The sequence below is a fragment of the Ciconia boyciana genome, chromosome 1, assembly GCF_034638445.1.
Source record: "Ciconia boyciana chromosome 1, ASM3463844v1, whole genome shotgun sequence".
NCBI lineage: Eukaryota > Metazoa > Chordata > Aves > Ciconiiformes > Ciconiidae > Ciconia > Ciconia boyciana.
In genome coordinates, this window is record NC_132934.1 from 196,195,482 (window position 1) to 196,321,576 (window position 126,095).

The following is a 126,095-nucleotide window of genomic DNA, read 5'->3' on the forward strand; positions in this document are numbered from 1 at the left end:
GGGATTATTGTTTTGCCCACGATCAGACAGCAAGTGAGCACAGAGCCTGGAAGAGAACAACGTCCCTCCTCCAGCTCCTGGGCTTTGAGGCCGGGGTGTCCTAATCTGGCAATTTTGTGAGATGTTGCAGAACGAGGATCTCCATGGCCCCGGTACTTTGCAACCATTTTGCCCTTGTTGTGTGTTAGAGGGAGCAGGTATAGGAGATCCTTGGCAGGGGAGACCTGGCGGCCCAGGTCTGGTCAGAAGAGACATGTATCAACATCCTTCACTGCTGAAAACAGGTCTTCAGGACAAAATCCTTTTGAGAAGAAAGAATTACTGCCATCTCCTGCCTGGAGAACCTCCACCAACTCCTGATAGCCTCTGGGGCTGGCGGCCAGTGGCAGCCTGCACGGGGTCTTGCTGTGATCGTGAACCACAGGTCCCATGTTTTTGCTGTTGCTGGAACATGAGCCTGTGAGTGAAGCTGAACATCTGTGTAAAAGCTTGAACGCAGGACTGTTTGCATGAGAGCTGGAGATTTGCTCCCCTCTTCAGACCTCACAGAGACTCAGCCTTCTCTGGCCTGGAGTTATCCAGAAATTACTGCTGCATGGGACTGTATATCCACCTAAACCTAGCAGCAGCTGCTGCTCTGTTAGCATGGATTTCAGAGAAGAGTCCTCCTCCTAGCTGCACTTCCCGTCCCAGAGATAACCGTAACTCTCTGACACCATTTCTGCCTGGATGGCAACACTGCAATAGCAGAAGTGATGGAAGACTGAACAAAGACACTATTATTTATGCATTTTTTATCCAACTCTTGTTTAGCAAAGTGGATATTTGTAGGCATTTCCCACCAGCCCTCCATAGGGAGGCACATCGCGTGAAGTTTTCTACGTGTGCCAAATTTCTCACTCAGCTGCGCTTCTGCAAAGCCTCGCTCTTTTGGCTCTTTGCTCATGCTAGCGGCTATGTGTAATGCTGTGGATCCCACTATGTGCATAATTACCAACACAGATGCCTGTGCCAATGTAGCAAATTACAGGACAGATAGCACATGACAGCCTCTAATTGCACCACCAGCCTGGGTACCAGCACTGAGGGTTTCTTGCACTTGGTGCAGGTATCGCTGCCAGAGAGGATGGCAGTGGGGACAGGAGAACGAGGAAGGCTTTGCTGTCCATGAGCTGGAATTGGTCCCCAGTGTTTTTTCATTTTCTAATTTGTTTGTTTGTTTTTGAAGAGGGCCAGAAGAAGAGTTGGGTGAGAGATGCTAAACTGCTGGCCGGGCAAGCACATGCTCAAGTTTCACTGCTACAACACAGCTGCTCCTGCATGAGCCTCAATGCTTTTGGGGGCTGTGGGAGCAGCTGAAGGGCTACAGCAGTAAATAAAAGTGCTCCAGGCTCACCCCTTTGCTCAAGGACTCGCGAGCCATTGCGCATCCTCTGCCAGGCAGTGGGATGCAGGGAAGAGAGGTGTTCCCTGCTTCCCATGGAAACCCCACCCCGAGCCCTGAGATGTGCATCTAGCAAGGGTGAGCGGCAAGTGGGGAACTGGTCCAGCCTGGGGGGTAACCCAGCTGGCAGGAGCATCCCTGCCCAGAAGATGCTCTGGGGGGACCATGCATCCCTGCTCCCCACATCCACTGGGTACCAGGAGCCCGGAGGTGCCCGGCAGGGAGGGAAGCATCTCCCAGCGTGTTTCAGTTGGGGCTGGAGGAGCCGCTGCTGCAGGACTCCCGCCCTGTCTCAGCTGGCTGATGGTGCTGGCAAAGATCTCTGCAGACACGCTCACCTCATCCTGCTGCGTTAGGTAGATTTTTTTCAGACATTCAGCCTACATTTCTACTTTCTTAATTTCATTCTTAATGTTCTTTGCTCAAGCCCTTGGGGCAGTAAATGGGAGGCAGGTTAGCAGGAATAGCTAAGTAGCTGTAATGAGATTTCTGCTCAGGACGGTCTTGCCTCCCCATTCATCTGCATCATGCTGCTTCTGCCTGAGTCAGCGTCCCCTGGAGATGTGCTGCTTGCTGAGGTCTTCCCCCAGGATTTATTTTTAGTTCTTTCAAATCAGGACCAATTAGCTCTCTATGCCTCTCCCTCTGTTCCCGTGTTTCACCTGCAGCTGGCCATAGGATCTTCAGCTCCTATGAAAAACTGGAGACCGTAGGTCCTTCCCAGCTTAAGTCTGTCCATCCTCAGTTACAGCTGTTCCTCACGGTGAGGCAGTTTTCTGCAGCGTTTCCGAGGGTAGGAGTAGGGGCGGTGATGTTCTTGCTTTGGCAGATATGGAAGAGCTTTTGTAGGTCTCGGGCTTCCTTTGTGCTGTAAGAGCAACTCTGTCCTCTTTCCTTCCATGATTTACAAGATTCCTTTAAGATTCCTGCAATAACTGCTTTCCAGTGACTTTATTTACTTTTCACTTTCGTCCTGCTTCATTCTTTCCTTACTTTGCAATTAACTCCTCTGAACTCCTGCCCAGCTCCTCCTCCTCCCCTTTTACACCTCCTTTTTCCTCCCAGGAATGAGACGCTCACTGGGGTGGGACAGCTGCTGCAAAGGTCCACAGAGACTGGAAGTTGCTCTGAGCCCTAAAATGCAGCCCTAAATGAGGGATAACATCCAGGTGGCCCCGGTTTCACCCAGCTGACAGGAAATTTGCCTCCTGAGCCTGCTCCAAACAGCCTGCACTTAGCTATGCCATGTCGGGCCTCATGGTCCTCCAGTGCTGTGTTCCCCCAGCCCTTCTGCCCTCGGATGCCCCCCAAAGCCCTTTTGCTGCACCCCAAGGCATGCAAAACAGAACCTTGGCACCCATTGCTATGAGAAAGCACCACTCTGTCAGGCTACGACGCAGCCCTCTTATTATTTCAGACCCTTTGCACTGGAAAACGACAGAAAAACAGCAATTACACCTAATGGCTGTGGGGGCACGGTGCGGGACCCCAAGCCCAGGCCAGCTCTGAGAAGCCAGGCCACCTCCCCACAGGCTGGGCACAAGCCACCCCATGCCCGCGGGGATGGGTATGCTTTCCCTGGCGCAGGGAGGAGGTTGAAGTGGCTGCCATCAGATGGAGAGGTTCTTGCAGTGCACGCTTGCACGGCCACAAGAGCTCAGTTCTGCTAAGCAACACCAGAAATATGGGCTTGAGCAGCAAGAGCACAAAGTCTTCTGAGAGCACCCAGGTGCCAAGACGTGCTGCTCTAGTTGGCTGAGCTCACCTACAGCCAACTAGAGGTGCAGGAGAGCCAACTAGAGCTTCTGCAGCTTGCGCTGCTCCCCCCAGGTAGCCACCACTCCTGGGGGGGCACGTGGAGGTGCCACGGGGTGCAGAGGGGCCGGTCTGGCGGCACAGCAGCAGGGAGGTTTGCTCTGTAAGCAGCAATGAATAGTAATGGGTGTAGTGTCATCTGCTTCTCCTCGGGCACTGCGTGGCCTCCTGCTGACCTGCTGACTGAAGGGAGCCTGCCGTCACCCGGGCACCGAGCACCCGGCTGGAGAGCGGGATGGATTTGTTGAAGAGGGCTCCACGGATTCTTCAGCTTTTTTTATTGAACTTATTCCCGGCTATTGCGGGAGGTTTTGATACAGCAATGTGCTTTAGCACAGTCTAGCTTTGAATTTGTTTTTTCACTAGAGGTCTGAAGTTTGTTAGAAGATGCTGGAAGCTTGTGGTGTGCAGAGAGATGTGAACGGGCCAGCCTGGGGTCTCTCTTGCCCATGAGCATACGGTCTCTGATGGATGTTGTCCCTTACAGGTCCATGCCTTTGCCAGTGTTTTCAGCCTTAGCCCTGGCCTCCTCCCATAATGTTTATCACCTCTGAAAACACCCACAGTATTTGAATCAGTCTGTTTGCGAGGTAATTGATGTTATCAGATGTATGTGTCAGAAGGAATTTGTCCCTAGAGCAATTAGGTTGGTTGGTTGTCTTTCATGGGATCTCTCTTGATTTATATAAATTGCAGTAAATATAGGCTTGGCCTCCTGTTAGTCAGGCTGCGACTGGTCTGACCGGGGTGATGAAAAGCTCCTGGGTTTAATGTCTCTGCATATTTTCTCGTAGGCGAGTTTCATGGTTTTGCTGTCTGCGCATGTGTGCGGGTGGTCACGAGTGGTCCTCCTTGAGTCCTGCAAGCGGCGGCCACATGCTGCACCAGGGAGCAGCGCGCTTCACATCGCCCCTGAGCCATCACATCCGTCCCAAACAGGCATGCTTGGTTCAAATTCCTCCTCGGTGCTGCCAACGTGAGATGCCCCTCTTTGTCTCTTCCTGCTGTGCTACAAATTGGTGCTCAGATAATAAGTGATGCAAAATGATGCCCTTCCTGTGACAGCCATGGAAGAAGGCTGCACTTGCCGTATGCAAATAGGCCCTGATCCAGGCACTTCAGGGTTTGAGTAAGCCTATTGATGTGCTTCAGATTTAGCATGTGTGTTAAGTGCTTGGCTGGGTCAAACCCTGAGGAAATGCCTGAAGGTCCTGGGAGACAAAATAGCCATAGGATGAGCTGTGGCAGCAACCGGGGGAGAAACCCACCCCAGGATGAGCACATACCACGGCCCCCGTTTAACTGACTGAAGTAACTCCTGAGGATCCTGGGTCTGGAGATCCTCCCCTTGCGAAGCCTCTGGTCTAGGGGAGCAGGGAAGTCACGTCTCCAGTCACCGGGCAGAGCAAGACATCTCTTCTCCAGGGAGTGGTTCTGGAAGAGCTGAAACTGTGCCAAGCCAGAGCCGTCACCTGGCAAAGCAAGTTTGCCCTCATCGGCCAGACCTCAGACCTACCCCATCCTTTCACAAGCACCCAGGTCCCCCCAAACCCTCCTTCTCTTGTGTGGTGCCTCCTGATGGTGACAGCCACCCTCTGCCCAGCTCTGGGTGCCCTGTGTGGGAGACCACACTCGTGGGTGCTTAAAGAGGTGAGCTGAGGTCTTGAGGTTTGGTTTGGCCATCTCAACGGTTTGGAGAAATGGGAACTGACCAAAAAATGAAGCAGTTCTAAGGGCCCCGGCTGCCAAGGCTGGGACAGCTCGTGGGCGTTCACCGTCTCCCAGAATGACTTCTGCCCCGGCAGCAATCACGATGAGACGCCTCCTCCGTCTTTAATTACTTCCTTCCATCGTGGCCTTCCTCGTTACCCCTGCCCACCCCAGCCCACGTGGTTCCGCTCACGATGCCCGCTGGCATGGAGGCGACTGCAGCAGCAACCCAGATGTGGGCACTCATGACTGAAAGCTTCAGCATCACCACCAGCTTAAACTTGGTGGCACTAATCTACACGTGTGCCCCTGGCTTGCCCACTTGCATGGGAAAATATTTCCATTTAAACTGATCTGACGACCGTGACCACAGTGAGTTGTTGCAGCACAGCCAACAAGTGTAAACAACCTCCTGAACTGAGGTGCTGCCGTCTGAAATGTGCTGGATCCGTTACCCAGGATGAAGAATTATAACTTACCCAAAAAAAGAAATCTTGGCCATGCTCAAGAGACGCTGTAGGTGCCTCAGTGAACATTGCTGATGGCGGTGCTCACATATCTTACTGCATCTGAAGATAATTTTAAGCATCCTAAAATGCCTAAGAGGTTGCATAAATAAATATTCTAGAGAATATTCATGCCTCACATGTTAACACAACTGTTAAGCAACAAACAGCAGGTGAGTAAAGAGAGGAAGATGCCTGATCGCTGTAGGGACCTAAAGGACAACGGAGCCAAGGAGCAAGCTGTTTTTTCTGGCTTCGCCTAGAGGCAGTGCTCTGATTTTCATTTCCAGATTTCATGCGTTCCTCTGTGGTGAAGGTCCTGAGTCGGGTGCTGTTTGCTCCGGGGCCAGCTAGAGACAGGAGAGCAAATCCCTGGATTTCTTCTTGCTGTGACTACTGCATGTGGGTATTTACTATTTGATGTTTAATCAAACAGAAACATGCATAAATGTAATTATAGTAATAATGATAAAAACCAAACCCAAACGACAGAACACAAGAAGACACCAAATTAGACTGAAATTAGTCAGACTGTCAAAAATGAGAAAAATGCTAGGTGTCAGTGGAGCCTTAATTCCCACCCACCTCGGGCTGACACGGGTTGACAGTCTGTAATTGCACCGTGACACACCAGTTTGTTCGCGGGGCTGGGGTGAGGGTTTTCGGGAGGAGGGAGGTGGCAGGAGAGGAGAAATGCGCTTCCAGCGCGGTGCTGCCAAGCATGGCCGGCAGTGATGGTCACCCCAGGTCCCAGCTCCAGCCATACCAGGCGTGTGTCAGGGACCTTCACCTCCTTTGCTTACCCCCTTTCTGCTTTTACCATCCACGTTCAGTGCGTGGCTTGGTGTATGCACCCAGGTAATCCCCGCACAGGCTTTATAATGATTAATTTCCTCCCAGGTGCTTCTGCGATGCTGTCATCATGGCAGCAATCTGCAGTCACTAACGATGCTGTCTCCTCTGTCCCCTTGCAGGTGCGAGCAAGCCTCCCCTCTCGGTTTTGCGGCAGGGGAGCTGGGGTCAGTCTGCCCATCTCATCTGGGACACTCAGGACAGCACTGAAAACAGTGTGCAGAGCGGGTTTCGGTGCAGCTGTGGGTGCCTAGCCCTCCTCAAAATCACGTGTCCCTCTCGCTGCTCCCTGGGTGCCTGGGAGATGGGGAGGTCAGGTCACCTTTGGGTTGATGGGCTGGTGGCATCGCTTAGAAACATCACAAGTTCAGCAAGGGCAGACCCTCGTTCTTTGGCAGAGCCATCAGCTCCTTTAACTGGTCACTTTAGCAAGTCACTGTCCCTCTTCCCCTTTCAGTCCCCTTCTTTCCTTCCCAACTGCATCACTCAGGCAGGGATCCTGCAGGCAGGAGCCTTTTCTGTGCACAGCCCAGACACGTTCCCGGAGCATCATCTCTCCTGTCATGGATGGGACCAAGGGTCCCAGCTGATCTCCAGTGTGTGACCATGTAGTTAATTTTCCTAATGCACAGGTTAAGTGAAAGCTGCACAAGCAACTTTACTTGGATGCCGCTGAAGTACAGCTAAGCAAGAGCAATAATATATTGCATTTGTGTACCTTAGACCAGCTATTTGTTATATCATATACCATGCTGGTAAGAAACATGTTCTGAAGGGTGAAACTAGTGGTTTAAAATGCTGACTTATCAGTTTTTCTGAGTACTTGGATTACTTTTCATTTTCTGTTTGCACAGCACCATCTAAATCCAGCTTCCCCTCAGGTCTTAAACTGCAAAAACTGCAAACAAGCCCCACTTATAGGGAGACCCAACCCTTCAAAATGTTCTTCGAAAGCATGACTGCTATGCGGGAAAGACTACAGGTGACCCTCACTGTCTGAGCAACAATGCTGACCTTCATCAGTCCTCCCAAAGCAAGGAGAAACACTGCGGCATCTTCCCCATCTCCAGCTCTTCCGTGGTGGTGATTTCATGTCACACCTCAGCAAACCATCAATTTAGCAGGAGAATTATCTGCTGTGTAATGACACCTTCCAGCCTGGTGACAGGAGTCCTTCTGCACTTTCTTGTAGTGGTATAAAAGCCACAGACAGGTCATTGGGATGTAGCTTTTTGAAAGCTAATGGGTAAACTCCTGCTGAAGGACAGCAGACCTTGTCTACCAGAGCCTTAGGCCACCCTGTTAGTGGATGCCTGGATGAGGACCCTGGTATGAGCCTGAGTGGAGACGGGCACTGTATGGGTATAAATATATATAGGATAAATATGAAATTACTTTGTAGTGGGGATAGGTGCATAGCATTTAAAGAAAACCATGTTGCTGTCTGCCTACCCTTGGATCAGACCCAAGGAGCCCCTGTCGCTCAGGGTGCTCCAGCTGAGCATCTTCTGGTGGTTCGGCCAACCTCTCCTGCGGACCCGGCTCTGCAGTCACAGATGAAAGGCTGCTTGGAGCCTCACGCTGCCCCTAGAAACAAACCCGCCCCTTTTTCTTAGGAGAAAATCCCCTCTCCTTCCCTTCTCCAAGTGTTACTGATTCTCAGGTTATGCAGGGAGCAGTGTTTGATATTCCTGCAACACCTTTTTGGCAACATTGATGTCCCTCGGGGCGGGAGGCTGGGCACAGTCATCCCCTGACCTGACAGTAAGCAGCACCCTTAGCAATTTCTTCAGTGCTTAAGTAAGGGCTAAACACCTCCTGCGAGATGCTCTCTCCTCATAACATATCAATGTTCAAAGCTTCAGTGCAACAATACCTTAATCCAGTGTGAGGGATCCTCATGATGAGTCAAATGCTGTGGCACCCTCGTGCAAAATATTCAGTGTAAACTCACTGATGGGGCTCTGCACGGTGCAGGCAGTGACAGACGGGCGTCCTCGCCTGCTCCGGTGCCAGTGTGTCCCTCCAAGTGACCCTGCACTGTGCTGACCTGGCGTTAACAGCAGGGGACTGTGGAGCCTCTCCGTAAATTCAACTTTTGGATGAATGAGTAAACTGGCAGCCGTTCTTTATTTGCAAACATTGAGACATTGCTGGGGGTGGACTGAGCCCAGCCATGATGGTAGTTGCCCATGTTAGGATGACAGAGGTATTGGGGTGACTGACCTCCACCCCCGGGGTTCAAGGGATGCCAACACACCTAACTGGGGAGCGGGAGCTGTGGGAATCCACCTCACTAAGCCCGAGATGTACAAAAGATGCATTCAGGTGTTATGAGCAGCTTGTGGGTGCTCTGAATGTCCTGTGCCAGACATGTCGGCAGCTGCAATGTTTTATAAATTTATCTCCCATGATCTTTGCCTTGGCTAGTCCATGAGCCCGCATGGCAGAGAGACACTGGAATGGTAACAATGGGAGGCGATCCCAGGCCGCTGCCAGCCCTGCCTTGGGCGTGCAAGTGTGCAATGAGTGTGCAAAGTGGCCCGGCTGGCTGCACACCCACAGCCATGGGGGGGTACCCTGTACGCGCGCATCCCCCAGCCGCAGTCCCGGCCTGGGTTAGGTTTGCCTGGCGTGTTGATTTTTTTTGTTGTTGCTCTGAGCGGGCATGTCTTAATATTTCAATATAAAGACAATGAGGATCAAAATGAGAAATGAAATTTGGGGGGGTTTCCTACCCCGGATCTGAGCAGTGGCTGAAAGGGGAAGCAGCCGAGGCTCGCTGCTGCTGCCGCCACTGCTCTCCGGGGAGCAGCCATGAGCGATCCTCACACCAAGCACCCCTGAAACCCCGTCCCAAAAGCAGGAGCAGCCCGACCCTCCTCCTGGCTGCAGGAAACCCTTCCTCAGAGAGGCAGGTGAAGGCAGAGGTGCGAGGAAGAGGGAGGCAATGGTTCCCTGCCGCAGCAGCCCTTTGCTGTGCAGCAAAAGCCATGGTCAGGGTGTAACAGGGAGACTTGGTATCCCCCCCACGCACACTTTCTTTCTTCAAAAGAAAAGCTTAAAAATAGCTTTTGCTGCTGCAGTGGAAAGCCTTTGTGGCCCCACAGGTGCGCTGCTGTGCCTGGAGCGTGGTGACTCAGTGGTCCACCACTCGTGGTGGACACAGCTCCTCTTCCTCAGTGGTGAAGCATGCCAATGGGACCACACTTTGTCCTGCCAGGGCTTTGGTTTAAAGAGATGGACGTAATCTGTTAAAAATAGCGCGGTGGCGAGCCCAGAGGCAGGGTGACACAGAGCCCCCGAAGCAAAGAGAGCGGCTGTCACTGCCGCTGCCCGCCCTGCTGCTGCCGTCCCACCATGTGAGGTCGGCCAGGACCGGTGCCAGGGCCCAGCTCTAGAGACACCAGAGCATCGCCTCCACTAAGCACCTTTCCTTACAGCTGCCTACAGCAGGATCAGCACTGCAGATGAGCGGAGGCCGCCCGTGAGGTGCAGGGACCGGGGCCACTGCGGCTGGTCGTGGGTTCAGCAGAGCCCTCCTTAGCAGGGAGCTGTGGGGCAGCTCTGGGCTTGCGGAGAGCAAGGAGACCAGAGCCTGGTGCCCCATACGGCGTGGCCACCAGTCTCTGCTGGCTCTCTTCCCATGGCCACAGCTGTTTAGTCCCTTCTCAAGGGAGTCAGAAAGGCTCTTGCACTGGGTGCTCGGTGTATTGCATCCTCCCTGGGCTCCATCTGGCCTGGAAACAGGGGGTGTGCGCTCAGACTGCGGCTCCCCGTGCAGCGCCGAGCTGCCCAGGGACCCCACTGTTACCCCGAACCCCCCGTTTCTGATAGCACAATAAAGGGTGAATGGTAAAACATGGACATCTTTTTTTTTCTCCTTTTATTTTTATTTTTTTGCAAGGCATGACTGCCTTGCACTGTGTGCTGTACAGTGCAAACGAAATGGGTGTTATTCAGGGCTGAAGGGCTGCTTGCAGGGGAGAACCTCGGGGCTGGCTCTGCAGCGCAGCAGCCATCCGTCTGTCCGTCCGTGGGGCTGCCTGCAGCCACCTCCAGCATGGGAGGTGCCGCCACGGCTTATAGCTGGACCGGCAGGGCTCCAGCCCAGCTCGCAGGTAATGGGGACGAGTGGAGGCCCTGCCCAAGCTGGAAGCTGACAGTGAATGAGGAATCGTCCTCCTGCCTCGGCTTTTGCGGCGCGCCCTGCCCAGGCACGTGCTGCGTGCCAGGGTGTGCAACCCGGCACAGGGCTCGGGGCTCAGACCCCATCCCTGCGTGTACAAGGCAGCGGAGGGAGCACAAGCCCCGCAGGCTGTAGGAAATCCGGGATGTAGTGGTGCCTTGCGCAGGGCTGAGGGTGGAGGTGCCCCACCTGCCTTGCCCCGACCACCCCACGCTCATTAGGGTGTCCCCTGCACGTCCTGCCCGCCCACGACAGCGGCTGCAGCCCCAGAGCTTGGGCCGGGGGTGGCATTTGCTGGCGTAGCCTGAGGGGGGGACCCGGGGGCCAAGAGCAGTCCCCAAGGGAGGGGCAACCCCAACCTGTCAGGGTTAGGCACCCTCGACCCCAGGCAGGCCAGAGGCAGTGCTCAGCCCTGGGACGTGCCGGAGGTGCTGGCATCGGCGTGGGCTGCTGCTGGGCCCAGTAAAACTTCCCACCTCCCCGCACCAGTTGCCTGTCCCAGCCACGTCCTGGCTCCATGCCGGGCAGGGGGATCATCCCAGCACCCGCAGAGGCGCACACCCACTGGCACCACGGCCGTGAGCATTTTAAGGAGAGAGGGGCCGGATGCCCCCTTTTCCCAAGCTGCCTTTGCAGCTTCAGGGGTGTACATGACTGTGAGCCCCAAAATTTTAATTTCTGCAGATACTGAGCCCCGCCATCCCTTCAACACAGTCCACAGCTCTGTCACCTGGTGAAATGATGCCACCGCCAATGGGTAATGGCTGTGGCAGCGGTGGGGCGACGTCCCCTGCCTTCTGCCCCTCTCCTGGAGGCGTTAGTTGAGCCATTTAGCAGGGACACAGCCTTACTTCAGATCAGATAAGCGGCAAATTTGGCTTCCAGGGGGGTGTGGCAGGTCATGTGCAGAGGCAGAGCTGCTGCCATCATCCCTCCCCTCGGCCACACATGCAAATACCTAAAACCAGGCAATCGTGAGTGCTCGGTGTAGCCCCAAGGCATTTCTTATTTGCTTTGTGGTAGCAAGCACTCATGTCTGACAAGAAAATCTCTCTTTTGATAGTTTTCCCTTTTTAGCAGCAGACCTTCAGCTTTTCCAAAGGGCCTTGGAAAAGCTAATTCTAACATCCCAGGTTTCAGCTACCACCCACCGTGCATGTCAGTAGTGGGAACGCTGGATAGTTGAGGGTGGCACATGCCCTCGTCCTTCCACTTTTTGTATTCCAGGAGAAAAGCCCAGGCCCAGGCAACACCTCTTGCCAGGGAAAGGAAGGGTGTTAGATAGATGCTGAGGACTCAGAAATCACCAGTCTTCCTCTAAAGGAGGGGGACTTAACGCCGTGCCTGGGCGATGCACTGCCCCACGCATCCTGAGAGGGGGACACGGGAGTGTGGGTCACTTTGTGCAGAGACATCTCACTAGTCCAATGCAAAGGCCAGGCTAATTACCAGCCTGCCACAAAGCCAAGAAACCAAAATATTCACCTTGTTGTCTGTTTTGGCTTCCCTCACGCTGCCTTGGAGCACCTGCGGCACTTGCATCCCCCACCAAAATGCTGATTTGTTTCTGTCAGGCACCAGGAGCTGGTTCCTTGGTGCCAAGCCGACTCATAAGTCACTATTTCATTTGGTGTGGGAGATGGGGGAGCGGTGTGCGGTGGGACCAGGGTGACCCAGCCCCGCTGAGGCTGCGCATATGGGGCAGAGCCTGCAGCACCTTCCTCCTGGGGAGAGGAGCACGCTGGAAGGGTAAAACGCATGAAAGGAAAAAAAGCAGCCGAGGAAAGCAACCTGGGACCCTTCAGTATCTGTCCGTGCCCCTGGCATCTCTCTGTTAAGACAGCAAGCATCAAAATTATTCTTAGCAAGCAGAGCAAGCTGATAGAGCTGATAGAGCTCAGACGTGGTCTCCCCCATCCTGCCTGGCTGACGCTTGGCTCCTGGGCACCCTGTGCCAAAACACACCCTGCATTAATGCATGGTGGGCTCTCGCCTCCACCCGGGACATTTCTGGAAAGCAAATGGTGGGTTTATCGGCGGGAGAGAGGAGGCACGTTGGGGGCTGTCCCCGTATGGCATGGTGCAGCTGCTCCCACGCGGTTCCTCCTCTTTCCCCACCCACCCTGGAGCCGTCGCCCCCAGCGCTCTCCCGACTCACCTGCCCAAACCACCCCCTCCCGCCCCGCTCCCGCAGAGCCGCAGTGCGAGGATGCACGTTTAGCGGAGGTGTGATGCTAATAATGAGGCATAGGGCAATGTAAACAGGAAATCCTGCCACGAGACACCTCCGGCACTTAATTAGGCTTTCGGAGCCAACCATCACCCCACAGAGATGGAGCAGCCCTATATCCGCTTGTAATGCCAGGTGGGAATGCTGCCGTCGGGGTGACGGAGGACTGTGCCCGGTCCGGCTGCTCTGCCTTTGGCAGCCATACCCTCCCGAAAGTGAACGCGAGCAGGAGTCAGATGACTGGCAAATCCAAAGGAGAAAGGTTGACTTGCCAAAACTATTTAGGCTATTCAAGGCAGAGTAATAGATGCTTGTCTGAGTTGTGTCTACTATTAGTGGACCTGTTCCAGAATGGTAGGAGATGTGATGAAAAAAGTGCTTCCATTTTAATAACTAATTAAACAGGCTAACTCAGCCAGGGACGGCTGCTGTGGAACTGAATCCAAAACCTAGAAGAAATAGCGGTAGCTATTGCCCAAAGCCTTAGCAGTGAATGAGCCTTAGAGAAAAAACATCTGTCCCTTGGAAGAAGGTCAGAAACGGCTGATAGTCCTCTTCCAAATGGAGAAAAACCTCTCCAGACCGGGAAATAAAACTGCTCCTGTTGGACCGTGCCCCCCAGCCCTCGGCAAGCCAGCCAGCACGGTGGCAGATGCTCCATCTGCTGCTGCGGTTGCGGCATATGGCTGCGTGTGGGCTACGGTGGTCGGGGGTTAGCATGAAGGTGGGGGGATGCCGTGCTGCTGCAAGAGCGGCCAGACTGCCCCGGCCCTGGCCCTTCTTATGGCGTTACTGGTTTATTAAATCATCGGCTGGGCTGACAGCTCCCCGGCGTCCTCGTGGCTTTGCCTGCAAAGCTGGCTTAATTCCTGGCCTTGAAACAGGCTGGGAGCATGGCATGTGAGGATGTGCAGTTCTCAGCGCATTTATTGGGGAAAACCAGGCCTTTTCCATGAATGTTTGGGCCATCACACAGCCTCCCCCATCATATTACACCTGTGCTAGGGATCATGCTCACCTGGGTTTCCTGATGTTCCATTGACACCAGCTTTTCGTGCAGCTTTCCCCAGCACAGAGGGCATCCCGCCTTACTTGGGGGCCTGTTTTACTGAATTTGTACAAACCTGGTTAGCTGGGTTGCTTTTGCCTCGCTGCCACATTTGGCTAAAATTGGTCAGTAATGTCAAAAATTACCCCGGAGAGGAGCAGAGAGGCAGGAACGGGTGCTCACGTGAGTGCACACCTACCAGAAAGCAGGCTGGAAGCGCAGAGCGCGGTGCCGGGGTGCCGGGGTGCATCTGCCGGCGCAGGGGGGCACCGGGCCAGGGGGACCCAGCAGCAGCGGCCACTGAGGACTCGGGCAGAGAGCTCATCCCACCTGGTTTTGCATCCAGGTTTTGCAGCCAAATCAGGTGGGAAAAAATTGCCTCAGCAGGTGCATTTGACAGCAAAATCTTTCTTATTTTTTCTCTGACAGGTTCCTCAGGCAAATCTGGAACAACCCAGAAAGGATGAGCTGGGCACAGTTCATGCTTAAAGTGGGCGGTCATCTCTCTGATGACAGTCTCATTTCTCTCTGTGGGCACAGCTGCCAGGCAGAGTGATAAATCTTTCAGATGGAAATACTCGGCGTGGACCTAAATTTACCTTCCTTTCTGCAACCCTCTCAGCTGTGCAGCAGCAACTCCTAACGCTGCTCCCAGCCCAGTTATCCGAATGCAGAGCCTTTGCAGGAAGCTAAAACCCGGCTGCCTTGAGTCGTATTTACTCCTGCTAGTTTGGGATGAGGCAGAGATAAAGCGACTCTCCCTGTGGGAGGCTGCTCGGGTTTATTTATTAGAGGAGGCCATTCTGCATGCCACGGCGGCTGGGCCGTGCTGGTCTCCAGGAGGGATTTGTAGCGTGCGTTTGACCTGCAGATGCACATGGAGCAGCCCCGGCACAGCCCCGCTGCCGTGGAGGACCGGAGCCACTCCCAGCGCTGCTCCGGAAAGGATGTTGGGAAGCAATTCGGCATTGGGAGTGGCACGTGAGTGTTTATTCCAAAATAATCCACGGCGTGCCAGTTGCGGTGCTTTGGGCCCTTAGAGCTGGGGTTTGCTCAGCCGCCTCTTCTCCTGACCTCCAGGCTGCCAGGATAACGGCTTCTCTCCTCTTATCTCAGCTGATGCTATCACTTGTTCCTCCCGTGCCCACAGACACATGTCATGTGGTAAAAACTCCCGCCGGGGGAAGCCGCCTTCCCAGCCTAGTGTGATCCTTCATCTTGGAGCAGGGAGGGAAGGGGTCAGAAATAGATGCTTCTCTCCCTTTTAAAGCATCTTTGATTCAAAAAAGCCTGCACGGTATCCTGCCTTTTAATCTGTATATGAGAGCTGGCAAAGGAAGATTTCAGCTTAAACCCCTCCTAGCGCAAAGCACGATGCTGGACTCTGTAAATCTGAATTGTTCCTGCTGCCGGCTCCCGTGTGAGTCCAGGCAAGCCCCTCACCCCGGCATCCCTTCGGGGTACAGGGACAAGGGCAGGTGTGGCCCTGCAAATGGGGGTTTGCCTTCTTCCCAGTCTCTGCCTTTTGCTGAGGGGGGAGAGACTGATTCTGTGAAAGCCGTGTGCTCGGGAAGCTGGTCTCTGGACCAGAGCTGGGTACCCAGGTCATTGCCTGTGTTGCCGCAGAAACAAGTCCCTGATCGTTGTACACATGTGCCTGCATGCACACAAACACACCCTCTCGTGTCCACTCCTTCTCCAGTGGCACTGGGGATTTTTCCTTACACGCTGGTGTTTCCCTGAGGTCGAACGGCCCTGGCAGAGGGAGCCTTAGCAGCATCGTGCCAGAAGGGACCCAGAGCCGGCAGCTGGAGCCGAGGAGGGAGGAGCGGCAGCACGGCTTTCTGCCAGCCGGCGAGATGAGTCACTTGGGCTCTTCCACTCTCTTTACCTTTTAAAATAAGGTGGTGAGTAAGCCTTGTAATACCCAGCTTAAAAGACAATTCTGCAGTTAAAAAAAGTAGATGGCAGGTTTGCTATATATACTTCTTATTGCTGTTTTCCTGTGTGCCATAATTGCTCGGTGTATGTGTCTGAGACAAGCAGGTAAAAAATGGAAATATAACATTGGTTCCCTGAGCATATTGTGTGCAAGGCAGGCAGGGGGGGAGAGGGGAAAAGGTGGGCAGATTCACTCCTCATTACTCGCCTAATGATCAATAAAGTCTCCTAAGAAGCTGAGGCAATGCTCAAACATCCCAAGCAGATGGGCTGAGTGGCTTTTCTGTGCAATAGGATTTTGGAGAGCAGCCAGCCATCTGGGCTCAATAGCCCTCCTGTAACACACAGGTGAGACCCAGCGCCGAGGGCTTGCTCTGGCCTCTTGATTATAAAGGACACAGCATCCCAGAGGATTTGGGTGAAGGCCTGATGATGGCAGGGCTGAGCCTGGAGCGAAGGCACATCCCGTGCCTTGTGAAACCAGCTCTCCTGTCCCTGCCCCAGCAGCCCGGCCGGGGGCTGTACCATGCAGCTGGCAGGAGCAGGGCCACCAGAGATGGTCACCTTGGGCCAGGGGCTGCCTGCCGCCCGTAGAGAAACCTCGCGGGTCTGGGTCTCTCTCTATATATATATCCCATGCAATGCGTGGATCCCTCTCGGGTTTCTCCCTGGCGCATCACTTTGGAGAGGTGTGGGTTGCGTTCCCTTGGTGCTGGCTTTGTTCTCATTTGACAGGGGTAAAAATAGTAAAAGAGAAAGAAAGGGAGCATGTGGGAATGGTCTCCTTTTCACGGCACATCCCCCTCAGGACAGAGGCTGGAGGCAAACCCCCACTGGTTCAAAGAGCCCAGGACCAGGGCTCACCTCTGAGGTGACCCCTTTGCAATGAGACACTGGCGCAGAGGAGCTGCCGGGGCCTTGGAGCTGGAGGTGGCAGTGCCCTGAGTGCCTCCCGCCCGCCCGTGCCCAGCCAGGGCTGTCGGGTGAGGAGTGGAAACCCTTCGGTCCCCGCCCCGCCGTGACTCACAGGGTGCCCGCTCTGCCCGAGCTGCTGCAAGCATTTCGACACGCGTAGTCACCCGACCCATTCCTCGGGCAGGTGTCCCCTCGGCAGGTCCTTGGTGCTCCAGTGTCCCTTGCAGAGCGCCCTGCTCGGCGTGGGACAGCGGCTCACGGACCCGGCGATGCTCCTCCTAACGCCCTGTGCCAGCCCCTGTCCCTGAGCCCTGTGGGGACGGTCTGTGACCGGCCGTGGGGGCAGGCACCACCTGTACGGCACAGGAACAGGGCACGGGCATTGCAGAGATACCTCTCTAATTGCCCTTAAAACTACCCCTCCAAATTCATCATCATTGTCTGACCTGTCCGGACAATCACGATGCTATTTTTGCCTTATCTAGATTTGTGCTGCAGTATGTCATATGAACACAGCTTGTCACCATGATAGCTCTCTTACTTCCTAATCTCTCGTCACTGTTGATGGTTGTGTGCAAGAGGGTGACTCCTCTCCTGTGACGGAGAAGTGCCATACTTAAAGGATTAGTTTCAGGCAACCCACGGGAGATTCATCCTGGCAGCTGTGAGTTACCCTCTTCTACACTCTGGTCCTTAAACCCACTGTTTTGGATCTCTGGTGTCACACAGAAGAGACTTCCAGGCTCCCTCTTAGCTTTCTCTCCTACCCTTCAGGAGGTTCGGTGCCCAAAATCACATGGGAGTTTGCAGGAGCTGAGCACTGCTTTGGAGAAGCAGGGGAAAGCTCCTGGCAGCGGAGACCAGCCAAGGGGAACCACCACAAGAGCTGTTCAGGCTTTTGCAGGAGCTGTAGGAGCCAAGAGGAGTGTATCTGAGTGCCCGTGGCTTCAGCTGCCACCTCAGGCGGTCTCTGGGCTGTTTGGCCATGATCACCATCCCAGAGGCTTTGTGCAAAGCACCCGTAGCACGGGGCAGCCGAGCTCGCCATGCCATCTACAATATTTGTAGAGATCCACGTTGCGGGACCTGTTGGGAGATGGTGCTGTGGTTCAGTCACCCCAGGCTCCTCACCACCTTAAGCAGCTGATTACTCACAAGGCAGTAATGGGCTGCAGGCATTCGTGCCATGTCTATGCCTACATCTTTGGTGTGGCTGCCGGGGTGCGTGGTGTTAGGGGAACCACCGATCGGTGGGACAGAAAGGACTCCTGGGTTTGCGCTTGGCAGGAGGCTGAGCGGAGCTCTGGGAATTCTTCCAACACCAGAAATGCCATAGCCCCCTGATATCAAAAGCTTATCTAGAATAAACATGCTCTGCTGGTGGGAACCTGTTTTTTGAAAGCTCACAGGTTAACTCTGTCACATCAGGGACCGTCTGTCCCCCTGCAGCTGCTGCAACCCTGTGCCACCTCCTTGGCTAGTTTGACAGAAACGCACCCGCGTATGTGCCCGCGTCTAACCTGGGTCAGACATGCCCAAATGGCTGGTTTTGCTGAATTTGATGACGACAGAGCCACAGGTTGGTATTGCCCAGCTGGAGGGAGAACATCTTATCCCTGGGAGATGGCATATGCTCTGCTCGAGAAACCCTTGGGTTTCCAAAGAGACGAGAGCAGCCAGAAACACTACCTCCTGGAGAAATTAGGGGCCAATAACGTTTTGGGAGAGAGGGAGACTTGAATCTGAATCGCATCCCTGAGAGATTTCAAGAAAGAAAAGGAGTATAAAGGCTGCTGTGAGTGGAGTTTCCACCCTGCAAAGGCAGCTCAAGGACCTGGGGCATGCAAAAGCACCAGGGGAGTTTGCAGCAAAGCAGCAGGAATAAAACAGCTTCTTTGCAGGGGGCAGTGCCCTTGGCTCGCTCGGCAAAAAGACCTCACAGAGGGTGAGTGCCGGACCTTTTATCTGCGTGCACGTTGGTAGTGATAAGGCTATGGTTTTTGAGAATAACCAAGATCAAGCATGAAAATCAAAAGAAGGCTTTATTTCAGTTCCAGGGCAGAAGCAAATAAAATGGCCACCCTGCCATAATAAGCAAGAATTATCAGCCTTAAACCACTTAGGTCCAGCTCTCTGCTGTCACACAGCAAAGCAAAACCCATGTTTGATATGTGTGTGGCTAGGGAGGCAGCAGCACCCTGTGTGAATCTGAAAATTCATAAGGAAAAAAAAAGGGAAAATCTTGTGTTAGGTTTAGAATAAACAATGTTTAGCTATATTTTGCAGTTTGTGTTATTCTCAGGCACAACCAGCAGCAGACTCATCAGACTGAATTATTTCGGAGCTGTGCTCAAGACTGCTGCTTTATTTTTTATTGACATCGGAATTTAAACAGAAACAACACATTTACTCTTCTTTTTACTCTCCTCATAATTTTTAATGTGAATAATGGAATTGCAGTCACAGAATAATTTCAGTGGGAAGGAACCCAAGGCAGGGCCAGCTCCAAAGCTAGACCAGGTCCTCAGGCCTTGGGTTCTGAGTTTCTCCAGGGATGGAGATCCCAACTCCTCTCTGGGCAACCTGTGCCAGTGTTTGACCACCCTTGTGGTGAAACACTTTCTTTATATCGAACCAGAATTTCCCTTGTTGGAACTTGTGACCATTGCCCTGGTCATTTCAGTGTGCATCTCTGGGGAGAGCCTGCCTCTGTCTTCCCTTTAGTCCCCTCTAGGCAATGGATGACAGCACTAGGTCCCCCCTTGTAGACAACATTAGGACCCCCCCCTCAGACCTCCCCCTCCCAGTATGTCCCTGTCTCTCTCATACTGGGGAGCCCAAGACTGGGCGCAGCACCCGAGATGCAGCCTTATAAGTACCAAGTAGAGGGGAATTATCATTTCCCTCGACGTGCTGGATACACTCGCTGATGTGGCCCCACGGGTGGCCAGCCCTCACCCCCACTTAGCAGAGCTCTAAACAAGCAATGATGTGTTAGTCAGAGAGTTTGGAGGGAAAATGCCATCACTGATAGAGTTCCTTAAATATTTGACTTCTCAAGAAGCCTAAAATCTGTATTTGCTTAGAATAAGACTGAGGATGACTTGTGAAATGAGAAAGAAGGAAGGGGACATAATCTAGTAAAGGTATTCAGCCTCAGTGAAAGGTATGGACAAATATTCATTGGAGGTATTAAACAAGTTTAGTTCCCATTCAAGTCAAGGATCTCCTAAGGCTTAAGTGGAAAAAACTAGCCCAGCCATCAGGACGGGCAGTGTTAGACCTGTATGCTTTTGCCCCACAGTCTGGGCTGCTGCCCCCCCGAGCACCAGAGGAGCCAGCCTGGGAGATGGTGAAGCTCACGTGCCTTCCCTTCCCCTCCTGCACCTCAAAGCATTGCCAACCCACAGAAAGCAGGGTCAGCCTCCCTTTGCAGGCTCTCCAAACCCCTAAACACCTCAGCACGTGCAGGAAACCTCCACCCGACTCCTGGGCTCTTGCATTCCCATCACTGCCTACCAGTACTTGTGGCACAAAGTCCCGGGCTGCATCGGCCTTCCCAACAACTCCTCCCTGCAAAAATATCTCTCTTTCTTGTGCTGTCTCTTAGTTTTAATCTGTGCCCCTAATATATTTTACCAGCTAGGCTTTCAGCCCATGTATGAATGACATGGTGGCCAGCCGGTCGTGGTAGGGCTGCCACATAGACAAGTTCATGTCACACAGCGGAGTCTGTCCTGGGACCCCAGCATCCTGAGAGGGACAGCCGTGGGAGGAGATGGGGGGTACTCCCTGTCCAGGGAGACATGGGGCTGCTGGGAACAGTAGTCTCCTGGAGAGCTTCCCCCATGCTGAACCCCTTATTTTGGGAGCTAAAAGCCCCATCGTGCAGAGCACCTTTGAAGCACTCCCTCCTCTTGCTTCAAACTACTCCATTGCCATCACCTTCACTGCTCTGACACTTCTAGAAACCTGTCTGGGCTAGAGTAGCCATGGCTTGTGCTGGCTGGGGGGGGCACAGCCTTTACAAGCAGTTGGTGGACATCCCGACCAGCCAATTCACAAACACACACTCTTTTTGTCCTTTGCTTCTTCCTCAAGCTACCACAAATCCATGGCTGCTGACATGGCTTCTTGCTGATGGCTGATCTCCCATGCACCCTCCTCTCCCATCAGAGCTTGGATCAAAACTGCGGAGAAGGAGGCAGGGAAGGCCGGGCACATTTTGATACCTGTTTGGTTACCTGAAAGCATGAGTACGGCAAAGCCTGCGCCTCATATCACCACCTTCCCTTCCTCGCTGGATCCCTCGCATCACCCCAAAGCTGGTGCGTGCTCCCCGGCACTGCTCGCTAAGTCACTTGAAAGCCTTCTGACAACACATGCCCATTCGGGGGGATGTGGCTGCCTTGCTGTCATGTGCTGTGCGGTGCATATCGTGACTCATGACTGACTGCCTTCTAGTAAAGGCATCAAAATGCCCCAGGGGACTTCTGTGCTGGCCCTCTAATTCCCGTGCCTCACTCTCGGGGTGGCCGGACAGATTCCCAGCACTGTTTGCAGGCTGCTGGTTTGAGGCGGTTGCTGTTAAGAGGGTGCCTGGATGTACCGGTGTCATTGCTGAACTGCATACGGTTGCCATAGAAATCTAGGACACGTAAATCTGACTGATAATCGTCTTTTCCCCCCCCCTTTCTTTCTTTTTGCATTAAGTAAAGGAAACCGCACAGCTAGACCTGCTTTTCTGAGGAGCTGGACTGGGAAATCTTGGCTGTCAAGTGGTGGTTTCAGATGTTGATGCTGCAAGTAGCCATGTGTGTGCTGACAGACGAGGGTAACGCTCAGGGAACAAGACCTGCTCCAGAATGGGTGACGGACAGAAGCTGGAGAAGGCTTCTGCTCAGCTGGGACCTTATACTGCTGCTGGCGACACAAGGTGGAAGTGAGATCAGACCCCAGTTTTGCTATGCACAATCTCTCCAACCCCAAAATACGTGATCTTTTAACAGCAGAAATATTCTTTCCTAATTAATGATCCATCTTTGTGTCCACAAAGCTCTGACAGATATTTCACAACAAATACTGTTTGCACTTTACAGCATGCTATGATATGATCTTTAAGTATATAAATTTGATTTCCTGCTGTAGATCCTGGATAAAAGCAATATAAGGCCTCATTCACCTTCAGAAATACCAACTGCTTGGCTCATGGTACATGCCCCAATGCTACTGATTTTTAAGCAATCATGCTAGTATTACTCTCGCTGCAGCTGTGTTTATAACATGCCTGCCCCTTTCGCTTTGAAAGAGCAAGATCAGGGCACAAATAATTATACAGCAAAGAAACAACTGTTCAAATATTTTCGCAAAGACCGTAACAGAAGCGTTTAAGAAAGTGTTGAAGTGTTAAGAGTTTAAAGAAATGGGGCTTCCGGCCACAGCTAGAATTATCTCCCCCTTTGGTTGCATGATGTCCTCCCAAAACGGAGCCCTGACCAAACCCAGTGGTTGTTGCAATGTGAGTCCCAGCCGAAACATCCAAGACAAGGAAGCCCTCTGGCTTTCTGAAAACTTTGTTTTTTCTCACCCAAGCCCAGAAGCCACCCTCCGCTCACCTTAGTGAGTCCTCCCTCACATGAGTGCTGCCGTTAATGTCAGAGGAAATGAGTACATGCCCAGCAGCATGGGAAAGCTTTGCACAACCAGGCCTAAATATAAACCGGACATGAAAGATAAAGTCTCCAGTAAATATAATTGCGATAGCTTGGGGGGCCCAGCCAGCTCGTGTTAATGTCAGGGGGCGTTGGTTCCCTGGCAATCTCCTGGCTTCCCCCCAGATCAAACAGCACTATCCTTGAAATTCAGCCCAAGGCTGAAAACTAGTTTTTTTCTGAACTAAAAGCATTCTTAAGATAGCCCCTCTTAATTGGTGTTTCAGAAGTGCCGTGGTGTAAGACGAGGAGCAGCGTGGCTCCTCCTCGTACTCTGCAGCCAGGGCTGTCTCCTGCGTGGTGGCCAGGACGTTTATTGCGGCAGCCCGCTGTGCCGGCCAGCCTGATGGCTGCCAGCTGGTGGGATGCTCGTGGGCACCAGGGCTCGTACCTGCATCACGTACGCCCGGCGTGCTGGGCCCCATCAGAGGGTGGAAATTCAGGTAATTACCTCCCTGAGAGCCAGACTTCCAGAGCGTATAATTGAGCTCAAATTAAATTGCTCATCAACAGGTAATCAGCCGGTCCACTTGATTTGCTAAGAGTCATAGCTGACGCTTTCCTGAGCCTGTGTTTTGTTCTTTGACACGTTCCAGAATTTAAGGTCAAGGTGGAGAGCGATGATCAGTCCATCCTGCATGCCAAAGCCTGGCTTCAATCTCCAGCCTCATAATATTTTTAAATGGCTCTGGGTTGGAGGGTTCAAGTACACACCACGGGTAAGATTGCTCTGGTACATCCTTTTTCTGACACTCCTCCAGTAGGAGAGATTGCTTCCCAGACAGCTTTCTGGGCAACCCAGCTGCTGATCTGGCACAGTATGGTCATTTTTACAATACCCCGAAATGTCTGCAGTGATGATGCTTGAGATTTCTTGCATGGCACTTGAAGGGTATAAACGACAGCAGCAAGAGATGGATCTACTCCTGCGAGATGCTGTGGGCCTCTGAGGACGTGCTGATGCTCTCACCTGCTGCTGGCAACTTCAGGAGATGCTCCACACCTTGTGAGACATAGGCAGCTGGCCAGGCTCTTAAAAAAAAACCCCAAACATTAAAACAATGCATCAGTTTGTGGCCTGAGTTTCAGAGGGTTTATAGGACCTTTTGCACCAGTTTCAGCAAGGGAAATATCATCCCGCAGGGTGGTGGTTTGCAGGAAAAGCAGCGTGGCTTGCCTGTGCATCCAGGCAGAGTTTCAAAGGCAATGGAGATCAAAGAAAAAGGCTTCAGACAAAGCCACAGCACCGGGTGCTAGGCACGTTAGTAATTTAGAAACAGTCAAATGTAAGAATAGTAAGATGCAGGCGCTGAAGGAGTCACAGGGCTTTCGAGGTGAGTACAGCCCAAGGCAGGAGACGGGCACCGGTGCAGGGCGAAGGGCTCTCGCTGCCTGGCTTTCCCTGCCTGCTCGCCAAGGGAGCTGTCAGACGGTCGTCCCTCTCCGGAGGGCCTGGAAGCATGGCGTGTACAGGTAAGCAAGTCTTTGGCAATAAAAACCTCTGATTTTTGCTGGGTATGTATGCAGAGCCTTTGGAAAGTTGTGAGTGCATAGACTATGGCCCACCAGCATTCATTTTGTTCACGTGTGTGACCTGACCCCGAGTATGCTGAGAGTGCCCAGCTGTTAAAAAGCATTTTTTAGGTGATGGTTAAAGATTGTTATAAATATTATCAGGGGGGTGAAATGTTTCTTGGGAAATAAAGGATTTTTAATCAAGCTTTAACTACCATGTGCCACAGATCTTCCTTAAACTGAAAATAATGAATTTCAGTGTCAGTTGTATTCTTAGGTGACATTGGAATATGGGATATTGGAAAACTCACTTGGTGATTTTTAGGGATGAGTGAGAGAGGATGTAAACAAAAAGCCTGTCAGAAAAGCGCTTGTAATCATTCAGCGCTGGCTGCATGAAGAGGTGAAAATGGGAATCTGAAATGGAGCTCCTTTATAAACCCATCTCACGATATTAAGGTATAAATTTTAGAGGCAGCCCACATAATGGCTTTAAGTTTCGAGTCACATGTATGATCCATTTTTAATGGTACTATTTTTGCTGTGGCGCTTCTGACAAATGGTCAGAGAAACGTCAGCCTTGACAGTCCATAAAATTAGCAAAATCCCCCTAATACAGCTAAAAGCAGGAGCCACTTTCCGAACTGGGAGGGGCCAGAGCAGCCCTGGCTGTGTGGCACGGCTCAGGCTCCCCGGTGCTGCGGGGACGGCTCTCTATGGCACAGGAGAGCCTCTCCAGGTCCTTGTGCCACAGCCCGTGCTCTTACCCGGTGTGCACATCCACAGCTTCTCTGGACAACCTGTCCCAGTGTCTCACCGCCCTCATCGTAAAAAATTTCTTTACGTCCAATCTAAACCTACCCTCTTTCAGTTTAAAACCATTACCCCTTGTCCTGTCCCTGGTAAAAAGTCTCCCTCCATCTTTCTTATAAGCCCCCTTTAAGTACTGAAAGGCCACAACAAGGTCTCTCTGGAGCCTTCTCTTCCCCAGGCTGAACAACCCCAACTCTCTCAGCCTTTCTTCATAGGAGAGGTGTTCCAGCCCTCTGACCATTTTTGTGGCCTCCGCTGGACCCGCTCTAGCAGGTCCATGTCTTTCTTGCACTGAGGGCCCCAGAGCTGGATGCAGTACTCCAGGCGAGGTCTCACCAGAGCAGAGTGGAGGGGCAGAATCACCTCCCTCGACTTGCTGGACACGCTTCTTTTGATGCAGCCCAGGATACGGTTGGCTTTCTGGGCTGTGAGCGCACATTGTCAGCTCACATCCAATTTTTCATCCATCAGTACCCCCAAGTCCTTCTCTGCAGGGCTGCTCTCAGTCGCTTCGTCCCCCAGCCTGTATTGATACCAGGGATTGCCCTGACCCATGTGCAGGACCTTGCACTTGGCCTTGTTGAACTTCATGAGGCTCACGTGGGCCCACTTCTCAAGCCTGTCCAGGTCCCTCTGGATGGCATCCCTTCCCTCAGGCGTGTCAACTGCATCACTCAGCTGGGTGTCATCTGTAAAACTGCTGAGGGTGCATTTGATCCCACTGTCTATGTCGTTGATAAAGATATTAAATAATATTGGTCCCAGTACAGACCCTTGAGGGACACCACTCGTTACTGGTTTCCATTTGGACATTCAACCATTGACTATAACTCTTTGGACACGGCCATCCAGCCAGTTCCTCATCCATCTAACAGTCCATCCATCAAACCCATATCACTCCAGTTTAGCGGCAAGAATGTTGTGTGGGACTGTATCGAAGGCCTTACAGAAGTCTAGGTAGATGACATCTGTAGTTCTTCCCTTGTCCACTGATGTAGTGACTCCATCGTAGAAGGCCACTAGATTAGTCAGGCACAATTTGCCCTTGGTGAAGCCACAGAGGGTGTCTGTGTCCGCAGTGTATGGCCAGCACTTTTGGGGTGAGGGTTTCGCTTAGACTAGCTGCTGCAGGGCAGGACGCATGATGCCTGGGGGTGAGGTGTCGAAGAGTGCCAGAGCTGGTGGACCGGTGAGGCGGTGGACATTGCAGCTTTGTGCTGCAACTGGCTGCTCCAGGCCACACGGAGGTCCCTTGTGGCCTCCTTGGCCCTGAGCTGGGACTCGCTTTGCCCGTGCAGTCTTGTAACCCTGTGGTTGCTATTTTTTCCCTCAAGCACCAAGAGGACGCTCATGTCTCTGAGACAATCTGGTGGACACCCTGCCCTAGCTGCAAGGCATGCACAGTAGAAATGTGCCATCAGCCCTGGGCTGAGCCCAGGGGGCCAGCAGCCTGCACAAGGTGCTGTGCATCACCATGCCAGGTGCAGGATTAGCCCCCAGGGAGGAGGACCAGGCTGGGGGCGACGGAGGGAAATGCTTACTCAGTACTCAGCACGTAATCTTGACAGGCCTTTTAGTTTAGGAGTTCCTAAAGGTACGTGCCTACACCCACACATACTAATATATATACATACTTACATAGAACTCAAATCCAAAGTTGAAGTGAAAAGGCTTTTAAAAGCTTTAAAGGATTTAAAGACTCCTACTAGGAGCGATCCTGACATGGGAGAAGAGAGAAAATAGAGGTTTGCCCTGGCTGGGAGAACAAAAATGCAAAAGGGTTGTCGTGGGGAAGCCCGGTGTCAGCTTCTTGTCCTTTCCCAGACTTTTTGTCTGTACACGAATTGCAGTCAGTGTCTGTGAAATGGGAGCACTCAGCCTCTTCACCACCATGGTCCCTAGTGTCCTCTGCTCACGGGCTGTCCCTCAGTGCATAGCACAGTGGCAATCCTGCCGCCTCATGCTATTGCAATAAAAATAACTTGAAATAACAGAAAATGAAGCTTGGGTCAATAGCTGCTGATTGGAAGTGAATGGAAGGGGAGCAAGTTCAGAGATGGCTGGTATCGGGTAATACAGCCAAGAGCTGATGCTTCAGGAAGTATTCACCAGGGAACGCGGGCTTTTTCCTTTCTTCTTTTCTTCTTCTCTGCATCTTTGTTATTGATCTGCGAGAGGAAAGAGTTCTGTGGCTGCAATATCTGAGAGCTGGTGGTATCTCGCGCCTTTATCTGCAGCTCCTGTCTCTGTAATTGTTTCTGGCTTCCTCTGTACTGCATCTTGGGCTTTCTCCGGGAGGCCTTTCAGCCATCTGAAATTAAAGCTTCTTCTTCATCAGCCCCTCACCTGAGCTCCTTGCTTCCCCTACTAACGAGTATTTTTCTCAGCATCCTGAATCAATTCAGTATTTCCTTCGGAGGTCAGGTGTTTCAGCTGGAAAAAGCCATTAGTGGTGAAGCCGTCCACCTCTCCCTTCAGCCCCAGCCCTCCTCCTCCTCACCCAGCACACGGGAGACTGGTTCAATTTTCCCACATCCTCCTCCAGCACGAGGAGCTGGAGCAATGCTGCAGCCCTGCATTTCCCTCATTTCAATAACAGTTTAGTGCCAGGAGAACAGCTCAGCCCCCCTTATATCTTCATTTTTCTGGGGAAGTGGTTGGGTGTTTCCATATCAGTATCTGTGTGCTCAGAGCCAAAGGAGGGGAAAGTGTGACCCTGCTCCTCGCACCTTCTCCCCTCCTCTCTGACCCTCCGTGTCCAGCCAGTGTGGGCCCGCAACAGATGGCTGCTCAGTTTGCATCAGTGTTCAAGCCCAGAGACACCGGCATTTCCCAGGCAGAGTGGTAACCGGACACAAAGATCAGCTCTGGCACAACTCCATGTTTAAATGAACTTCCCCTAATTAGGGAAATTGCCTGCTATGACACTTCAGACAGATCCTCCCTGGAATTGTATTCATAAACTTCTCATGTACTGCATTACGAATCGAGCCACGAGCTCAGTGTGAGGCGATGCTCGTCCCCGAGCCTCTGCCTGCTCCCACCTCTGCTGCAGAGGCCACGTCGGGGCCCGGGGTTTACGCCCGTTCACCCCCTCTTTGCTCACCAGATGATGCTCACCTTTTCGGCTGGAGATGTGCAGGTTCCTCTTCCCCCACCTCTCAATGGTTACCCGAATGCCACCAAAACCATGAATGAGCCCACCCCTAAACTTTTGTTATCCACCACCCCGCGCTCAAATCCCACTGAAATCTCTACCAGGCCAACTCATGGTGAAACTTTCCCTACCTCCTTTTGCTAAATGTGCACAATTTTTAGGAAAAACTTACGGAAGAACAATTTAAGGGGGTTGTGTTTACATATTATATTGCCACATTTTTGCTCAAAACTCACTCTTTTGGGATATGGTGAAGACTGTGTGCTCTGAGACAAATTAAGTTGGGGAAAAAAAGAAAGAAAACCAACCAAATTAAGCTTGTGAAGTTTTACAGTAAACCACTGCAAGTCTGAGGCATGACATAAAAGCAGGGGTTTTCAAAGGGCCCCGAGGGAAGCTGACCTGGGGTTGACACTGAATTTAATTTGCTCTGTGCCGAAGGAGGAAGCTTTGGACAAATGCCCATATGCATACTGATCCTTCAAATAGATGTTTTACCAGGTTTAGGAAAAATGATGTGCTCTAGAGCAGCCGTGAGTCTGCATGCTGGATGGAGAGCAGCATCCAGAGAAGGGGTCCCTCCACTCTGGTGCATGGTGGGGACTCCATAAGCACCATGGCTTATCTTTTAATAGAGCTATTTCTTTTTCTCAAGAGATATAATGGGAATTTTCTCAGTGTACACAGACAAGAGAAAACATTTTCAGAACAGAAGGAAAAAAACCCAACCCTCAACAAATTGCAGATGAAATCTATGTAAGAACAGGAAATGAATTTTCTGTTAATAGTCCTTAAGGTTAACAAAATTCTAAGAGCTAGAGGATGAGAAAGCTGCCCAGCTCTGACATCTGCCCTCCAAAGTGCTTTTTATTTTATGCTATTTTTTAATTGAATGGATTTCTTTTTTTCTGTTCTTTGAATTGCGGGTGATGCTTTGGACAGCATAAAGAGGCACTGAGCCAAAATGAGCTGGAATTGAAAGAGAACTGAGGGAAAAGCAGAGCTTTCCTGGTTTGAGAATATTTCTTTTTAATGTGGGAAGAGGCAAACCAAACAGGCGGAGCTCCCTCCAAAGGAAAAAACACCAAAACCTAATTCAAGTCCTGGCTTCAAAGCCTGGTTCCTTATCTAAGCGGCAGGATTTGTCATCACAAGTATGGTCACACAGAGAGTAATGGAATAATAAGAGTGAAAATATATTTAGTGCTTTTAATACAATGTTGTCAATCTGAATTATTTCATCTTGAATTCCAGCGTCTGGAGCTTTTGTTAAGGACTGAGACACTGCAGTCATGCAGCTTTAGCAACATTGCAACTTTTCATTCTAGCTTCTTCTTTCTCTCCCAGATGTGGGGGAAGAAAGCTTGAAACCCCAAGTCCTGAAGATCAGGCTCCAAAAAGCTTGTGAAAGATGCCTAACTGCTGTGGTTTAAAAGCCTCAGTGTTTACAAGCAGGATGAAGATTTTGGGGGCAACCAGATGACCGTCTGGGGCTGGCCAGCATGAGACATGAAGCAACATCTAGGGTAGGTGGAGCATCTTCATTGCCCCTTAGCACGGAGGAGGCACAGCGTGGCCACGCGGCCACGCTGCAGGAGCTCGGACACGGCAATGCCATCCTCGAGGTGTGTGCTCTCCCTTACGGCATTGCTGGCCTCTGTCTGCAGCTACTGCCTGTTTTCTCTGCCTTTGAGGAGCAAAACCACCACCCTCCCTTCTCCAGAGATCTCGCCCCAGGCTCCTGCCCGGGTGTCAGGGCAACGCGGGGAGGGCATGCACGCCACCATGGAGGGATGCAGGGCTGGGGAGGGCTCCCAGACCACCTGCATCTACAGAAATATCGAGTTTTGCATTGGCTCATTAGAAAAGCAGGTTGTCAAAATGTGTTGGAGCTCAGAAGGTCCCTGTGCCTCTCGGTGAGCCTGGGCCGGCTCTGAGTTTTGCTGTGCCTCCACACAGATCCCTTGCCCAGAGGCCAGCTGAGCATCTCAGTTTCACTCCAACTTTTGGCTTCATGGTTTCAGGAAAAGAGTGAGATAATGCACTGTAACCAAAAAGCAAAATAAAGAGAGTGCCACGTACATGATTTTTTTCAAATAGTAGGATTTTACGTCAGCTTCATGATGGGAAGGAAATGGCAGGATGTTGGCAGTTGGCAATCCTGCCCTTACCTAGATTTGTCCCAAAAGCAGGATGATATGAATGTGGTGGAGGGGACTCTAAAGCCTGGGGATAAGGTTTTGCCTCCACGCAGGAAGGGAGGGAGTAGGGTGTCTGTCCTGCCTCAGGCAGACCTTTGCGTCTCCACTGACATCCAGATGCTGTTTTGGGGACCGCATATCAACGATAGTGTCTCTCCCGGGTAGTGATGTCTCTCCACACACAGGCAGGGCTTGCGAGCTGTCACGCGAGGTCCTTGTCTCCCCCCTGAGTACTTTTGCCTGGGTTTGCTTTGTGATTGGATCTTTGATTGGTGGCAGAACTTAATTCATTCTAAATTTGCCTGGAAATTAATCCTGTTCCACCGAGTGCCAGCTATTTGCAAAGAAATAGCGACGTCCTGGGTTAGAGTAACTCTGGGGCCAGCGATTAGATCTCCAGCCCTCCCTCTTGCTTTGCACGACACACGATGAACACGGCATTATAATGTCAATATACTCGGTACACTTTTCAAACCCACTGAGCAAACACGCACCGAGAGCGCGCTGCAGATAGGCTTGCTTGCCAAGGGCTGTTGCCTCTTTCCATAGCTGTGTTTAGTGAGTACATGGTTTTGTTTAAACAGGAAAACACATTAAGAGGCACTTCATCTTCGAGTGTTCCTTTCTATGCTGCCTGCATTCCTGGCTGGGGTGTTTAATATACATTAAGTGCAATGTGCTCGTGGGACCCTCTGATTAAAATACCAGCAGGCCAACAGCACTGTGCTGGAGCAATCAGGGTGACTACTTAACTAAGAAAAGGCCAGTTATGTTCAGTTTTTCATCATGTTTCTTTTTCCTTAGGTTTCACATCTGTTGTCTGATAGTCCGTATGCTTCCCATAGAGCCTCTGGTGGTCACAGCGATGGCACCTGGGTTAAAATCCACAGTCATGATTTTCAAGCATGACTTCTGGGGTTGGGGTTGGGTTCCTTTAGCTTGCACCATGTGAAAGCTGACATCAGCCTCATCCGAACATTTGGGTTTCTCGTGCAGCTAGGATCAGTGCCTGGCCGGTGAGGCAATGCTCTCCCCATGCCCGTTTTTCTGTGCTCACCATGGACAGACACGGGATGGCTTACGGAGGAGGGATGATGCTGCATGAAGTGAATCCCAGCTGAGGTTGCTCTATTTTCAGATGCTCAAGTTGAGAGGTGTCAAGGTGCCCAGCCTTTGCGGGAGAGCTCAGCACCAAATCTGGTGCCCTTAAAGTATATTGAGTTGAGCAAAGACACTCATCATCAGGCCAGGCCCTCATCCTGATTAAATTTATAGTGGAAATCTAGTTTTATTCTCTTCTGCTCAATGGGGTAATACAGATTTACAGCAGTGCAAGGCTTGCCCAAATGTGAAAATTTACAGATGCAGCTATTCCAGAAGAATTACACCAAAACCAGTTCTTTATTACTCCAAAACCAAAAACACATTCCTCCACAATGTCCTGAAACAGATATTTTGGCTGAATGTAACTTACCTTACTGAATTTGAGTCCCCAAACATCAGATCCACAGCCCCACAAACAACTTGGTCCGCAAAGATGACAGCAGAGCTGCTTTGTCTGGCCTGCTGAGCATGTCCTGGGAAGTGTTTGTTGGAGAAGACCCCCAGAAGACCCTCTGCCCTGGGCCCAGTGATCACTGATGGTCCTGGACTCACTTGGCACTAAGTGAAACCCTTCCAAGAGCTCCCACTGTGAAAGGTATGGAGAGGGTCACGCACCATTCCCTCTGACTTTAGCTACTGGGGATGAGACACAGATCTTATCTGTAAAAAAAACCAAAAACAAAACAACAGAAAGATGAAAAGAAAACACAGCCACTGACTCTTTCTCTTTCTAACCTCCTTTTCCTCTCTTCTCATGAGCCTATTCTGGGATAATTCTCTCAAACAATCAGATCTTCCCATCTCCATCCAATGCTCTTCCACTCAGCCTGAGACACTTCTCACTTGCAATCATGTTTTTTTCTAGTAATCAAAAAAACATCCCTGTAGTATAAAAGGGAGGTTATTTTGCCTCCTTCTCAGTAGATGAGGTTGTTAAAGTGGGTTTCCGTTAGATGCGCCATACCCAGTGCTAAAGTTAACAACTGCTTTTGTTGGTCCCGTAGCTTCTTCCCAGCAGGCTGGGTTGCAGGTGCCAGAGACGTCCTCCCGCAGTCCAAGGGTGACGTGGATCCTCGTGGGACATCAGGGACACAGCGATTTAAGAGACTTGCCAGAAACCTAAGTTGTGCCTCAACGCTTTCTCCAAATGATCACAACATATAAGGCAGATTGAACTAAACTAGGGGGAGAAAAGGGCACCAGACCTGGAGATAAGCATGCCCGTATTCATACCAAAATAAATACTTGGAATAACTTAACAGAGCTTACCCTGGAGAAGATACAGAACAATTTGCTGGGTACATTTCCAAGAGGAGACAAATCAGGCCAGCAAAATCAATTTTCACATATTTTTAGGAGAAGCGTAGGGAAATACTTTGGAAATGAGGAAGGATCTATTTGCTTGTCCTGGAAAGATAAATATTTTAGGGTTAGTGGCTCTGGTTGTCAGCACCTCACCTGAAAGACTGCACAGGGGCCCATTTGCCAATAATCATGATTGAGTTATGGAATTATGAGTCCCTGCCCATGAGAAAACCAAGCAAGGAAGGCGATACTCTACGGCATCTCTCTGTACGTCTGCGCAGATCCAGGCAGTGCTCTAGTACTACACAAACACTGTTGTTAGTTACAAAAGCAAAGTGCCTCACACAGTACTGGGCAAACCAGTTGACCAAGGAAATTGAGACTGTTGTAAGGAGAAACTTGAATTTTGTGGTGTACCCAAAGAAAAGCCAAGAGGAGCTGTCACTGCCTTCTGCAAACACCTAAGAGAGGAGGAAAAGCTACTTCAGGTAAACACTGGCATTAGAAAAAAAATTATAACCTGTCTCCACAACAACTCAGGATGCAGAGGGAAGATCTCTCACCATCAGTGTGATGTCCTGTGATGTCCCTGAGCTCTCCAGGGCAGTCGTGGAGGCTGGGAACCCTTTGGTGAGCTTCAGCCTGGAGCTGCTGGTATGTGGCGGTCACTGCCGGGCAGGGGCTGGCGCGTTATCGCAGTGCTGCCTCCAATGAGGGAATTGTGGAGCAGAGCAACGTCTGCTTATAGCACCAAACAACCAGCCATTGTCCTTGGGTTGGCAGCCCGCAGGGATCCCCGAGATAAGCTGCTGGCTGGAACCAGATCCTGGACACTGATGATGCCTGCAATGTCCATCAGACAATAAAACCAATTGATCTCCTTATGGAAGGGAAAAAACCCAGAAGGATTAGGCCTGGGAACTGCACCCCAGTCTCATCTCTACTCCAAGACAGAAATGAGTCTCACGGGTGAAAATAATGTACTACAGCCAGGGCTGGCCAGTTTGTGACACTGGAAGCCATGCTGGTCTCATTAATGAGAAGGAGCAAGTGGGGACAAAGCCCAGAAGAAGCAGTGACGAGAGGCATTGCATCTGGCAAACCCCAGTGAGTCGTGCAGCCCCTGAAGGTGCCGAGGGAATGAGTAGAGAAACGGCAGCGGGCAATGCAGCAAGGGTTACCCCCAGAGACCACCCGCACCCTGGGGCAGCCCCTGGCTGGGGCTGGTGGCCACCTCCCGGCCAGCAGCCTCCTGGGGAGAGGAGCCTCCTGCCCACACACAGGGTCTTTCCTCTAACTTTCCTCAGTTTAAATCTGGTTTTATCCTGACAACTGATATAAACAGGTCTGGTAGCCTGCAGTCAAATCCTGGCCCTACGATTTCTGGTGCCCCGGATACAGCTGTCGGAGGAGATTGCAGAGACCCCATTTATTCCCTGGTTAGCAGTAGCAAGAACAGTATGTCCACATCAATTCAGCTATATCCATCTCAGCTGATAATTTTTCTCTCTGGAGGAATCTAAACATTCATTTCCCCTTCCTACTCATGAGGGGTTGCTCAGAGCTGGGATAGCCTCCCTGACATCCATGGAGTGATTGCTGGGTTAGAAAGAAAAGAGTCCCAGGGTTGGCCACGACAGGGTTTTCCACATCCTCCACGTGGTTTGCGTAACGGGATTTGGGTTTTTTTCTGACTGTACGGCAGTGCTGGGGTTTGCTTGGGCCTTCAAGAGCTGCTCTATCCTGCAGGGAGCATGGCAGCACCTGCGGGATATAGGCAGGGCTCTGCTGGGAAAGAGCCCTCCAGAGCCACAGGAGCTCATCTGCTGGAGCCCACCAGGCTCTGCCGAGGTGGAAGGAGCCTCCAGGTCCTGGGACAGCCAGTGCCTCTTCCACACACAGTGCGTTGTACGCCAGGACCAGGGCCTGGTTTGGGCTGGGTAACACCTTTTGCAGGGCACTGGTAGAGATGCTTCACCCGTGCACAAAGTGTCTGATGCATTTTTTGTCCATGTGCACTCAAATAAGTATTGTACAGCCCAAGAGTGATGGAGGTAGGATCATTTCTTCAGTCACAGTCAGGGTCCTGAACGGGTATTGAACACATTAAAAAAAGTGATGTAAAAGTCACTATTTGCATCCAGAGTGATTATATACAGAGAGATGAGGGCAGCTAATAAGCAGCGGGAACTAACATCAATCAAAACGGAGTAAGAGTCTTTTCAGACATTCATTTAGACAAACTAAGGGGAGGATGCCGAAGGAGAGAGTAACTGATAAAACACTGGGGAATTAAATTAGTGGGAACTAAATAAGAACTGAGATCCGACTTTTTTCAACAGCTAACTTTCCTCTAGCGAAGAAACATGGCCTGGCCTTCAAGACATGATAAAATAGGTCATCAGGACTGGAGGGATTATGTTTCTGGAGCTCCTGAGTCCAGAGTCAGATTTTCCAGGTCTCTGATGCCACGACGAGGAGTCACTTGACAGAGAGAGTTGTACAGAACAAAACATTTCAAGGAAAGTGAGGTTATAAGGGGCTTGCCTTGCTCAGTCGGGGCTGACAGACGTTGCAAAAGACCTCACCACAAGTTTGTTATTAGTGGGACTACAGCAGTCTGAGGCACTGTGTCAAATGCCTGGGGATAGCCTGGAGATTTTGAAACCTGAGCAGACCAACAGGGAGCACAGAGGTGAAGGGACTTGCCCAAGGTCAGAGTACAGGTTAGAGGAGAACTTGGGCAATGAGCTCATATTTCCTTGGCACCGCATGTTCCTGTTGCGTGTGCAGTTGGGCAGGGCTGCTTTAGGGCTTTTACATACTGTGTACCTTTTTGGCCTGGTTACTGCAGACTTAAGGTTCAACTTCTAGCAACACCATGCTTCCCTCCGGTACCCAAGCAGGAGGTTCTTCCTTTCACTTCTTCTTTCCCCAGCTGCACACAGCCCTGGGGCAAACGGCCAAGAATGGCAAGTTCTTCTTTGCAGCTTCCTCAGCTGAGTTATGCAAGCAATTAAACGGTTTATGGCCTCCCACCCACTCACATTTTCTATCTTGTGACTTTATGCGGGGTATCTTTCCATCAAAATTAACAGACAGCTATATTGATAGTGGTCTCCAGAGCTGGTGACCTGCCCTTCTAGCTCCAATGCTGCATATACTGTGCTGGGGCAGTCTGGCTGTCACCACCTTCCAGTCCCTAACCACAGCTCTTTGCAGAAGTCACAGCCGAGATACCGACGTTTCATGGGATGCTGAAGCGGTTGCCTTCACTGAGTGCTCAGGCCATGGCCTGGCTGCCCTGGAGGAAGCTCTCTCCGCCGGACACACTCCCTCTTGCTGTTTTGAGCAGCTATTCCAGCTGCTGGGCAGGAGCCTGTTGTCATTAATCAAAGCCATACCCACGAGAAGGGCAGTAAGAAATAGTTCAAGGATATTTTAAACCAGAAACTATTTTTTATGCTTCCTCTTGAGATCAGCCAGTCTCTGCCCAGGCACAAAGCACCTCTTTTCTCTTCCCTTTCCCCTCTGCCACCCTGGTCCCGGGAGGGTGCTGGCAAGGGCAGAGCCAGGCGCTCAGCTCCCGGGGCTCCAGCAGCACAGGGTGCTTGGCTCTCCCAGCACCCTTGTGAAAAGCAGAAGGGCGGTGGGCAGGGGCACCCACTACCCTGCTGTGAGGGTTCAGGCACCTGGCACGGCACGTGGGAGTCACTCAGTGGGCACCTGCCCTCTGTCCCGTGCTGCAGTCCCGTGGGGCTGCCTTGTGCTCCAGACCCCCGCCTTTACATGCAGGTCATTTACAACCCAGTGGGAGAGCACGGTGGCATGGCAGACACGGGCTGCACGGGACTGTCTCCTCCCCATGGCAGCCTGGCTCTGCCGCCCCTCTCCCTCCCTCCTTCCCTCTTTCTCTCCCTCCCACTCAGATCTGTGGGGTTCAGCTCAAAGCATTCCTTCAAGGTGAAGATCACTTCCAAAAAGGCTGGAAGAATGAGCCACGATTTTTCCAGCATCCCCCCTAGATGGAGCCCCCTCTATAACCCTCTGAAGAGGCCCAGCCTTGCCAGAGGGCCAGCAGCTTGGTTACAGGAGGTTTTCTGTCTACACTTTACCATCTAATACTTCTTTCAGAACTGTTTGCTCTGAATAATAAGCTGCAACATATTTACTGTGCCAGAGTGTGCCTCACCCACCATCTACAGCTCACAGTGCATCGCACAGTCTTTGGGAAGACTGTAGGTGCTAAGGTGCATTGCAAACTGAATAGAGTCAAACCTTCCCTAACTCTGGAATTACTGTATTTGCCTCCTCATGCCCACCTCTTCCACCTCTCCCCCCCCATTTTTAGCAACTTTGTCTGACCAAAGCATTTGGGAGAGAGGTGCAGCCGAGCCCTCTGAGGCAAGATGAGGCAACAGGCAGTTGTGTGTTCAGTCCCAGGTCTCACCCTGACTCCACGTGTGGGTTTGGGCAAGTCATGCACAGGTAGATGCAGATGAAGTCCTAGGTGGCACTGACTGCCCCTGGCCAAAATGATCTAATGGACAGGGGGTACGTTGTGCGGTTCCTGTGGTCTTTGGGGATCTGGGGGAGAAGATGTGCCCATGACGCCTGTGGGACAGGAGCGGCTCTGGCACGGCTGCGCTTCCCACCTTCCCTTCCCAGCATGACTGGCGCAGGTGCACAGGAATAAGAGGGTTTACAGCTCTTGGGGACATCTCAAACACGTTCCCCATCTGCCCGGACATGTCCTGTAAGGTGTAAGTGGGCCTGGAAGGGACTGTGTGGCTGTTGAAGTTGCTCCCCTCTGCTAAAACAGCCAGACGCAGCGGGGAGAAGAGGAGCCTGACTACACTGCTGAGAGGGCAGCAGACCTGGCGGGGCGGGAGGATCACGATTTCCAAGTCCCTGCTTTCTGAGTTTCTCGTCATATCATTCCTGGTGCGCTCCTGCATTACCAACGGGGAACACAGCTGCCGCCGATGCCACGCCGTGCGTTAAGGGCACGCAGAGAGCCCGTGGCAGGGGGAGAAATCGGGTCCCCGCAGCGCTCACGGAGCTGTCGGAGCAGAGAGCCTCCTCCTGCCCTGCATTCCCCCTCCCCTCCCCGAACCCAGGCACACAGCGTACCCTCTCCCGCCTTGCGACAGCGCGTGTAGGGACCTCTGCCTCCCAGGGGGTCGGTCAGTCCCACCGGGATGACCCCGACGGGCTGCGCTGCGGCTCCCACCCGCGCACCGCGTTCGCTCAGCCCGGCACCGGGACACGCAGCCGGTGCCACGCCGCGCACCCCGCTGTTAAAACCGTGATAGCGAAAGCAAAGGCTGCGTGTGCAGCACAAGGTGCGCTGGCGCGGAGGCCGGGAGGCAGGGAGGGGACCGGCCTTTCTGTCGCCAGCAGGTGGCATCGCCACTCTCACCGCCCTGCCCAGGGAAACCGAGCAAAACGTCTTCCTTCCGATTCGTTTATTCATTCAGGTGCAGGTGAGCCCGAGCTGCAAAGCGCTTGATGGGTAAATTTACAAAATAAATGTATAGAATGTGATTTTCTCTGAAAGGTCTGTGCATGCAAAACCTAATGAAGGAATGCTGCCCCATTTATTCCTGGAAAATAAAGGGCTGGGCGTGCAATATGCCAAGCATCCTCGCATCCTAACCCGAGGAGCTGAGGGTGCTCGGTGCCTTGGGCCAGGCCCCAAGAGGACCCAGCAACACATCTCTTGTGCGGCACCTCCGAGTGCCTGTGAGGTGATGGAGGACCATGCTGGATGCTGATCACAGCCTGCTCGCCTGCCAGCTCCTACATGTCACCCTGCGCTGCACAAGCCGCGCCGGAGCAAACCACTGCCCAGGGAAGACGGGATGTGCCTCCAAAAGCAAAGTCAATGAGTCAGCAAAATAAGGCTGACTAAGCACTTCCCCGTTAGACGCTGGACATCAAGAACAAAGCATCAATGACTTGGCATTTATTAGGCAGAATTACTGAAGTGGCTACAAGCTAGCAGCCTTAAAGTACCTAATACCATCTCTTTCAAATGCAACATCCTTACTAAGCTCAGGTGATAAAGATTTCAATTCCTGCCTTCCCACAATGAGGCAGATTTGTCCAGGAGAAGTGTAAGCCAATATATCCTGTCATCTCCACTTACATGCCTCTTGCACCACGTCAAGGGGTCAAGTATGCTGTGTTTTGCACATACCATTAATGATTAACTGTTGTCTGTAGAGGAACTAGTTTTTCTCTTGGCTTTTAAAAAAAAACTTTGAAAGATGAAATGGAAAACCAGCTTTGGGTTGGCTCCAGCGGGTGTTTATGACTATAGCATTGATGGTACAGAAGATCAGAAGGCATTTGGAATCTCAGGCTTTTTTTTTTTTCTTTTTTTCCTGATCTGTTCCTGGTAGATTTGAAAATGGTTAGAAAAGCATGAGAGAAAAAAACAGGCTTGTGATTGGGGCCCATAATTTCCTGGTCTGGCTGCCAACTCTGTGTGACCTTGAACAGGTCACTTGGAGAGGAAAGCGAGAAGTGGCATCACTTCTTTTTCAAGGCTTTTACAACATCAAGTCCAACTCCCAGTGACAGCAAACCCTGAGTCAGGGTCATCCCCTGAGCTCTGGGGCCAGGCCCCACAAATACCACAGGCTTCACTGATGGTGGTTGTGTAGGTTCTCCTTACAGCTGATGGAGGGTGAATTGTCCCACCTGCTTTGGGATGGGATGAAGTGCTCTCTGGAAGAACCTATTAAAAAGAACATTTTAAAAGAGAGGTTCTTGCCTTGGCTTAGCTGCCTCATTTTGAGATTGCTGAAGATGGCTAGGATGACTCCTAGCCTTAACCTCCTCAGGACCTTGCCTTTGAATTGGGAATAACTATCCCTTCTGCTGTCTCATCCCTTTGTATGTTAAGATAATCACAGAAAGGACCAATTCCCACAGTACAGTACCAGGGACCTTGTTTCCAGCTAGATGCCAGATCAGGGAGGGCCAGCCTGACCCAAGGAAGCTGGGGGAGCTCCTGACACCCGTGCTCAGGGATCCCCCAGCACACTTGTGTGCACACACACGCACGGAGAGCTCTCCAGACATCTCTGGTGGCACTTGGCTGTGTGAATGCTTTGGTATGTACCTTGTGGGATCGCAAAGGTTTGGCCAGCCCTGCTCCAGGCACCGCACAAATGTGGGAATAGGTGGTTATATCGCTGGTAGGAGAGCAGCTACACTGGCTTGCAGGCACGTACCTCAGCTGGATGAGATCAGATAGCTTATCATTGACTCCCATCTTGGTGGCAAGGGTTGGGCAGCACGTTCACCGGCAGCCCGTGATCTCGCTGTGCCGAGGCTGAGGGTGCCTGTGCAGGAGGCTGGTCCCTGTGCACAGCTCTGCCGTGGCTGTGGAAACCCCCTCCCAATGGGCTTCAAAAGGACCACAGAAATAACCACCTCCCACGAGGTTCCACCTCTCCATAACTCAGCTTTTACATAATAAGTATCCCCTGATGATAAAGGAAAATAAAACTAGTTATGACCAAATTATTCTTTCAAACACCCCCTCTGGTCATTGGGGGAGGGATGGAAGCATGAATACAGAGTCAGAGATCAGTCAGTTGCTGTGCACAGAGACTGTACTGATGGACATGTTAAAAATATCCGGATGGCTGTAAGCCAGAAACCATTTTGTGTCTAAAATGGGATTTCATTTCCTTTTCCTTTCTTTTGTTTTTGTTCCATTTTTTCTGAAGAACGCTTTCCATGATTCACTACATCGTCCCTTTACATTTCAGTTGTTGTGAGGCAGGGATGGTTTTTTATCTGCTAAGGTGCTTACAACAACGTTTTTAATGGTACGATACGGACAGACTCACAGGTACGGTTCCGGTTCCCTGCTACAGAGCGATCTGCACTGAGGAGGAGAAAACTCAGCGCATCGCCTCTTCCTCCAGCTCTGCAGGGAGCTGGTCTGTCCTGGGGAAGAACAAAGGGTTAAAAATCATATCATCCTAGAAAAGGTCAGGTTGGAAGGAGCTTCTGGAGATTAGCTGGTGTGACTTTCCCTTGAAAGCAGGGCCTTAGATTGGATTTTCCAACTCGCTAAGCACCGTGGTAGCTATCCACTGCACTCTCTCCCATTTTCCAAGATGTCTTTTGAACTGGGGGCACCAAAACTGGACCAGGCCCATGAACTGTGCAGAAGAGTGCAAAAATCCCATCCTCTGCTCTGCTGGCTATGCCCTTGCTGGTCCAGCCCAGAAGAAGGCTTGCTTTTGCTGCTGCAGGGGCACGCTGCAGGCTCAGATTTGGGAAGCTGCATTTCTCCTGCTCAGAAATGGTTTGGGAGGCTGATTTCAGGGACAGGTACATAGTAATACGCATGGATCTGTTTCGGAGTGAACATGTGCTGAATAATTGATATAGACTGGGTACTGCACTATAGTATAATCTATACTGGATGCAACAAGAGTGTTGCAATAGAAGCAGAGGAATATAAAGGCCTTTTGCCCAGGAGCTACAAGTATTTAAAGTCATCATCCCAGGAGTTAAACCTCTCCTTCAAAGCAGCCAGTTGTATTTCAGCATATAAATACAGTGCATTCCTCAAAATGAATATAATAATCAGAAAGCTTTTACCAAAGGTCAAAGGTCCCCAATTAGCTTTTTGGATATAATTTCACATTGCAAAATTTCAAGGCATTGTGTGCAGAGACCAGGTAGATCTTCTCTGGTGTAATGGTGGTCCTTTGTGAGACATGACAGCTAACTCCCTAATTAATCTTTGAAATGTCAGAGCCTGCTGGAAGTAATTGGGCCTGACAGTTCAAGGGCTAATTAACTTCAAACCTTGCATTTTCTCTTGCTTCCTCCACAGTTCTAGGTCAATTATTTACTTTCTTTTTACATGATTTTTAATGTTCTGGAGTGTGTCTGTTCATACCTGCTTTTCTGGACATCAAGGTCAAGACTAAAGGTATTAAGCTCGGTGTGTTGCACCTTATGAATCCTCCTGGAGTATCTTGACTTCATAGGAGAAGAAAGCTGCTGTAAGCAGAGGGCTGGTCCCCAGGGAGCAGCTTGCTGCGAGAGATGCTGGCTGCAGCCTCCTGGGGCCTCCTGTTTGCTGGGAGGCATCAGCAGTACCTGGGAGCAGGAGGCAGGTGGTGTTCCGGAGGCCAGGCATCCTGCAGAGTGGAGCTGGTGTCATTCATCATCATCGCTGTCCCAGCGAGGCAGCAGGGAGCCGTTTTACAGGCCCCATAGCGTTGCGGTTTCACTGCTCAACTTTATGTGAGCAGCGTTAGGTGTGTTACGACCCGCAGCCTCGGCAAGCCTCCACTGGCCTCCTGCATCAGGTCTCCTGGGGCTGGCGTCCCATTTGTTTTTCTCTTTCTGCAGTCTCGTTTGACCCTTGGCTGAAAAAAGATGAAAGACTTTTGCAGCAGAGGCTCCAAATCCCATCCCCTGCTGCCCGTACCCATATTGAATGACCTTGTGGCTATTACTAGAAATGCATGAAAAGCCTTTTCTCTGGTTGACAGGCTCAGTCTCTGGTCATGCACGGATACAGAGCACGTCTTTGTGAGAGCAGCATGTGCGTAGACTCCTGAGCTGACCCCTGCATCTCTTTGGTTTCTACATGGCCAATTTACAAGGACGAGCGAGGCAAAGAGCTATTTGGGAGGCATTCCCCATAGGCACACCTGCACAGGGAGCCGTGGGGCTGCCTTCAGGCTCTCCAGCGGCAGGAGCCCATGGTGGGAACAGGGTCCTGTATCAGCCCCTGACCTCTGCCGGCACTGAATGGATCCCAGCCAGGGCACAAGGACAGGGCAGCAGCATCCCTCCTCTACCTCCCGCTGCTGGCAAGATGCAGCGGGGATGGAAGTCACAAGTGCCAAATTATTTCAGTCTCTTTCTGCCTCGGGCATAGCTGTGCTGATTACATTTTCCTTCAGTGTAAGAGAGTATGAAGAATGGGAAGGAAAATGTATTACATTGCAAAATATTTGGGGGGAAGAGAGGGTTTCCATCTGCCCAGGTCTAAGCCCAACGCAGCTGCGATTCTGGGTGACTGAAGTTAAATCACGGCAGCAGCCATCTCCCATTCAGCCATTAGCTTCAGATACACACGGCTCATACCTGAGCAGAAGGATCATCTGCTCCAGAGAACAGGGGCTGGAAAAGCTGTATCTGATTTCCTCGCTCTTTTTTTTAATCCTCATTTCCTCTCAGCTAGGGCTTTCTTACAGCTGCTGTGTAACCCTCTCCAGACAATATCTAATCTGTCTGTCACAGACATATCAAGATGTCCCTTGAGTGTGGTACCTAGTGATGACTGACAACTGTCATTAAGCGCTACTCCTCAAACGACAAGGCTCATTTTGTTAACGGGATTGCATAGATTCAGCCTGCAATCTCGGAAGGGAAAAAAAAAGCGCCACATGTTCACACAGGATTTATAGAATGTCTCCTTTCACAATCCCTGTTATTTAGTAGCCCAACAAAATGAAGAACATATGATGATACTAACCATATATTTCATATATATTTTTGTTCATTTGCTTTTAAGTGTTCTGTCAAAGAAAAGAATGTTTGATCTTATTCAGGCTGTTTTCTTGGACTAAATGTTATCCAAGTCACTGCAAATTGTCTGAGCCAATGAAATAGAGGTGAAATGTCGATGGAAAAGAGGTTTCTGAAAAGTTACTATCTTACTGTAAAGGGGTGGTGGTGGTAGAAAGCAAATATAATGAACCAGAGAGCAAATGGCAGCATGAATCCTTTCCATACAGACATTGCAATATTTCCTCTGCAGTTATGGCTTTTTTTGTTCACACTCTTCTAGGAAGGCCATATGAAAGCACTATTAATTTCAGTTTTTCCTGGTCACCTCCCTATCCTGTGTTGAAGGATGTCGTGATGACAACAGTTCAACACCACTGACTGAAATCAGCTCTGCCATGAATTAAACTACTTGTTCAAGTTAGAAAAGTCAGGGGTTCATCAGACACAGGAATCCAATGTCAGTAGTAATAAGTCTTTTGTTCAGACTAGAAAGGTTCCAGAAGCATAAGGAAATCACCTCTGCCAGCTTCCCTTCCTCAGCTTTGCAAGGCACACGGTGACACAGCAGGAGCCGGCGATGCTGGAGGAGGGGGAATGACTTTGAGAAAAGAGACGAGAGTTTCTTGCTTGTGCTTGCATGGCTGAAGCTTACATTTATCCTTGCTTCAGTCTGAACATCCTCCACCCCTTGCCCTGGCTACCCTGCCCAGCTCTGGCAGCCAGGACAGCCTGGAGCCTCCCGTGCACGGGTAATGGAGCAACCCCACATTGGGTGCTCTCATGCAGCACCTCAGTACATCGACGTTTTTGTGCCTCGTCGCTGTATCCTTTGCCTCTGCGCACAAGCTGGACCACAGGCAAAGATAAAAGTCAAGTGAGGATTGTTTCTCTGTGAAGATGTTGGTATCGGGGCAGGATGCTCCTGGAGTAAAAAAGTCATGTTTTTTCCTTGGTAAGGTCCAGCTCTGACGAAGGCAGGGAGTCACTCCAAAACACATAGGTGCTTCCAGCAGCTGAGATTACTGCCCCAGGAATTTTGTAGGCCTTTAGGATCATTTTCTTCCTGACTCTGTGTGAAATACTGCCCACATTAAACCAGCATTCACCTTAGCCTAATTCTTCTTCTGAAAGTATTTGTTTCTCCCGTCCCTGTCACTGATGTATTGGGAGGAATTAGGGGAAAGATGAGGGTGTCTGAGCTCCTGGCTGCAGGTATGAAGCCTGGCACACCAATAAGTCCTTCCAGATACAGATAACCGTGCTTTGAGCTGGCTGTCAACAAATCAAACAAATCGGTGGCGTTTTCACATGAAAGAACTTCACGTGCTCTGGAAATAACCAGGGAGTAGAGCAGCTACTTGCGATCGCATCTCTAGAAAGCATTGGGCCTGCAGGGACCTGTATCTGGGTACTGCTACTTTCTCGTTCTTCAGTCTCCATCAAATCCGTGACTTTTGTGGCATCCGCCAGCAGGGCCAGATGATTTTCATTGTGCTTTAAAAGCTGGAGCAGAACAGTAGCATGCAGCAGTGAGTGGGACTGGTAATATTTACTCTGACCGCTGCTGCCTTCTCTGTTTTATAGAGCATCCCTGAAGGAGCATAAGAACAGCAATGGACCTTCTGCTGCTGTCTCCAGAGAGAGGAATGGTTTTGCAGGCGCTTACATTTTGGCAAATGGAAACCCCAGCATCACCTGTAGTGCTGTGCGCTCACTTTCTAGCAAGGGGCTCAGGCACTGGGCTTTTTCCTGACACCAACACAGCTTTGTCCTTTCCCTCTCCTCCTGCACTCAAGGACAAGCCCGAAGGTAACCAGAGAAGGCTTTCTCCTCTCCAAGCCGGAAGGCATTCAGGGATGGTGCTGGGAGCCAAAGCCAGCATGTGGCTTCTCTGAGTGTGAAACGTAGAGTTCAACATCGGGAAGAAAATCCTCATGGGTTCCTGTGCCTGGGTCTCATTACAAAATTAAGTGATTACATTTTCTGCTTTGTGTGTGTTTGGATTTTTAAAAGGCATAAGCACTTTCTGGTTTCAAAGTGAGAAGCAGTAAATACACTGGTACCAGAAGTGGCTTTTGACTGTTTCTTATTGTCTTTATTTTCAAGCAGAGTATTTTAGCTCCTGTATAAGGAGACACTGCCAGCTTTGACTATACAGGATATGCAAGCTACTCGGGGCTCTGTGCCATTGCCTTTCCCCTGACTTTGCTGTGTATAGATGAGACCATTATTTCCATATTGTACAAGTAAAAGCACATTGGTAGCACGGGCGTTTCCAGTGATTAATGCTGGAAAGGTTAGGCATGGATCCCTTGTTGAGATATCACTGCTCTCTAGCAAGGATCTCCTTGCTACTGTGCACAAAGTGGTTTGTTGTTCTAAGAGCAGTAAAATGGTTTGTTGTTCTAATATTATGAAGGTTGTTTTATTCCGATGTACTGGCCAAAATCACTTGAGCACTTTGTTGTTCTCAGCCCAAGGCTCCTCACTGCTCAGCGTGCAGCTGGAGGGGGTATTTTTCTCTTTTTGCATATCAGCAGAGCAGGAATGCTCTGGCAGTGGAAACACTACAGTACCACATCTCAACTGAGATGCAACCACTTTTTAAAAACGATCTGGCATGACATGAAGTGCTTGGTGTTTTGGAAAAGGAACAGTAGACTCTGTTGGGGGGCCCAGAGACACTCAGTTTGTCTTAAGATTAAAAATTTAAGGTTGGGATTCCTATCACCTAAATTTAGCTTTTCAGGAGTCAGGCATCTAATCTAAGCTAGCTGTGTTGGCTGCCTGTCTGGTCAGAGGAGAGCTGGGTTGCCAAAATATGGTTCATCCCTCTGAAGACAGCTGCCAGCGTAGACGGGATGACTTGCCCTCTGCCCTTGCCTCTCTTTGTAGCTCATTTGAATCTTAAGGTAAACACCAACCTTTCAGATGGCTTTGAGGGGAATCACTTCTAAGTGGTCAAAGCTACTGTAGAAGACTTCTCTCTGAATTGGGGGACTGATATTTTCTCCATGAGATTATGTTGTTGGGTTTTTTTGACCAGCATGCTTGCAACAAATGCCAAACCTGTTACGAAATTAACAGATGGGGTTTTCTTCTGGCGTGGTTTGTTTTTTTGGGTTTTTTTTTTTCAAATGTATGTCAGTGTTTTCCAAGGGAGGTGTTTGATCTGAGACAGGCTCGTATGTCAGAAAACATTTGTACTGACCCCTCAGAAAACAGAATTCTGGTCCCTCTTCAGGGAAGAGAAGGTGGTCACAGGTCACCCTCCTGAGAGCAGGAGGGTAAAAGAATAGGGCTCTTGGCATCTCCTCTCCCATTTGCTAACAAAACAAGCCTACCCAGTACTTAATTTGGTAGATTAACAAAAGAAGCTATCCCTGCAGAGTTGGAAACAAGCTTCATTATGCCATGTCTTTAAAATTGCCAACAAGTCTCTACAGGACCTAATTTAACACATTCATTTGCTCACAAAAGTGCTTGAAGAACAACAAACCCGTCCTGTACAAGGACAAAGAAACTCCCTGTTCCCGTACTTTGTCAAGCTGAACCAATCATAAAAGCAACTGTATCCTTCCCTGCTTTATTTTGCACATGTATACCTGATTCTGCACAATAAGGGAGAGTACCCATAAACCTTCCTTGGGGCTCCGGAGTGCTTTGGATTCTTAACTAAAACACCCCAAATGCCCTTCACTAGAAGACCCCACCAAACATCCCAATTACTTCTACAACAACCCAAAATGCCCAGAGGGCCAAGCACCAGGTAATAGCACTCGCAGGCAGGGGATTTGGGGAAAAAGAAACAACCGGCTCCACTCATGTACACAAACACATATACTTTTATAAATATATATTTTGATATATATATTTTTCTATGTTCACCTATCTGATCAGTACTTTTCTTTGGCTTCTCCAAGAGCTGCTGTTCCCCAGTAGGAGGAAGTGGATACCCGGGGTCTCTCAGGAGGAATTATCTGATCAATATGTGACAAGAGCATCCATCACACATTGCTCCACCTTGCAAAAATGCCCTGACAGTGAGCCAAGGTCACAACGAGGAAGGGACTGTCCCCACGGGACTTCTGACAGATCTGGTCACCTACCGTGTGAGAAAAGGGCAAGGAGTGGTTCAAAGTCCCTGTTCTCCACAGCTGCGAAGCCAGGACTCGGTCTGGAAATGAGAGAGAAAAAAAAAGGGCTGCACCCAGACCTGCCACAGTATGGACCTTACAAGCAGAAACCACGCTGAAACATCTAAGACAGACTTAAGCCAACCACTTAGGCTTGGCATTTAGACCCGACCACCTGAATAGCTCCCTGATCTCCTGAATTTAGTTGCCACAGCAGGTGCTTCAAGCCTGATATCCAAGGTCACGGTGTGCATGACCCGAGGGCTGCCTCATGCCCACAGGGAGTGGATGTCTTCTCCCCACCCTTGGCCAGTGGAAATCAGCTCCATGCCCCAGTGCACATGGTATAGGCTTTCCAGGAGATGACAGATCCCCTCATAGTCTCAGCACAGGCCCATAAAATACTGCAGGCTGTGCTTAGTTTCCACACATAAACAGCCCGGGTTTAGTGATGTTCTGGGGATTAAGCATGTGTGAAAATACTTTGCCAGAAGAAGGAAAGAAAGAGTATGAGAATGGAGGCCAGTGATGAGGAGGCAGATGCACACTCTGCTAACTGCTTAATGCAAACAAAATATTCAGGACAAGATTAAACACATCGTGCCCAAACTATTCCGCTACTTGTTCATAAACTTGTAAAACATCACATCAAATCCTGTTAAACTAACACGAAAATATTTTTGAAATGGGAAAACCACCCACCTTTTTCATTTTTGCTAATAATTGCTAAGTCTATAGAGATCTTGTCTCTATCAACATTTTAAGTGCTTATTTATATTTGCTAGCATGTAAATCCACTTTAAGGAAACACCTGTCTTTAGATTAGAGGGTTGAATGAAAGGCTTAAATGCTGAAGAATTCAGCACGTTCATTTATTTGTCCACATTCCCTGATACAGCGATCCTGTGATGCATCACTTGGATGCTCATTACCAAGAGGGAATGGCATTGCAGTCAGTGAAATGAAACTGAATCTAATGATTGCAGGCCAGCAGCAAAAAAGTTGCTTTGCAAAAGAACATATAAGCAAACTGCTTAAATTATTTGTTTCCTCAAACCAGTACAGTGTTCGACGTTGCCCACCTTTCCTCCTTGTTACTCTTGACACAAGTTACTACAGGCTGGTTTTTATTTAAGGGTTCAACTGCAGAAAAGGAAAAACAAATGTGGAAAAGAAAAAAGCTTACCACTTTGCATATAATAATTCAAATTCTACAAAATATTGCCAATGGCTTAGAAAATACAGAAAATGCAACGGTCGCTGTCATGGGTTCTTGTGTAATTTCAGAAGGGCACACACTGCTGCCATGGCTCACCAGGCAGGGAGGTGACGGTTCGGTGCTGGTAAGACTACGGCAAACACATGATGCTCAGCTCTACGCTAATCTTTCAACTCTGTACCTGTATTAGTACTTGGGCAGTACATAAGGACTAAGTCAAAATCAGACGTAAGAATGGGCAGGGTAGTGTCAGTAAATGGGTGTGGTTTAACGAGAATGTATTGCCTTAGTCCCCGAGTTTATGAATTGCTTAGCTACGTATTCCTCTTTACTGCTCTTCTCCATCCTACCGGCTGCGAGCTACTCTAACTTAATACTCTTGCATTTCCACGCTCAGACTGTTTTTCTCATGTCTTTTTTAACCTGACTCATATTTGCAACATTCTGGGCTCGGATGTGATTAAGAGTCACCAGATGGTATTACTGGAGATGGTTTTGCTGATCTTATTTAAACTGACTTATTTAAGACCAGTTCCTTCCTGAAGAAATGTTTATGGCCAAGCATGATACATTGCTAGTCTCAGTTGTGGAGAGGCTGATGGGTAAAATCTATTTTGTCTAAATGAGGTTTTTTTTCAAGAGTGATGCGTGCATTCTGCCTGTTGGTTACATCTATGCAAGCAAGCAGCCAGGAGCCTTGTAAATCCAAAATCAATCTATGGAGAAGTTTGCCTATATTATTAAATTTGCTGGGATCCTAGAAAGAATTGTAAAAGTCTGATACTCTTGGGAGCTGGAAAAGTCAAAGCAGCATGAGAGCTCTGCTGGATCACTGACAGCCTACAGAAATGTGCTGCTTTGAAAATCAGTTCTTTGTCAAAAGGTTTGCGGGCATATATTGCCTGCAAAAGCTAAAATGGAAATGCATTTTTTGTTTCATCATGCTACACACAGTAATCAGGAATAGAACAATTCAGTCTGATGACAGTTTTCATTCCTTTTCTTTTAGGGGAAAAAAACCACTGAATAGCTTTTTGTTTTTCAGTACTCGCCTTGTTCCTCTACTCTAATGTACAGCTTTTGCTTGCTTTTTCAACTGCCACTTATACACTTTCTAAAGCGCAGGAAAATTAGTTTTTCATACAAAAGGGAAGAGGTGTTTCATAAATAAGAAAAAGTGGGAGTTCACTTTTACTGCAGTCATTTGTCACCGAAAGGGCAGGGAAAGTGAACAAGATCTTTGTTTGGTGGCATTTTTAATACTCTTGAAAATACTCTGTAATATTCTGTGTAACCAGTCTCTGTTTAAGAACTACCTCTTGCTGCATCTATAAAGAAATCTGCAACAGTGAACTAGAAAGGACACACTTTACATGCCATATTAAAGCTATGAAGAAAAAGAGATCCAGACATGTTTTCTCCAAGCTTTCACAACCTCTTCTTGTTCTTTTTCAACAAGCCTTTAATGATCAGCTCCCTCGCTGTGTCCTCAGTGTCCTATATAAGGATCCTTCTGAAAAAACAAAAGGTTTTCAGACCTGATGCAACTCTCAGCTGGGCAGTGGGACTCTGCCCATACAGTTTAATAGCAGTCAGGCTGTGCCCCCAGGACTTGACGCTGCAGGCTCCAAAGCACATGCTGGGATCACTGAGTAGCCTCATTTAGCAGAACAGCCAGCCTATAACCTTCTCACCTCTCTCAGGAGAGCATTGAGGTGTTTTAAGTGATGCCATGATTGTAACGCTTCCAAAGTTACTTCATCATTCATTTTTGAAAACCAAGTTAATTAAGTGACAATAGCAAGTTTTGTGCTGCAAAGGAAACAAAAGAAGAACATTTTCTTGCCTTGAGGTGATTATTAGTTAAGCCTTGATCCTGCCAAAGTTTATGCACCTGCTTAAGTACGTAACTAGTTCTGCTTGCTGTTAAGTAATTCATTCAGCCTGTGCCCACTGACCCCAGCCACGGTGGTACTGCTTTCATGCTGAAGGTCCTGCATAAATGTTTGCAGCATCCCTGGCATCAGATCTCAGCACTCTGGAGCATGAACAATGCCAAGGTCTGGGTGGGTTGGTGCTGAACAGCCCTGAGCAACAAATCATGGTTAACTTTCCAGCTAAGCAGCGTGTGGAGCTCAAAACACTGTGTTGGTGGGGAGAAGTGGAAGAGATTGGAGAGAGATTCACCATGGTTATCTTCAGCTGTATAAAAATTAAGCATCTAGTCTAAACTCATTGTGCAGGCTTTTTTAATAACCAATAGAGTGAAGTGAAGCGTCTCATCTAAGGGGTCAAGGTGGTGGACGTACCTTGCTCCACTGATGACAGATGGAGGCCGGACAAGTAGCTTAGATAAGTTATCCAATATTTTTAGAGGACTAAATTTAGGTGAGTTGAATCCCACTCTTAGCGTCTGACAAAGGGAATCTGAAAATGTGGCATAAGTTTTTGCACATGGACAAACATTGACACTATTGCTTCTGATTCATTTGCTGTGCCTGCAGCTGGCACTCAAGTCACCAGCCCATTGCCAATGACAGACGCAACATAAGTGAGTAGTGAGACTATGTCTGACAAATTCTCCTTTCATTTAACTAAAATAATTTTAATAAATTAATAAAACTAAAATTAATAAAAACTAATAAAGCTCTTTAACAGCAACTACACATACATAGAACAAACGCAAACGTGGCAAAACCGGTCCACTCAGTCTTTCAGACTCTGTTGCTCTCTTGCTGACAGTAAACCAATCAGATGATTTTTAGCACTGGCTATTTTGGGAGCAGTTGCCTATACTACACAAACACGTATTACTGTCCACATAGGCCTTGGGACTGGAATGAGAAAGGGAGGCTAGAATTAAATCAGGCCCTCTTGGGTTTTATGGTCATGATGAGCAAAAGTGAAAACAGAGAAAAAAATCAATCCCAATGCTGGCAGCATTCAGGCCCCAGGTGACTGTAAGCTTGGAAGTAACATGGAATTCAGGCTCCTATTCATTTCCCCAGTCCCCCTCTCACCTTATTGTAAACCAGGAATCATTCCGATTACGTCAATGGAGTCAAACTCATATAAAATGAAAGTAAGATCTCAATGCAGCCCAAAGCCTCTCTGTTGAAAAAGAAATTCCTATATGCAAGACCCCATTCCCCAGAGCTAATTTTTCTGTATTTTCCCCTTTAAATCTGAAAGAAAGGGGACCATTCAGCAAAACAAAAAGCAGTTATTCAGTGTTTCATATACTGACAACATTCATCCTCAGGAAGTCTTTGTCGATTGTGCCTCGCATGTATAGTAATAAAGTAAAAGAAACACAAAACTGTGGTGTCTCCATATCCTATAGATGACATGAGACTATTGTCCCGTTATGTTTAAACAACGCACCACTGCTCATGGAGAGTCTCCCCAACAACAGTAACCAGTTACCAGAGGTCAAGCAATCTCTTTAGCCAATTAAAAATAGCATTTCTAGACACTGCTTCATTCAGATATTGTTTCTGGTTTGGAGACTAATGAATGATAGAAAATAAGGCAGATGAAATGTTATATTACATTGACATAATGTATGTAAACAACAATTATCTCCTCAGCGCAAATTCTGAGATGGATTTTTGTTTCAGGTCAAGTAGCATACAATCAGATTTGAGTGTAATCTGAGTGCTACAGTTAATTTAAAAAATGTTCAGAGAATCAACTTGCATGTGTGCATATAGATTTAGAGCCTATATAAACATATGTTTATTTATATATACACATGCATATGCATATAAGTAACAGCCTTAAATTACAGACGTATGAAGATCCTTAAATTAAAAGACCTGAAGAGTTCTGACATAGCGTAGATAACAGACATGAAAATCAAACGAGCAAGAATGATTTCTTACTTCAATTTAGTATTTCTAGTACTAATTTTATAAATAGTAAATATGAGCTATAATTGGAGCTCACTAATGTTTAGCTTCCCACTGCAGACCCTCACAGTAAAAAGAAATATATATAAATGAACGTAGCCGCCTGATAATGTAAAAAATAACCTGCTGTAGTCAGCAGGACAGAGGGATGATAAGACACAGTCAGTCCTCCAGGGTCCCTGCTGAGTTTGGCTCTGTGCAGCTAATAGGCTACACTCAGCCTTGGGCTGCAGCCGCTCCTGGAAGGCATAAATGAAGGCTGGGATCCTGGTAGCACCAACAAGCAATTTGAGCTTCAGCCCTCGTGTTTAACCGCTTTACAAAGCCATTTTCCTTCTACATCCTTAGTCAGACTGAGAGTGATTTCTGGTGCTCTTTTACTGTCTCCTCTTGAACATTGACTATGTATTTTTCTTTAATTATTTTCTAGACAATTTCTTTTGCAACACTGAGTTTTGCAACAGCCATTCCCCAAAGTCACAGATTCTTGTTCCTTTTTCTGCAGAGCTGTCATCTAATTTGATATGGCACTTTCGGGGATCTTTGACCTCCCTCTTCTCTGGCAAATTTTAATAAATTTTGCCACCACAACCCCTATTACCAGTTGTATAGGACTTACAGGACTTTATTTGATTTCCTGATATTAAAGAGCATTTTACTGCTATGTTTTGTAAATCCTTTGCTAAATTCAAGTTTCAAGTTCAGAACTTGAGCGTTATTTCAGTGTTCCCCTTAGTTCCTCCTTGTTGTCAGGAAGCTGATCCAGGATGGATGCTTCTCTGCTAAAACCTCTTCTTGTTTCTTAACTATTATAAAATAAGGAACTTCTTCCAATTGTTTTCAGGGTTATTTTTCTGTACAGACTGGACAGATGTATCTGTTAATCCCTGGATGTATGGATAGTTAAACCACCTCAAGAACGCTGGCGATTTGAGCACTGTCTGAAATAGGCCCAGGGATCTTTTCTTCTCATTCACGTTACTCTTTCCTTCTCCTTATTCCATATTTGTACCCTCCTCTATTAATCTTCACCCTCGCTCTTAGGAGTTCCCTGACATAATTTATGACATCAGTAACTGTAACGCCACTATGTCATATCTCTGCTACGCCCATTAGATGGGCAGAGCACGGTTCCTGCCCAGTTCAGGCTGTGTCAGGAAGGTCAGGAATAACCTCTGGCATCTGGTATCACTTGGTTGTTTCCTATCATCTTGCATTTGTACACAGGTACTGCAAACTCGAGGGTGGAAAATAAATCCTTAAAGTGTATTGGGGCATTCAGGGGCACGATGTGAGTTGTTTTAAATAGCTGTGCATTTTTATTTTCCAGTAAGATTGGTCTGACGAGTAACTTAAAAAGTAAGTAAATAAACCATGATTCTGGCTGGCGGTGTGTATTACAAACTCTACAAAATCTCAGAGGTCCTTTTGTTGCATCCCTGCTGGCTCTCAGGCAGGTGAGGACTGCTAAATGCTATTCCCAGAACTCTGCTGGCATCGACGGAGGGGCTGGTAGGTCCACGCTTGACACAGAAGCAGCAAAGAGTTCTTCCAAAGGAAGAGGAATCAGTTTAGTATGAAAAAATATCTGAAAACACAAAATCTGAGGTTTTTACAGAGGTCAGCACTAGAAACTGACAGTGCGCAGGAGCCGACAGCGGGGAGCGAGCATGCTGCAGGATCCGGCCCTCATTTCCAGCTCAGCTTTTTGCCTGAATGCTGCCTTGTAAAGGGCCTGAATTCAACAGGACCAAGTCACACCGAGTTCAATGCAAACTTGGCTCTGTAAGAGTTAAAAAAAATAGCCATGTGTTTCTACAAAGGTATTAAAAGTATCCTGTTGACTAGCCTGGTGTCAACAGGCTAGGTGTGTTCCTTGCTCAATATCTTGCCTCTGTGGTTGCCAGAGAGGGAAAGAATCCTGATCTGTCCCACGGCCAAACCCCGGAGAATTAAACCCTTTGTCTCAGGAGCCTTTCACCTTCTCAGGCTGCTCTGAAAATCTGGAGAGAAATCAGAAGCGATGGATGTTCTTGCCTTAAAAGAAATTTCATGGTGGTGTGTTCCTTCTGCTGAAGATGCTCCTGTTTGCAGCCTGCCTCAAAGGGAAAATGCTGGAGCGCAGTACGGGGCTGAAAGCTTTTAATGTCGGTCTTGGCGCGTAGGTTTGACGTGGTCTCCAACCCCAGCGATAACAACTGTCGGGAGAGAGCGCTGCTTTTTTGAAAAATGGCAGTCAGTCTTACATATTACCAATGGGTTATTCTGCCATTAAGGCTATAAAGGACATGAAGTTTTGTGCTTCAGGGCATAAACCAGCCTCTCTGGCAGCCTTGGCAGCAATGGAAACTTCCCAAATAAGAAGATTATAACGTGATTGTCCATCATGGGGGTTTGTGTGTCGTTCTCTGAAGCATTTGATGCTGGCCACTGCTGGAGACAGGATATCGCATTGGCTGGACTACTAATCTGATTTAGAATAACAGACCTTTTATTCCTATTAAGCACGTCTCAGTAGAGAGTCAGGTTTCAACTAGTACTGATGGCCATGAAACACTAAAACCACAGCCCAACCTACCCTTACATACCTGGCACAATTCTTCTCAAAGAGAATACAGCCTGGCAAAATTCTACTTACTTACTCATGCCATGTCATGTTTTTCAAATGAGGAGCAAAATATCAGTTGTATACTTCATCATTTTCCCCCACAAATTGCCAAAGTAATGATGATGAATGACTTTGTACCTGGACAGCTAAATTCACACGACAGTTCTGCAAGAGAGACTTAATGGAAGTAAGATTTGTGTATCTGAGTACAGGATCAGGTCCCAAAAGCAGAATAGCCTTTTTAGCTCTCCATGTTACTAGCACTTCTCTCAAACAGCACTTCCCTTTTTGCTTGATCCTTGGATGTGGGAAAGATTTGTTTTCAGATGTGTATGCCTGTAGCACTTGCTCGGGGTTTAGCTGCAAGCTGATCCCAGACGCAGCCCGCAGTTAGGCTTTTGCAGGGTCCCTTGTTCCAGCTGACTACTGCTGACCACAACTCTCATTTCCTCTCTGTGCGAATGTGAAACGACTACTATCATAACAGCCTTTCTTAACATATGCCAAAGATAAAAGATATTTTTCTGTTTTATGTTTGACCACGCAGCATTTCAAATAGATTACTTCACCTCCGTGAAAACAGCGGGATTTATCCCTTTTGTCATACGAAGTACAACTTCTACCAGGATCATCATGCAGGACCTCTTTTTACTCATTTGCCCAGCACACAATCATCCTAAAATGATCTCCAGCGTGTACCAGCTGTCCTGGATCCTCCATTCATTCGCGTTGTGTCATCATAGCTGACAGCCGGGGGAAAAAAATCACGCAAATGTGATATGTCAACTGTAGAGTAAACCTGGTACTATGAACCTTTCAGGACAGAAACTCTTGATATGTGTTTGTATGTGCTGTGCCTAAGACAGTGGATTTTGGCCTGCAGTCATAATTGTAGATTCAAATATGTAATAATAAGAATAAATAAGCTAATTCTTCATGCCGTCTCTTGGACAGCAAAGCTGCGTGTCAAAAAGAGAAGCTGATCCTTGTTTATACAACGCTCGGCACAAAAGTTGACCAACCCGAGTGTGTACATGAAGTAGCAAGGACAGTCCCCGGACTCCTCCTGTACCCCACAAAATGCATGATCCTTCCCTTTAACAGACTGTTAAACCAGAGGCAAGAAAGCAAAAACCATAGAATCATGCTGATTTAGGCTCTATGTCTTCTGCATTCTGTCCTATGGTTATGTCCTATGGATGTGCTTATCTTTATGCGCCACAGATGAGCTCATCCATCTAAATAATTTAAAAGAGCCATCTCCGATGCAGCGGATGTGCCCTGCTGCTGCCTGCTTGCCTTGCTGACCCCTCATCCAGTTTGCCTGTGCTTGTTGGTGTCCTTACTTGCCTGACATGCTTGAGCACATGGACTTCTTGATGCTCAATAGAAGGGTATTTCCATATAACCTTTGGCGATTCACCACCACAATTATGAAGCCCTGCTGTCTGCCCTGCCTCCTCGTAGCAGAGGAGGTGGGAAGGGCCATGCATCTTCCCCTCAGCTGTCACAGCACGGCCAAGGACATAATTTTGAGTTGCCACCAATTTCAGTTTACATTAGGAGACAGCTGTGAGTTGCAGTGCTTGAAAAGCAGACACGGTGTCTATTCTCCCACCCCTACTGTGAGAGTGTTCGCGGGGAGGGCATGGGCAGGGCACCTCCTAAATTACCCTGAGATCACCTCAAGGCACCTGTACAGGGCTCCTGTCTGCGTGGAGCAAAGGGCTGGCCTGCAGGATGGCCTTGGAGCAGATCTCAAGAGCCTGTTTAAACTTAATCTGTTGTATGTAAGTTGTTTTTTTTTTTTCCAGGGAAAAGCCCACATTAATAACGTTCTAAGTATAAACTCTATTCAGCAAGATCTATTTATAATTCTTCAGTCTGTCACTGATTTAACCAGAAAGTCACATGTGCCTGGGACTGAGTGTTATTTGGGATGGAGAGACATCCTTCAGGGCTCATCCCTTGGACCTTCATCTATGAGTGTTATTATTTAGACGCTTTGTAAAAAAAGAAAAAAGAATGAGGAACCCTGATTGGAGAAAAAGTAAGCAATGCTTCAACAATATGCTAACACTCCCACAAACAGAAGCCTTTTTATCCTGTTGGTGGCTAGAAGACCTGCCTGAGATTGGGCATGATGCTACAAGGTACTACAAAACCATTTATCAGGAGAGAGTCACAGCCACAGCATCGTTCAAGTTGGAAAGGACCTCTGGAGGTCATTTACTCCAACAGGGTAAAGCAGGGTCAGCCGGAGCAGGTTGTCCACGACCATGTCCAGTTCGGTTTTGAGTATCTCCACAGACAGAGACTCCACAACCGCTTTGGGCAGCCTGTGCTAGTGTTTGGTCACCCTTAGAGTAAAAAAAGTCTTTTCTTATGTTCAGATTGAATTTACTGTTTTTTATTTTGTCCCCATTGCCTCTTGTCCTATCAGTGGGAACCAGCCTGGATCCCTCTTCTTCATTCCCTCCCACCGGGCACTTACACTGACGAGATCCCCCTGAGCCCTGTCTTCCCTGGGCTGAACAGTCCCAGCTCTCAGCCTCTTCTCCTGTGAGAGATGCCCCAGTCACTGCCTCCCAAAAATGTACTCTTTAAGCAAACTAGGCTGACAAGGGAGTGACATGCCCCAAGTCACACAACATGTGACAGCACAGCATCCTCGCACAGGCCACGCGAGTGGGGCCACTTCTGCTGGCCCCCAACTCTTCTAGGCATCAGACGGGGCTGCTTGCTGTCAAATATGTCTTCTGAAGTTGGTAGCTTCATGCTATTTTGGAGCAGAGTATAAAGAAAAGAATTATAAACCCTGTAAGGGATGGTGTCTTGACAGGGGTTGCCTTCACTGCATGGAGTCATAGAGAAGAAAGGCAGCCTCAAACTTTTAGTATTAAAGGGAACAATCTGTCTTAATTTCCTGTGGTTTTACATGAGATCTGTCCCTGAAGGAACCAGGCTGTATCTGTCACAAGCACCATCTACTTGATTTTCTTGATTTTTTTTTTCTTGGACAGTTTTACAGTACCGGCATATGAATGTGTCTCTCCACACCCCTCTCAAAAGGCCTACCCATTTCTTCAATAGACCTGCACCTTGCGTAGGAATTTTGTGTGTCTTCGAGGCGGGATGCATTTTTCATCAGGCACAGCCTTTCTTTGTCGAATGCTGGTACCTGGGAGCAGCCTGGAATAAGGAATAAAATACCTGTTACGGACACCATTTCAGGTAACCTGGTGCCATGACAAACCAGGATGGCTTCTGAAGGGGACATTTTACATGCTAAGTGCCCTTTCTCCGGATGTTTCCGAGTTGTCATCATTTCCACCGTGAATCTTACAGGAGCTTTTTTCATTAATAGAACTACGCAGCTTGGACAAAAAAAGAAAAGAGGAGAACCTTGATAATTCAAACGCTGAAAAATAATGTAAGAAATGAGAAACAGAAAGAAATGCTGTGCAGGCCCAGACTTGCGGATCTGGGGTGCAAACCTCCCCCCCAAGCCAATAAAATAAACGTTTCCTTTTTTTTTTTTCCTTGGAAGCCGTCCAAGAGTGCAGCACACAGCCCACACGTTGGGAACGGCATCCGTGGAGAAAGGGCTGCGAGGGGAGCCCCAAGCGCCCCGAGGAAGCCGCAGCCGCCCTGGGGAAGGCAACGATTTACGTGCTACTCGCCCGGGTGGCGACGGGGCGGGGTGCCTGCTGCCGGGGCGGGAAGCGGCGCCCCGGGGACCCCCGGCTGCGCCCCCGCCCTCTGCCCGCCGCCCCCGCAAGGCGAGCGCGGGGCGGAGGCGAGGGGCCCCGCGGCGGGCGGGGGCGGGGGCGAGGGGCCCCGTGGAGGGCGGCCCGGCCGAGGGAGGCCCCGCTCGCCGCCGGCCGCTTCCCCGCCCTGGCAACGGTTGCTGGGAGCGGGGGCGGGGCTGCGGCGCGCGGTGCGGTGCGGGGCCAGGCGGGCTCCGCCCCGCTCCCTCCGCAGCCTACAAGCCCCATGGTGCCGCGCGGGGCGGCGGCGCGTGACGCGGCGGGAGTGGGGGGGAGGGGGGAGGAGAGAGGAGGGAGGGGGTCCGCCGCTCCGTCTCTCCCCTGCCGTGTCCCCTTCCTCGGCTCGGCAGACGCCATGTTGGTTTGAGCCGAAGATGACAGGGGGCGGCTGCGGGCGAGGATCGCGCTGAGGACCGGCACCTCCGGCTCGCAGCGGGGCGAGGCAGCGCGGCCAGCGCGGCTCGCGGGGGAGGGGGGCGCCCCTGCCGCGCCGCCGAGGGCGCCCGGAGCCGCCGGAGGACGAGGCGGGGTGGGAGGGCGGGCTGAGGAGGCGGCGGCGATGCGAGCGGAGACCTGAAGCTGCGGGAGGCGGCCGCCGTTGAACGTCCCCCGGTCCCCGCCGAGTGCTGTCGCCGCCGGAGCGCCGCGGGGAAGGGCTTTCCCCTCCGGCCGCCCCTCAGGCAGCCCTCCCCGGCCCGTCTCCCCGCCAGACCCTGTTGAATGTCGCACACCGCCTAAGGGGGGGCCGAAGCCCGGCGTCCTCCGCAGCGGCCCCGGGCCCACGCCGGCCCTCCCGCCTCCCTGTCCCGCCGCCGAGGGCAGGAGCGAGGTCCTGCCTGCGTGCCTGCGCGCCCGGGTCGCCTGCGCTGACTGAGGAGGTGACTTGGACGCACCATTATCCTGTGAATCATCCCGTCGTCATTTGTGAAGGCTGGGAGAGAAGGAAGAGGGAGAGAGGGGGAAAAAGCCCGCACGCAGCTCATGTGGCGGTGCAGTCCTGCCTGGTCTACCTGGCACCGCTGGTGCTGCTGCCGCTGCTGACAGGGATCTGCTGCCATCTCTGGTCTCCCGCTGGCTCCTCCGGTACAGCCCCGGCACCGCTTGCCCCTGGATATTTCTCCTCCTCAGCCGGCCGCCTTCCCCGCTGCGCATCGGGCACCTCTTTTTCGCAGGGGACGTGGAAGTTGCTGCCTCCGAAACTGACACCGGGTTTGCTTCTTGAAGATCCCCAGCGGGCTGTTCTTGGTGCTTTTTTTTTTTTTTTTAACTTGATTTTAAGCCATTTAGGGTAACATCAAGATGTCCAGCAGCGTTCCAGCTGATATGGTAAGTCTTATACTCCTTATTTAATAGTAGTATTACGGAATAACGTTTATTTCGGCCTGTTTTGGCAGAGAAGGTGGAAAGAAGAGGGGCGTGGGAAGAAAAAAAAAATCTCGATTACATATTTAAGGAACAAAAAGTTCCCAGTTAATGCCCTCCCCCCGCTCCAGATGCTGGTTCTGCTTTGCTTTTTGATAGCGGAGTGGGAAATCTGCAGCGTCGCCTTCTGTGTAGCCAGGCAAGGGGGATGCCTGCTTTCTCTTACCTATGGCAGTCAAGATCTGACTGCTCTTGCTTATTTCGTGTAGCACTGCTCTTCAGCTCTGCCGAGCATTTTTTGTGGGAAGAGAAATTCGAAGTAGAGCATTCAGAATGACTTACTCGAGCCGTTTCTCTCTCTCTCTCTCTCTCTCCCCCCCCCCCCCCCCTTTCTTTCCCCTTTTCTTTCTAAACCAGATGAAATTTAGTCTCAGCCTTCTTCCTTCTCTTAAACTTCGCTTGTTTCTTACCGACCCTTTGTCTTCCCATGTTGATGGGAAGTTAATCTCTTCACTCGCCGCCGGGTCAAGAGCGAGAGAGAAATTCTCATGCACTTATTTACAAAGCGAGGTCCTTTGTGCACTAGCTGCGATCTGGACACTTTTCAAGGGCACTCCTAGTACTTCTTATGGCGGACTGTACTTCAGCCTGTGTTGGGTACTCGGTACATTTAAAATAGGAAGGTGTAGCAGGGCATGAGGAGGGAGGGTGAATCAGGTCTGCTAGGTAATCTTTCTTTCAGCACGACGTTCCCCATTTGTATATATTTCCATAAAGCACTTAATTGGAAAGAAAGTTGTGGTTGCAGTTTGGTATGTTATTTCTTTATTCTTATGGCAGAATATTTTCACGTATCTCCCCATGACTGTTCGCATTTAAAGGTACTTTTTTTTTCTAAAAGCAGCAGAGTTGTCCATGCTTTTTTTTCTTTCAGAATGAAGTTCTGTTTTGCGAGTAAAACCTGCCCCAGCAGTGATAACAACAAAACCGAGTAGCCCTTGTTTCAGCCGTCGATATACAATTAATGGTACATATGTATGACAAATAGGTCATTGAAATAATGGTATCCTTTAGTTGCTTACTTTCAGTGTTTCCCTCACAGCTTTTGTACTGCAGTCAAAATGAGTGAATTCTGCCAAAAAAGCAGAAACAATATCTATAAGAGGATGATGAAACATGGCTTTAAGCTCACCTTTTTTTTCCTTTCCCCCCCCCTTCACCTTTCTCAAATACTATAAATAAATTTTGCCCTCTGGAAGAAAAGGGTGATGAGGAGACTATTGCCTCTGACTTTAAACCCTTTCAACTATTATTTTTCATGTACTTCTTTTTAGGGTGTCTCTGGCTGTTACTTGAACCCCCTTCTCACTTGCACGTGTCCATCCGGCGTTTATCACAGCAATCCTCTCCTTAGCTGTGGAGGGTTAGATGCAAATCTCTTAGTGCTGCTTTTTAAATTGCCTGGAGGAGTCCCTTGACGGTGACATGAAGCACTCCTCTTCCCTCTCACCCTGAGCTGAGCACACTGCCACCTCCACACTACTTCTAGGTCCTGCCTGCCTGCCTGGGAATCGTGATGCTGCCACTAGGCTTGTAATGTCTGATGTTTGACATTTTATACGAAATATACAAATTTTAAGATAGGTAAAATACTATTTTGTTTTTATGAAAACTGTTTGCTTCTGTTGTTGTGATGTAATGAGAATACCACTGACAGGAATAGCTAGGCCTACCGATGCTCTGTTTCTTCAAATCAGGAAGAAGCTTGTTATACATAGTGGTGTTTAAATACTGAGTCATTACAAAAACATTTGAATGAAGATGTTACCAACATCGGTAGAATTTAACTGAATAAATAGACGTATTCTGGTCTGTCTTAGGATCGTTTTGTTGAGTTTCTGCATTATTAGCTGCAGCTTCTCTCTGAAAGTTTAAAGTGTGTTGTAGAAATTAAAGTTATTAAATACAGTTAATAAATATGACTTTGTAAAAAGAGCACTTAAACTCATTTTGGGTCTCCTTTTGTCACCATCCTCCTTATTTCAAAGGAGTTTGTCTAGGAAAGAAAATGGGATTGTTATTTGCTCTTTAAAGAGGAGCACTTACTAGGCTGTCACCTTGTTTATATATGTTTTTATTTAGTGTAGGATTTTGCAGTTTGCATTTCTCTTATCCACCCACTGTGTAATTTGCATTTACAAAAAAATTATTTCCCATTTCTGTAGGAGTTGGCATCGTGTGATGGAGTGTCATATTATGAAGACTCCATCACACTTAGTAAATCTGCTATGAATTACTTAAGTATTATAATAATTATGTTTCAAACTGTTTATGTCAGATTCATTAACTAACCCTCTCAATAATAATAATAATAATAAAACTATTATAATTGCTGCTTCTTAAAAATGTGTTTATTTGTCTTCCTGTCCCACCTTTGAGAAGGATGTTATACATAAATTCATAGTAAATTATCAAATCTTCAGTAAGCTTTGTACTCGTATGTAGGCATAATTTGATCCAGCCTCCTTTTCTCTGATTTAGTTGACTTCTTTCCAGAACTACAGCAGATTTTACCAGCTAACCATTTCAACATCACTTCCTAAATAATTAACACAGTACTTTATCATTTGCATTCCACTGATAAATTGGATAGTGACACACCACATTCTGGGTATTGTAAGTTTGTGGTGCATTATTCCTTAGCAATGTGTGCTACTTACAGGTTAAAACTCCACTCCTGGAATGAAACCTGCTAACATTGACCTCTCTACTTGACTAGCTTCATTAACTTAATTAGGACTAGATATGTATGGGGCAGTGCTTGAAGACTATACTGCATATCTAGAGCCTAACTTTGTTTAATTTTTCATGTAAGTACTAGTGATTGTAGAGGCAACAGGGTATCTCTGAATATGTTCAGTAATTTCATAAGGTAATTTATCAGTTTTAGCATTTGGTAGCAGCTAGAGTTTGTGAATAACAGCAGGGCTGTTTGCAAGTTGTATTTATTTTGTAATAATAAAGAAATGGACTTGGTTTATGGACTTGTGAAGTCAATCACACTGGGGTTTTTTGAGTGGACCAAATGAAAATGTTTTGGTATTTGTTTAACACTGTAGCAGGCTATTTTAAAACAAGCTATGAAAAACCTACGCTCAGTCCAGAAGTTATTACTCAATTGAATAATCCCCTTTATTTCAGTGGAGTTATCTTAAGAATCTGGGAAGCTGTGTCTGTGTATTCTGTATGCCTGTGATACTTCTCCTTACAGATATAATTCTTCAGGGATCTTAGAAGTTCACAGTAAGGGGCCTGTATGACTGAAAAGTATTACAGTGTCCACCGTTTCCTGTATCGGTGCGTTTTCTGTAGGTACGAAAAGGCTCTACCAGCACTTTCTTCCTGGGCAGTTCTTTGCATGCCCTCTAGGATATAAAATTCTTTTTCTGTCTGAGTAGTAACTGAGCGTGATGCTTTTGGCTCATGCTGGGTTTGTTTTGGTTTTTTTTTTTGGCATTTGATAAACAGCAGAACACTGAAATCTATCAAACAGTTAAAGGTTTTCAATTTTGTTATGTACAGCTATTGAACCCATATGCATCCTCTTAAGAGATGTAGGCGCTATGGGAGAGATTATTTTTAATAAAACTGATTGTTTGGCGCAAGACATTGCAGACATTTAAGAGGATTGAGTCTATGGTCTAAAGGTCTTGAATACACGGACAATGATGTTAGAAGGGGTCAATAGGTGGAAGAAGAATAACAAATAGAAACTCTGCTCAGTTCACACCTTGTTAGTGTCAGCATCTTTAGTGCAAATGTATACGTGCGTGTTCTTCTTTAGGATTAGTATAGAATGGTGATGAATAGCTTAACATATATAAGGACTTACTTTTTAATACATATTAATAGAGGCTAACATGGGAAAAGGATGGACGTGTAACTGATGTTACATCAGTAAGGGAATCTTGGCATCCAGGAGCAAGGTTCAGTCAGGAGGGACTCAGAGGAGTAGCTAGTTGTATGGCAGCTGAGTTTTGTTGTCTATCATTCAGTCTAAACAATTATTTCATTTAAGAATAAGTGCAGTATCATTATAATATGCTTGGAACATAGAAAGAAAATACTTCATTCACTCATAGCATTTTAATGTATTGGAACAAAATGTAAGAAGTCATGCATCTCTGTTCTTCTATTTTAACTGCTTTTCCTTTTGCCTTCGGTAGATTTTTTTTTTTCCTGGTTTTGAAAATGATTGTATTCCTAGTAGCCTTTGTGCATATAGTCATGTTAGTCCCTTGAGTTTTTTTTATAGTAAAGGTCTAATTATTTCTCTGTATTTTTGTAGCCCCCATATTGAAAGTTATAATTCATTATGTATTAAGATAAAAATAGCTTATCAGGTTTTTCTGTACGGATATTTTTTCCTTCCCTTTTTTGATTTTTCACTATTGTTTGCTGATTGTAACAGATAGGAGTATCCTATCCTTTGTCATTCTCAGTTTTTTGTTTTGGGTTTTTTGCCTCCTTTTGGAGAAGGAATTGGTGGGATCTGTGTTAGAAAGAAGAGCTTGAAGAAGCTCCTTCCTGAATCCTTATATATTGAGCCAGCCTTTGTAGCATATTGCAGTGTTTCTTGTAACGAGATGAAGAACCTCCTTCTCTGTTATCTGCAGCAGTGGCCAGGGATGTGTCTATCATTGTCCATATCAAACTTGTCCAAGCTGATGTTGAATGTATATGTTTGGGTATACTTCAAAATGATTTGTATTTATCATTTCCCCCACCCACGAACCTTTTTTCTTCCACAGATTAAAAAATGTCTTGCCATTTATCTAACAACCAAAAAGAAATATCTTAGTAATGACTGGCATTTTTATGTATGTCACTGTATTGGAAATTCCACAGCACCCTAACACATTAAACATACTCCAAAACAATGTTTGCATGTCCTTCATCTCATTTTCTTTGGGGATGAACAGCTGTAACCTGTGGATAAGATAAAGATTGATATTTATGCTGGGCCTTGGTGCAGCACTATACTTCAGATGGAAGTGTAGGCTGACAGTGTAAACTGTTTCTTCCTTCCTGCCACCCACCCTTGTTGTTGTTACCTGAATTGGTTTCTCTCTACTTTTGTTGTCTAATGCCATGAAATACTGGAGGGGATGTGTACTGATGGACATTTAACTCCTTCCTTGTTGGGAATGGTGGGAAGCCAGCAGTAGCTGCTGGCAGGTTCTAGCAGGGCTGAGAGACAAAAAACAAATGCTGAGTATCTGAGTGTAGCAAAATGATCACCTCTACAGCAGGAACACTGAATTTTGCATGTTAAAAAATTGCCAGACGTCATCTGTGGGAACTGGACAGCTCAGTCAGGACCTGAATGGGGACAAGTTGCACCTCTCAGATGTGGAATTAGGGACAACTTCAGATACCGGTAAGCTCTATTTCACCTTAGAGCTTGTGACTGCCATTTGTGCACATCTACACTTAAATTTTAGATCATTCAAGGCCCATAACTCTCTTCCTTGGCTTGGCTTAAGGCTGTAGTAGGAAATTAGTCTGTCTGAATGTGGTCCTTGCAGCAGACTTGGTAAGCAATAATTTTATGATACTGTAAACAGAATGACTAAGGGCATGCTTTTCTGTTTTTTAACTGAGAGTTCTTCCTAAGTACAACTTCTGTGAATGTTGAAAGCCATGGTCATGGTATATGCAGTAAGTGGGATTTACTTGCTTTATATTTCTGGTCAGTCAGCTTTGTTTCTCAGTAAAAGTCAGAATGTAAGCTTTTGGTGATGTCTCTATATATGCTTATGCAATACTGAGCAGAATGGAGAGCTCGGTTCTGACTCAGCCTGTGAGTGCTACTCCAGCTTGCAGGAATCCAGAAATATCTGGAATGTGGCTAATCATTCTTGTGGTTTTATGTAAAAGAGATAGTACAGTTTATTTTCAATCTTTTCTTTGTACAGTATTGGATCCACTAACTTGGTTATTTCTCATTCTAACTCTGGTGAAAGGCAGAGCTGCTGATCAATACTCTTTTCCACGTTAAGTCTGTTTTTGCAGCAATTAGTTGAGCTTACTGAAGTAGCAAGCCTTCCCTGCCATGATTTTGCATGTGTAAACTTTAGGTCACCGTAATTATTAAAGGGATATGACTGAATGCAGTGCTTTCATTTTAGAAGCTATTGAAAAAGAGCAGAACGTCACTGAGAAATTTTAATGTCATTGTTCTCACGTCAAATCTAAGCTCTGAGACCCCAGCTCTTCATCAGTTTTAACATAATTTAGAGGTCTGTCTTTTGAAATTCGGCTATTGTTAAAAATTATCCTGTAAATTCTGCTAGAAGGACAGCCTTTAATTCTTGACAGCTTCTGTCCTACGTACATTGCAGAACATCTTAAAGCAATGACTGAACATTTTTCACTTGGTATACCTCCAGACAAATTTAAATTCACAGATGTACCACTAAGTGTTGCAAGCAATGATAAGGGGGAAATACCAAGGGAAGAAAAGAATGAAGAAGCAACACCCTGCAAGAATTGTAAAAAAAAAAAAAAAAAAAAAAAGTTGCTGAGAAATCAGTTGAGGTTCTGCAAATAGCATTATGCACTTCAATACTATGTTTTTTTGTATCTGAAAATAAATTTGAGGGGGGAGAAAAGTTGCCAACAGGCTTTCTGACAATGTAGAGAAAATTATTTAGGAAATCTGTTTACTTTTGAGAGTAACACTTAAAGAAAAAGTTAAGACCTTCTTACTTGTATGTCTGCTGGGCCTCAGAAGTATAGTTCTGCAGAAATACTTAGATGTTGTTGCAGCTGAGTACTCTAACGTATTTGTGGAAATTTGGTCTATTTTGTGGTCACTAACTGGGATTGTGTTTAGCTCCTTGATGGAGGTTAAATTTGTTGCTGCTTGTAAACCATCCACAGTGAAGGCAATCTTGATTTGTATTAAGACTCTGCAAGTATGTTGAAATCTGATTAAAAAAATGTCATGTGTTTTCCACAAATAGAAACTTTGTATAAAATGAAGATTTGGCAGATTACACAATTGTGATACTGCCATCAGCGTCTTGTAGTTTTTGTCTACTTTCTGTAAAGAAATTTGAAAATAGTTTGCCAGTGACAGGTTTACATTTGTGGGTATGTTTTGGTTTGGTTTTTTACTTAAAATTATTTGGGTGATTCAGTTTAGACTTAAGTGGAAAGTTTGTGGCAGAGTTTAGCTGAGACTTTATTCCATGATACTGTTGTTATGGAGACAGAAACAAGCAAGAAACTCCTGGAGTTTTATTTATCCCATATAAATTAACCAAGTAAAACCAGAGATTCTGCCCAGGAGTTTGGTAGGTTTATTCTACTACCAAAAAATGAATCTACACCTTAGTGGGATGTAGGTACTGAAATGGTACTTCATGTTCAACAGCACGGGGATGCAATCTGGAAATGTTTGTGTTGGGGTCTGCCTACTGTGACAGTTTCGGTTTCTCTTGAGAGCTGGCACAGATTACTGTTCAGGCTAATCTAATTTATGTCAATGGCTTGGACCGCTGCTGAGGAACAAAGGTGGTCTTATCCTGGAGTGCTCTTTAGGTGTAGCTAAGGATCTGGATTTTAATTTGTGAATCTGTTGGCAGTTTGGATGGGAATGAAAGTTTAGTTCTTTATTTTTTATTTTTTATTTTTATTTTTTTTTAAAGGATGGTCCTGAGCTCTTCTGGATGCTTTTCTGTGATCGTCATTGTGCAATATTCGCTGTTTCATGTTGCATAAGAAATTCTCTCAAGCACTTGATAAAAGTGTAGTGCCAATTTCAAAATAAACACAAGGAAACTAAATGTGTTTTTCTTTCAGAGATTGAAAAGAATAATGTGTTTAATCTAAAAAAGAATAGTACTTCAAAGTCATATACTGTAGCATTGGTTGGTATCTTCTCAGTGGAGTTATGATATGGTAATGCTTTGTGGTCTGGCAGAGATCCACATTACTGTAATCTGTTTCTGGTATTTAACATATATTCTAGATGGCACTACTTAATCTGTCTCCGGAATCTGACATATGTTTTTAATATAGAGAAATAATGGAATAGTGATAAAATAGTGAAGTGCAGTGTTAGTCAAATGTCTTTTGTAGCTGGAGGTGTAAATTTAGGATTCCCTTCTTAAAAGTAGATTAGTGTGAATCTGTATGTGAATATATGTGGCATATACTAGTAAGCCTTAGGAAAGTTATTATAAATTATATTACTATAAAATAATTCTTCTAAAATAGTAGTCCTTTTCAATATTTCTTTTAAGATTAAATACTGTCTAACATTTTTCAGACATGCTTGTCCTTTATATACTATAAGGGACTGACTAGAAGCCTTTGTATGCTTTTAAAGCCCAAAATCTACTTGCAGTATTTTTTAAATTTTTTTTTAATTATAGAATTCATATTTGTATGGGCAGTAACATGAACATCATAATAAATTTAATTCTTGGGATAGCGTTCTGTGGTTGTATTTGATGCACAGCACTTTGCACACAATTACTTAAGGCATATTACATCTGAATATTTATGCCATTTTGCATGCAAATGAATATACTTTTAATCTGTGCAAATTAGTTACACATCATAACAGCTGTGTGGTATGATAGTGAAAGCTTAGCTCTCACTTCTGAAGCTAGGTTATTGATCTGTGATGGAAACAAACTTTATTGGACTTGCATGTTTTAGCTATACAAGTATACAAAGTATAAATCACTGTTTTTGGCAATAAACCCCAAACTTTCAAAAAGCTTTATTAAAAGATATTAAGTGAGGGCATAAATCCCCCTTCACTAACTCCATACGATTCAGTAATAATGAATTTAACGTGAAATCACACACAAAATTAGTAATTTCCAATACCCATATTACACATAAGTGGTGATGAGGACGTATTACTGAATGTTTATAAGAATAATTAAAAAGCTGTTCTCTCAATAGAGTTGTGTGCTGTCTTATGAGGACTTCCTAAGTTTTCACTTGCGTTAATTTTCTGGATTTTAACTGTTGGACTGCAATGTCCTATATTAATCAGGACTAATTGTGGCGCCGCATCATGTGCACGCTGTGGCTGCCCCCTGATAGTTGCTTCATGTAGGTAGTGCTGCAGGTAAATCCCTGCCTGAGGTCAGCCTTGCACTGGTTAGTGTGGTTGGGACACTGGAATCGGTGGTTTAGCTGCTCTTGTAAACGCCTAAGGAGATGCATTGCTTTCCCTGTTACACAAAGGTCATGGTAATATTTCTTGGAGTCATTTTAGTTTGCCTGTATCTCCCGTCAGGAACTCCATGTTTGTAAGGTGGGGTTTGTCCGGCATGTTACCTTTGGCTGTAAAAATGTATAGGGATTGTTTGACTTGAATATTCAAAGATTTTGTACCAAAATGTGCTCTGATGTGTATTCCTCATGCTATGGATTTCCACGAAAAGCTATTTTAAAGACCATCTTTGTAATTTAAAGATGTGGTAAGTATTTTATGTGAAGGTCAGCTCTATGGTAGTTCACTTCAAGCCCATGTACAAAGGAAGGGAAGCTTTTATGTGGAAAAAAAAAAAAAATTTAAAAAGATGCTAGTGAGTATTTCCAGTCGTCTAGACACAAGACCGAGGTTTTAAGGTACAATATGTCAAATCTGGCACCAAGAGAACAGCTTGTTACTGAGAAATTTGACTTTGTCTTGAGGATCTCGTTTTCATAACTAATGGCAAGACGACTAGGAGCTCTTATTAAAGAGAAACTGCAACTGTGTTTGATTTCTACTTATTGCCTCTGGCCAGTATGGTTTCATATGAATCAGGGTTTCATGTAAATCTGGAAATGGGTAACTTTTTTTTCCAAATTACATATGTGTAAAATTATTTGGAGGTTTAAAATACCTACTGTAGTGGGTGGAATGCTCGGTAAACTGTAAGCAGGGTTGTGATGAGGGCTCCAGTGAAGGTGGCAGTGGGTATTTGCAAAATTGCTTTAGCTTGGAGATGGTCACCTTTGAGTTGTGTTTCCTCTCACTAAGAAGGGAGTTCTGTAGAAGGTGGTTCAGGGGAAGAGTGTAGGTGCTCAGAATAGGGTAGCAGAGGAGGCCGGTGATGGGCTCTAATGCTTCTTCACTAGCAAAGATATCAAAAATTCTAATTTTTCGAAGTCATTATAAAAAGGAGGGTTAAAGCACACGGTTTTGCAATGAACTGTCATCACTCACCTCAGCTAGGGTGATGGGACACTCTCACTTTCTCCTACATGCCACTTTTTATGGGAATGAAAATGGGCCCTGTGTGCACATTTCTTCTGCTTTGGGGATAGCCAGGGAAATCCCTATGAATGGCTACCGTGCAGGTGCAGAATGCTTCTTGTTCCAGCACTCTGATGCTGGCACTTGGTGATCCTAGCATGTGTGCTCCTTGCACCTACTGCAGGAGGTAAGTAGGACTTGGAAAGATTTTAATGGGGAATCTGTAAAGTTTTGGTGGGGATGGACGCCAGAGCTATATCTTTCCCTGAATTGACTGTGAAGAGTGTGAAGTCTCTCTATAAAGAGCCTGGCACTTCTAAGCTGAGGTTGTCTTTTTCAGTAGACTTGTGGCTTTTAAGCAAATACCATTTACTTTGTATTTTTTGCCACTGTGAGTATGGTGTATGTACCATAGCACTATTTATGTCATACATGGAAAACTCGCATTAAGAGGGAACTCTTCCACTTGTAAAATGAAGTACAAACCCAGTCATAAATACGAGGATCAAGACTGTTTAACAATATTTATCCGTTGTGTGGTATAAATGCATAATTGTTTCTTCTTCCAGAACCATGTGCTTTCCCCCCTATCCTTATTTAGCACCTCCTTATTGTTCAGAGCCTGCATCGGTGCCTTACCTTCCTGTACTGCTCAAACTTTTCTTGGAAGATAAGTCTTAATTAATCTTGAGCCTTCCTGTGACACTGGTCTCCTTAACAAGTACTTAATAAAAATCCATTTATTTTTGGAAGATCTGTAAGAGAAGAGGTTGTTATTTATCAAAAACTGTGGATATTGTGGAATGTAATTTCACTTAAATATACTCTTATACTAGATAATTTTTGTTTTTTTAACTTTTTGGGGTTTTTTTGTTTGTTTGGGTTTTTTTAATGACGTATATTTTAGTAAAATTTTGTTGAAATTTCTGGCCAGCTCTGCTTGGTGCGTCTTCAGTGCCTGTCAGTCTTGGTTGTTCACAGTAATCATATTGCATGACTGTACCAACATTGCAGTTTAAGCTAGTGTGCTCTTTGCTGATGTGAAGGCTTTATTCCAGAAGACTTGTTGTGGACAGCGAGTTAATTAAAATGATGCAAAAGTCAATAAAATATTTATACATTGATAGGTGCTCCCAAGAACATTTGGAGAAAGGTTGTAACCATGTTTGCTAACGAGTTGTAAAAAGCAAGTTTTGAGGCTAATGCTTTAGGGGAAGCTGGTTTTCATACCAGCTTTGTTGTAGGGCTATGTTAGTATTTCTTTCAGCTCTTATTATTGATTGAGAATCAGATGGTTTTGCTGAAGTGTTTTTGTTGATCTTTCAAAGAAACTGAAATTCTGAGCACTTTATTATCAAGTATTGCTTTAATATAGCTGTCATGTTTCCACTTTTCAAATAGCATGCTATCAGTTTAAATCTGAAGCAATATCAGGAAAAGAAAACAAATCTGCAGCAGTTTCTGATGTTCAAGGACGTGGGGATTTAGTTTTATTCTTAAATTATCTCCCTCAAATTCTGTATTTTTTGGGAAACGAAATGTAGGAAAGACAGCTTGCCCTATCCATAGGGCACAGAATGATAATCAGTCAGTGCCTTTATCTGCAAATGTGCTGCTTGGTAAATTTCAAACTCGGCTTAAAAAAGGAAAAAAAAAAAAAAGGCAAGCACCAAAGTGAATAATTCAGAGTGCTGACTAATGCCAGATAAGGCGGAGTGAAGGTAAATAGTTTCCTGCCTTTTACAGTTGATTCTGCTGCTGCGTATCAGTCCTGACTTTGATGCTTAAATAAGTGTCCTAGGTTATGAATTTTATTTATAATGAACATGTGGTTAGGAGGTGATTTTGTTCCTCTTTGTTGTTCTCTTCTGGAAAAAAAACCCAAAACCTTTTTGTTTTATCTTGTAGTTCGTAGCATATAGAAATGAAGACCAGAGGGAAAGAAAATTGGTGTAGTTAGTGCCTCTATTAGTACAGTTTTGAAGTTTTTTTTTTTCCTCTTACTAGGCGTTGTTTTGCAGGAGATGGAAGATAGCGAATTATACTTGAATAAACACAGCATTTTCTGCAGTCTTTTGTATCACATAATAGTTTTTCTTGTAAAGTCAGAATGCAACGTGTACCAAGAAATGGGACACAGTTTTTAGGAAGAACCATAACTCTTTGTTGTGGAAGTTGGAAATTTCCTATACAAAAATCACTTATTCAGAATCTTAAAATATAGTAGTCTTGTATTTTTGCTCTGTCTTTGACTTTGGGGTAAAGCCAACAGTTATTTTGTGGTGCTCTATTGGAAGCTGTATCGGCTAGCCCTAGAGCGTCTGTGGAGCGGTTGGGATAGGGGAGAGAAATCTTGAATTGTTTCAAGGTGGTTCTTGCTGGGTTGCTGGGAAAGATGGCATTTGCTTTCTGTTGTAGGCATTTTGAACTGCTGTAGCAGTTTGTAGGATGGGTGGTGGTAGCAGCTGGAAGGAGTACAGAGAGAAGCCAAATCATGATTACACAACCATCTAGTGACAAAGGTATAAGCACTGAACATAGCAGTGTCAAAGCCTTCAGGCTTATTTGTGGGCAGTAATTTGCCATACAAGCACAATGGGCAGCAAGAAACAGTCAAAGAGTCATCATAATTTTCCCTTACCATGCATAGGATTTGTAGTCCTAGTGATTAAATTCTATTTAATGAAGTTTTTAAAGTGTCAGACGATAGCAGGTTTCTGATGAAGGACATCCTCACCCTTCCTCTGCCTGCCAGACACAAACATATCCAAATCCATCCCTTAATATTTGTATTTTCAGTATCGGTACTGAATGGAGATAGAAAAGCAGCATGTGTTACTTTGCTGGGCGGAAAAATTGTTGAGATGTGTCCGTGTAAACATTATCTCACCTTCTGGCAAAAGTAAATCTTGCATTACCAAATATAGGCTCTAAAGCAATAAGGCTTCAAAGACTTGATTCAGTTGTCTAAGCATGGCGTTTAGTGCCAGTTTGCACATGCCAGTGTGTGTCCAGGATGGCCAGAGAGAGCAGGCAGCCATGACATATGAGTTATGAGAGACCCATGCCCTTCGGGAGAAGCAGCTACACTGTATGGGGGGAGTACTTCCCAACGCCTAAAAATAGCACCAGATGTATATGTTTAGGTAATTCTTTTGAGCTGTTGGGGCTTTGTAAAACTTCATTTGCAACACTTTCATATTGGCTTTTGGTAGGTTGTCTTTTCCTAGCTTAAATTCATTAAGTAGAAGTAGTGCTTCAAAATCATTAAATGTTTTAATTTACAGTAAATCACAGTTCTACCAGCTTTGTTATTTCCTACAGAAAACTTTCATGTCTACAGTTGTGAACACTGCAGTAGAAGGAAAATTTTCCAGCATTCAAAATACATTTCCTTCCTTTTAGCATAACAGATCTTCCCCTAATTACAACTATATGGAAATTTGAATAGTTGGAGGTGTACTACTGCTTGTTTTGGTGAAGTAGGTACAGTGTGATTGCAGATCTTTGCCAAGCGTGATCCAGTCTAAGCTGTTGCACACAATCTGTTAAAAAGAAGAAAATGGAAGTTTATGCATGTTATGACAGTAAATTTAAAAGTAATTAAAGTTACCACCAAACAAATGAAAATTTCTAAACAGCTGGGTTAATTCTGAAAGTTGTCTGAAGTCCTTGAGAGTGCATTATCCATCCTCTTTGTAATTTGTTGTATAAAATTGGACTTGAATGGTCTATTCTGAACATCACAGCAGGAGTGCAGTGTGTTTCTGCCTAAGTGTGTAATCACACTTGTGGAGCAGGAGAGAAAGAATACTGTCTATAAAATGCAATGTTGTTTTAATGATACTGATTTTTTTAATAATGGAGTCTTGCAAAAAAAGTCACTTTTTTTTTTAATATTAGATTAAAAGAAAGAGGCTTACTACTTGAAGCTTGACAGGTCTCTCTTGACATTTGGCCTGAAATGGTTGCAAGATATTTCATATCCTCAGAGTAGAAATGAATATGAGTGGGTTGAAAAGTTATGCTTACATAATTAAATAATGAAGATTCTTTGGCATTATATAAGATACGAATGCAGGGAAGCTTGTTATCATTGCCCTAGCAAGGTTTCTGTTGTATACTGGAGTAAATTTCATACCTGTAATTTGATAAATATATTTTACATTTATATTTTGGAGGGCAGCTTTCGATACTTGTGTATTGCTAAAGGTTGAGTTACGGATTGAATGAAGCCTTTATGCTGAGTTTCATATTAGCACTTGCGTTTTGGCTCAATTTATGTTCTGAAATATTAGTTTTGTGTGTGTGTGGTGGGTTTTTTTGTTTTGTGTTGTTTGGGTTTTTTTTTTAAGTTAAAGTAAAAATCTAATGATCATAGATTAAACCTTTCCAGCATAAATTGTTGTAGTATTTGTAAAAGAGGAAACAATATCCAAGCTACTTCATGTTTATCTTGAAATTAAACATATTTTGTCTCTGCATACTTAAAGGCTACATCTTATTTTGCTTAAACACTTCATATTTTGAGGAATTTTATATGGTAACTGTGTAAATAGATATCTAAATATAGTCTTCATTCCTTTGACAAGACTAATCTTTGCATTTGTGCTTCTAGCAGACCTCTTTTGGATGGCTGGATTTCATTATTGAGGGATCAATCAAAAATTTACAAAGTAGAATTGATAAATCAGGAACTCTGGAAATAACACTTGACCGGAAGAGTAAGATTTTTTTTTTTAATAATTTTTAAGTATAAAGAAGCAAAGAACTAGCAGCCCGCAAGTATATTCATTCAACTCCATCCATTTTCTGCTGTGGTTACATGGGCTGTTACACTTTATAATATAGCTTCTATTTGTGGATGAGCGTAGCATGATTGTTGAATGAAGGCAGTTTATTCAAAAGACTCTTATTGTTCAAACTAAGCTGAAAATGGTCTGTAGGATAAAGCTGTGACCTAGTTCTGGATTTCCATGCTTTGGAAAGCATTATATTGCCAAATCTGTGCGTGTGTATGTCTTTGTTTAATTCTCTTTCCTTCTCTTTGAAGATTGATGATTAATAAATAATTTTTGGGTTAATAGTTACATATCTATGAATTGAATGTACAAAATATTCTATTCAATGTTAAATTTTAGGGTTTAATTTTTGTGGTAAGAGAATTTTTCACCCAATGTAATGTATTAGAGAGAAGGTCAGCCTACCTAACTCATGCTGGCTCTGAAGTAAGTATCATGCACATTTGTAGCATCAGCATGCTACGTATATAGGGAGATTTGACTGCCTCATCTGTAATGATAGGTATTTGAATTTTCCAAGTTTAATAATGTTCACATTTCTTTTTCAGGAATGGTCAAGTCTCTGTAAATGAGCAAATTTATTATTAAGATATGTACAAATATAGATGTTAAAAATTAGAATGAAGAATTACAGTTAAGCAGTTATGTTCTGTGTTTTGCTTTGCTTTTAAATTGGTGAAATATGGGGCTGTGCTACTTTTAATAGTAGCTTGACCTCATGTTGAGCTTGATTTTTGTGGCATTGAACTTCCTGGTTAAGAGTTCACAGGACTGACAGACATTTATTTGCAAGTTTAAGAAAAATCCCTAACATAAAACAGTGTTTTCTGAGAAGATACCTTCACATTTCCCTATCCCATGTGAAAAGGTTAAGACTTTGATTTATAAAGTAATAGAAGGGAATTATACTTGTTACTTTTTAAAGTAACAAATCTCCTTTACCCCTGAACCCTGTGATGTAAAACAAAGATGATGGAATTACTCTCTTCTCTGTGAAAATTGGGTGTGGTGGCATGACATTACATGCCAAAGGAGTATATATAGAAGGCAGCTTGGTGGATATATGAACTGAGGAGAAATCTTCTATTCTTTGGGTTTTTTTTCCTAACAAGCAATATAATATTCAGATATGCCCCTAGCTTTTTTGTTTGGCATGCCTCTAACGTTTCTGCTTGAGGTACAAGAAAGTAACCCTAAAATTCCTCATTTTTTCTGAGCATGGAATTTTTTTTTCTCAGACAGCAGAAGTGTGGAATAGGATATAATCTATAGAAACATGGTTTTTGTTCTAAACATAATACAATATGTACTACATAATACAATGTGTACTACAATAAATGCTTAGTTTTGTTTCATTTGAGAAATATTCTGAGGCTATTTAAATATTATATCTCAGTTTGTTAAAAAATTATATTTGGAGACTGAAGCAAAGACCAATTTCATAACCTGTGCCATCATCTGTTAAATACACCAGAAGCTTATATTTTTTTTTTCTGGATGGGTTTAGCCAGCTGTCCATTTTGCACTGTTGCCTGGATGGAGGCATGCATTTAAGAGTAAAACAGTAGGCTTTCTGTGAGTTGACAAAAAAGCTTTTTTATTTTGATCCGAGACTCCTTTAGCTTGTCTGCCACTTCCTTATATTTAGTCTCTGGCTGAGGAATGTATTTGAAACCTTTCCCCTGTTGCACTCCTAGTCTGTGCTTTCATCTTCTCCCACTTAGGCCTGGAGCTGCTCCACAGGACAAGACATCTGCCTTCTCACCGAACCCTCCGCAAGGCATGTGGATGTATTTGCTAGGGGCAACCCAAAGTCCGTTCTAATCCTATTGACATCTAACCCAAGTAGCATTTAGTTAATCTGTCTGGCAGTCTCCCTTCTTCATCTGACCATGTGAGATGATACAGCTTTTTGTAACTTTATTTTCTTTTAGATGAGTGTTTTGGGGTGCTAATACAGATGGGTAGAGTTTACTGAAATAATTTTCCCCTTTTTAAATGTTGTCTTCATCATAAATAAGACCTCTTCAGTAATGGTCTCAGCGTGACCTGGCAGATTTTAGTGTTATGTTGTTGTTATGCTTAATTATAATTTATGTAAGGGCTGATGAGACAAGGAAGAAATTTGGTATTTACAAAAGTCTGGAAGGAAAATTGTTGCAGGTCAGTTAATCATGCTATTCTGCTATTCAGTTTGCAGCAAAACAACTTGTATTCAGAAAAAAACAATAAATTGCAGAAAATGGTTTAGAATTAGAAACCAGCTCTTTGCTGACTGCAATTTGGAGCTGGCTTTAACTCTAAAACGTAGTTTTAAAAATTCATTTTCTGACTTCCACAGGAGTTTTGCTTTTTTCAAATTGTAAACTAATGCCCAAGTAAAATCTAGCAGAAGTCAGTTGAAGAAGCTAGCTGAGGCAATGCTCTGTATTTTCTGATTTGGATTTCCATGAAGTACATTGTGTGCTGCATCTGATCACTCAGAATGGCAAAGCTCCTTTCGTTGTCTCACTCTGTTCTGTCAGGTTGAGACTGTTGGGTTGGGAAAGGATTTGGCTTCACTTCATGTGGAAATCCTTGTTTGTTTATTCTTCATCACAGAGTTAGCTAGAGGTGTCTGCACCACTTAAAAGCATGAAACCTCTGAATTCAGTGTTGTGTATGAATACCCCAGTATATTCTCGTCTTGTCCAGCTTCGTTTTCTGATCTTCTCAGAACAGCAGCACTCTGTTTTGGTGCAGCTTGATGGAGTAGCATTTTGCTCTGTCTCCAGAGTGTAGATAAGCATATGAAATGGGAACAAGAATTTGTCACTGTTGTATGGAGGACATCTGTGCTACTCATCAAGCTATGGTATCAAAATATTTGAAATGCTTGCTTTTCTTATATGCATGTGTCAGTTGGATAAACTGAACTTGAGAATTAATTCCATCCAGTCTCTGCTGTTTGTACGTGGCTTGCTTTGGCTTAACTTTATTGGCCCAGCTCATCAGAGGCTTATTCTAGGAAGATCAAGGACCTCAAATCTATGCTTTTAAAATCTCCTTTGCCCCGGCCCTTGTCTTCAAAGTCTCACTGGAAGCTTTGTAGCTAAACCCAGGGTATATAAGGTGATTGCAAGACAGTCCATTTGTCTGTGTTCCTGGCAAGTGGACAGCCAAACCAAGCACTTGATGCCTTCATTCAAATGTTTTGATGAACCAGTGGACAAAATTGTGCTGTAAGCTCTGTTTTGGCAATTTGGTTTCTCCCTCTACTTCCCCATCTAGTCGTTATGTCTATGCGTGACTAGCCATGTAACACTTGCCCTCCACTGGCCATGTTTTCACTATGTCCTTATAGTAGGATTTAATTAGTGGTCATGCAGACAGAAGAGGAATTGGCCACTGAGTGATTTGATGGAGGAGTAATCTACCAGAAATTCCCCCAAAGCTTTTCCATATGTCCAGCTTAAAACCACTCATCTAATGATATTAAGTTCACTAGATCTGACCCCAGCAAGGTGAGAAAGTGGGACCATCCCTTTCATTGATAGCCTGCATTCACACAAGTTCAGATGTAACAGAAAATGTGCTCTCTTTATGAAAAGACAGGTTAGCTGAATGTTAGAGATCCAAGCGTGCTTACATTCATGTAACCACCAATGTACTGAGACAATACCAATCTCCAAGTAGGATTGTAACCATGAACATAGCTTAAAGGATTAGTTCCTTGTCAGGCAAGACAGAAGCACTCTTTTAACTTTTTTTTGTGAATTGAATATTCATAGTAAAAGGCACACAAATACCTAAATAGTCTTCACTTTAAATAGTTATTGCTGTTGTAAACTTCAGATGGAATTGAATAACCAAGAAGAGAATTAAGGAAATGAATTTCTTTCATTTTAGTACCTTTTTGATGCAGTGTTTACTCACTCCTTTCTCACATTCCTGGTGCCATATCTATCAGACATTAATCTCCCTAGTGGTGCTGCTTTGTGTATGTGGGGAAATAAATCAGAGGAACAGTGAGAAATCTGTAGCAATAAAAATCCTTTGGCCTGACAGAGGACATGAGTTTTAATAAAGATGTAATGTGCATGTGTGTGGGAGGCATTGGAGGTGTTCACCTACTCCTGTAAAATGGTGGGGTTTTTTGTTTTGTTTAGCCCTTCAGTTATCAGTTCTAGTAATGAGATAATAGTATAAATTGTTAAGGTAAAATAAAAGATTTTTTTCCTTTTTAACTCTTGGAGTCTCATAGAAAATTTGTGCGTCAGAGGTTGTTATACAGATATATAGTTCTATACCCATAATAAATTATTTTTCCAGAACTTGTTAGTTGGGCTTAAACCTGTTGGTGGGGCTGCCAAACATGGTCTTTGAAGCTCTACTTGGTTTAGCAGTGCCTTGATATATGGAATGTGTTGAATACAAATGATATTCAAAAGTAAGAAAATCCATATTTACAAATCATGGAGTCTTAAGGTTAGAAGAGACCTCTGAAGGTTATGTATCCCAAAGCAGAGCTAGGTGTGACGGTGGCTGAAAGCAGGGCTAACCTCAAACTTAGATCACGTTGCTCAAGCCTTGTCTGCTTGAGTTCTGACTGTGTCCAAAGATGCCGATTCCACCGCCTCTCAGGGCCAGAGCTTAAACTGCCTTCACTGGGAGGGTTTATCTGCATGTGCAGCGGGAATTTCCCTTGCTGCAGCTTGCGATCATCAAGATGGTACAAAATGCTGTTAGATAGTTTAGCTTTTTGAATAAGAACTTACAACGAAACTACATCAGAATTCCTTGTATTTTAAAGTCTGTGAGTGATTGATTTGAAATTTGTAGCAGATAGGGAGTTTGCCTGTGCGTAAGAGTTTGAAGAGATACCCGTGAGGTTTTTTCAAAATAACCTATCATTCTGCATTCCTGATTCCTCTTCCTTAGGGTATTTACCCTCATCCATAGATGGGATGGCTGTGATTTTCTAGACTTTTATTGAAAAATAGGCTTAGATTAACTACCAAAAAAATTGTCCATCTCACTAATTTAGGTGAGAGTAGGGAAGAGAAAGTAAATTTATTTTTTGGGTTAAGAGGGACTTAAAAATAGCAAGACACTTCAATTAAAAATAGATAGCTCAATAGGAACAAAGAAAAGAATTCTCCCCAAATGCAAAACAGCTCTTGTATGTGTGAAGCTTTGGAGAGGAGCAGTTGATAAGATTTTTTTTGTAAGGCAACAATAATAAACAAGGCAAAGTTTATTCTCTTTTTGTTGTTGCTCGTAACAGGAAGAAGTACTTTAAAAATGTATGCACAATGTTATGTTCTCCCTTCTGTCTTTTTGGGTCAGAAGTTAACCTTTTGTTCCTTGCATGTATAGTAACCTGCATTTTGTTCATTCATATACTCCGTTTAAGGTGTTGGGGTTTTTTTTGTTTTTAACTTTATTTTAGGCATTCAGGCTACTGAAAGCAACAAACAGAAAAAGGGGAAAAAGACACTATCAAAATGTCTTATTTAATCTGAATGGTGTCAGTGATACTAAAAGAGGTGGGAAAAAAGTACAAATTGTGTTTAAGTTGTTCTCTAAAACGCTACATTGCATGTCTTTAGTAAATTTTTGAAAACAGATATTGCAAAAGAGATTCTCATCTATGAAATACGCATCCTGGTGGAATTTGGTACTAATCTTCTGGAACAAAATATTGCTCTTTGCTTTCATTATGGAAGTGGAAAGGGGCATCGGTTAGTGATCTTGTCCCTGGCTGGACAAACACTTGACATGTGCTTCACTGTGGATGCTCCACTTGGATGTCCACGCTGTCACTATACCTTGCTATTTGTATATAACAAAGACTCTTTTATTTGAATATCTGTTCCCCTGGCTTTATTTACAAAAATACCCTTCAGTTTTCTGAAATGTGATGAAACACAACTAACATTCTTAGTTTAATCCTGCAAGGCCACTGGGACTTGTGTTCCTCCGGTACGGATAATGTCACATCAAATATACAATACCTCTATCTGCATATTATTAAGCAGTGTCATCCTCACAGCAGCTTGAGAAATTGCCAGGTAGTATTTTAGATGATGTGACAATATTTTAGATAATATTCTTCACTTTATGACTGCTTGTATGTCCATTTTGCTATCTCATTCTAATACCAAGTGTAAACAGGCAATGAGTCAATGAAGAAAAGCACATTTATAGTATTTACATATCAAGGGAATGTGAATGACTGCTTATATCTGGTGACTTTTTTGATCCTTGCAGATTTACAGGAAAAAAATATCCATGCCTGTCACTCAAAGAAAGAATTTCAATACTGCAAATAAAATTATGACATAAGAAAACACCCAAGCCACCTATAAAGCTTTGTAGACTCAGTAAAGGGTTTGGGTAATATTCTAAGGAAGTGAAGCTTCAGAAGATCTTAATTTTAATGAAAATGACACTATGTTTTGGTTTTTTTCTCCCTTCAAATATAAGCCATGAAGAGAAAAGTTCATGCTGTTTTTAATGAATTTTGAAAATGACCTTTTCATAATCCTAGTAGTTACAGGAAGAAATAATTAAAAAGCACAAAAAATACCTTCAAATCCCAAATAACTTTCTGAACAGGTATTTATTCCCTGCAATATGTTTGTCTTTCTAAACAGATCCAAGGATTGGTTTATTAAATTTACATTTAATTCTCGATGCCAAGAGAAGATTATGAATAAAATGAGAATAATTTTTAAGTAGGCTTATATACCAACAATTGAAAACATTCTGATAAGACATGCTTTTCTTCCCTGGACTTTTGCCTGGCTTAAAAGTCCTAAAATCCCTGGTCTGGTTGTGGGAAAAACTATGTTAATTCAGGTATAATGTAGACAGCCATATGTTAGGAGAAGAAAGAGAAGCACTTTTTTTTTTTTTTTAGATAATGGTGGAGATACTGTAGACTACAGCATCCTACAGTGCCAGCTGGAAACTGTGCTGTGCCCCTTGCCAAACTGCTGAAGCTTTCCTTTTCTGAGCTTTCTTCATCAGGGCTTTTTACAAGTTCCAGTTCCTTTAAGCACAGGGATAGTCCATCCCAATAATCGGGCAAATGAGTAGATGAGCCAGTAGACTGGCTTGGTTAAACAGGGAACTCATGGTTGGATCATTAAACTTAAGAGATAGTGCTTCATGGTTGGTTTCCTACCTGCAGGTTGGTTACAAGCAGACCTGCAGGGGTCTGTTGTAGGACCTAGATTGTTTAATAACTTTATCAGTGACCTGGAAGAGGAGACAAACTCATTAAGTTTGTGAACACCAAACTGCAGGTGCAGTTGACCTGCTTGAGGGCAGGGCTGCGGTTCAGAAGGACCTAGGCAGGCTAGGGAATGGACCAGCAGGAACTTCATAAAATTCAGCAAGAACAAATGTCTTGTGCCTGGGGTGGACTAACCTCCAGAATTGATGCGTGCTGGGGACTGACTGGCTAGGGAGCACAGTGGGCCAGATGTGAGCCGCCAGTGTGTCTTGGCAGGAGTGAAGGCTAACAGCATCCTGGCTGATAGCAGGATGAGCGTAAATCAGGGAATTAAGGGAAGTGGTTGTTCCCCTTTACTTGGCACTCAGTAGACTGCATCAGGAATACAGTGTCCAGCTTTCGTCAGTTTTTCCTGTACCACACTGGAAGAGGAAATGTATTGATCAGCTGCAGCATGTTCAGCAGAGGCTGCTGAGATGGTCTGGAGCACCTCTCCTGTGAGGAGAGGCTGAGGGAACTGGACTTCTTCAGCCTGCGGAAGAGCTGGCTTTGGGGAGACCCAACAGCAGCCTCCTAGTACTTACAAGGAGGTTATCTAGAAGATGGAGCCAGGCTCTTTACTGAGGTAAAAAGGTGGGAGAATGAAGGACAGTGGTCATAAATGGGAACAGGAGAGGTTTGAATTAAGTGGTGGTGGTGGGGGAATACTGTAAGAAAGACGGATGGTATTATGTTTTTTTGCTTTTGCATTCATCTATATGAAACTTTTTTGACTTGTTCATAAACTTGCTGCACATCTTTAGTGTTCAGGTTTACTTTCCTCCATCTTGTTGCTTGCTAGAGAAGGCTTCTGGTCGTAACAGTTAGTAAAAGAGCTTCCTTCTTGTCCTGATCCATGGTGAACCAAACCACCACATGCAACTTCTGAGGGTATATATTTTGTCTTTATTGGCTAGCCGGCAGAATATGCTGAGAAGTAATGATGCTTTGTAAATTAGCCAAATCCTTAGGTTGAATGACTGCCTTGTTGTTAATAAATTACCTTGAAATAATTTTTAATTACATCTAGGTTAAGGTAAAATTCAAAAACATACTCTATTTATAATATTTCAAGTAGAAAACATAAATTATATAAAGAACACAAATACAGATATGGAAGAGAGGGTTATAGTTGATTGATTTACATTAAGATTGAATCTGGAAGACCTCCCTCTTGTATCCAGATGGTTTGCCATATTTTATTTCTGGGAACCCACCTTGACAGGGATGCCATCTTTTTGTGTTGTGTTCCATATGTAGTTGCTTCTACTGGAACCTCTATAATTTATTTTTTTTTAAAATCCCTGGCTTTTTATAAATCCTGAAAGGCTGTGAACATATTTAATCTCTCCCTTGAAACATCTTATTTTATACTTCAGATAATGTCTTCTGCTGTGCTAACACAAGTACCGTCTTGCTTTCCTGAAGATGGAATTGCAATTTTGTTTTATCAGGTGTCATTTTCAATTGTTTTAGTCCCGCTAATAACAACTAAAGAAGATTTAAAACTTCTTGTTCTTCCTTCTGTGCCCGCTCTAATGCCTATAAATCTTTGAGAGAAATGCATCTTCAACTACATCATCTATCTGTGTCCAACATTCATTAAGTAACATGCTTGTAACTAAATAAGATAATCTAAATAAGGTAAATGTATATATCTCACTATTGGTTGTAGATTTGGAACCAGGGGTGGCAATAAATTACAGCTTTGGGGTGATAATGGATTTGAGGTAGTCCGTCCTTCAGGGATGCTATAACATTATTTTCTCTTGTTTTTTTTCTGCAGTGTTTTTATTGCATCCCCTTTAGATGAGTCTTTAACTCTCTTTTATGCCAAGCTTTCTTGTAGAGATTTCACAACACTCTGTCCTTGGTACTTTGTTCAGTTGCATTTGTGCACTTGTCTCTGCTCCGTCTCTCCCTGCTATGACTTTACCAAACATTTCCTTGTTCACAGACACAACCATCTGCTGCCAGGTTTATATGAAAACCTCTAGTCCAGGCTTGTCTCCTGGTCCAGCTACAATCTGTCTGTCCCTCTGACACATCTTATTAGCTCAAGCAGAACTGGGCTGAAAGCTATCTGCTTTACCTCTCTTCTGGTTCTGTGGGCAGTATCAGCTTTCTGATCATCACTTGGGCCTGTAATCTGGGTGCCATTTTTGAATGGGTGTGATTGAAAGCCCTTAATGAGATCTTTACCTAAATCTTTCAGATTCCTGTTTCATAGCAACTCTAAGTAACTTATGTTCTCTTTACTTGTCCCTACAGCTAGAACTCTCCAGGTTCTCATCTCATATCTTTTTTTTTTCAGTTACTGCAGCATTCTTTTCTCTGACCCCTTTTATATGCTTCCAGAATGATCTGCAAAGTTATAAATGTAACACTTGCATTCTTAATATATCCGTTCACTATCTCTTTCTTCCCTAGTTCATGAAAAATAGATTGCTTATCTTTGTATCATACACTTCTGTTTTCTGCTGGATTGTTTGGTTCTCAACGGCAACTGCTCCTGCACATGCACTGAATGATCCAGTGAGTACATCTTGACCTTTATCCCATGCTGCCCATTCTGTTCAGAAGAAATATTTTATATATCTACTGCAAAATTAACATTTTCCATTTTTTTTCCTCCTGAATTTCTTGTGCAAATTTCTGCAATAATTTTGACAATGCGTAGGTGATGTTCTAAAACATGGTCAGACTATCATCTGACCATGATAATAGTCAGCAGTGCGGTCTTTGTAGTTTGTCTGTAGGGTTTTTGTATTTCCTTGCCAACCTTGAGTTATAAGGGATGGTTTCTTTATTCTGGTCACAGTTAAGTGTGTTAGACTTTGATTTCTAGGCAGTATAGTGATACAGATAAGTATATCTTTCCTTTAATAAGGAAAAGGTGGACAGTATCTGTCTATGTTTATAAGAGGGCAAAAAAAAACATTCGAGGGAATCTGAAAATTGTAAGGTGTGCCTGAATGAGGAAAGTCCTGGTCAGCAGCTACTCACAGCAGTCAGAAAAATGGGACAACAGTAGTAGGTACAAGTAGGACAAGAATCTGAAGGTAAAATACAAGCATACTTGGATTGTGCTGAGACTGAGCTACCTGTAGATGAAATGAATTGTCAGATATGTAGGAGACTAAATTGAGGGGAAGTGGTTCGATGTATAATGTCAGATAAATGTGTGAACACAAATGAGTCACCTTGGACTGGGTGCTGGTAAGTAGAAAACACTGCTGAAAGAGGGAAAAGTTAGGAAAATAGATAAGAAAATTGATAGGAAGCTGAAGTGTTGTAAGAGGCAGGGAGGGCAAAGACCACACAGGATCACAGCAGTTCAGAGGAGACTAGGGATTAAACAGAGTCATCAGAGTGTTTTATTGCAGTTCTTGTTCACCTTCTGGAAATAAATTGTGTTTTGGCTTCCTGACAAGTCACAGTCAAGCAGGAAGGGTGATGTAATATGTGTTTTCTAGTGATTTGTGCTGTTTTTTTTTCCGAAGGAGCAAGAACTTACCCACCTAGAAAAAGTAAAGTTAATTGTATAGGATGATTCATGAGGGAAGCTGAATATGATACATAATGCTCATATAAAGATTTCCTCAGCATTGTATACACTTACTTGTATTGCTGTGGGTGGTTGGTTTCTTCAGTTGTATTTACTTCTTTATGTAGTTGCATCTAATTCATTGGGAATTGAAGTAGGAAATAAACCTTATCTACAGACAGTAATGTTGGCCAATAAATTAATTACCAGAAAGCTATCAGCTAAAATGGCATCCGCAAGGATGACTTGTTGCGAAGCTTCCCTTTACGATGTAACTCTTTCAGGAAGGAGTAAATGACATGTTCTGATATGGTTTCCAATATAACTCTAAATAGATGAATATTCTTCTGTTGCGTTAGAAGGTAGCTATGTAGAGATCATCATTTAATGTGGAACATACGGTACATCACTCAAGCCTTACCACTGGACTTTTAAATTTATTTCCATTTGTTTTTGATACAATTATTTCAAAGTTTTAATTAAACAAGTTGCTTTTTAAAAAATACGTGGAAGTGCTGCTTGTTTTTCCATGTCCCTTCACTTCTCTCAGAAGTGGTCATTTTATTCTGGTCCTCCTTTTGGACAAACAGAGCAAGCCCTATCTTAAGTGAGAACCAGTGTAGAAAATCACAGCCTCACAGGTGGAAGTCTCAGAATATTAAGTGTGATCAATAGCAGAAGGCTTCAACAGTAAACCTTGGTCAGTGTTAACCATCTATTTCCTTCTAACACTGTATGTATTACTAATGCAGTGAATGTGGGTCTGTCTTTCTCTAAAAATGTTTTTCTGGACAAGTTTGAGGTGGATGTACAACCTGCAGTTTTATACATCAAAAATACAATCTTATTGTTTCAAGAGCAATTAAAATAATTGTGACTGTTTAAAAACCAAAACAACTCTAACCCTTTATTGTACATAAAAAGATCTAATCTATTAAAAGATATTATTTATTTATAGTTCACGAACACTTAATGCTTGCTTTTATGGAAAGGGAAGCAATCAGTGTTGTTTCAAGAAATTAAATATTCTGTGTTTTGTACTGCTTTCATACTTGAACGTGTGCAAAGGGAAAAACATTTTGATTAGTAATACAATTTCTACACTAGAGCACACTTTAAGTGTTAAAAAAAATAAAAAGCTAGCATAAAATATATATTAAAATTCTTGAAGTACTGTTGGAATAACTGAAAGTTGTTCTCCTTACTAAGCACTCGTGATCAGAAGTTGCAAGGTCTTTGGCTGTGCCTGAACACAGAGTGCTTATTATGCTTCTGGTTTGGTTAGTGCTTAACATCTGTTAAAGGAAAATCTGTTAATTTTGGAAGCTGATGGTTCAGTAGTTTTATTCTCTGCACAGTGAACCACTGCCTGTGGAAGACACTGGTGAAAAATATTTGTTTTTTTTTTTCTGAAGCTCAAACTAAGAGCATGTACTTAGAGTAGTACTTTGCAGCCGTTTCCAGGGACAATATGTCTAACTAAAACTATTCAAAATGTGCACAGGTACAGCATAGCTTTCAAAATTAAAATGGAAGGCTTTCTTAGGTTGAGGCTTATGCCGTTGGCCTGTTGGCATGAACTTATGCTTCCAACTGTTAATCTTGCTGCTTTGCTTATAGGATAGTTTTTTCCCCTATATGTATTTCTTAGTGTTTCTGTCTGCGCTGGTTTCTGTGCAGGAGAAAAATCATGTGACAGCATGTGTGTGTTTTTGGAGAGACAGAAGGGGATGGAAGGGGGTCCATTTAGCAGCTTGTCATCATTAATATTTCTCTTTGGTTTTCTTTTTAATGCTTTTCTATGAAGCAGTAATAACTCTTCAGGAGAATCTGTTTGGCTTCAGCCTGTTGTTACGAGGCAGCAGAAGCAGCAGCCTGGGGAGCTGCAAGTCAAACTTCCAGGTCCCCCCAGGCACATAGAAATGGTAGAGAGGCCTCTCTTGTAATCTTCTCCTGATGAATCAGTGTTAGTTGGACACTCAGCATCCATTCAGAGGACAGCTTAGTTGATGGGGGGGGGGATAAATTAAGAATCACTATGACTTTGTCTCTTGTGGTTTGCAATGTCAGTTATACTTCCTTCCTTGATGAAACAAACAGTATAATAACAAGGGAGAATTAATTACCATTGTATTTTCCTTTGGAAAGTTTGAAAGTCTTTGAGGAGCATCAGTGAATGTAGCTTGTGAAGCAGAGAAGTAGGGTGAAATACTCTTTTGATTTATGTCCCTCTACTAATTTAGCTTACCACAAGTACCATCCCTCTGTGCAAGTGCTGTTACCAAACCAGAAAAGAAATAATTAGTAGGCAAGAAACATTTGGTTTTGTGTTGCAGTTTGCAGAGTTCTGAGGAAATGTGTTTTCTCTGTCTGTATGTGCTTGTGTTTTGTGGTAATGATATCAGTATTTAAAGGAAGATCAAAGTTACGTTCTTTCAAACCTCCCTGTGCAACTTAGACTTAGTGCAGTTGTATTTGACTTCAGCCTTATCTATACATGGAAGTATCACATTGTGAATTACGTTTACTATTAAGTATTGACTTAGAAAATAATGTGTTCTGAGCAGCTATGAATTGTTATTAGCCCTTAAATTCAAGGAGAAACATGAAATTCAGGTATATGCTAGGGTAAAAATGCTGTTTTGGGGGTAAAAGGACACTTTTTTTGATTAAATACAATCTTTCAAAATAGACCAAACTTGAGTGAGCCACATGCTGAATTACTACCTTTTTGGACATAAAAAAGATGCTTAATCCTTTGTTTGAGTTAAGTAAAAGGATGGGAAAATGCTGTAGGAGTTGATATCTATATAAATTGTCTTTGGACAGTGAGGCAGATGAACTGTAAGATTTAAAGAGCATAGAGGTTTGTGTGAGGTAAGTATTCAGTAGAATTTACTAGTTTGTTTTAATGAGGCAAAAGATCTAATTTAATAAGAATCATTGTGGAAATGATTGACATGACATAAGTCAAACAGAGCTGTTAATTTTCAAGAGCCAAAACCAGTCACTGAAGGCAGGAAAACATCCTTCAGTTATGGCACTGTGGAACTGAGACTCCCTATAAAGATGTTACTCCTTTCTCTGAGATATCCAGAATAGGATTGTGTCAAAATAAGACTTCAGCTATGTTAGATGCTTGGATTGATCTTTGATGGTATTTGTTATTCCTTTGCTTTAATCACAAGAGACAAGAAAAGTCTACACTCCTCCCCCCCCCCCCGCCCCCATTTTTTTGCTTTATAACTTCACCCCTATGTTGCAAAATGTCAGAGTACTCTTGATATCTTCTTTTACCTTAATTTTAAATTCTGCATTAAAAGTTAGATGTAGCAAGATTGACGATTTTGGGAACTTCTGAAATTGGGGTAGATTTAGTTGGGTTGGCTTTGAGATTCTTACACTGGAATGTGGTAACCGATTACATAGGGCAGTTTTGGCGTGCATTGAAGTACACTGGCGTGCAGAGATCCATCTGCAAGTTAGTATTCTCCATAGGTAGTTTTTATACTGAGAAGTAATATTATAATAATTATGGAAGTGTTTGCTGGTATATGGACTTTACTCTTTTGTTTATTTAGCAGAGGCTTTAATGGGGAAAGGTGGAGGTGTCATTTGCAAAATGCCAGTAATATTTGAGCTACAAAGGAAGTATCTCAGAAGTTCAAGAGAAGTTTAAACTTGTGAGCTGACAAGCATTCTAGAATGTAAAAATGAAATACTGTCTCAGGTTTTTTTATCTTTGTGAAAGCACAAATTATTAATATTGTATGTAGACTCACACTGTTAATAAAACTGAATTCTACAGGTAATGTATCTTAATCTTTCAGAGCGGCATTGAATGTGAGTTACTTTCATTATAATGCAACCAGATTGACTCAATAGATGTATTCCAGGTAATACTTAAAACACCAGTGTTCTTTAATAACACTAGTCACTTTTTCACTAGTTAAGCTATTTTCTTACATGCATTTGTGTTAGATCTCTGTTTTGAAGTTTCAGATTGTTTGCCCTACTCTTGCACTGATTTTTATGAAATACCTTTATGGAGGCTTATTCTTGTTCTGATATTTTGTGTGTTGAAGATTGTTCTATTATGTTAATCTTATATATCTGAATATGGTGTATATAAGTGTTCATACTGTAAGTAATATTACATTTCTTAATGTAAGGATTTTAATTGATTGTGGATGAAGTCTATTCTCTTCCCATCTAAGGAAAGGAAAATGGATTATGGAGAATAGGTGTGTTCTCTGTTCCAGAGTTTGGATGGGTGCAAGACTGTGAGGTCTGTGCTGCTTAACATATGAGCATACATGCGATCTTTCCTACATTGTTTTAAGAACGTGACACCCAGGCTTTTGAGATTTGACTGTTAGCAGGTAATCACAATAATGGTCTCTTCCTCAGAGAGCAAGTAGTACCCTGATGATTTTACTGACGCACTTGGGGAGGAAGGTGAATATGATCAGCTGGTTCAGTACTTGCATGAAAAGCTAATTAAACTTTTTAATCCTACCTTTGAGGCATGTATTGGAAAGGTCCAAAATGCCATGGGTTTTGAAGAGAGAAGTTTTGCTTACTGTCTGTTACAGTTCCCTGTGCTGCAGTTTTTAAAATATGAAACTAGTTTTTGCCAGGATAGAGTATAATCTTTGATATTTGATTAAAAGTGTCAAAACCTTGGGCTCAGAGGTACTTTGGACAAGCTTTTATTTGGGGCATAGAGTGTTAGGTATATTTAACTGATATTTCTGTGAAAGGTTTGCAACTTGAGAGGCTTGGACTATTAGTACCTTGGTTTTACTTATTTTTAACCACTTGGCCATGAATATTTGTGGCCAGTTACTTGTAATGAGTTAGAGCCTCATAGTCTTCATGTAGCTTTACAAAGTTAGTAGCTGATGGCCATCAGTCTCATTCCATGCCATGTTCATCACTATTGTACTTGATTTTCTTCCTTTTGCTGCTGTTCTTTTTCCCTTGCTGATGTTATTCCTGTGTTCTTTGCAGTCTGGAACTGGGTTGGGTTTGGTTGTTTTTTATTTTTTTCCCTGTTGTTGTTTTGTTTTGGTGTTTTTGTTAGGTTTGTTGTTTGTTTGCTTGTTTTTTTTCCAGGGAGACAGTTTCCAGGTTTTACACGTTTTTGTAGCCTGTCATCTTGTTCCACTTCTACCAGTTTCCTTTTGTCATTCTTCTCTGGGCGGACTTGTTTAATTGCTTTGTAGTGGTTTCAAACTTTTTAATAAAGTCTTAAATTAAAAAAAATAATAATAATTTTTGAGCACCATTCACACTTATTTAGACTAAATAAGAACTGAACTGTCCCAGGTAGTACTCACCTGTCAATTAGCTGACACACTAACAAATGTATTTCCAAGATGACAAGATTGAACTTTCCTGTAACATGGTGATGTTTAGATCCTAGACAGTATCTGGCACAATATACACTTATCCAGCTACTCAGATCCTTGATTTGTAGTGTAAACACTACACAGTTGTTCATGCAACACTTATTTTGTATAATTTGATAGGCTGTTTATTATAAGTAAACAGTCTTGCCTGTTGAAGTAATCAATGAAATAGTTATATGCACATGAGAATTCATTATGTTCTTTGAAAACTAATTTCTGAATGAGAATGTTAATATGAAAAGCAGATGATGCCATAGTTGTCTGGCACCACTAAGTGACAGTATCATTAGTCGCAGGTTGATGCTGATTGACTCTCAGCTGAATAGTCGCCCAAGCCATGGGTAGCTTAAGACAATAGTTTTCTTGATAGCTGTTTTGTATGACAAATGCACTTTTATTTGTAAATGCCAGATCCTCCTTTCAGCTTTGTATAATGATTTGTCTCCCAAACTATTGGGAAGAATGAAATAGTTCTATGTGGACTTTCATTCTCTTTCTATAGAGCAGCTGTATTTTCTATACTGTCTTGTGACTATATGTTAGACCCTTTGTAAGAAATAGTTATATCTACAATTCTACTACTGTGCTGTAATTGTGACTTAGTAATTAGCTAGAAAATCAGTTGGCTGATAACTAGAAACTTTTGAACTATATTACTGTTAACATCAGGTTGTATACACAGAATTGTCATTCAGTCGATACATACATATTTCTCCCAAAAAAGATTCATACTAACAGATGTTGTGTCTCCTGACAGAGAGCTTGCTAAATTCTATTCTTACGCTCTTCTCTCCAAAAACATACTCACTTTAACTTTTATCATGTCATGACAGCAAATGCGAAGATATGCCATCTTTCTTTCCTGTAATGAAAAGATTTTTATTTTTTTTTAATAATTATTTTTGTTAAAGATTGGTCATCATAGCTGACATGGACATCTGTCCACAACTCTGAGTTGAACATGTTGAGTCCCGATAAGAAAGAAGACCTTCTGGCTTGTTTGGTTTTGGGAGAGAACATTTGCTGTTTCTTGTAACATCAAAGTAATGCTTCAATTGAGACAATTACAAAAGTTTAGTAATTGTGTGGGAAATAATTCTCCATTAACTATAGTTAGTCATAACCAGTGGTACCAGTGAGATTTTTCATAACATGGTCAGTCATTGATGCTATTTCTCTAGACTGTCATGCCTTTTGCCTTAATGAAAAGAAGGGGTGAGAGGGTCTTTAAAACCCATTATAGAATTTGTGGAACTATTAATAAAATGCTCTTAGTTTTAAGATATATGTTCTGTAAATGAGCTATAGCCTGGAAATATTATATATAAAGCAAAACAAGCAGCTATCCTAAAAAGCTAACAATCTGACTACATGAGAAATGAAAGGGGAAGAGAGAGACAGGCCATCTCCATGTCTCTGAGAACTCGGACGTGCGGAGGTGGTGAGTAGTATGCGCTAGCAGTATTGACCACATGTGCTAAAAACATGAGGACAGGAAAGTTTAGGATTTGAAATGTGACTTAAGTCTAAAATGATTTTATTCTAGCAAAAGTCACAATGTATGAGGAGAAAAGCCTGTTAAATGGTTTATTCTCCTGCTGCCTATGTACATAGATTCAAACAAATTAGTTCAGGGAAGTAGTGCTAATTCTTTTTTGTTTTAAAGGTAAGAATCATCGATACTTTGGGGAGCTTTCAATAACATACCTTTGTAGTTGTCCATACATAGTGTTTTGTAGACTATAATTAAGATGCAAGCTAGAACACGTGTTGCCCCAGATTCACAGAAGCCAGCCTTACTCACTACTTTGACACAGAGCAGATGGCTTGTTATAATGTAGTTGTTGATGCAGTAAGAACTGAGAGCCGTGACTGGTGTTGCTTATAATCGCTACCAATTAAAAGATTGAAATGCCTTCAAGAAGGCATCACTATTCTTCCCTCCTGCTAAGGGTTTAGTGAGATCCTAGGCCAAGATGATATTTATGCTTAGAAGATGCCTGAATATCAATTGGATCTTAAATTTGTGCTTTTTATGTTTGTATGTAGATAGATTTTTCTGGAGGGCTGGAATGAAGCATTTTTATATAATTTGATGCTTTTTGTGTAGACTGGGTATACAAGACAAATGAAGAAAGGAAAAGTATGTTAAATGTGTGCTCTCTGAAAAGCTTTTCTTATTAATTATTTTTTTTTTTCTCCTCACTAAAATCTAATTTTCTTTGAGGAAAACTCTTTTCGTGGATGAAAAAGTTTAAGGTACCTTGCCAGGCAGATGCAGTCCGCTTTGGAAGCGCTTGACTACCGTGGTGGCAAGTACTTCACAAAACCATGTCGTAGACATACAGGGATACTGCATCAGGAACTAGATCATCCAAGGAAGTTGAGCAGTAAGCTAACAACTGGTAAATTGTATGTTTCTGACTCTGTAGAAGGCTTAACAATACTGGAGAACGAGGGGGCCAAAATGAAAGGGCAGCTTTAACTGTTTTAGTCATTAGTAGACAGTCTGGACACGCTAGTGCTCTTTGTGATGGAAATAGGATAAGAATTCCTATTAGACTGCCAGCTGGTTGGGAGTACACAAGCACTTGACTAGCATGCAGTAACAGAAAGGTGGATAAGCTGTGCCTTTTAGTATTCAACAGTGAATGCAGAGTACAATAAATAACTGGATCAGACCTTATTTGTGATATCACTCCATTAACTTCAGTCAGTTGACTTCAGCTTAGCTTGCGGTTGAATTAGTGCCATAGTGTTTAAGTAGAACAAAAACATGTATGTAAGCTTTCTATAAACATGTCTTATATTTTTGTTGAACATTAAGAGTAACTCATTGAGGAAGAAGAAAATGGAAGGTAAAGAGTGTTCATTATTCTGTTCTGAGAAGTACACGTGTAGGTCAAGGTCAAGCTGTTTGCTCTTGAAGAGTTGTATTCTGAATAAATTGGCATCAGCATCACAATCCTTGATCTCTTATCACATAATTCAGTGTTTTCTCTGGGCTATTTTAGGAGGAAAACAATTAGAAAAGGTTGTGTTCTCATTCATATCACAGTTGCTTGCTTTTGCTAGAGTAAACAAGATCTATGGTCATTGAAACATCCATTTTGAACTTTCTTTTGCATCAGAGACAAAAATATATAATGCCCTGTCTCTTGCCTTTAATTATCACAGCTCAGTGATTTAGATAGTGCTTTGGAATGGCAAAACTTTGGCTGACTGCCATGATACACAGTAAGCTGAGAGAAGCTAGGAATCAGTAGCTAATAATAAAAATTTAATTTTATGGTATTTCCACCCAAGTGAACTGAAATACATCTCTAAGTGAAGGTGCAGCTCTTTGCCTCTTTCATGTTTTAAAAGATATTTAAGACGTTCCTTTTTGGTTTTGACTCTCTCAAGGCTTGAAAAACTTATACTTTAGTGCTGACCAAGATACAGAATCATACAAGGTGAAGGACCTGTCAGCAGAGTCCCAAAATGACTCTAGAGTGAGAAGCTGCAAACTTACCTCCTATTGCTGGCATTTCCATTGGGATGTAGGTCCTGAAAAATCTTAGGGAAGGTTTTTTTGTTCATACAATGTTCTTACTAATAGGTTAGAGCTGATAGGAGGGAACTTTCAGGGGACCATGTCACTCTATATGTATTTAGGGAGTGATTTTTTTTTTTTCCTAGAATTTTTCAAGCTGTGTCTAGTTTGAATGGCAAATAGTGTTTATATTAGCTATAATCCTCTACTTAGTTGCAGTGTGTTTTTGTACTGCACACTAAACTGCATTAAAACCATATAATGCAACAGTTATTGCAAGAGAAAATAGAAGACAGGATTCAGAAGGTTGTTTCCTTGCTCTTCTGTTATTTCTCTTCTGCTCCAAATCAGGCTATTTTTGTACTTGGTTGTCACTGTCCCTTTTTTGGGGCCTGAGGAGTAGCACATTTTTTAAAAATAGGCTTTGCGTTGGAGATTAATTTGTTTCTGAGAAGAAGTATCATCTCATGAATCTTTGTGCTCTCGTAAGGAACTACTTGGTGGACATTTCATTTCCAAGAAAGTGTGGTGGGTTTTTTTTTTCCTTTTTAAATAAATGCATTTTTTTCCTTATTTAAAGATTTTTGCAAGGAATTTTCTAAATTGGCTAGTTACTTGTGTCTTTTTGGTGGGAACTGAAAAATGAATATATACAGTAACTTTGAAGTGATCCTTAATTGCTGTTCCTGTCTTGCATGGTAGAAAGTGGGAGCAAGGGGAAGAGCAATTGGATTTCTGCAGTAAAGGTTAACTCAGGAATGCAGAGAGCCCAGTACATGTTTATTATGTTTAAATAACTTAAAATGAGAAATCACTTTTTAAAACTCCATTTCAAAAAAGAAAACAAAACCCCAAACCAAAAAACCCCCACTTGTCTTTCCTGAAAATTAGCATGTGGAACTAGATGATCTCCATGACCATGTGCTGCTTGCAATTATCATTGTTTTGGTTGGCTCCAGTTAATAGCACCTCCCCTGAAATGTCCATTTTTTCCTGTATTTTTAATGTTTTCTTTGTGTTCACTTTTTTCTTGTTGAACTTAATTTCTGGTCAAGTTGAAGCTGATGTTTGTTTTCATCCAGGCTATAACTGAAAGATTACTTTCAGCTTTGTCTGTGGTCTCACTGACCTGTTCTGGTTATAAAATTGTAATACTTCCCAGCCTACGTATATTGTATGCAGTTTTCAAAATTTCCATTATGCAGCAGGAAACTCAGTTTTCTGCCTCTGTTTTCTCATAGTGCACAAACAGAGCATTCAATATACTCTTCCCTGCCCATCATTAGTTTTTCTTTATTCTTTGTAACCATAGAACAGTTGCGTCTGAAACTTTTAGGAACATGGATTAAATCAAATTGAGCCCCACAAAATTGGTTGAAGATAGGAAAAAATAATTGACTGGGGATTAAGAAAGGGTGGAGGGTATCTGTCTGCCCCTTGGACATAGCTGTTAAAAAGCAGCTATGTATGGAACTGGTTCCTTGGAATTATATTTTCTCCTTTGTTAGCAGCAATAGCAGTATTCATTTTCAAATCTGAGATGTTAGGCATTTCACAAACTTGATGGTCTTGCATCTCTCTTTTTAAAGATGACAATGAACTGTACTAAATAGTATTTTAAAATATTATGTAAATACTCTCTCTATAGAATACTTTAGAACAAATGCTAAGTTATATCAGAATTAAATCCAAATTTAAGTAAGTGTTTAGCGTTATCATTATTCATATTTGCATAGCAAACTTCTAAGCTTTAAATACTAACTGATATGAGAGGGTGAAAACAAGGTGATGGGCTTATCCAGGGGCAGCTCTTGAGAAGAGATGGCAGGATGGTAACACAGATGGTACGCACTGATTTCACTTTTAAATTCTGGAGTCAAATGTTGGGGTGCATGTCATTAGAAGGTATTTTTAGGGAGGTAGAGATTGAAAATACAGAAACAGACACCTTCTCTCTCCTGCTCATACTCTTTCCCACTTCAGAAAGAAAACCTAGAATGCTCTTCTCTGCTGTTACTGTACGTACGTTCTGAAGAAGTCACACAAAAGCCTGTGTGTGTTTGCTGCTTCACCACTAACTCCACGTGCTACAAGCCAGGGACCCCCAGGGTATGTCGCTCCAGGATGGGCCAGTTCCCCTTTCACTGGGAGTCCCTCCTGAGAGCAGAAGCTTTAAAACACCAGTTACCAAACCACCTTGCTGTGACCACGCTCACCAGACCTAACTGGTTCAGTCCACAAGCACGAGCTTCTCATGTGTGCATTGTCATTTGATGCAGTTTTATTATTTCCACTCTTGTGTTCTGAAATGACTGGTTCAGCATGGTATACTGATTGCTAAAATGATCTCTACCAGAATTTCATGTTAATCTGAATATATCAGTTTCTCTGTTTCATGTTTTAGTTGCTTTATTTCAAAGTGAAAATACACTTACTCCAACACTGGGTTGAAAGGATGAACTTTGAAAATTGCAAGCTTGAATGCCATGAGGTTAACTCTTTCTGCCGGTTTTGCTACCTATTTGTATTAAAGCTCAATTCCAAAACATGGTCCTTTGTATGTTGTAATGTACACGTTGTGATTATGATGGATTTAGACAATTCTGTCGTAACATAAGAAATTTATTTTCCATGTGCAGGGTGAAACTGCCCTGTCTCTGGCTAATGAGTAATTGGAGTAGGTATTTCTTGGAATCTTTCCTGTCAGAGTGGATTTTCTTGGGGACCAGTAGGAGATAGGTTAATTCTGTACCCTATGATTAAAGCATGCACGTGGGATACAGTGGACAAAATGCCATTTGAGCTGAGAAGACCAGATACTTGAGTACTTCTGTTATTTCAGGTAATGGAGTGCCTCTGTTATCTTGTACTGCTGGGAGAGAAGTTATTCCTGGGTGGGCATTGGTGACTCTTATTTCATCAAATTCTTGAAAAATCTTTTACTGATAGAATCAGTATGTTTCAAGAAAAGGTTATCTTCTGTTTTTACTTCCTTATTAAAACTGATTTTCAGTGAAAATTCTTAGCTAGCTCCAGCTGACGCTTTGGTGTGTTGTGTTCACCTCACCCCTCTCCAAAAAAAAAAAAAAAAAAAAAAAAAAAAAAGGCAAAACCAGCCTTGTCCCAGGAATGCTAATAGTCAGGATAGTAAAGGAAATAGTATGTAAACTCTGCTGAAATCCATGGTATTCCACTGGTTGTTTATGATAGTATCTGTATTAATTTATTTTGAAGAACAATGTTTCCTAGATCCAATTATCTTCTTAAAAGATGACCCTGGAACTCATAGGAGGATATTGAAGAATATATTGCCATTGTCCCTCTGTTACTTGAACTGAAGTGAGGGAATGGATGAAGTGTGACCAAGCACTATGATTTTAAGTCCAAGAATGTAATGGGTTCCATTGAAACAGCTAGCTCTATCATAGTTACCAAGTTAAATGCTTATAGGATTTTGCTTTTTCCTCCTCTAAACAAAATTTGATTATGCTTCATTTTGGTTTTCTCTTTCCCTTCACTTCAAACTTCCCTGAAATTTGCTAACTTACTATCAGTGCAAAGTTGCCTTAGCCATTCCTTGTTTGAGAAAGCAGTTGCACATAAAAACATAATTGTTTCTCTTTGTAGTAATCTAAAGATGAGTATGTCACTGGAACTGGTTATGAAGTTCGCCTTAGCCTTGAATAGAGTGATGTGGGGTGCTGTCACACTTTCATGGGGCCATGTTGGGATCGCCGTACTTCCACAAGTGGTGTGGCTTTGAGTGATGCAGGTCTGCCAGCCGGCTGACAATGAAACTGCAGAGCTTTGTTCAGTCACATTGACAATTGTTACTTCTCATGTTCCACGTCCATTTATTTTTTCCTGATATGAAGTAAATTTATTATAGGTGCAAAGTATTGTAAGGGTAGAGCAAAGCCCCTCTGTGCATCTAAAGCTAAATGCAGGGGTTCTGAGTGTTGCCAAATGTAAATTTTAGGTGTTGAGTTGAGGAAGTGCAGTTAAGTTACCTGTATTCCCTATAAAGTATCTGGTGAAAATGGGTGTCTAGACATGTAATTCATAAGAACTATAGTTTTATTTCATTTACCAAGTGACTCTTGAACAAGAGTGCAGAATCAAGGATCTCTTCCCTCTCATGAGAATGCTTGCATCGTTGGGCTACCAATTCATACTTCTTGCTTACTTTCTTACCTTATGCACCTGCATCTCAGTCCCTCTACCAGCTAGTTTCTTGGCCAAGAAGGAGCTAATATTATTATTCTAGCTATCTCTTAAAGTCCTAGACAGCTCTGGAAATCTTCAGAAGGCAGCTTGGGAAAATGATGTTGGATCCAATGATCATGAGCTGATACAATTAAATCATATGGAAGAATAAACATAGTAGGAGTGTACATAAAGGCTTTGGATTTCAAGGGGGCAGATGCTGATTAAACTAAGTGTACTGGGTTAGTATAAGGAGCGTATCTGAAGAATTTGCATGCTTGGTGTTTGTTTAGGTCAAAGACAGTAAAGGTATAAAATATCTGCATGTTAGATGAGTGAAAGGATGTAGAGAGAGAATTTTAATTTGAAACATGAGTAACCACCTCAAGAAGGATGTTGAGAAAGAGCAGAGAAGAAATAATGGAATAAAATTCACAATATATATTTACCCAAGTTAGATTATGATGGATTCATTAGCCAATTTTCTTTGGAAGGAGAGTATTTTTCAGATGAGGGAAATGCAGAAGAGATGTAATCTGTCTGGACTTCAGTGAGTAGTTGATGTTGTGTAGGAAAGGATTGGTTTGGGAATCAGGGTTTGATAGAGTGTGTGACTTGGGTGGAGAAGATGGTAAGATACAGTGTTCAATGTGGAAGTGTCAGGCTGGCGGTTATGCTTAGTGGAATTCTTTAAAGATTAATTTTGGGATCAGCTATCTTTCTGATGTTTTCATTCATGCCAGTGACACAAGGAAAATCAGTATGCTGATGAAATTTGTTGATGATGAAAATTTGGAGGCACCAGTAGTACAGAAGAAGATCATGGTGTTGTGTGGAAAAGACTGGATTAGCTCAGGCTGAATTAATAGGAACAAAATTAATTGCATTAATATAAAAATATCCTGTACATCATGGGTGGTTAAAAGCAATATTTTTTTAATGCAAGCTTAAAGGCTTATGTCATGGAAATGACTGGACTAGAGAAGAGCATTGCAGATTACTGCATTGCGAATGTGAGACAGTTGTGATGTTTGTATGGGAAGTGGAGCGGCATTTGCAGTTGATTTAAGGAGGTTCTAGTATCATTTTATAAATTCCTGAAATATTACGTATAATTCTAATAATGCATACTTCAGAAGAATGAATCAAAACTAAAGCGGATGCAGATTAAAGTGAATTGTAGAATCATTCACTTTGGAAAGGACCTTGAGAAATTTTCTATCCCAACCTCCTGCTAGAAGCAGGGTCACCACTGAATTCAGATCAGGTTGCTTGGGGCTTTGTCTGTTGGGTCTTGAAAACCCCCAAGGACAGAGCTTCTTTGGGTCTGTTGGGTCTTCCTTTGTCTGTTGGGTCTTGAAAACCCCCAAGGACAGAGCAACTCCGGGTGACCTCTTCCACTGCTTCGATGTCCTCAGGGCAAAAACTTTTTTCCTTATCACAGTTCAAAGCCTCTTGTTTCTACTTATGACTATTGTCTCTTGTTTTTCTGTCTTGGACCTCAGTAAAGAGGTCATTGTCTTGGTAATTTAGGCATAGGAAGGCTGCTAATAGGTGCCCACCAGGCCTTCAGGCTAACCAAGCCCAGCTTCCTTCACCTCTGTTGATGTGCTTCAGAGCTTTGAAGACAGTGATCACACCAAGGGCCAGCCTATTAATGAAGAAAACCTTTGCTTGTTTATTGTAGCAAAGTGTGTCCTTGTCTGCGCAGATGTAGAAGAAAGCCATCAAAACCCCAAGGGGGGAAAAAGCCTATTATAACTAAAGCACAAAGGAGGTTGGGCATCAGTGAATTTAATCTGTCCAAGAATAAACTTATGGTGGGAATTAGAAGACAGCTCCACTGAATGGGACAGTCAAGTTCTAGAGCAGCCTTCCAGGGAGTGTAAAAACTGAAGTTCTTAATTATATTCAGGTGGATACATTTCCAGAAGGGATTACATGAGATGATATATCTACCTTAGGAGTGAACTGGAGTCCAGGACCTGCAGGTCCCTGCTGACTTGGCCTGTGTAATGCTGCTGTTTCACTTAGACTGTTATTCAGGCTTGGTTCAACCTCTTACGTGAATCTGGTGGAATTCAGTCAGTAAAGCGTACTGCATGGTGCTGTGAGGTTTGTCTTTGGCCTAGAGTCATTAGGAAACTTTGATGCATCTTTGGAGAACAAACTTATTTCTTACAATTATGAACCTGAACTAGGAAGTAAATGTATTGGATTTTGAGAAGTGAAGCTTCAGTCTGAATGCTCTTATCTCATTGCTTTCCCTTCTGGTCCATCGTTAGTTTTTAATTCCCTTCTGGTCCGTCATTAGTTTCTAATTCCCTCCTGGTCCATCGTTAGTTTTTAATTCAATTTTACATCTATTAAGAAAAGGAAAAAAACTAGTCTTGTGTATGTATTTTAATCTTAAACAGCTGACAAAAAGCAGTTAGTTTAAACTTGGGGTTGTATAGCATGTGGCGATATGACACTTCTCTGCATTTTAATTGAAAGATGGGAGGAATCTTAAGCTGCTACTGGAGCATAAAATTGATAACAAAATAACTTGTTTAACTGAATAGATGGGAAGACACTTAAACATCAAGAAACATCGTGGAGGTTGTAAATCTCTCATTTCATCATGTTTAAGTGACTTCCTATTTATTTAACTTTAGCTGTGAAAGTAGAAGCACTGTGGCACTAAGACATTTTGTAGTTACGCCTTAAAGAATGAACAAACTCTGTTGCAGATGCCTGTAACAAACAAAACACAACTTATCCTGCATCTGCATATATGTGACCCAAATTTCTGTTCCGAAAGTTGTGGTCTCAGTTGTTACTACAATCTTTGCATATATATATATCTTTTTTTTAATTTAAGTATTTTTTGTTTTTTAGTTTACAGTATATAATCTACACTGAAATTCTTTATTGTGTATGCGATGCAACTGAAGGGGTAGTTACTGGAGCTGTAATTACGAGATTGGTGTTGGCTGTGGTGTGGAGGGAAGAGGGGGCGAGGTTTGCATGCTTGAGATCACAAACAGAATGTGCCATTATATAACTGTGCAGAGGGGATGTAGTCCACAAATTGTGTTTAATCCTACTTCTGATACTGTGGCTCTTCTTAACTGCTTTCATCAGTAACGTTGCAGCTGGTACTATAATGCAGAAGTGTGAGGATATGATCCTTATCAGTTTGCTGTAGCAAAGGCTGGAATTCCCTTTAGATAGCCGGGGGCGGGGGGGAAATCAGGATGGTCGTTATGTCCGTTGTGGAAGAGCAAACTTGGCAGGGCCATGAGAATTGCCACAGTGACCAAGACTCTTGACACGAATAGGTGGAGGGGCTTTAAGTGTACAAGGGATACAGATACAACTTCCTTGCTAACTTCTAACATAGGAAATAGGATACAGGGTAGCTAAGACCACTAAGAATCCTTTCATAACATGAAAAATTAAAATTTGTTGCTTTCATGTTAAATCTTCTCTACCTAACCAAGATTTTTTTTTCTGCACTTTCCTTTGAGTAAATGTGTATACACGTATGCTCTTTTTTCTTTTTTTTCTTTTAGATATGAACTTTCATTAGTGGCATTTTGCCACAGAAGTTTGTTTCAGATCCCCTATAGTTTGTTTGAAGTGGGGTTCTCAGGCTTGCAGAATAAGTAGTACAGCAGTTGCAAGACATTAAATTTCCCAGTGCTCTTGAGGGGAATGAGATTAGACTCTAAAGGCAAGTTTGGGGATTCTTTGCTTCAAACCCTTTGAGGTAGTGTGATGTGCAACTCAAGACTAAGATTCCTTCAAGTCAAGATTAAGAAATATAAATATAAAGATATAAATATATTATATAGATGCGCATATATATATAGGCAAACATGCAAACTAAATGTGTCAGTGGCATGCTGTACTATAAATAAGAAAATACTTAAACCTTTCATTAGAGCAGCTGTTTCCTTGCACTTGATGCAACATCTGCTTGACTGATTTCAGGATTTATTTTGGGCTTCTGCTGATATTTGGTGATACTCTTTTTTTTTTTTTTAATGAAAATATTCCTCCTGCATTTTACACATACTTTATAGTATATCCTGTGAAATTATTAGTTTATCTTGATGTGCCTTTTATATTTCATAGTAAGACGATAAGAAATGCTCTTCAGCAACAAAAAACTTCAGCACTATTAAGTTATCCATCTTGGGAAAGTGGGGGAGAAAGAAGGAACTAACATTTTTCACTCCCCCCCCCACCCCCCCCCGGCTTATATTGATTTTACATTGTATATTAACTGCAGAAGTGTGACCTAATCAAATTTTCCAGGAAGCCAAGTTTGTTTTGGTTATTTCTCTGTATATTCTTCTCCTTTCTGTATTCACTTTAGTGTGCCTGGCAATCTCAAAACTCAGTAGTGAGAACAAAAAGAAATGTGTCTCCTTAATGTTATGCTAGCTGAAGATTATCTTTAGTTCTATATTAATGCTGTGCCCTAATCATATTTTAATTGCTGAGCAGGACTAATCTTTTGGGGTTTTTTTTAATCATCTCCTTGTAGGATCCAAATCAGACAGTTCTAGGGAGCTGATGGTTTGGTGTTATGTCTACTGCCTAGGAAACTATTATGATCTTCAAAACAGGTAATCCCCACCACAGATAAACTACATAGAGATGAAGGAAAAGAAATCCTTAATAACCTGCATAAAATCAGAGTTGGGGGACTGCTTGGCCAGAGGGTGCAAGCTAAGGGGGGGGTGTCTCAGGAGCCAGTTAGATGTGGGGGGATGCAAGTGAGAGGCAGGAGGGCTGCTGGTGAAGAAACTCCTCACCACTAGTGCCTACAGCAGGCACTGCCGCTGAATATTTGGGGTTGGTTGGTTTGTTTTTTAAACAGGCGGCCTGTTCCCAAGTACAATAACAGTTTGTGATGCAGTCTAAACCTCCTAAATTTTTGGCAGTATGTTGGTGTTATAATGAGATGCATTAATGCTTAAAGGATAATTAAAGATAATGAGGTATAGAGAAAGTGGAATGGAGCACAGTACACCAACACCTCTGAAAGCCAGAGTGTGGCAAGCTGACTTTTGATGAAAAGAACTTATTTTCTACATAGACATTTTTATAGTCTCATCTGAATATGTACATAGTAACTGATGCAGTGCTGTATTGAAAACTGTTGGTTAAATAGGAAAAATTAGGATTTAATATGGAAATTGTGAGTGTGTGTAAGGGCCTAACGTAAAGGACCTAGCTGAGAGGAGGGGGAAGCCAGCTCGGAGAGAGCTTGTTATTGGAATTGTTATGCATCAATCATCAGATCAGTCTTACGTTTCCTGATTTATTTAATGACAAAGGTACATGTAAAGGGATCTTGCTGCTAGAATTTGTTGATGGCATGAAGTTTGAAAAATGCTTTTAACATAGAGAGAAAGAAGTGTTACACAAATTTTGGGGGGATTTCATAGGCCAGGAGCCCAGACATGGGGGAGATCTGAAACATCTTTGTGGTGCAGAATACTTCTTTCCATCTACCCTCCTTTCCCTGGGAGGGATGGAGTAATAGGAGTGGGATGAAATTTGGAGCCTTGTGCTTTAGGGTGTTACAGCCAACATGTCAGTTATAAGCTTGGAGGCTGAATAATTGAAAGGATCAAAGTAGAGAAGGATACGAAGTAACTGAGCAAATGGCATGGTGCCATTATGAAGAAGGTATATATGCTCTTGGGACACAATCACAGGAGATGTTTCCAGTAGACAGAGGAAATTACTGGTGGTGTTATACAAGCATCTGGTGAGACACGATCTAGTATGCTTCAAAAATAGTCATCTGTTTTGAGGAGAAAAGAGAAGAAATTGAAATGTGCAGAGACAGGCTCCTAGGATGAATTGGGAAATGGATATCTCACTAGAGAAAGCTTGAAGAGCTTGTCTTGGGTAGTCCAGCTACAGAAACTATACATGTAAGTGTTGTCTATACATACACAGGTAGAGACAGCTAAGCGGGGGAAACTACTTAAACTGAAAGACAATATGTAAGTAAAACAACAACTGGATATAGTCTGGCCATTGCTAAATTTAGGCATAACATTTTGAAGTTGTAATTCATTACAGTAGTCAGGGTTTTAGAGTAAACAGGAGTAGTGGAAATTGGTCTGTTTTTTCTGCTAAATCTTTGTGAGATTTGGAAATAATTCCTTAATCATTCTGGAAATATCAAAGAAACACAACTTTAATGTTTATAGCCAGATGTGTATGGAATTTTATGAATAATTGTTTTTGACTAAACAGCATTCCTATAGCTTCTCTCCTTTAAGTTTTTTGTGTTTTCCTGGTATGCAGTGATTCTCTTACGGTGGCTGTGGTGTTTTCTCAGAGACAGCTACCACTTGGCTTCTTTCCTGGGCTAGTGGCAGAACTTTTATTTTCTGAAGGGCATTAGCAGGGGGACAGGGAGGGGAACCTAGCCCTTTTATGTTAACTCTCTTTATCCTTGTTACGCTTTGAAGTAGAGACTGAATTGCTTTTCGGAGGGGTCATTTTCTTCATTGACCTTGAAGTGTGCAGGACTATAGCGACTGTAATTTGGATATCTCCATTAGGTGCTTAAAGATAGGTGGGATGAATCCAAGCCAAAGAATTTCAGAGAGAATAGACAATCTGTCTGGAGAGCTTCTGAAATAAGTGGCGAGTAGGTAACTGAGGCAGGGCTGTCATGTTCAGTGGATATGATGTGCTGAGATTTTTGACCCTGAAGAAGTCTTGAAAACTTGGGCATCGCTGTAAATTTTTCCTTTGGTATTTGATCTAGAAAACAGTTTACTGAATTCCAACAATGAAAGCTTTGTTGCAACTTAACTTAAAATGAGGGCCACAGTTTGAGAGTGTGATTTGGAAAAAAGTATCCAAGCAGTTAGTGTGCTAAAGTCTTGCTACAAGCAATTTAGGCTTGTAGGCCAGAACACAAAAGCAGCTAGACTCCTGCTTGCCACAGGCATTGGTGTTAGCTACCCAAACAGATTTTGTGACCTTGCTGGCATGCTTGAGGAGCCAAAATTTAATCTCTTTTGCATTGTAAGTAAAGTCATTGTGAGCTCTTTTATAGAGGTTATTTTAATGCTGTATGGAAAAGGAATTATATTCAGTAACTTGCAAATAGAAGAGAGGAAAATTATAGCTGAAGATGCTGATGGATAGATAAAGGAAATCAATGATAGAAAAACCATTATGTGGTGATATTACTGTATTGCATGTGGATCTCGACCACTTTGCTTGTAGTGAAAGACAGTGGTGGAACAAAGTTTTGGGTTCAGAAGATTGGCAGAGGGATTCAAGTTCTGTGGCAGCTGGGACCGAGGAAGGATGCTGTCTGACTCCCTGGTGTTTTGTAGGAGGTGCAGTGGGCGAGATCAGGGCTGACAAATATCATACTGAAGGGAGTGTGCTAGGGCTTTTACTGATGCTCACAGGCTATTCAGGCACAGGTTTTGATATTTTGAGTGCTCTCTGTTCGGGTTAACTTTTCAGGTTTATATTTTTCCTCTTTGTTCAAGAAGATACATTGCCAGTGTGTCGTGGCTGGAATTTTTTTATATTCTGCTGAAAGCTTTTTTAATGGCACAGTTGATTCAGTCACTATCTATAGGAATCTTCTGGCGTTTATCATCAAAAATACCAGCTGTTAGAATTTAATCTTCCTAGATTATGTGTAAACAAACAATTTTATTGACCTCTTTGACCCTATTTTTAACACCATCTTAAACTGTTTTCTTAAATCACTTTGGATCAATCTTCTTCTAAAACCAATGGCAACTTTTTAGTAACTTTAAAAAAAAATAAATAAATCTTCTCTGGATACTTTCCTAAAACTGCATTTTTTTTTTTTAACAGATAAATTTGCGTCTCATCTTGGTAAGCGGGAAAACGAAAGAGTTCCTATTTTCACCAAATGACTCCGCTGCAGATATTGCAAAACATGTGTATGACAACTGGCCGATGGGTGAGTAGCTGTGTGGCTTTGGGTTTTTCAACTGTCGAGCTAGAAGCTTCCCTGTATTTTCAGACTAAAGTGTCAATAAACCGATCTCTGTTCTCAGCGTTCAAATTAAGTATGTTTATTGTGTATCTGGGCATAGATGATATAGAAATACAATTGTCTTCTGGCCTTCTTTTTCCCTGTTTCTTTGGTTGGGCAGATTTTTAGATGTCTGGACTATTTCCCACTTTATTTCTAAAATTTGCTTCCCCAAACTGAAGTACTTCTTTCCTCCCATCTTTAGACCACCATCTTTAGACACTTTTCTTGATCAGTCTTGTTAGAGGATCTAGTAAGCGTGAGGAGATGTTGGGATAGAAAACCTCTTATGTGAGGACAGCTAATGTAAAGCACGGCATGTCACAGGAACACATTAGTGAAATTGAGTCTGAAGTACTTCTTCGTTACTGCCTTATCTTGGAAAGGAGCTGTAATAATATTTTTCCAGGACAAAATCAAATATAAAAGAACACTGTAAGAGATATTAAAAGACGAAGGGAAACTGAGGTTGTTTGTATCAATATATTTGGTGTTATGCAGGAATACTAGCTTTGGAAATGGAATTGAAAACTTAAGATGTGTAGTCACATATGTGAATAGTTCCACAAAAACAAAGTGCTTCTGTTCTCCCCGACTATGATTTCATGGGAAAATAGCCAAAACACAGACATAGCATTACATATGATGAAAGAAAATGCTTCTTTTGGTACAGGACTTCATTTGGGTTACTGTTTTAGTTTTAAAATAGAGCACTATTTACACAAACTAAAACATTGCAGTATCTGTTTCTGTGGTGCCTTTGTCAAAGAGGTATAGTGGATGATAATTCATGCCAAAAAGTTAGTGTTGATAATCCATATTTTGGGCCTTATACTGGTCTTTCAGGTCAGGAAGAACAGGGTTTCAGGGGACTTGTTTGCTGTTTGTTTTGCTGGGATGCAGCATTATGTATTTAGTAAAATATGTAATGAAGGTGGAGGTGTTTAGTCCTCTGAAGTGTTAGATACAGATGTAAAACACTTTTACGCTAAGAAATCTAGTTGATGTAGCATCTGTGTAGCTACTGTACATATTTTAATGTGTGCCTACAACATAGCTGTCATGACCAAATGTTCTTTGTGTACTTTTATCTGGATTAGTAAAGGCAGAACTGTTGGTTTTTTGTTTTTTTTACTCAAGTTTATTCCTGAACATGTGGTCTCATGTTCCCAGTCTTGTGAAGAGCTTGAAGGTTGCAGATTCTGAGTTTAGAGTAGGGAAGAAACCCAGACTTTAAAGTCTCTTTTTTAAAGAAAAAGAGAAGTAGAACTGGACATGGAAGCCTCAGTTCAAATACCTGCTGTCCTGAGGGAGTGCTTTAAATCTTAATGAATATTTAATTGCCTGTGCAAAGAAGAATAGTGTCAATTTAAAAGACTGAGGAAAAATCTACTTCAGAATAGTGTATAGGTTTTCACAAACATTAGCCCACTAGCTGTTGTCAGACTGAGAGTGCTCTTTGCCACAGAGAAATCTTGATGAGGACTAAATTTTCCTTGAAATAGAGATGATATGAAATGATTGTTTTTACCACCATTTTGACTTGTCATGATCTTGCAGGGAAAAAAAGTCATGAAATACCCCCAGTCACATGCTGGCAGGATTAAGGCAAACCTCTCCTCCCCTCTCTTGGCAATACAGTTGTTAATTAAGGATCTCTTGACTTGTAGTGGAAAATGCCAAATTTATATTAACGTATATCATCTAGGTAGGTTACCTGTTCTCTTCCCCTCCCCCTGTTTTCTTCTAAATAATACTAACTCTTTTCTCATACAGCAATTATCTGCGGAACTTAAAAAAAAAAAAAAAGTTGTAGGTAAATATTTTCTTCTTGGCTCATTTAGTCATCAGTGGAAATTAAAATTTAAAATCATGTCAGAAAGAAATGTTTCAGACTGCCAGCCAAAAAGCAAAAATGAAAAGGACGGGTAAATTGGCAGCTTAACAATGAGCAAATACCTGTGCCAAAACACAGTCTGTCGTCTTTTGGTTGCTGTTTTACGTCATTATGGCACTGTAAACTGGCTGCACTTCTCTTTATAGCCCTAGTATAGTGGAGTTCAGACTGTATGGAGTAAAAAAAAAAAAAAATTTGGTATCTTCCAAAAAATCGTTTACCCTAGCACTGTGATAATTCAGATCCTTAATGTAGCCCACTTCACAGCATAGCAAAAAGGGCATGTGCTTGAATTGCAAGACAATTGAATCAGACCCTGAGTGGAAATACTTGAAATTCAAATAGCTTTGGTTGCCTAATTTGATCTAATCTTATAAACTAGGCACATGGCAGCACCCGGGGATATTGCAGCCTCTGCTGTTGATACCAGCCCTGCCTCCGCCGTGTTCTGTGCAGCGCTGGGGCTGTGATGGCTCCTGCTGCCCGCGTCTCTGCCTGCTCGTGTTTTCGCACCAGATGCCTCTCCATACACTCTGCGCAGCCGTGGCTTTTGTTCTAAATGCTTCCCCTTCTCCGCTTTTCAGTTCTTCTCCTTTTGTGGTGCCAGTAGCCGCTGCCTGTATGTTAATTGTATGTTCCCAGTGAACAGGTTGGTTTCTGTTGCCTGTCGTGATCCTTTGCTGAATATTCATTTTGGTGTATAAATGCGACAAAAGCAGAAAGAGAACATTTGTGAACAGCTGTTGCCAGATATGTGGTCAGCTAAGAAACAGAAGACACTGTATTCCCAGAGAGCCCATTTAAATTCAGCATTTCAAGGTTTTATGATATTTGTTCTGAAAGCAAAGTGCAGATTTATTTGTTGTTCACGTTGTGACAGGGAACAGTAGAAGAGTTGGAAAAGATCATTTAAGCTTATAAATGATTTATGACAGCTTAAGCATTATAGGAAATGCATTACAGGAAAATGCATGCTTGCTTTTCCCGAATCACTGTTTGCCACATCAAAACATCCACACATTGTCCTTTGAGAAGTTCCTTAAAGTGTATTGGTCGGTGTCTGCTCTGTGAGAGCCCTCTGTTCAGGCTCTCTGCAGTGACGGTTTGGGGCTGCTCGGGTCAGTGCCCCTCTGGACATTTAACTGGTTGGATCTGGCCAGCATCGAACGCCGCTGAGCAGCCTGCAGAGCGTTTTCAGTGCTGTGATCTGAGAATCCTCTTGCAAATGACCCATCACGTGCAATTTTGCTGTGCATGTGGCTGCTTCCCATTGCTGGAGAACAGCTCCAGTTAGACAGTTAGCTGGTGAGGCTTGAGAATCTTCTGAATGGAAAGAAATTAAGGCAATTTTAGCCAAGTGGATACGAAGCCTGAGGAAGCAACTTGCATTTATGAAATATTTTGTGTAGGGCTTGTGTATGTGTTAAATATCTCATGCAATCTATGAAGTAAGTTAGTAATATTTATACTTGCAGGCATAAAATTATGTGTTTCAATGCCCAATGTCAAATAATAAACTTAAGAATAGATGTCAGGAGTGCTAGCCTTGAATTATCTTTCTGTATCTTCAGCTTATGCTCTCTCTTTAGTGTTTCATGCAAAGGAGTCCTGTTCTTAGTTTTCTTCCTGGGTAAAGGTGAGAGAAATAACAAAAGATGTTTTTATTACAATGTAACTGAAAATTCTCTCCCTTCTTTTCAGATTGGGAAGAAGAACAAGTCAGCAGTCCAAATATCTTGCGACTTATTTATCAAGGGAGGTTTCTTCATGGCAATGTGACATTAGGAGGTATGAAAATAATTTTCAATATGCATGTTACAGCCAGGCAGAGGGGCTATTTTTTTACAGTGCACTAAACACTACTTTACTGTTCAAGACCACAGTATGGCTTGCTATATATTACTTTTTCTCTGCATAGAGTGACATTGTATCTTGTTATGGCTAGTTGTTAAACTTCGGGAGGTACCACCTGCTCAGTCAAGTCTTCTCTTGCATAAAGAATCAGTAATGCTGCTTTTATTTGTCGTCTTTCTAAATGCAATATTTTGTTCCACCTCTCTTACACTGCACTTGCAGGGTAAGCTACTTCATAAATGTCTTAAGTATTTTAAAATGTTTGATAAGCTTTATGATAATTGGTTAAACAATACTTTAAATGTTAGTGCAATGAAGGAAGACACCCTATGAATGAGAATGAGGGGAAGCATTCTTGCTGTCCAGTGCTCTCCCAGGGATACAATTGCATAGTTATGCGAAAACAAAAGTAAATGGCCTCACTTCATATGCTAAGGAAATGCAATTCAACTATGCCCCCTTGTGGCAAGTGTTTTCCCACAATTATGTATTTGGATGGGTATCTTTGATAGAGATATGACACAAATTCGTAACGATAATCTTTCCTTTTGTAGATAAAAGTTGACAGTGTGAATATCAACTGTATCAATGACTAAAAAAAATGACACTCTTCTCTGTGCCAGTTTAAAAATAAATTAATACTTCCACTTTCTCTGTATGTTCAGATTGTTCACACATTTGGTACTTGAGTGCAATACAGAGAGGAGACTATAATACAAAATCACCAACGAAATGTCTTTAAAGTTAAGATGAACATGAAAATAATATTTCTGGACTGTTTATGGTGATCTTTCCATGAAGAGGTGACTGGGATGGTACAGCCATTGATTTGCTTTCTACCATTACCGATGTTGGCTAGTGATGTCCTTTTAGAATAGATTTACTCTCCATATAAATCAATTTTTAATGCTGCTATATATACAAACAAGATCATTGTCAATTCAGCTGGGAGAACTCTGAAATTTTTATTCACTCTTTAATTTGTATGTTTACCAGGTGCCAGTGAGTGCAGGTAGTAGTAGTTGGAGTGGGGTTGAAAGACAAATATTAAGTCTTGGATCATCTCTGCAGTTAGAGATGCTAGTCTTACCCTACCATTTCCAGGCAAGGATAGCTAAATGGGATTTTCTTTGCCATTCATCTCTAGGTGTTGCTCTTGATCACCAGTGCTTGTTCCCTTTAGTGACATTTGTCTAAATCCGAAACAACTTTGAATATTTAATATATTTAATATATTGTTTAATGAGTTAAGCTGAAAAATAATAGCTGCATGCTGTTGACTCTTGCATTAACTCAGGTCTATGGATTTTGAACACTTACTTGGGTTCAGGGCATTTTAGTTCATTCTTAATCATTCATGCGTTGCAATTTAATCATCATGATTTTACCCTAAGGATCTTACATGTATATTAGTGTTTTTCAAAGATCTTTTTGTTGCTGTGTTGTTTTAAGAAAAATATTTCCTAAAACATTGGCTTACTTTAGTACTAATGAAATTATCTGGAGTAAGATTACACTGCTGAAAGGGGAACAGCAATTCATGAAGCAGCCTGAAAAGACTGTTACTTCAGTTTGTGGTGTTCATTAGATGTAACCCTAAGTGAACTAGTTATCTTTAAAAGGGGGAAGGGGCTGGAAGGGGGAGGGAATTTCTTCCTACATACAATATTTAGTTTCTTACGCTGTTACAATACAGTTCCATTAAGCGTTTCTATCTGCAGCTCTCTAACTGAGTTATAGCACCTAGTGTTTTATTTACGTTAGGTGATTAGGAAATATTGACTGGAATTTGGACCTACTGTGTACTGAAAGTCACTTTATCAACTAGTGAAACAAAAGTTTCCAAGGAAACAGTTTGGTGTTTTCTTTTTTAACAGGAGTCCATTTTTGTTCACATTTAAAAATGACATTGTAATATTCTAGTTGTAACCTCACATGTCTACATGGTGTCTTACGAATTTGAGACTCCTTTAAACTAAGAAGCATCACAAATGACAAATTGATAGGAAAAACTGCCTTTTGAGTGGAAAATTTTACTTTAAAGAAACAATCTCTTTTGCCAGCTTCTCTGAATGGACTGTCACTACAAGAACAGTAGAGCTAATGGCATTGGAAGTGGTAAAGAAAAATAGACCCCTCTGTAAAGCTTGCTGTGGCACTCTTGCCTGCGGTGCTTGAGCCATGCTTCTGTTGTGTCCTGCCTGTGTGAAGGGTTGGGGAGTTAGCTAGCAAGGCTGAGTCTGTTGTTAAGCTTCCAACAGGAAATTTCATCCTTTAGCCAAATATTTGGTCTGCAGTTTGCATTTGAAATAATATTAATTAGGGAGGTAATACATAGTTGACAGTTCTCTGTTTCTTGTTAGATAATGGTAATCAGCAACATTTTACTTCCTTATTTACTGGGGAGAGGGGAAGGGAAGCCAACCCACCCTGGTGAAAAGTAAATTCTGACAATAGAAAAAGTGGAATAAAAGTGTAATTAAACAGACGGGAAAGGGATTAAATAAAAGTTTAGTTTAAGCAAGAGAAAGGGGTGAGAGAACGAGACAAGAGCAAGAAAGGATTACTGAGCATAGGTTAGGGTGCTCAGATTCTGTAATGGTGCTCCAAGCAAGAAGTTGGAAATTGCTCATAAGAACTTGTGTGAACTATGCAAACTACTAGCTGGAATTAGTTAATTGAAATATTAGCATACTTTTACTTGATTACTGTAAATAATTAATCTCCACAGCTCGATCCAATCAAGTCTCCTCAAGTGTCTTTATTATGAAAGATGTCCCTAATGTGATTAGTTTGTAATATTTTGCTCTTTCTGTAATGGCTTCTTAAGAGTTTATGTCATGAAGACAATCCTTTTCCATTGAGTTTTACAGACTGTTAATATGCTCTTTGCAGAGTTTTCAGTTGTATCACAGAATCAAGTACCCAAAATACTTCATCCTTGTCAGACCTTAAGCTATCAATAGCTTCTAGTTGCAGGCACAGGCAGTGCTTCAAGTAAACTAAGCAACTTTCGGATCTGACTTTCCATAGAGATGGCTTTTCCCAAAGAACAGCTACTTTAAAGAAGCTTGTGGAGCTGTGTATCCCTCTGTATGCTTACACCTGCGTTTTAATCATAACTTGCATTTTTTCAAAGACATACGTAGGCAATGAACATGATTTAATAGCAGTGTTGTAGCTGGGCTTGTACTGAATACATGTAGTAACCAAATACTGGGTTTATTTAGTTATTTTTTTATTACTGAATTTTGAATCTATGCTGTAGTGATTAAAATAGAGAGAGAGGCATTTTTCTCTTCAATTACCTTCAGGTTTATTGGACATTCATTATTCATTTATTCACTTAAAATGCCTTGGTGCACAGTATGTGAAAATAGAAGATGTAAATTGAATTTGAGAGGACAAATTCTACTCAAGTCAGAATGATTTGTGTATTTAGGGTTAAATTCTTGTTACATTTATCACTAACTTTTTTTCCTCTATAAGCAGGAGGGGAGGACAAAACTTAGACAGAGGGTCTTTACCTTACATTTCTCAGAAAAGTAATCAAGAAAGATGCTTACTCTTAGGAGTTGGACAGAGGAAACAAAACTAAAGCTATGTAAAGAACTTGTAAAAATAACTCCCTCACCCAAATAATTGGTAGAGGTCAAAGTTCAGAATATTGAATCTGGCAATGAGAATCTGCTAAATATAATGAGCAACAGAGAATCCTTTCATTTCAAGGAGACTAGAAGTTTTGGTAAATATTATACTACAGTGCTAAAACCATAAATAAAGCACTGTGTTGGTATACTTAAATCAGAATGTGAAAATGATCATTTTAGTTTCAAAAACAGGCATAACAAATTGTGGAAAGCCCCAATTTTGTTATTTTGTGTTACTAAAGCTCACAAAGGCAGCATTGTGAGAACTACCTTATCTCATTTAAAACATTTTAAATCAGATATTTTTCACATGCAGCTGATGTTACAGATTAATACTAAAAGGCAAGATGCAGACATTTTGTATTGTGGAAAATCTGTCTCATGGATCAAAGTACGTTTTAGGAAAATCTGTTTTGCTAGTGGCTCAGTGTTTTGATGTCTCAGGAGTAACAATTTAGTGGCTGAATTGGCCACTTTTTTGCATCCTTATCAATAAAGAGTGCTTAGCACCTGAGTCTTGGCATGAATGCCCACTTCTACTTTTACTCAAAAGAGGAAGGCTAAGTTTCCTAACAGGAATATCATGTCTCTAACAACACAATGTTTTAAGTGAGTGATTATTATCAGGTCCCAAGACCCTGATCTACAAAACTTTAGCCAGAAATGCCTTTATAAATCTATGTAGTAAGCAGTTCAAACCTAACAGTATGAACTTTTGAACAGATGCTAATCCAATTATAGTTAGTTTCAATTGGGTGTTTCGAAGAAAGAAGACTGCTGTAAGGTATTAGTAAATCTCCCTTTCTCCTTTTGCAGCATTGAAACTTCCTTTTGGCAAAACAACAGTGATGCATTTGGTGGCTAGAGAGACATTGCCAGAGCCAAACTCTCAAGGTACGCTGTGCACTAGAGGTATTTCTTACTGAAGTACATGGCAAAGCAGTCAGATCTCTTACAGGCTTTTTGAGTATTTCATAGTAGAGAAAAGTCAAGTCATTGTAGTCTTTTGTGAAGCAAGTAATGGAATACTTTTGTACATGTTGTTTATAGAAAACTGAGAAATTAACTTTCTGGTTTAGCATTTTTGTAGAGTGGAGACATTTACTTCAAACCTTAAAAGCTTTCAGTTTTATTGTTAAAAACTACTCCTGATTTATTTTTCAGTTATGTATGCATATGTATAATAAATGATTTTTTTAACTAAAAATAATAAAAAACATACTTGTATCAAGCTTACGCACACACAAAACAACCCAAATGCTTTAGAAATGGCATGTAAGCAGAACTTTCTTCTTGCTCCACAGGTCAAAGGAACCGTGAAAAAACTGGAGAAAGCAATTGCTGTGTAATCCTGTAAACCCTGTTAGCTTTACCTGCTAAGTGTGATGTAATATAGTCTTTGTCTTTCATGCTGCTGGAATAGAAGAGGCCCTACCTTGCTTCAAACACCTGTAGGAAGAGCCTGTCTGTAAATCCATGGAACTGAAATATTACACGAACACTGTCTCATTAGTCTTTTTTTTTTTTTGAGAAAGATCTATGAACACTTTCATTGTTTGTTTGTTTTAAATTCCTGCTTTTTGTTTGTTGAATAATCTTAAAGTACATCAGTTCTTGAAAAAATTCAATCTCCAGAAAAGTTAATGTGTTCTTTTCCATAGCAGGAATCATTTTGCTACCACAAAAATCTCCATTAACCAGATCTAACCAGTCAAGCTTTCTAGATGCAATTTGCACTAAATATGGTTGACAGTATATTTCTCATCAACAATCTCTAACAATATTTGAGACACCTAGTAATAACATACAATGTATAATACAACACTGGAAAATAGAAGATCTATAATTAAAACAACTCTCACTATGGCCAAATCAAAGGAAAAACTGTTAAATCGACTGTAAGTCAATTCTACCTAAGTCAACCTTGGTGGCCGAACTGGCACAGAATACTAACTAAACCAAGTCTAACTATATATATTTTCACTGCAACAAACAAAAAAAACTATGTGCCTGTAATTTAAAAGCACTCTGTAGAGGGCTGATGAAACTGATTTTTTTCGTTACTGCGTGCACTCTGATCTCGTATGTTAGTTGAGTGCTTATTCAGACAGCACAAACAAGTGCAGAGAGTGCATTTCCTAGCCTTAATATGGGAGGGGTAATTTCCTGTAGTTCATAGGCTTTTATTATTGTGCATAAATGTTAGAAAACATCATTTACTAATCAATTTTATGTATTTGAATATTGGCAATTGGTGTTTTTCAGTCATTTTCTCATCTGTACCTTCGTGTCCAGTGTCATGCTTAGTCATTAGAGACTTCAAAAGAATTATTAAAGTTTAAAAGGCAAAAAGAAAAACCTCTGCCATAGTACTAGTTTTGTTTCTTTACGTAATCTGCATTTGGTATTAGTGCTTGCAATTGTATTAAAATCAGAAGCTGATTTTTGAAGGCATACATAATTAAAAAGGATGCCATTCTTTTGTTTCATATCAATAATTTAAATGTTGATATGCTAAAGAAATTTGCACAGCACTAAAGCATGAGCTAGTTTCATCTAAACCTGTAAAAAATAAAAATAAATAAAAATAAAAAAATATAAAAGATTTTATATTTTTTCACTGGGGAGGAATTCTTCCTGGGTGAAATTACAAATATGTGTAGAATATATTTAATAAAAATCTTATAAAATACATAACTATAGAAGTTAAATATAGATTGGCGTGTAGTATAATAGAACAATATTCCATATAAATAGCTTTAGCCTTTAAAAAAAATGAGTCACAGGTTGACATTGTGTTCTGTACTTAAGTGTCCACAACTCTTACAGATGTTCTGTGTAATCGTTTTTTCGAATGATTGGCATCATTCAAATGTAATCAGGTTATTTTATTCATTGTTACTGCTTTGATGAAATGCTTTATATGCAGTAGATTTACAAAAATATTGTTCATACTGATCAGAATTAAATTTGTATAGAGCAGAGTTTTAAAACAAATTGTAAATAGCACTAAACATTTTCTTTCTGCAACCTGTACTGATAGACTCTTCTGTAAACTAAATAAAAGAATATTGTAGTGCATTTTGGTGGTGTTTTAAGGGTTGTAATTGGGTCTGTAACTACTTTTAATAATACTTCTTAATCTGGAAACTAAGTAAGGACTCCATTTGATTTATTAAAAAAAAAAAAAAAAAGGCGGGGACAGGAGGCCAAAACCTGCTGGAAACTGCTAATGGGATTTATCACTTCAGTTTTGTTTTCCTCCTTTCATGTCAAAAGAAGTGGCCTAGAGGATTTTTTTCTGTCAGGGAAGAATGCGAGCATGGACAGTTGCAAATGTATAGCTGTGTCACGCCCTGGTGTACCTCACAGAAGTTACGTGCTCATACTGTAAGTTTTTGTAGTCTTCACTTACAGCGAAGAGCATACGCATACCTCTTAGGGCACTGGGAACTCGGATGACAGCATTATTATGTGCTCATTGCCTAAATGAATCTTGGGGGGGATTTCCTTGTGCTCTGCAGTGTAGTTGCTGAATAAGTAACTACAGGGATACAAACCTTCTTATTTTTTTTAAAAAGAAGTTTGATAACCATCAGCTTGAGAACGCTACTAGTAGCATGTTATCATCTTTAACTATAAAATAAAACTTCCCTTTTCCAAAATGCTGACCACCTAAGTAACACGGGCTCAGATGGGAAATGGCTATGACAATACAAGAAAAAGAAACAGGCTGAGGCAGGACATGTTTTGTTAGTTAAACAAATCTTTCAGGTGCATTGATTTTGAAAAATGAATGTTCGAAACGTAATCTTGGTTTGAAAAAGTAGCTAGGTACTTAATACAGTATAAATACATGAAAATCCAGTAGCTTCTGGTTAAAATATTTGGTGAGCCTGAATAGGAAAGTATGTGGAGTTCCCTTTTGTTGAGATGAATAAGATGCCTATATGCGCCTGTCCAAGCAAATCCTTAAATGCTGCTTGGCATTTAAAGTGTGAGCTTGCCAAAATAACTCCTGCAGAAAGCCATAGAACTGTTGCCTTAATTTTCCTGCAAATTGTCAGAGTTCTGCCCATTGCAGAGCATTTCTGTTGTGGTGTGAGGCTGGTGGAAAACTGTGGGGGAGAATTGCTAAAAGATTTGTTCTTTTTTCCTTGGATGCTTTGTATTGTGGATTGTATATTTGCCAAACCAAAAGCAGTAGCTCTTAATCCTGGATTCCTCAGCCTTGCTAAAGTTCACACATATGCTTCTCTTCTACGTTGATTGGAGTCAAGAGGATACTTGCAGCCCATAAAGATTAAAGCTAAGTCTTTGCAGGGTCAGGCTGTTGGACAGTCTGATAATACGTTGAAGAGTTTGACATTTGATTTTCACTGTTGGATAGAAATGGTATTTTCCCTGTGGATGAGTTGATAGATGTCGCAAAGGAAGGGAAGGAGAGGATGAATTGGAGCCCTTCGTATTCTGAAATACCATGAAGGGACCACATCTGTCTCCCATACCATTGTGTGTGTTATCAGTCATAAATTATTATTCACACATGTGAGGAATAATATCTGGTAGCAATGAAAGTACTCTGTAACTTCTGTTCTCTTAAATGATAGCAAAAATAAGACTGTTGAAACAGTTTTGGGGATTAGCTCAGCTGCTGGAGGAAGAAAGGATGGCCACTGTAATGTTAAAGGCTTTGCTAAGCTGCTGTATCAATATTAATGCAGTGGTGATCTCTGCAGTCTGCTTTCCTTAGTACACTGCATTTACAACAGGAGGAACAGTGATTTAATTTAGAAGAGAAATATACGGTGCTCTGAAAAAGCTTCCTTCCTCTCATATAGGTAAGAAGGAAAGCAGCTGTTTCTGGGCTGGCCAAAAGTCAGGATTTTCTGCTGCTGCTCTTCGGGGAAGTAAAGCTTGTGTATTTTGTGGTTCTGCATGTGCTCTGGTAAGATTTGTTATACAAACCTTACTTCAAGAAGCAGATAGGAAGATGGAGATACTTCTCCATCTAAAACTCTCTCACTAACTTTCTGCTAATTAAATAGGTAAGCTTAAGCAGACTTTGAGTTATATATGCTGTCTGAATTGACCATTAACAGCAGTTGCAACACTGAAACCGATGGGACTTCCGTGGTTAAATCGGAGGAAATGCCAAAATCTGTTACGATTCTTAAAGGAGGGTTCCTACCCTCTTTATTTCTTCTTAGATTCTTCCTAGATACTCTAAGTACTTATCTTGGCCATAACTTGTCAGTATCAAGCTTGTTTTCAGAGCACAGTAAAAGGCCTTTTGTTATTCAAGAGGCTGACAGTAATATATGGTTCATGACAATAAGTTGCTAAAATCCTCATAAGGTAGTAGCATACTTGTCCTTCTGTGCCATGTGTACATACCTGTGAAGAGGTTTACAATGTAATAGCTAATATGCTTAGAAATTTAGTATACTAGACTGTAAAATTACAAAAACCTCTTTATGCTCTGTGTTTTTCCAATAGTTATGTTTTTTATGTTATAGTTTGGGTTTTTTTAATTGATAAGGTGTTTTTTTTTTTAGTTAATCTGGAAAAGGAATGACCAGTGAAATAGAAAATGGTGAAGGTCATTGAAGTCAATATCACAAAAAATAAGGAAAATTTAGTGGTACCTTATCAAGCTCATGGAATGGATCACAGTGACAAATGAAGTTCAATTTTGAATGTAAAGGATGGCATAGTTAGAGAAAGCAAAGTACTCACACAACTCTGAGTTTTAAAATTACCCAGATCAGTCCGGGACTGAGTTCTGAGCATCATGGGCAAACACTTTGTATTGCAAGTTCCTTAGGGTTTGGAAAATGATATCAAAATAATAAGACAGCAGAAATATAGAGGGATTGAAGAGAATGAGAGATTAAAATAGCTACAGTTATGACTAACAGAGAAAATGGATGGAGAACTTCTATTTTTGTCTTGTGGCTTTATTGGCCTAGTTTTTACATTTGTCTTTAAAGCAGAGGTGACAAATTCAAATCCGATAGAAATGTTTTTCATGAAATCAATGGTACCCACTTCCACCAGAAGTAATTTGAGGAGAAAAGCTGAGCAAGATTTAAAAGGAAAATGGATCATTGTATCAAAGAAAATTGATAGAATTTCCAGAATTATCATAATTAGTGATGCCAAACTTTTTCTCAACAAGGTAGTAATTTTTTGTCCTTCAGCCATTATGTTAACTTTCAATGAAGAGCGCAGCTCTTAGGGGAAAAGTACTTCTGGCACATTACCACCTCCATTATGTACAAGCAACTGCATAACATGAGCCCCAATCTGTGCAGGACAAGCGTATTGTGTACCCTGGAAAGAGTTTATCTGTACAAACCTGGCTTCCTGAGAAGAACTTTTGGTCAGAGTCAAGGTGATGTTTGTGCTTTCCTGGAGCAGGCTTGAGGGAATAAGTTACTGTGTTTAGCTGGTGGAGAATGTGAACTGCAGTTCCTTAGGGCAGGAGTTAATGCCTCTTGAGCAGTGCCAGATGAAAGCACCCTGCTTTTATCAATTCAGAGGATGCTGAATTTATAGGTAGTAAATGTTTTGACTCTTCTACCAGAAAATAGTCTTCAGCTACTTTTTTTTTTTTTTTAATAGAGGCAGGGTAATGGGATGAAACAGAGAACAATTTTCTTTTTGTGCTGTCTTTTATCTATTCTTTGAACTAAAGATCGGGAAGAAATAATGGGAGAAGTTTTAGACGCCTACTGTAGGATCAGCCATTAAATGGCTGGTCAAAATTCACCTACCAGCAGCTATCCATGCCAGAAAGAGGTGACCACTGCCCACAATGTGGCAACTCTAATTGCCAGGGTGCTGTGGCTAAGGCTGTGAATGAGGGGCAGGAGGGGGTGATATTTGGTTGCTTCATGAGGCTTTCAGTTATCGCCTGGCAAAAAAGTGGGTTGGGATCTTGTACCAGTCATTGGGGGGCAGAGTAACAGAGTGGAACTACCTGTAGAGGTTAGATTTTTTTAAAAAAATAATAATATAAAAATAAATCTGTGATACTGGAAGTCAACTATGCTGGATGGATGATACTGCACTTCCAGACCAATACGGGAAGTACATATTGGTGCCTGTGTTATGTGCATCTGTCCATTACCTATGCTGGTTAAATTAAAGATTAAGTTTCAGTTCTTTAATTTCTGCCACTCACACATGTCCCTAAATAAGGATCGTTAATCCCCGGTGCTGCCAAGGTTACAGCTCTGCTGTAGCAGGCAGCGGAGCTGGCAGGGAGCTCACACCCTGCAGCCTCGCTGAGTGAAAAGTCAGCACCACAACTGTGCACACTGGTGCGAGATGAAAAGCACATAGGTTTTACGTGGGAGGAAATGTCAGCGTGGCAAGTCAGCAAGTGCCCAGGCGAGGGAACTCTACCAAATCCGTGCGACTGTACCAGCAGCTGAGTGTTCTGCCTTTCAGTGAAGTAAATTCAGTGGGTATTCTTCTAGAAAGCAAATTTGCAAGCGTCTTCTCTTGCACTCTTACGTTAACTAAGCGATGTCAGCCAAATCGTTTGGTTCCTGATCACCCTGATTGCCAGCATCCCAGGGAAAGGTCTTCTCTCAACGAATGGATATGAAGCCTTCCTCAGACTCTATTTTTCTTGTCCTTTGAGCAATGACCGTGTCTGGCTTCATCTGCAAAGTCTTCAAGCTTCACATTGTTCTGATTTTCTCCCAGCCTGGTTCTTCTGGCTGCAAACAGCAGTGCTCTCCACTGGACACCCGCTCTACTGAGCTGAGTCCCATGGCAAGGACTGGAAAAAGACATCGCCGATGTGGATGCAGTGTGCCTCTACAGCAGTCTCTGCTGAGCTGTGAACAGGACTTCTCCGTGGCTCTGGTCGTTGATGGGTAGCCTGGACTGCCTGGAGGAGAGGAACGCGCTTTGAGCTTCCAAGCCAAGGGCAAACCCACTATTCATGACACTGTGGCCAGGCCCCAGCTCCAGCTGCATCTGCTTCTTTCAAATTGGGCAAGACTGAGTGTCGCAGCAAAGAACCTCGCTGGTGAGCAAACTGGTAGGAGCTACTGTCCCTCCTTCAGCAGGGAGGCTGTAACCCCTGGGGTGCTTTTCCGGGTCTAATCGTGAGAGCAGACGTGGGTCAGGAGCACCCTTAGCTCTGCCCCCGCTGCTGAGGTGAGCACCACGCTGGCACGGGGCTGCCCCTGAGACCATGGGGAATGGGCAGGGGAAGAGAGCACAGGGAGGTGGTTTGGGACCTGGCCATGCTCCTCCTCTCAGCTGCTGGAGCTCCTTGTCACATCAGGGCAGGGCTGGGACCGCCAGCCCCAGCTCCAGCACCCCGAGCTGCTCTGGGAGGGACTTGCCTGGGGACTGCTCAGCTGCCAATGCAATTTTACCATCTCGAGGATTGTCATGATGAGAATAATATTCAGCTCGCTGTTGGGAGGCCGGGATGTAACTGCAGCGCTGGGATGCCCTGAGCCAGCCCTGTGCTCGGAGAGCCACTGGGGAAGTGCAGTCAGTGCAGACCACTGCTGCCAGCTTCCCGTGGCTGCACAACTGCTCGTCTTTGCTTCCAGCCCCGGTTTCAGAAGCTTGATTACCGCAGTGCTGCATGGCTCAGCCTGTCTGCCAAGGAGCAGCCTTGCTGCCTGCCCCTTATCCCCAAGACCAGCACTCATGCCTGAGCTGGTACCTCCTCGGGGGCAAAATGCTCCCATGAGTGCCCCAGAGGCATGCTGCCACCAGTGGGAGGGGGGACTTGGGCCTCCAGAAGGTCTTGCTGGGGAACCAGCCCTGAGCCTGTGGCTTTCGTTTGCCTTGTTGGCCCGGCAGCTGCTGCCAGCCAGCAAAGGCATCAGCCTCCTGCCGGGCTTTGTCCAGGTGGGGACTGGAGTGGGGTCGGGGTGGTGACATGGCTTGTTTCACTCTTCAAAGACATAGTTTCTTCTGCCTGGTGGGTTGAAGCTATGAGGAGGCTTTTGTTCATGTTAAATATTTTGTGTGTGCTTCTGTGCCTGGCTGTTTTAATCAACTGAAAATTAACGGTTAAGCCCCAGAGACTGTGGCCAGGTACTGGGAACCCTCTTGTTACCTCTGGAAATTAAGGTAGCTGGAAGGTGTGGTGACTTGCTACCTGCGTATGTGCCAAACACCCACCCTGCCTCTGAGGAGGGCTGTCTTGTCAGTGGTATACGGTTGTGCTCCCTGCATATATGGGAGGATCCAGCTGCAGCAAGGCTTGCATGCACAAGTTCACGAGCTGCTTAAGGAAATGTGGTCTTAAAGATGTTGGGTTGGTATAGTGGTATCTGAATCTTTAACTCCCCTTTGATTTAGCAAAGAACTTTCCTCCCGTTTCCTGGAAAGGGGAACCAATGTGCAGAAGTTACTCAACTCAATTTTTTTCAGGTAATAGTTCTGCTGGAAATAGTTGCCTGGAGGGCAGGTGTAGGTGCTCCCTGTGCTCCAAGAGGGACAAGATGGCCAACAGAAAGCCAATGTGGAGTTTCCTCCCATCCTCCCCAGGGTGAAATGTAGCTGCGGCCAGGGAAAAACTGAAGGTCTGATCCCTGCAGGCTGATTCCAAAACCTGGAGAGACACCTCTCCTTTCTCGGGTGGAAAAATGAAAAACGAAGGCAAAAATAATTTTCATGTTAGTGGGCCATTGCAGACAGAAGAGCCTGGAGATAATGAAGCTTCTGAGAGCACAACATAATTGGCATCTAACTCACCTTGTGAGTGCACAACTCACCTTTTCAGCTGCTGGTAGGTATTTAAATATGAGTGGTTCAGCTCCTGCACCTCCGGGACGTTGCAGTCGTTCATGCCTGGGACGTGTGTGAGAGAGGGGGAGAGAGAAGGTGACCTTCTGTATAAAACGTTCAGGGCACACAAACGTAGTGGACTCTCATAGCCATGAACGCTCCCCGACTCGCCAGACCTTTCCTTGAGGAAAGCCCGTGGGATTTGCCGAATCACGGACTGAGCTTATTACCTGCTGAGTGAGAAGACGATGAGATTTGATAGCCCTCGAGTGCCCCTGGCCCAGCGTCAGGCTGCGAGCCTTGGGCAGCCCCCGCCACGCTGGCACCGGCTTGGGCAGGAGGGAGCAGGGGGCTCGGCAGCCGTGCGGTGGAGCTGTCTGCAGCTGCGCTCGCCTGCATAAGGAGATTTAAATTGGAGGTGTATGAATCCCTAATTGCACCGTTTGGCCAAATATGTCGACAGGGTTTTCAGCCCAAACTAAAATGAAGTATTTGTGGAACAATAAAAAGATTGTATATTTAGCTCCCCTGAAGCAGAATTGTCGGAGTCAGAGATGCTGGTTTCCAAGGCGAAAGGTAGCACGGTTAATGGAGGGGGAGGAAAAAAGGCTGAGTGTGATTTGGCTGGGGCAGAAAGCAGGGTACCACAGTGTCTGGCCATCAGCATCAGCAACGAAAGGCTAGTTGTAAATAATGCTGCTCCCGGCACTTTGGGATTTTGCAGACTGTCATATTGAGGCTATATTGATTCCTGGATGCAGGTGCTGAATTTCGACATCTGATAGTCCTTCACAACTGCAGTTCTTGAGCTTATTTCTTTATAGAAGTACAATTATGTGTGAAAAGAGCTTGTGTTAAGAAATGCTCCAAGGGAGAAGAGCTGGTTTTATTAGGAAATGCAGAAGTGACTGGTGTGGGAAGCAGAGGCCGTGGCTTTTCAACTGGTGTTCTTGCCAGGTCATGGCTGGGTGCTTACAGCACCTGCAGATCAGGACTTTCTCTCCTGTACCTGCTGCCATTCCTGCACGGGGTATTTGTGCTTATTGTCATTTTCTTACATGTGAGAATCTCAACCAAAGCAAGCACTTCTAGTCAGCTTACAGCCCTGTAAAAGTAGCCTGACTGTCCTAGTTTTATCATGAAAACAGTAGTTTTAACTGAAAACAAGAAAAAAAATTCTGTATGATGCACTAAAGATGCAGAAGCATGTAACAGATGCTATTAGTCATTTCTAGACTGAGAATCCAGCCACAATGTTTGAACCTGAGTCAACAAAACTTTCCTTTTTCCTGTGTGATGTCCCTTCTTTACACCTCTTTGAAGTACGGAATTCACTTCATCAACAAGAAAAGTCGCCTTTCTGTGTAGCATAAACTCTTGGCAATGCTGCACCATCAATCCTGCCATGCCTGTACGAGGAGCTGTGTCTCCTCCTCCTCCTCCTACTCCACCACTGCTCCCTTTTGGGACTGCCGGCCCGAGCACGGACAGAGGCAGGGGTGGTGAGCCCTGCCTACTCCTCTGGGTCTGGATCAGACCCCAGACGAGGCTGTCAGGTTTCCAGGTGCTATCAGGAAACTATGAATGGGCAGGTCTCTCAGCTTCTTTAGGAAGACCCTACAATAATTTCCCCATTTTGTATCTCTGCATGGATCCTGTACCAGTGCTCTGTGTATTCATATACTTCTTTTTTGTGTAGGAAATACTGAGTTTTGGTTAGCCATGCTGCAGCAGCAGGAATCTACTTTCTTTCCTCAGAAGAGGTATGCATCTCTTAGGATGCAGTTGTGTGCAGAGTAATAGCTGC

At 43.7% G+C, this 126,095-nt stretch overlaps 2 protein-coding genes across 5 annotated transcripts in view; both read left to right on the top strand.

The window, feature by feature from the left end:
* KATNAL1 (katanin catalytic subunit A1 like 1) overlaps window positions 1–4,843 on the top strand; it is a 76,296-nt gene extending 71,453 nt beyond the window's left edge. The window contains exon 10 of one of the 3 annotated variants that reach the window (XM_072850412.1): window positions 4,054–4,842. In XM_072850412.1, the coding sequence (XP_072706513.1) occupies window positions 4,054–4,297 (244 nt within the window). In that variant the 3' untranslated portion in view covers window positions 4,298–4,842. Of the gene's footprint in view, window positions 1–4,053 lie in introns of all 3 variants that reach the window. The other 2 variants (XM_072850408.1, XM_072850413.1) reach the window with 2 other exon arrangements.
* Window positions 4,844–58,954: 54,111 nt separating this feature from the next.
* On the top strand, window positions 58,955–117,628 carry UBL3 (ubiquitin like 3). Of its 2 annotated transcripts, XM_072850415.1 has the most exons (6): window positions 58,955–59,989; window positions 60,960–61,052; window positions 106,930–107,038; window positions 110,712–110,798; window positions 115,331–115,408; window positions 115,819–117,628. In XM_072850415.1, exons 2-6 carry the CDS (start codon window positions 61,050–61,052, stop codon window positions 115,869–115,871), a joined length of 330 nt encoding a protein of 109 aa, XP_072706516.1. In that variant the 5' UTR covers window positions 58,955–59,989; window positions 60,960–61,049; the 3' UTR covers window positions 115,872–117,628. The 2 variants fall into 2 exon arrangements, with proteins under 2 accessions (XP_072706516.1, XP_072706515.1); XM_072850414.1 differs by lacking the exon at window positions 60,960–61,052 and having other exon boundaries at window positions 115,819–117,627.
* Window positions 117,629–126,095: the final 8,467 nt, after the last annotated feature.

Bases quoted from the DNA above. Each gene is read 5' to 3' on its own strand.
- UBL3 (XM_072850414.1), top strand. From the start codon at position 59,963: ATGTCCAGCAGCGTTCCAGCTGATATG. The intron at 59,990-106,929 runs GTAAGTCTTATA...TTTTTTTAACAG, and splicing joins GCAGCGTTCCAGCTGATATG to ATAAATTTGCGTCTCATCTT. The intron at 110,799-115,330 runs GTATGAAAATAA...CTCCTTTTGCAG, and splicing joins TGGCAATGTGACATTAGGAG to CATTGAAACTTCCTTTTGGC.